Source organism: Haliotis cracherodii, unplaced genomic scaffold (assembly GCF_022045235.1).
Source record: "Haliotis cracherodii isolate W230 unplaced genomic scaffold, xgHalCrac1.p SCAF_13, whole genome shotgun sequence".
Taxonomy (NCBI): Eukaryota; Metazoa; Mollusca; class Gastropoda; order Lepetellida; family Haliotidae; genus Haliotis; species Haliotis cracherodii.
The window spans coordinates 32,673,947-32,795,842 of record NW_027266268.1 but is presented as its reverse complement, the minus strand read 5'-3'; the positions used below and the strand labels follow the sequence as shown (position 1 = coordinate 32,795,842).

The 121,896-nt window shown below is 41.1% G+C and overlaps 5 protein-coding genes across 5 annotated transcripts; 2 read left to right on the top strand and 3 right to left on the bottom strand.

Annotated features, from left to right (window-relative positions):
- Positions 1-3,680: 3,680 nt before the first annotated feature.
- Positions 3,681-39,014, bottom strand: LOC139459196 (integrator complex subunit 5-like). The gene is made up of 22 exons (XM_071240649.1): positions 38,970-39,014; positions 38,464-38,668; positions 37,353-37,456; positions 36,520-36,674; positions 35,758-35,850; positions 34,942-35,143; positions 33,913-34,030; positions 28,587-28,662; positions 28,019-28,119; positions 26,629-26,687; positions 24,653-24,792; positions 24,158-24,266; positions 23,594-23,784; positions 21,375-21,571; positions 19,021-19,139; positions 18,392-18,592; positions 16,764-17,011; positions 14,955-15,025; positions 14,502-14,650; positions 6,802-6,906; positions 6,190-6,232; positions 3,681-4,172 (listed from the first exon to the last, which is right to left on the bottom strand). Exons 1-22 carry the CDS (start codon positions 39,012-39,014, stop codon positions 4,063-4,065), a joined length of 2,841 nt encoding a protein of 946 aa, XP_071096750.1. The 3' UTR covers positions 3,681-4,062.
- A 215-nt stretch (positions 39,015-39,229) lies between these two features.
- Positions 39,230-55,572, top strand: LOC139459194 (mitoguardin-like). Its single transcript, XM_071240648.1, has 13 exons — positions 39,230-39,422; positions 39,821-40,103; positions 43,603-43,776; positions 44,199-44,290; positions 45,063-45,281; positions 46,900-47,012; positions 47,989-48,061; positions 48,712-48,798; positions 49,678-49,776; positions 50,658-50,792; positions 53,200-53,253; positions 53,693-53,809; positions 54,221-55,572. Exons 2-13 carry the CDS (start codon positions 39,854-39,856, stop codon positions 54,359-54,361), a joined length of 1,554 nt encoding a protein of 517 aa, XP_071096749.1. The 5' UTR covers positions 39,230-39,422; positions 39,821-39,853; the 3' UTR covers positions 54,362-55,572.
- Positions 55,573-66,353: 10,781 nt separating this feature from the next.
- LOC139458629 (uncharacterized) lies at positions 66,354-77,179 on the bottom strand. Its single transcript, XM_071240052.1, has 8 exons — positions 77,108-77,179; positions 76,112-76,244; positions 74,357-74,629; positions 74,133-74,149; positions 70,510-70,660; positions 69,907-70,145; positions 67,936-68,083; positions 66,354-66,523 (listed from the first exon to the last, which is right to left on the bottom strand). Exons 2-8 carry the CDS (start codon positions 76,194-76,196, stop codon positions 66,354-66,356), a joined length of 1,083 nt encoding a protein of 360 aa, XP_071096153.1. The 5' UTR covers positions 76,197-76,244; positions 77,108-77,179.
- A 16,807-nt stretch (positions 77,180-93,986) lies between these two features.
- On the bottom strand, positions 93,987-98,171 carry LOC139459867 (protein shisa-5-like). Its single transcript, XM_071241575.1, has 3 exons — positions 97,970-98,171; positions 96,264-96,545; positions 93,987-94,661 (listed from the first exon to the last, which is right to left on the bottom strand). The coding sequence occupies exons 1-3, from the start codon at positions 98,004-98,006 to the stop codon at positions 94,477-94,479; spliced, it is 504 nt and encodes a 167-aa protein (XP_071097676.1). The 5' UTR covers positions 98,007-98,171; the 3' UTR covers positions 93,987-94,476.
- Positions 98,172-99,284: 1,113 nt separating this feature from the next.
- LOC139459193 (calcium-binding protein P-like) lies at positions 99,285-117,789 on the top strand. The gene is made up of 4 exons (XM_071240647.1): positions 99,285-99,302; positions 99,471-99,909; positions 112,869-113,168; positions 114,984-117,789. Exons 2-4 carry the CDS (start codon positions 99,849-99,851, stop codon positions 115,406-115,408), a joined length of 786 nt encoding a protein of 261 aa, XP_071096748.1. The 5' UTR covers positions 99,285-99,302; positions 99,471-99,848; the 3' UTR covers positions 115,409-117,789.
- The last annotated feature ends 4,107 nt before the right edge of the window (positions 117,790-121,896 follow it).

Below are 121,896 nucleotides of genomic sequence, written 5' to 3'. Positions count from 1 at the left end.
TGTGTTTGTTTTTTGTCCCCTTTCCTACTGAACAAGTCTGTGATTCAAGTAATAGAGAAGGGTTGGCCCAACTGATATGCTGGACTCTGCGAGTCCCCATTATTGAGTAGCTAATCTACCATTACAGTATACGATCAACAAATAATTATGATCATTTTGAAATACTTTAACTAAAGAAACCAACTGATCTGAACATAGCGATGGAAGGATTAGGTGTGTTATTGCCGGTAATTACAATATCAAGTGATCACTGCTCGGACAGTCACCGCCCGGAAGATAAAGTCTCACCAGACTGGGATCAGATTTCTGCTTATTGCTCACACATGAACTTTTTACAACCCCTTTGACAATGTTGTAGAAGCAGTGGCTTCATGAAAACACCAGGCCCAGTTAAGGTGGTATTTATTTCATGTTGCCATCTTTTGTTCGTCTTGTCAAGTGTTTATCAGGTCCATGCATGGCAAGGGCGGGTAACTCTAACAGTAACAGTGACAGTTATTTTGACTGCATTCTGTAAATAGTGCAAAAGCCAAACCTTACCCCCATACTCCCTGCCACAAAGGTCCTTATCATGAAGTTATATCTAATAACGTCTTATCTCAAAATTTACATTGACATTTAACTGCTCCTTCTATCCTGACTGCTCAGGAAAGACTGAAATCGCCAAAAGAAAACAGACAGCATTTTTTCCAGACACAAAGAATAAAGAAAAAAGTGAATAAGAAAATAATGGTAAGAAGCTGATTTTTTTATTCAACGATTTTATTTATATATTTTTTATTTTTGGGGATAATCTGTAAAATAAGCTATTAAGGTGGTCATACCTGCAATTGATTTACCTTTGTCATGAAACGCAACACAAATACCTACAAATGGCTTGGGAGGTAACAGAAAGGAGTGGTCTATATTTCCCCAGTATCTTCAGTCAGTATTACACACCTGCTTCCATCAGATAGAGGCTTGTTATCACATTGGTTATACAAGATAGAGGCTTGTTATCACATGGGTTATACAAGATAGAGGCTTGTTATCACATTGGTTATACAAGATAGAGGCTTGTTATCACATGGGTTATACAAGATTGAGGCTTGTAATCACATGGGTTATACAAGATTGAGACTTGTTATCACATGGGTTATACAAGATAGAGGCTTGTTATCAAATGTGTTATACAAGATTAGAGTCTTGTTATTACATGAGTTGTACAAAACAGGATTGTTATCACATAGTTATACAATATGGAGGCTTGTTATCACAGGGTTATACATCATTATCATGGTGCAATATTTGCGAATAAAGGCTTGCTGATACCTACATTGTGCTTGTGTTCAGTTTATGAATGAGTGAGTCAGTGTGTTGGGTAGAACACTGGTTATGAATTGTAATTCACTTATATCAAGTTAGCTTGATATGGGAGAGAAGCCTGAAGTCATACAAGTTTGTACGTTTACCACTTTTGTGAAAGCCACTAGGATTGGTTGGTTCTGACAAACCAAGAAACATAATCTCGGAGAATCTGGGATTCCAAACCATGATCATAGGTTCCTTGCGGACCAAAGGGACACAACTGGCTCCGTGTTGGAGGAAAGCCCAAAGCGATGCTGGTCATAGAATCTGGGTTTGAACACACTGTTAGCAGATATTGGTCCATCTATGGGAGAAACTGGTCAGCACATTGCAGTACCTTTGACCATACTTGTAGTCTTAAGTGCCATCTTCTTTAATCCAGGACTGTGTTTTGCATGTTAAGAATTCCCGAGAAAAACAGCCTCTAGTCTTTCTCATCTAAGTTGCATTGCCTGATATGCGTCTTCATCACTGAGCTAATGACTGTTTGCATGAGTGAGTGAGTGAGTGAGAGTGAGTGAGTGAGTGAGTGTGAGTGAGTGAGAGTGAGTGAGAGTGTGAGTGAGTGAGTGAGTGAGTGAGTGAGTGAGTGAGTGAGTGAGTGAGGGTTGTGTCTGGCAGATTAGCAGTATCACAGCTACAGTGACACCCTGTTCATCAGGAAGGTAGCGTTCCCACAGAAATTGTCCAGAATTAACAATTTCCAGCTTAACAAACCATGGTTTATGTAATGTCACTTTGTTGACATGTCAGCTCTCCCAGTAGAAATTGTCCAGATTAAGGGGTTTCTGGATTAACAAGGTTTCACTGTATATTAAAGCAAGACTAGATAAACCAGTAGTTGACACATGAGCAATGATCTAGAGTATTGGTGTCCAACACTGCAAGGGCAGAAACTGTCACCCCCCTGATTCCAGGGTACAACTGATCCCCACCAACCTATGCTTGTAAAGCGACCGCATGGATCGGGTTGTCAGACTCACTGATTTGGCTGATTGCCTGTCATCGTACCCTTACAGCATGGAGCTATGTTCACAATACTGGGCTGTCAGGTCCAGACTTGATTATTTAGAGGCTGGAATATTGCTGGAAATTTACTGAGGGAGGCGTTAAAACAACGAACACACTGTAACCAGATGACTGACTGAGGATGGTTTTACGCCGCTTTTAGCACTATTCCAGCAATATCACGGCGGGGGACACCAGAAATGGTAACCAGATGAAACCCTTGTAAGTCAGTCCTTGAGTGAGTGAGTGTCGAAGTTAGTAAGGTCTATCACGCGGCCTGTATGTATTCAAGTCTGGACGTGACAAACCTGTGGTTGAAAATAAGAACAATGGTCCCCGCCATCAGGGCACGAGGACACACACACCAAGCGTGACCAGCTCATCCAGTTTTGTGAGAAGAAATAGGTGCTGGGCTTCTATTCAAACCCTGGGGCGGTCGGGTAGCCTAGTGGTTGAAGCGTTCGCTTGTCATGCTGAAGACCCGGGTTCGATTCCTGACATGGGTACAATGTGTGAAGCCCATTTCTGGTGTTCCCTGCCATGATATTGCTGGAATATTGCTAAATGCGGCGTAAAATCATACTCACTCACTCACTCTATTTAAACCCCGAATCCCCACGAGGTTGCCAACACATGATATACATGGCATACTTTCTGCAATGGCCTTCAGAAATGTCCTTTCAAGGTGAAGGTCAAGGTGACGTCCTACAATGAGACCACTTCTCCGCATTTACAGCAACAGACACAAGAAAATATGAATATTTGGTTTTATTTCATATTTTATACATCATTATACAAAGTGTGGAAACATTTAGCACTTTATTCTTGCACGAAGTCTTCTAGTCTTCTGACAGAGCATCACTGACAAAATTGTTTAAGTACAGTATTCACCTAACTGCGTGACTTGGGTTTATCACTGCTGTATTTCGTTACATCACGGGTCGTCGTCTTATTGTGGGAGGAAAGCCAAGTGGGGCACAGGTAGTAGGCCTTTCCCACATTGATGGAACCCTTGAACACCTGTATGGATCTGACAGGTCAAGGTTTCACAAGAAGGTCCACACACACACAACCAGCAGTTCCCGCCAGAGGGAAGGGAAGCTGCAACTCCGCACTCATCCTGTAATAACTGGTATGTAGTGCTCCTGTTACCTGATCTGTTGCACATAGACACTTCTTCCATGAGCTTCATTATACAACTACCTCAGTAGGCAAGCATCATAAAATCGACATTAGTCGACATTACAAGTAGCCACACACACACACGTTGTAAGTGCAATAATCTTGAATGCAACGATAAACCCGATCCCCTCACTTCACACAACACTTCTAGTGGGGTGCACAAGTACTTCGTAGAATCATTCCAGCCCTACTTTTCAACTGGGTCTGTTTCGTTCCTTTGTTCAAACAAATGACTTTGATAGGAACTCCTGGCATACAGTGTGACATATTCCTTTGTGAGATCCATTAATAATCATCAAGAGCCCTAAGTCTGGATATTTTATTGTCTGGTTGTCCTTTATGATCCGTTGCATTATCCATTTGGCTTGAACTGTTTTGACCTTTGCAGCATAGATAACCTTGACCTACAACCAGAAAGGTTATTGCGAGGTCATGATGGTGAAAAGGTCACGGTATAATGTTTTTGAAGCACTGTTATTGGTCAGAAGTGACATGACCTTTGAACTGACAGCCTTGGGGAATGTTTCACTGTTGATTGGTGGACTGGTCAAAGAAGCGTTGGTACAGGTGCCCCATCTTGTTGATGTTGGAGTGGATGATGGACCGGACTACCTCCGTGTACTTGGCATCACACACTGGCAACAGAAGACAGACTCGGGTCACTGGTGGGGACAGAAGCTCTGTCGGGGGTGGGATCACAGGTGATGTGGGTGGGATAAGAGGTGATGTGGGTGGGATCAGAGGTGATGTGGGTGGGATAACAGGTGATGTGGGTGGGATCAGGTGATGTGGGTGGGATCAGAGGTGATGTGGGTGGGATCAGAGATGATGTGGGTGGGATCAGTGGTGATGTGGGTGGGATCAGAGGTGATGTGGGTGGGATCAGAGGTGATGTGGGTGGGATCAGAGGTGATGTGGGTGGGATCAGAGGTGATGTGGGTGGGATCAGAGATGATGTGGGTGGGATCAGAGGTGATGTGGGTGGGATCAGAAGTGATGTGGGTGGGATCAGAGGTGATGTGGGTGGGATCAGAGGTGATGTGGGTGGGATCAGAAGTGATGTGGGTGGGATCAGAGGTGATGTGGTTGGGATCAGTGGTGATGTGGGTGGGATCAGAAGTGATGTGGGTGGGATCAGAGGTGATGTGGGTGGGATCAGAGGTGATGTGGGTGGGATCAGAAGTGATGTGGGTGGGATCAGAGGTGATGTGGGTGGGATCAGAGGTGATGTGGGTGGGATCAGAAGTGATGTGGGTGGGATCAGAGGTGATGTGGGTGGGATCAGAGGTGATGTGGGTGGGATCAGAGGTGATGTGGGTGGGATCAGAGATGATGTGGGTGGGATCAGTGGTGATGTGGGTGGGATCAGAGGTGATGTGGGTGGGATCAGAAGTGATGTGGGTGGGATCAGAGGCGATGTGGATGGGATCAGAGGTGATGTGGATGGGATCAGAGGTGATGTGGGTGGGATCAGAAGTGATGTGGGTGGGATCAGAGGCGATGTGGATGGGATCAGAGGTGATGTGGGTGGGATCAGAAGTGATGTGGGTGGGATCAGAGGTGATGTGATGTGGGTGGGATCAGAGGTGATGTGGGTGGGATAAGAGGTGATGTGGGTGGGATCAGAAGTGATGTGGGTGGGATCAGAGGTGATGTGGGTGGGATCAGTGGTGATGTGGGTGGGATCAGAGGTGATGTCGGTTGACAATAGGAGTAATGCTGGGGGTGGAAGTGATGGTGTGGTGACAGTGACACAGAAACAGGACATTTTGTTTTGTTTGTTTGTTTGTTTGTTGTTTAACGCCTCACTCAGCAATATTCCAGCTATATGATGGAGGTCTGTAAATAATCTAGTCTGGACCAGACAATCCATTGATTGATATCATGAGCATCAATCCACACAATTGGGATTGATGACATGCATCAACCAAGTCAGCAAGCCTGACCACCTGATCCCGTTTGTCGCCTCTTACAACAAGCATAGTCGCCTTTTACAGCAAGCATGGGTTGCTGAAGACCTATTCTACCCTGAATCTTCATGGGTCCAGAGACAGGACATGACTCATTTACTATGTGCAAAACAAAGCACAGAGTCTAGAGTGGGTTTGCCACTATCCAATCTCATTAAAATCAGACCTTAGTTCTCGTGACCACCAAAGATATGAGGACTTCCTTTTACATGTCCCGTCAGAAAAACCTTTCATCCGACCAAGTGACCAAGCATTGCTCACCAGATCTTGAAAGAAACAGTCAGAATGTGTTTTCTAATCATGCAACGTCGAAATGGTTAACATTGGCTATTCCAAACGACAGATAAATATCTGAAACAGAAAGGACTTTTCATCTCCTGTGAGCAGTACTGCCATATGATCCCAGCCATCTATTAGTCATTCCAGAACTTTCTTTTGTTCAGTTTTCAAAATTTGAATTGATATTTTTCAAAGCATAGCCTGGAAAGGAAACTAGTGCCGTAAAGCTCAAGAAAGCTGCTTTCTGATTGGCCAATGTTGACTTCTTGTTAGTCATTTCATTAGTCGGTCAAAGTTAGCGAAAGGTTGTTCTAACATGACCCGTAATCGGATGTCCTCAGAACTTTGTTAAGATCTAATTTTAAAGAGATTGGCCACTATCAGGACATTCACACATCCTTACCTCGGTTCTCTAAATCTTTCCTTGTGATAGTAGGGGGATTCTCCTGCAAGAAGACAAGACAAAGTGGTCACATTGGGAGGTTTGTAACAGTGATTGTGTCGTGACTGGCCAACACAAAGCAGCATAGAAACTCCAATAAAATACATACAGGGTAGTCATTTAAAACATCTCTGTGTCCTAGAATGAGGTGAGGTGTGGTGAGGTGAAATGGGGTTTAACGTCGCGTTCAAGATTATTGCACTTATGCAACGATGTGCATGCATGCACGTGAGTGCGTGCGTGCATCTCTACTCTTACTAGTCCAGACTAATGCCGATTTTATAGTGCCAGCCCACTGAGATACCTTGCCTCAGTTTTAACATGAAACTCAGGCACAGAATACTGACTCCAAGCCGAACAGTCCTAGTTTTAACCCCTTAATGCCAAGCACCAGGGCTGGGTAACAACAAGTACCATCTTTTTACCGTCTTTTGGTATGACGCGGCCAGGGATCGAACCCTGGGCCTTCCGCTCTCCGGACAGACGCTCTACCACTAGACCACGGAGGCGGTCATAGGACCAGTAATCTTACCCGGAATCCCCACGGTCCCAGACTTCAAGGCGACAACTCACCTTGATGTACCTCCATATTGCAATGAGAAGCAGATAGCCTTCATACGGTGTGACAAAGTGGAACAAGTCCACCACGTGGCCGAGTGGGGAGGGCAGCATCTTGCTCTGTGGAGTAGAAACATCTTCACATTGAGATACATCTACCTCTTCTATCATTGCATACTTCTATCATTGCATGCTTCTATCATTGCATACTTCTATCATTGCATACTTCTATCATTGCATGCTTCTATCATTGCATACTTCTATCATTGCATGCTTCTATCATTGCATACTTCTATCATTGCATACTTCTATCATTGCATACTTCTATCATTGCATACTTCTATCATTGCATACTTATGTCATTCACTCTGAAAACATCTGCACAACTTGAAGGGTACACACAAACAAGTCCATAGCTAATATCAGACTTGTGTTTTATAGTCGGTCCTCAAGCACAGTCAGACCTCTCACAACAAGCAATCAGTCCTCTTATGACAAGCATAGTTGGTCCTCTTACAACAAGCACAGTCAGACCCCTTACAACAAGCATAGTCAGACCTCTTACAACAAGCAATCAGTCCTCTTACAACAAGCACAGTCAGACCTCTTACAACAAGCATAGTCAGACCTCTTACAACAAGCACAGTCAGACCTCTTACAACAAGCAATCAGTCCTCTTACAACAAGCAATCAGTCCTCTTACAACAAGCACAGTCAGTCCTCTTACAACAAGCATAGTCAGACCTCTTACAACAAGCATAGTCAGACCTCTTACAACAAGCATAGTCAGACCTCTTACAACAAGCATAGTCAGACCTCTTACAACAAGCACAGTCAGACCTCTTACAACAAGCATAGTCAGACCCCTTACAACAAGCATAGTCAGACCTCTTACAACAAGCATAGTCAGACCTCTTACAACAAGCATAGTCAGACCTCTTACAACAAGCAATCAGTCCTCTTATGACAAGCATAGTCAGACCTCTTACAACAAGCATAGTCAGACCCCTTACAACAAGCATAGTCAGACCTCTTACAACAAGCATAGTCAGACCTCTTACAACAAGCATAGTCAGACCTCTTACAACAAGCATAGTCAGACCTCTTACAACAAGCATAGTCAGACCCCTTACAACAAGCATAGTCAGACCTCTTACAACAAGCATAGTCAGACCTCTTACAACAAGCAATCAGTCCTCTTACAACAAGCATAGTCAGACCTCTTACAACAAGCATAGTCAGACCTCTTACAACAAGCAATCAGTCCTCTTACAACAAGCATAGTCAGACCTCTTACAACAAGCATAGTCAGACCTCTTACAACAAGCATAGTCAGACCTCTTACAACAAGCAATCAGTCCTCTTATGACAAGCATAGTCAGACCTCTTACAACAAGCATAGTCAGACCTCTTACAACAAGCACAGTCAGAGCTCTTACAACAAGCATAGTCAGACCTCTTACAACAAGCATAGTCAGACCTCTTACAACAAGCATAGTCAGACCTCTTACAACAAGCATAGTCAGACCTCTTACAACAAGCATAGTCAGACCTCTTACAACAAGCACAGTCAGAGCTCTTACAACAAGCACAGTCAGACCTCTTACAACAAGCAATCAGTCCTCTTACAACAAGCATAGTCAGACCTCTTACAACAAGCACAGTCAGAGCTCTTACAACAAGCATAGTCAGACCTCTTACAACAAGCATAGTCAGACCTCTTACAACAAGCATAGTCAGACCTCTTACAACAAGCACAGTCAGAGCTCTTACAACAAGCATAGTCAGACCTCTTACAACAAGCATAGTCAGACCTCTTACAACAAGCATAGTCAGACCTCTTACAACAAGCATAGTCAGACCTCTTACAACAAGCACAGTCAGAGCTCTTACAACAAGCATAGTCAGACCTCTTACAACAAGCATAGTCAGACCTCTTACAACAAGCATAGTCAGACCTCTTACAACAAGCACAGTCAGACCTCTTACAACAAGCATAGTCAGACCTCTTACAACAAGCATAGTCAGACCTCTTACAACAAGCAATCAGTCCTCTTACAACAAGCATAGTCAGACCTCTTACAACAAGCACAGTCAGAGCTCTTACAACAAGCATAGTCAGACCTCTTACAACAAGCATAGTCAGACCTCTTACAACAAGCATAGTCAGACCTCTTACAACAAGCACAGTCAGACCTCTTACAACAAGCATAGTCAGACCTCTGACGACAAGCATAAGTCAGACCCCTTACAACAAGCATAGTCAGACCTCTTACAACAAGCATAGTCAGACCTCTTACAACAAGCATAGTCAGACCTCTTACAACAAGCACAGTCAGAGCTCTTACAACAAGCACAGTCAGACCTCTTACAACAAGCAATCAGTCCTCTTATGACAAGCATAGTCAGACCTCTTACAACAAGCATAGTCAGACCTCTTACAACAAGCATAGTCAGACCTCTTACAACAAGCACAGTCAGACCTCTTACAACAAGCATAGTCAGACCTCTTACAACAAGCATAGTCAGACCCCTTACAACAAGCATAGTCAGACCTCTTACAACAAGCACAGTCAGACCTCTTACAACAAGCACAGTCAGACCTCTTACAACAAGCATAGTCAGACCCCTTACAACAAGCACAGTCAGACCTCTTACAACAAGCATAGTCAGACCTCTTACAACAAGCACAGTCAGACCTCTTACAACAAGCAATCAGTCCTCTTACAACAAGCAATCAGTCCTCTTACAACAAGCACAGTCAGACCTCTTACAACAAGCATAGTCAGACCTCTTACAACAAGCATAGTCAGACCTCTTACAACAAGCATAGTCAGACCTCTTACAACAAGCACAGTCAGACCTCTTACAACAAGCATAGTCAGACCTCTTACGACAAGCATAGTCAGACCTCTTACGACAAGCATAGTCAGACCTCTTACGACAAGCATAGTCAGACCTCTTACAACAAGCATAGTCAGACCTCTTACAACAAGCATAGTCAGACCTCTTACAACAAGCATAGTCAGACCTCTTACAACAAGCATAGTCAGACCTCTTACAACAAGCATAGTCAGACCTCTTACAGCAAGCATAGTCAGACCTCTTACGAAAAGCATAGTCAGACCTCTTACAACAAGCATAGTCAGACCTCTTACGACAAGCATAGTCAGACCTCTCACGACAAGCATAGTCAGACCTCTTACAACAAGCATAGTCAGACCTCTTACAACAAGCATAGTCAGACCTCTTACAACAAGCATAGTCAGACCTCTTACAACAAGCATAGTCGGTCCTCTTACAACAAGCACAGTCAGACCCCTTACAACAAGCATAGTCAGACCTCTTACAACAAGCATAGTCAGACCTCTTACGACAAGCATAGTCAGACCTCTTACAACAAGCATAGTCAGACCTCTTACGACAAGCATAGTCAGACCTCTTACGACAAGCATAGTCAGACCTCTTACAACAAGCATAGTCAGACCTCTTACAACAAGCATAGTCAGACCTCTTACAACAAGCATAGTCAGACCTCTTACGACAAGCATAGTCAGACCTCTTACAACAAGCATAGTCAGACCTCTTACAACAAGCATAGTCAAGCATAAGTCAGACCCCTTACAATAAGCACAGTCAGACCTCTTACAACAAGCACAGTCAGTCCTCTGACGACAAGCACAGCAGGGACCTCCCACAAAAAGCAATCAGTCCTCTTATGACAAGCATAGTTGGTCCTCTTACAACAAGCACAGTCAGAGCTCTTACAACAAGCATAGTCAGACCTCTCACAACAAGCAATCAGTCCTCTTATGACAAGCATAGTCAGACCTCTTACAACAAGCATAGTCAGACCTCTTACAACAAGCATAGTCAGACCTCTTACAACAAGCACAGTCAGACCTCTTACAACAAGCATAGTCAGACCTCTTACAACAAGCATAGTCAGACCTCTTACAACAAGCACAGTCAGACCTCTTACAACAAGCACAGTCAGACCTCTTACAACAAGCATAGTCAGACCTCTTACAACAAGCACAGTCAGACCTCTTACAACAAGCATAGTCAGACCTCTTACAACAAGCATAGTCGGTCCTCTTACAACAAGCACAGTCAGACCTCTTACGACAAGCAATCAGTCCTCTTACAACAAGCATAGTCAGACCTCTTACAACAAGCATAGTCAGACCTCTTACAACAAGCATAGTCAGACCTCTTACAACAAGCATAGTCAGACCTCTTACAACAAGCATAGTCAGACCTCTTACAACAAGCATAGTCAGACCTCTTACAACAAGCATAGTCAGACCTCTTACAACAAGCATAGTCAGACCTCTTACAACAAGCAATCAGTCCTCTTACAACAAGCATAGTCAGACCTCTTACAACAAGCATAGTCAGACCTCTTACAACAAGCATAGTCAGACCTCTTACAACAAGCATAGTCAGACCCCTTACAACAAGCATAGTCAGACCTCTTACAACAAGCATAGTCAGACCTCTTACAACAAGCATAGTCAGACCTCTTACAACAAGCAATCAGTCCTCTTATGACAAGCATAGTCAGACCTCTTACAACAAGCATAGTCAGACCCCTTACAACAAGCATAGTCAGACCTCTTACAACAAGCATAGTCAGACCTCTTACAACAAGCATAGTCAGACCTCTTACAACAAGCATAGTCAGACCTCTTACAACAAGCATAGTCAGACCCCTTACAACAAGCATAGTCAGACCTCTTACAACAAGCATAGTCAGACCTCTTACAACAAGCAATCAGTCCTCTTACAACAAGCATAGTCAGACCTCTTACAACAAGCATAGTCAGACCTCTTACAACAAGCAATCAGTCCTCTTACAACAAGCATAGTCAGACCTCTTACAACAAGCATAGTCAGACCTCTTACAACAAGCATAGTCAGACCTCTTACAACAAGCAATCAGTCCTCTTATGACAAGCATAGTCAGACCTCTTACAACAAGCATAGTCAGACCTCTTACAACAAGCACAGTCAGAGCTCTTACAACAAGCATAGTCAGACCTCTTACAACAAGCATAGTCAGACCTCTTACAACAAGCATAGTCAGACCTCTTACAACAAGCATAGTCAGACCTCTTACAACAAGCATAGTCAGACCTCTTACAACAAGCACAGTCAGAGCTCTTACAACAAGCACAGTCAGACCTCTTACAACAAGCAATCAGTCCTCTTACAACAAGCATAGTCAGACCTCTTACAACAAGCACAGTCAGAGCTCTTACAACAAGCATAGTCAGACCTCTTACAACAAGCATAGTCAGACCTCTTACAACAAGCATAGTCAGACCTCTTACAACAAGCACAGTCAGAGCTCTTACAACAAGCATAGTCAGACCTCTTACAACAAGCATAGTCAGACCTCTTACAACAAGCATAGTCAGACCTCTTACAACAAGCATAGTCAGACCTCTTACAACAAGCACAGTCAGAGCTCTTACAACAAGCATAGTCAGACCTCTTACAACAAGCATAGTCAGACCTCTTACAACAAGCATAGTCAGACCTCTTACAACAAGCACAGTCAGACCTCTTACAACAAGCATAGTCAGACCTCTTACAACAAGCATAGTCAGACCTCTTACAACAAGCAATCAGTCCTCTTACAACAAGCATAGTCAGACCTCTTACAACAAGCACAGTCAGAGCTCTTACAACAAGCATAGTCAGACCTCTTACAACAAGCATAGTCAGACCTCTTACAACAAGCATAGTCAGACCTCTTACAACAAGCACAGTCAGACCTCTTACAACAAGCATAGTCAGACCTCTGACGACAAGCATAAGTCAGACCCCTTACAACAAGCATAGTCAGACCTCTTACAACAAGCATAGTCAGACCTCTTACAACAAGCATAGTCAGACCTCTTACAACAAGCACAGTCAGAGCTCTTACAACAAGCACAGTCAGACCTCTTACAACAAGCAATCAGTCCTCTTATGACAAGCATAGTCAGACCTCTTACAACAAGCATAGTCAGACCTCTTACAACAAGCATAGTCAGACCTCTTACAACAAGCATAGTCAGACCTCTTACAACAAGCATAGTCAGACCTCTTACAACAAGCATAGTCAGACCTCTTACGACAAGCATAGTCAGACCTCTGACGACAAGCATAAGTCAGACCCCTTACAACAAGCATAGTCAGACCTCTTACAACAAGCATAGTCAGACCTCTTACAACAAGCATAGTCAGACCTCTTACAACAAGCACAGTCAGACCTCTTACAACAAGCATAGTCAGACCTCTGACGACAAGCATAAGTCAGACCCCTTACAACAAGCATAGTCAGACCTCTTACAACAAGCATAGTCAGACCTCTTACAACAAGCATAGTCAGACCTCTTACAACAAGCACAGTCAGAGCTCTTACAACAAGCACAGTCAGACCTCTTACAACAAGCAATCAGTCCTCTTATGACAAGCATAGTCAGACCTCTTACAACAAGCATAGTCAGACCTCTTACAACAAGCATAGTCAGACCTCTTACAACAAGCACAGTCAGAGCTCTTACAACAAGCATAGTCAGACCTCTTACAACAAGCATAGTCAGACCTCTTACAACAAGCATAGTCAGACCTCTTACAACAAGCACAGTCAGACCTCTTACAACAAGCACAGTCAGACCTCTTACAACAAGCATAGTCAGACCCCTTACAACAAGCACAGTCAGACCTCTTACAACAAGCATAGTCAGACCTCTTACAACAAGCACAGTCAGACCTCTTACAACAAGCATAGTCGGTCCTCTTACAACAAGCATAGTCAGTCCTCTTACAACAAGCATAGTCAGTCCTCTTACAACAAGCATAGTCGGTCCTCTTACAACAAGCATAGTCAGTCCTCTTACAACAAGCATAGTCAGACCTCTTACAACAAGCATAGTCAGTCCTCTTATGACAAGCATAGTCAGTCCTCTTATGACAAGCATAGTCAGACCCTTTACAACAAGCATAGTCAGACCCCTTACAACAAGCATAGTCAGACCTCTTACAACAAGCAATCAGTCCTCTTATGACAAGCATAGTTGGTCCTCTTACAACAAGCACAGTCAGACCTCTTACAAGCACAGTCAGTCCTCTTACAACAAGCATAGTCAGACCCCTTACAACAAGCACAGTCAGACCTCTTACAAGCACAGTCAGACCTCTTACAACAAGCACAGTCAGACCCCTTACAACAAGCATAGTCAGACCTCTGACGACAAGCACAACAGGGACCTCCTACAACAAGCAATCAGTCCTCTTATGACAAGCATAGTTGGTCCTCTTACAACAAGTACAGTCAGTCCTCTTAAAGACAAGCCAGGTGGGTCATCTTACGACACGCATATCAACGGACCTCTTACAACAAGCAATCATTCCTCTTCTGACAAGCCAGGTGGGTCATCTTACGACACGCATATCAACGGACCTCTTACGACAAGCAGTCAGTCCTCTTACGACAAGCCAGGTGGGTCATCTTACGACAAGCATAGTCAGTCATCTTATGACAAGCATAGCAACGGTCCATGCTGCCAGGGTATACAGTCAATCAAAGTCACCGAATCTGAACACCCAATCATTTAGTCACCTCTTACAAACAAATATAGGTTGCTGGGACTTATTCTAATCTGGAATCCAAATGGGGGATCATAAAAATACTAAAAGTACTAGAAAAGGCCTGAACTGACCCTCCCGAGACACTGGACAAGACGGCAGGCTGCATCATAATACTGGGGGCAGTTCCTCATTGCCTTCTCACGGCAGTTGTCATAGTGATTCAGGACAGTTCCCATAATGCATCTCAACACTGGCGACAGGAAGCAGATGACACTGGAACCTGGACAAGACACATGACATCATCAGTGGTCAGTATTACATCACAGACATAAATTCCTGTTTCATCACAGACATAAATTCCTGTTTAGGCTGTCAATCACACTAAAAAATATTTTCAATCTTAATGAAAGAAGTGAGAATTTTCTAAATGACAACTCTTTATTATCTATCAGTTAAATGAAGATCAAGTTATAAGATGATCAAAAGTAACGGTCAAGTGGGCACCCTCAAAATTCCATGGGGCCCAGCTAAACACTCGAGGAGTGCCTGGTGTCCTTCACAAATGTTTCTATCCCTGTACTCACTGTGCGAGAAGGCGGAGAAGATGCTCCACAGGACCGGGTGTTCCTCCATCTGCCGCCACACCTGCAGGTCCCTGGGGGGAGGGGCCGGAAAGAGAGTGAGTGAGTGAGTGAGTGAGTAAGTGAGTGAGTGAGTGAGTGAGTATGGTTTACGCCACTTTTAGCAATATTCCACTAATATCATGACAGGGGACATGGGCTTCACACATTGTACCCATGTGGGCAATGGAACTCGGGTCTTCGGCGTGACGAGCAAATGCTTTAACCACTAGGCTACCCCACCCCCACATTTGTTTGTTTGTTTGTTTGTTGTTTAACGCCGCACTCAGCAATATTCCAGCTATATGACGGTGGTCTGTAAATAAACAAGACTGGACCTGACAATCAAGTGATTGACATCATGAACATCGATCCACGCAATTGGGGTACGATGACATGCATCAACCAAGACAGCAAGCCTGACCACCCGATCCCGTTAGTCGCCCTTTATAACAAACCTAGTCGCCTTTTACGGCAAGTATGGGTTGCTGAAGACCTATTCTACCCTGGATCTTCACGGGTCCAACGCCACATGGGAGAGAAGCATGCATTTCAGTTATATCACAGCATCAGCTTCATGTGGGAGGAAAGCTCAAAGTTATGCAGGTCTAGTTGGATGTCAACTATGGTAGTAAAACACACGAGCACAGGTATGGAGACGAAAAAATTAGAACAATAATCAGTGCAAATCTGGGACTCAAACTCCATCAATTTATCCTAAAAAAAATAAATAAAAAAATCCTCACTGGACATGCTAGACGTTCTGTAAATAATGTGATGCGTGTTCAATAAAACACATTCAGCTCCTCCTTTCATAGATCGTAGCATGGACTCAAAAAGCAATTTTCTCTCAAACAAAACTACCCCCAACCAGAATATTAAATAATCCATCCTTAAATTCCTTAACTGATCAACGAATTGTGAAACCATGGTAACAAGTAGTTAAATTAACCTACACAGTAGTAATTTATTCCTGCCCTTATAACTACAATAAATATAACAATATTTGACAATGAAATCCAGAATCTGTGGCCTAATTATTGGATTTTTTATTCTAGTGGCTGATGCTTTACGTGTCTAAAACCTGCATACTCCCCAGGGAGCTGAGAATGCATTTGAAGACACAGTTATCAGTTATCAGGGTAATGTGTCATATACATTGTTTGAAGTCTGAGCCATGTAAGTGGACAAATTATTGTTACCATTTCCATATTATTGGATGATTATCATTAAACACATTCATACCAGCCAGTATTAGTCTTTGAAATGTTTTTATCATCCAATACTGGCTCCAACGGTAGCTTATTACTGTCTACAAACTGAAAAAGTTGGAGAATGATGTTGGATGATAAATAAAATCTCACCTTCGTGTCTTTTGATATCAAATATATCAACGTGTAGATAAAAGAGGATAAACTTTGTCAACACGTGTTGATATATTTGATATCAAAAGACACGAGGGTGAGATTCTCTATATCTGTCTAATACTTTTTAACAGTTCAATATACACAAACCTTATCCTGTCATTATCAAAGTTTACTATTGCTGTGATATAAATACATATACTATTAAGTACCATTCCTTGTCGTCATTCTGATAGTGTTTAATTTTTATATGGTTATATTATACTAGTAAGTGTCTTATTTTCTTATGTACATATTTAATGTCATATATTTTCTTTTTTTCATATTCTAGTGCTAATCAACTGTGCAGTATAAATTTCCCTTGGGTTAATTAAGTTTTATCTTATCTTAAATACGTCCCTAAGTTTACCTCTCGAGTGAGATCCTGAGAAACTCCTCCTCTGGCCAGTGTGTGTCGTTGTACAACATATCGGGGGTGGCCCGTTCCACCAACACACTGCTCAGCATCCGCGCTGCCACCTCGTCGATGTTCTGACTTCTTGTCTCCTTCACTTCCGTTTCCATGGAGTCGTACACACTGTCGTCCCTAGCAACAATTTCTTGGCAACAGATGAGCAGAGCGTCAACAAGACTCTGAACATTGCGAGAAATTTGCTCCTGGAAATGATGACATACGATAAATAACAGCATGGTCTTGATAACTTACAAAGACTTCCAGTTCCATAACCTACCTTGTCTTTTAAATATGTAATATAAAATTGTGGTCTGAAGAGACAAAATCATGACACGGAGCAATCGTGGCTTATCAGAGGGGTGAGTGAGTCAGTGAGTTGGGTTTAACGCCGCTTTTAACAGTATTCCAGTTATATCGCCGTGTATCAGCTTAATGTGGGAGGAAAGTCCGAAGTGATGCAGGTCTCAGATGTTTACCACTTTGGTGAAACCCACGACCACGGGTATTGTGCTGACAAACCTAGAAACATAATCAGGGCAAACCGGGATTCGAACCCACAATCATAGGTTTCTGGCGTGCCCAAGGGACGCAACTCTGCACAGCGAATCGCGGCGCCTAAGACAACTGTGCAACCCGTGCCCCCTTTTCAGAGGAAGTGAAATAGGGTTTTACGTTGCATTCAAGATCATTGCACTTTGAAAGCAATGTGTATGCAAGCATGTGTGGCTGCTCGTACTAGCCAAAACTAATGTCGGTCTTATAGATCTAGTCCACTGAGATACTATGCCGCAGTTTAACATGGATATTCCACCCAGACACAGTACACTGACTCCGAGCTGACCAGTCCTTGTTTTAGCCCTTCAATGCCGAGCGCCATTCAGGGTCACAAGAAAAAACATCCTGTAACAACTTTTGGTATGACACGGCCGGGGATCGAACCACCACCTTCTGCTCTCCAGGCAGACACTCTATCCAGGAGGTGATCAGAGGAGGTGAGGTGAGGTGAAATTAGGTTTAACGTCGCGTCCAAGATTATTGCACTTCTATAGCGACGTGCACGTATGTGTTTGTGTGGCTGCTTGTACTAGTCCGGACTGATGCCGATTTATAGTGCTAGCACACTTGAGATACCATGCCACAGTTTAACATGAATACCCCACACAGATACAGCATACTGACTCCGAGCAGACCAGTCCTTGTTTTAGCCCCTTAATGCCGAGCTCCAGACAGGGTAACAACAAGTACCATCTTTAAACGTCTTTTTGTATGACGCGGCTGGGGATCAAACGCTCTACCACTCCACCACGGAGGAACCCATTAGTGGTTGAAAGTGTGATGCACCCTCATGTTCAGCCAAGTCAGAGTTTGAGTAGATCTTACCAGGGCCTGTCCCACAAAGTGGTCTTCGTGTTACCTACAACACTCATCCTTGAACTTATGGCTGATGATGCACTCTCTAAGATGTTGAACTGGGCCCTTGGAATTCAATTATCATCACTAATACAAACTATTTATCATATTGGACAGTCACTATTGACCATGAAGACAGCAGCATCCATTTGTCACAGGTCAAATTTTCTCACCTTTGAATAATTATTTTTGATTTGCTGTGGCTTGAGACCTTGACCTATGACCCCTGCATGGAAGACACTGGATGAAGTCTTTGGCAAGGTCATGGACATCGCCCGCTGTTGGTTTTCTCGGAACAAGGAGACATTGTCTTGAGATTGCAAACTCTTTTTGGATGTGGAATCAAATTTCCCTCCAAACAAAAAACAGTTCTCCTGCAAAAGAACAGAAGAACATATATTATAGTTGTTAATATTCCAGCTTTATGATGTCGGTCTGTAAATAATCGAGTCTGGACCAAACAATCCAGTTATTGACATCTCGAGCATCAATCTACACATTTGGGACACGATGACATGCATCAACCAAGTCAGCGAGCCTGACCACCCATTAGTCGCTTATTACGACAAGCATAGTCACCTTTTACGACACGCATGGGTTGCTGAAGAACAATTCTTACCCGGACCTTCTCTGGTCTATCTTGTTTGCAAACAATGAAAATATTTCATTCAGTTTGATTGATAAAATGGAAGTCTGCAGATGGATAATTTCTTGTTCAAATTGAGCATACTTAAGTGAACAGCTCTGGAGAACAATGACCTTGACATATGTCCAGAGTCGGAGGTGAAGGTTGAAGGGTTACCTGGGAGGTTGCGCCTTCTGTCAGGAACTGTATCAACATACACTGTGCTGAACAATGGCGGTGGAGCTGGCGGAAACAGCTCTTACATAGCCGGACATTCCTTAAAGTTTTGGCATCATCTGGCAAAGGAAAGGATATGAGATTGTCAGAATGAAATCCCTTGAAAGAGGACAATGTTTGAGACTAGCATTTACCTGTGTACTGCAGCATGGTGAAGGTGAGTCTAGTATTTACCTGAATACTGCAGCATGGTGAAGGTGAGTCTAGTATTTACCTGTATACTGCAGCATGGTGAAGGTGAGTCTAATATTCACCTGTATACTGCAGCATGGTGAAGGTGAGTCTAGTATTTACCTGAATACTGCAGCATGGTGAAGGTGAGTCTAGTATTTACCTGAATACTGCAGCATGGTGAAGGTGAGGCAAGTATTTACCTGTGTACTGCAGCATGGTGAAAGTGAGTCTAGAATTCACCTGTATACTGCAGCATGGTGAAGGTGAGTCTAGTATTTACCTGTATACTGCAGCATGGTGAAGGTGAGGCAAGTATTTACCTGTATACTGCAGCATGGTGAAGGTGAGGCAAGTATTTACCCATGTACTGCAGCATGGTGAAGGTGAGTCTAGTATTTACCCGTGTACTGCAGCATGGTGAAGGTGAGTCTAGTATTTACCTGTATACTGTAGTATGGTGAAGGTGAGGCAAGTATTTACCTGTATACTGCAGCATGGTGAAGGTGAGTCTAGTATTTACCTGTATACTGCAGCATGGTGAAGGTGAGGCAAGTATTTACCTGTATACTGTAGTATGGTGAAGGTGAGGCAAGTATTTACCTGTATACTGCAGCATGATGAAGGTGAGTCTAGTATTTACCTGTATACTGCAGCATGGTGAAGGTGAGGCAAGTATTTACTTGTATACTGCAGCATGGTGAAGGTGAGGCAAGTATTTACCTGTATACTGCAGCATGGTGAAGGTGAGTCTAGTATTTACCCGTGTACTGCAGCATGGTGAAGGTGAGGCAAGTATTTACCTGTGTACTGCAGCATGGTGAAGGTGAGGCAAGTATTTACCTGTATACTGCAGCATGGTGAAGGTGAGGCAAGTATTTACCCATGTACTGCAGCATGGTGAAGGTGAGTCTAGTATTTACCCGTGTACTGCAGCATGGTGAAGGTGAGGCAAGTATTTACCTGTATACTGCAGCATGGTGAAGGTGAGGCAAGTATTTACCTGTATACTGCAGCATGGTGAAGGTGAGGCAAGTATTTACCTGTGTACTGCAGCATTGTGAAGGTGAGTCTAGTATTTACCTGTGTACTGCAGCATGGTGAAGGTGAGTCTAGTATTTACCTGTATACTGCAGCATGGTGAAGGTGAGGCAAGTATTTACCTGTATACTGCAGCATGGTGAAGGTGAGTCTAGTATTTACCTGTGTACTGCAGCATGGTGAAGGTGAGGCAAGTATTTACCTGTATACTGCAGCATGGTGAAGGTGAGTCTAGTATTTACCTGTATACTGCAGCATGTTGAAGGTGAGGCAAGTATTTACCTGTATACTGCAGCTTGGTGAAGGTGAGGCAAGTATTTACTTGTATACTGCAGCATGGTGAAGGTGAGGCAAGTATTTACCTGTATACTGCAGCATGGTGAAGGTGAGTCTAGTATTTACCTGTATACTGCAGCATGGTGAAGGTGAGGCAAGTATTTACCTGTATACTGCAGCATGGTGAAGGTGAGGCAAGTATTTACCTGTATACTGCAGCATGGTGAAGGTGAGGCAAGTATTTACCTGTATACTGCAGCATGGTGAAGGTGAGGCAAGTATTTACCTGTATACTGCAGCATGGTGAAGATGAGGCAAGTATTTACCTGTATACTGCAGCATGGTGAAGATGAGTCTAGTATTTACCTGTATACTGCAGCATGGTGAAGGTGAGTCTAGTATTTACCTGTGTACTGCAGCATGGTGAAGGTGAGTCTAGTATTTACCTGAATACTGCAGCATTGTGAAGGTGAGTCTAGTATTTAACTGTGTACTGCAGCATGGTGAAGGTGAGTCTAGTATTTACTTGTATACTGCAGCACAGTGAAGGTGAGTCTAGTATTTTACTGTATACTGCAGCATGGTGAAGGTGAGTCTAGTATTTACCTGTATACTGCAGCATGGTGAAGGTGAGTCTAGTATTTACCGGTATACTGCAGCACGGTGAAGGTGAGTCTAGTATTTACCTGTGTACTGCAGCATGGTGAAGGTGAGGCAAGTATTTACCTGTGTACTGCAGCATGGTGAAGGTGAATCTAGTATTTACCTGTATACTGCAGCATGGTGAAGGTGAGGCAAGTATTTACCTGTATACTGCAGCATGGTGAAGAAGGTGTGGGTGAGGTTGGAGCAGAGACAGATGAGGACGGGGGTGTGGAGCGTGGGGGGGATCTGGATGTGGCTGAGGATCTGCAGCACGGTGGAGGAGATGTCCCGACTGGGGTGGAGCAGCAGCTCCGACAGGGACAACAGGTGCTTCTCCAGACACTTCCGCAGCTGGGAACTACAACAACCGACACGCACAAGTCAGTCCCAGAATAACACGTACTGGATTGCCTTAAAATCGAAATTAAACAAATAATGTATGCTATTGATTAACAATGATTGACTGATGTTTTAAGTTATATAGAGCAACATAACGGCTACATCACAGCCACCTGTAAATAAGTCTCAGCCAGGAAAACTGGTGGTTGATAGGATGAACATGAACATAACTTCAGGGCAGGATGACACACTGTCATCCAGGTAACATGTTGTAGATCCCATTTAGTCAGCTCATCAAATAAGACAGGGTACTGAAGAGCTGTTGTTCTCTGGAATCCCGACAGGGATATTCGAGAGAGAGAGAGAGAGAGAGAGAGAGAGAGAGTGAGAGAGTGGGTGAGTGAGTGAGAGAGAGAGTGAGTGAGAGAGAGAGTGAGTGAGTGAGTGAGAGGGAGAGTGAGAGAGAGAGTGAGTGAGTGTGTGAGTGAGTGTGAGAGGGAGAGAGAGTGAGTGAGTGAGTGAGAGAGTGAGTGAGAGTGTGAGTGAGAGGGAGCGAGTGAGTGAGTGAGTGTGAGAGAGAGAGAGAGAGAGTTAAAGAGAGAGAGTGAGAGAGTGAGTGAGTGAGAGAGAGAGTGAGTGGGAGAGAGAAAGAGAGTGAGTGAGTGAAAGGGAGAGAGTGAGTTAAAGAGAGAGAGTGAGTGAGTGAGAGAGTGAGAGAGAAAGTGAGTGAGAGAGAGAGAGTGAGAGTGAGTGAGTGAGTGAGAGAGTGAGTGAGAGAGAGTGAGTGAGAGTGAGTGAGTGAGAGGGAGAGAGAGTGGGTGAGTTAGAGAGAGAGCGAGAGAGTGGGTGAGTGAGAGAGAGAGGGAGAGAGTGAGTGAGTGAGAGGGAGAGTGAGTTAAAGAGAGAGAGTGAGAGAGAGAGAGAGAGTGAGTGAGTGTGAGAGAGAGTGAGTTAAAGAGAGAGAGTGAGTGAGAGAGTGAGAGTGAGTGAGTGTGTGAGTGAGTGAGTGAGTGAGTGAGTGAGTGAGTGAGTGAGTGAGTGAGTGAGTGAGTGAGTGAGAGAGAGTGAGTAAGTGAGTGAGAGGGAGAGAGAGTGGGTGAGTGAGAGAGAGCGAGAGAGAAAGAGAGAGAGAGAGAGTGAGTGTGAGAGAGAGAGAGTGAGTTAAAGAGAGTGAGTGAGAGAGTGAGTGAGTGAGAGAGAGACAGAGTGAGTGAGAGAGAGTGAGAGAGTGAGTGGGTGAGTGAGTGAGAGTGAGAGAGAGAGTGAGTGAGTGTGAGAGTGGGAGAGTGAGTGAGTGAGAGAAAGTGAGTGAGAGTGTGAGAGAGAGTGAGAGAGTGAGTGAGTAACAGGGACAGACAGTGGGTGAGACAGAGAGCGAGAGAAAGAGAGAGGGAGAGAGTGAGTGAGTGAGTGTGAGAGAGAGAGTGAGTTAAAGAGAGTGAGTGAGAGAGAGAGAGTGAGTTAAAGAGAGTGAGTGAGAGAGTGAGTGAGTGAGAGAGAGAGAGAGTGAGTGAGAGAGAGTGAGAGAGTGAGTGGGTGAGTGAGTGAGAGTGAGAGAGTGAGTGAGAGTGTGAGAGAGAGTGAGAGAGTGAGTGAGTGAGTGAGTGAGTGAGAGGGAGAGAGTGAGTGAGTTAAAGAGAGAGAGTGAGTGAGTGAGTGAGAGTGAGTGAGAGAGAGAGAGTGAGTGAAAGTGAGTGAGTGAGTGAGAGGGAGAGAGTGAGTTAAAGAGAGAGAGAGAGTGAGTGAGAGAGAGAGAGTGAGAGAGAGAGTGAGTGAGTGAGTGAGTGAGAGAGAAAGTGAGTGAGAGAGAGAGTGAGAGTGAGTGAGTGAGAGAGTGAGAGAGAGTGAGTGAGAGTGAGTGAGTGAGAGAGAGAGCGAGAGAGTGGGTGAGTGAGAGAGTGAGTGAGAGGGAGAGAGAGAGAGAGAGAGTGGGTGAGTGAGAGAGCGAGAGAGAGAGAGAGAGAGAGAGAGAGAGAGAGAGAGAGAGAGAGTGAGTGAGTGAGTGAGTGAGTCTTCAGTGTACATGGGTACAAGCCATTACCTGGTGGTCTTTGTCTTGAAGGACGTTGTCTTTTTCTCCCATTGGATGAGGAACAGCAGATTTTTTAGAAGTCGGAGCTGATTGGTTGATGTGTGAGGTTGTAGCAGGTCAAACACGTATCGCATGGTTGTTGTAATCAGGTTTGGAATGCCAATCTCTATTCCCTTCTGCAGTCTGAGAAACACTGTGGACTACAAAGGATACAGTGTCACATGGCATCAAACATGGCCTCATGTTGGTAATATCAAACTTTATTACTTGGTGTCCAGACAAACCAATACGCCAAATGTTGGATCAAATATAAAAATTTGAATTATAAATTATCCTATTTTACACTATGCATTTCTTCCTTTTTCTTTTGATCATTATGTGGAAACATGGAAACAAAGTTTCCAGCTTCTAAAAACACATCCCAGCATCACCATGGTCACCAGGCAAACAAAAGTTTCTATGTGATTTCTGATTAACTTCTTATGACAAATGTTTCAAACTGGGCTCCCTCATTATTAAAAGTGCGCTATTACTGCTGATGTTTCTCAATGTAAAAGAGCAGAGATGCTGTACCTGCATTGGCCGAACCGACTGAGCTATAACTCCTGACAAGATGGTGGCAGCACAGGACTGGCCAGAGTACAGAGCAACAAACGTCAAAATCTGCTGCACCCATAGATGGCTGGAATCAGACAAGGGAAATATTGATTCAGTCGGGTTGTGATGTCCTCAGCTAACACATCAAACACAACACAAACACATATTCTGTCATTGCACATTATTATAACCAACATCACTCACAGTCCTACAGTTGATGCTTGTTATAAGAAAACTAGAAAACTCCACAAAGTTCTGTAGCTCACCTGAATGAGTGAGTGAGTGAGTTTGGTTTTATGCCACTTTTAGCAATATTCCTGGCATATCACAGCAGGGGACACCAGAAATGGGCTTCACACATTGTACCCATGTCAGGAATCGAACCCAGGTCTTCTGCGTGACGTGTGAACGCATTTACCACTAGGGTACCCCGCTGCCCCAGCAGCAACTGAAGTAAGTGTGTGTTCTCACCTCTGCCCCTCGCTCTCTATTAGGAGTTTAAGAAGTCGGTGGACGTCCCCGGCCAGTCCAGCAAGTAGCGGCAAGTCCTGGTTGGGCATGCTCTTCTTCCGGGAGTGAATCGTGTGTTGGATTTCATAGATCAGCTTATCCTAGAACACAGACATGACAACATAATAAATCTGAGTCACTATGTTTGGTCGGTCAGTGTTTCAGCTATATAATAACAATCTGTAATACAGGATGCAACAAACCAGTGATTGATATTATGAACAACGTCCCACGCATGCGGGTGAGGTGAGGTGAAATGGGGTTTACCGTCGCGTCCAAGATTATTGCACTTATATAGCGACGTGCATGCACATGTATGTGTGTGTGTGTGGCTGCTTGTACTAGTCCGGACTGATGCCGATTTATAGTGCTAGCACACTGAGATACCATGCCGCAGTTTAACATGAATACCCCACTCAGACACATTATACTGACTCCGAGCCGACCAGTCCTTGTTTTAACCCCTTAATGCCGAGCGCCAGACAGGGTAACAACAAGTACCATCTTTTAACGTCCCTTGGTATGACGCAACCAGGGATCAAACCCCGGACCTTCCGCTCTCCGGGTGGACGCTCTACCACTAGACCACAGAGGTGGTCTCCCACGCATGCTTGGTATAAAGGCTGAGTGTATAATATGGACGTAATGTATGGTCAAGGAAGCAGAAATATCTTAAATTTACATTTAGAAGCTGTGACATCAATGAAGACTTGATGCACTTATTAATGAGTGAGTTTGGTCTTATGCCATTCACTGTCTTAGACATTCACCACTTTAGTGAAACTCACAAGCACAGATATAATGCTGACAATCCTAGACACATAATCAGGGCAAACCTGGAGTCAAACCTATGATTATTGGATTCTGGCACCATCAGTTCATGACACAATTCACCATCAGTCCATGACACAACTCACCATCTCTTCATGACACAACTCACCATCAGTCCATGACACAACTCACCATCACTTCATGACAACTCACCATCACTTCATGACAACTCACCATCAGTTCATGACACAACTTACCATCAGTTCATGACACAACTCACCATCACTCCATGACAACTCACCATCAGTTCATGACACCACTCACCATCAGTCCATGACACAACTCACCATCATTCAATGACACAACTCACCATCCGTTCATGACACAACTCACCATCAGTCAATGACACAACTCAACCATCAGTTCATGACACAACTCACCATCACTTCATGACACAACTCACCATCAGTTTATGACAACTCAACATCAGTTCATGACAACTCACCATCAGTTCATGACACAACTCACCATCAGTCCATGACACAACTCACCATCAGTCCATGACACAACTCACCATCACTTCATGACATAACTCACCATCATTCAATGACACAACTCACCATCATTTAATGACAACTCACCATCAGTCCATGACACAACTCACCATCACTTCATGACATAACTCACCATCATTCAATGACACAACTCACCATCATTTAATGACAACTCACCATCAGTCCATGACACAACTCACTATCAGTTCATGACACAACTCACCATCAGTTCATGACACAACTCACCATCATTCAATGACACAACTCACCATCAGTTCATGACACAACTCACCATCAGTCTATGACACAACTCACCATCACTTCATGACACAACTCACCATCAGTTCGTGACACAACTCACCATCAGTCCATGACACAACTCACCATCATTCAATGACACAACTCACCATCAGTTCATGACACAACTCACCATCAGTCCATGACACAACTCACCATCACTTCATGACACAACTCACCATCACTTCATGACACAACTCACCATCAGTTCATGACAACTCACCATCAGTCCATGACACAACTCACCATCAGTCCATGACACAACTCACTATCAGTTCATGACACAACTCACCATCAGTTCATGACACAACTCACCATCAGTTCATGACACGCATCCTGGACTTCCTTCACTGGACAGGTTACCTCCATTCCATCTGTTAGAACAACACTTTACTCCATAAACTAAGAATACAGTGACAACAATACAACTACAATACATAACGATACATGGACAATCTCAAACTTCAGTCTCCATGACTCCATGGCAGAAAATGTTCTGTGAAAGGGATCAGTTCCAAAGTTTCATGTCGGATAATTAACATAATTCCATAAGTTCTTAAACACTAACCCACTAACCCCCCAAAAAATTCAACCTAAAATAGGAGCCAAGTGGGTTCTTTTATTGGCTGAAGTTTATGTAAAAGGTGTTGACAATCATTTGTAGGGGTTTTAAAGATCAAATCTGCCATTCTATATAACGCACTGAACTAGATGAATCTACCACTATTGCTGGCTATGATAAAACCCTACTTTGTGGAAAGAACGAATGTATTTAAGGAAACTTCTAACAGCTTATGAATATAAACAGTATAAGAGTTTTTCTAACAGCTTATGAATATAAATAGTTTAAGAGTTTTTCTTAGTTTTGTTGCCATATAAAACATTGAGAAATCAGGTACCGGGGCAGTTGATTTTATTGACTAGCAAGGCAACTTGAGGAACTAAGATTTTTATCTGACATCAAACTTTTGAACTGGTCCCTAAATTATGCCAACAAGCTGCAAACTTTCCAGTGACACACGATTGTTCAGTGTTCAATTTATTTACTCAAACACACATTTTCTTGTGTTTTACCAATGTTGTAATGAAATCAAAGTGATGAATCAGAGTGAGCGAGTTGTGTTTAACCCTGCTTTGAACGTACTCAGTTATTTCATGGTGTGTCAGCTAGATGCGGGAAGAAAGCTCAAAGTGATGCAGGTATCAGACTCACCACCATGGGGTATGGTGCTGACAAACCAAGAAACATAATCGGATCCGGGATTCCAACCCATGACCACTAGTGTCTGGTGTGTCCAAGGGACACAACTCTGCATGGCAAATTGCAGCACCATGGACGCAACTTGGCCACCTGTGCCCCTAATGAATTAAAGTGAGTGAGTAGGGTGTAACGCCACTTTTAACAGAATTCCAGTTATATCACGGCATGTCAGCTTAATGTGGGAGGAAAGCCCGAAGTGATGCAGGTCTCAGACGTTTACCACTTTGGTGAAACCAACGAGAACGGGTATGGTGCTGACAAACCTAGAAACATAATCGGGGCGAACCGGCATTCGAACCCACAATCATAGGTTTCTGGCATGCCTAAAGGACGCAACTCTGCACAGCGAATCGCGACGCCTAATGTATTAGAAGGGTATTTGTTAGGGGGAGATTCAATATTTCTGCCTCGCTGTGGAAATGTGCAGTCACTGATTATACCAACCCTGTTGTTGTTTAGGAGCAGCGGCTGTGATGAGGAACTCCACTACATCGTAACCGCCGACATCGCTCTTCACCGCCAAGTGGACCACGAGACTCAGCAGGCTGCAACACAGTGAGTGAGTGAGTGGGTTTCTGGGCCCTGTTCCACAAAGCAATCTTAGCGCTAAGATGATTGTAACTCCCATACTTTAACATAGGCTTACAGTAGTCGTAGCACTAAGATAGCTTTGTGGAACGGGGCCCAGGGTCCCAAACAAGAGTGGAGTGGAGTGGAGTGGAGTGGAGTGGAGTGGAGTGGAGTGGAGTGGAGTGGAGCGGAGTGGAGCGGAGCGGAGCGGAGCGGAGTGGAGTGGAGTGGAGCGGAGTGGAGCGGAGTGGAGTGGAGCGGAGCGGAGTGGAGTGGAGTGGAGAGGAGCAGACAGGAGAGGAGTGGAGAGTAGTGGAGAAGAGAGGAGCGATAGTGTGGTCACTTTCATGACGACTACAGAAGAAAAGTACAGTGACCGATGTGAGGGTTAGCTTGTGGCAGAAGCACATATATTTTGAGTAGCATATAAATCACTACTCACCTCTCGTATTCTTTTAAGTTGGCCATCTTCCACTTGGAGAATTGGCTGTGAAGTTTGTTGAGAACTTCGGGTGTCACTGAGGAGAGTCAAATTCACATGGATCACGGTCAGCAAGCATGTAGTTATTTCCTTTCATCCACAGCTAATAATGGATTGCCGACGACAGTATGAGACAAATCATGTGTTGATTCAGTTAAAATAATGCAAACAATTTGTAGAATTTTCCTATTCGGAATATTCTATAAGTAATACGTTACCACTGTTATACCGAGGCTGTTGTCTCCCACAACTGCTGCTATAGCGAAATCTACCACAGAGATCTCAATTAGCACGTGCAGCACGTGCGTAGCCACCTAGCTGCCATGCGACACCCTTCACTCTTGTCTCCTGCGAGAGCAAGTGCTCGGGGGACGGACGGGCGGGCAGCAGCCCGGTGGTAACGTATTACTTATAGAATATTCCGAATAGGAAAATTCTACAAATTACATTAAGTAATACGTTACCACTGTTATACCGAGGTCTGACTACCACAGTAGGCGGTGGGGAGCACCTACAACCCGAATCCTGACTGCTAGCGTTCCTTCCGACCAGCGGAAGTAAACACCAAGGCGGAAGCAATCGATGCGCATGCACCTAGCTAGGCGTTACCCTATAGGAATACCAAAGCACTGTCAAGCGCATACCGTAAGGCTCAATCGTCATTGCCAAAACGATTGGTGACTCCAAACGACCCCACTGGATAGGTATTTCATCGCCGCAGCGGATGAGAACACTGTATCCGCGTGAGCTTAATCTTAGATCAGGTTAAACAGTCGAAAAGAGGGAAATTAATTTCATTCAGACCGTATATCCCAGAGCAAGCCTACTTAAAGTATGCATTAGGCGCGTGACCTAATTCCAGTATTTGTAAGCATGCATCACAAGGTTGGGATACACGACAGACTATTAAATACATAATTGTCAAAATACAAATAAGGACAAAGCACACAAAAAGCCGCCCTCACCTGTGGTGTGAGTGCGCTGGTTTGCATGACCCCAATTCCTGTACCCACGGCAGTGGGAACATTGGAGTCGACCCAGATTGACCACCGTGCAAGGTCTGACGCCTGAGGAGGTCGGAATTGCGCTGGGCACACCCCTTAGGTGCCCGCTTGCACCGCGATCCGCGGGCCAAGATGGTGCACACTCTCCACGACGGCATCAGCGACCTGTTTGAGGTAATGATTGGCAAAAACCGAGTCAGAACGCCAGTAACAACCTCGTAATATTCTGCGAACAGAGATATTCGAGTGTAGGGCAAATGTTGCCGCTAGCGCCCTGATCCGGTAACCCCCGAGACCGGTACGCCAGATTGATGACAGAACGAAGCCACAACGCAATCGAGTTGCGAGTTATGTCAACCGTGCGATTAGGGTTACACGACATGAACAGACGGTCACGCCCTTGTCTACATTCATTCGAAGCCTTAAGATAATACTTAAGGGCCCTAACCGGACACAGCGCTCTGTCCTCAGTATCAGCAGGATGTAAGATTTCTTTGAGTGATCTTACAGTGAATTCTCTCTCCGTTTGCCCGATTCTCTGATTCTTGGCGACGAAGCCCATGAGCAGGCCCAGGCGGACCGCTCCTTCGTCACCCTTATCGAATCGTACCTTGGCGACATCGAGTGCATGAATTTCGGATACACGTGCCGCCGTGGCAAAGGAGAGGAGAAATGCTGTTTTCCAAGTCACATGCCGGAACCACTATGCAAGGGTTCATACGGAGCTTCCGTAAGTGATTGCAACACTAGGGAAAGATCCCAGGCCGGTGCCCGAAGGCGGCCCTTCTTAAGATCGTGCTGTTTGAAACCCTTGATAATACCCTGTATCACCGGCTCTTTGGAGAGACTGGTACCCATAGCAACGTCCCGTACCGTAGCAACGGACGAGACATAGTTGGCAATGGAACCCCCGGAGAGTTTCCGGGTCTCTCGCAAGTGAGACATGAAACGAGCAATATCCTGCACAGATACCTTATCTGGCGAATGAATGTGATGTTTACAACACCACTTCGTGAAAATAACCCAACGTGCATTATACACCTTCTGGGTAGCATCACGATGCATACTAACGTATGCCCGAGACGCCCGGCGAGAAAAACCTTTACTCCTCAGACACTCGGTGACAACATCCATGCGTGCAGATTGAACTGCCCTGCGTTTCGATGAAGCGGACGGGTGTGAGGGTGGATCAAGAGATCCGGTCTCACAGGCAGTGGAAGTGGCGACTGCGTGACCTGGGTCAGCAAGTCGGGGTACCACGATCTGTTCGGCCACATGGGCGCGATCAGTAACATTCGACAGCGAACTCCTCGGAGCCGGCTTAGAATGTGTGGTATCAACACTGTCGGAGGGTAAGCATAAGCGTCCAAGCCCGTCCAGTCTAACGCGAGAGCATTGTGATCGATGGCCCTCGGGTCCGGGACTGGTGATACAAACAACGGGAGTTGATTGTTGAACCGCGTTGCGAACAGGTCGACCATCGGACGACCCAACCGTTCGCACAGCCACTGAAACACCATTGGGTTCAGCATCCACTCTGTGGGGCTCGGATCCCGAGGCCTCGATAGAGCATCGGCCAGTACGTTCCGCACACCTGGGATGTGACGGGCGCGTATCTGGCACGGGACACTGTCCACCAGAGCGTAAAACTCGAACGTGAGATCGAGTAGCGAGTGACTGTGGGTTCCCCCAGTTTGTTCACATAGGACACTACCGTCGTGTTGTCGGTCGCCAGCATGAGCCGGGCGTCGACGAGACGATGCTTCCAGTGATTGACTGCGTTGATCACTGCCTTGAACTCGAGACAATTGATGTGAAGACCTAGTTCGTCTACGCACCACAGCCCCGAGCTCACCTTCCCCTCTAGATGGGCGCCCCAGCCCACTAGAGAGGCGTCTGTATACAGGTTCAACGTGGCCCGGTAGGGCCGCATAGAGACTCCTGATAAGACATTGTAAGGGACCGTCCACCACTCCAGATGCGGTCGGAGCCGATCCGGGAGGGTGACGGTCGCACTGTTCACCTCCGTTGCTAACAACTGGATTAAAAACCGTTGCAGCGGGCGGAGTTGGAGACGACCCCGTTCGGTGCAGTCCTGGGCTGATACAAGTAGCCCTAACAGCTGTTCCCAAAAGTGAACAGTCTGTTGCACTGCTAAGACTTTGGCAATCATCGCCTGAATCTTGTGCCACCGGTCTGGGGGGACAAAGAGGCGATGGGACACCGTGTTGAACCGACCTCTGATGAACTGCAAGTTCTGAGAAGGGGTTAACTCGCTCTTGGGGAGATTGACAATCCACCCCAATTGCTCCAAGAGCCGACGTGCGAAAACGAGATGGCGTGACAGGGTGTCCGTCATTCGATTTGCAACTAGCGAGTCGTCCAGGTATGCGAAGTATCGGACACCCCTCCGGTGGAGGAACCCCACTATGGGGGTGTTTAACCGGGTGAACAGCCAGGGAGCGGATGAAAGACCGAATGGGTTTTTAGTACAACCCACTCGTAGTGCCTGCCTTGAAAGACAAACCTGAGATACTTGTGATGATCCGGGTGAATCGGAACATGCAGATAAGCATCCTTCAGGTCGATCGAAGCAAGCCAGACGGCCGGCATGATCAGTGCTTTCAGGTCCGTCAAGCTCAACATTCTGAACTTGGGCGGCTGGCGCAGGTAGAACTCGTTGAACGATTTCAAGTTGTGAATCATTCTGAGTTCGGCACTGTCCTTCTTGGGAACGAGAAATATCCTGGAGTAAAACCCCAGTGTTATTTCTGGTAGAGCTAACTCCCGAACTGCCCTCTTCTCCACCAACCTGCCGATGGCATCGGCGAGGAAGGGAAGATCGGTTTCCGAATAGAAACCTGCCGACGGGGCAACGGTGAGCGGCGGATTCGCTTTGAGGCCGAGCCGAAAGCCGTACCGAATCGTGTTGACCACGTACTGTACGTACAGCCGGTACCGCTCAAACTCCGCAGGCCCCAGACCTTCGCACAGGGTGCACCGGGTGTCCCCGCAAGGAACCCTGCACCGCGGGCAACGATCGTGGGGATCCCGGGACGACAAAAACTTTCTGCACACCCCGCAACTCCGAGGAGCAGGGGTAGAGGGGGTGGAGACTGGGGACATATCCATGTCAGACATTGTTTGTTTGCTATAAACAAAGAACAAAACATGGTTACAACGCACGCACCACAATGATTCACAAACGAGCATTTTCACAAGAAAATAAACGAGCAATGTGAACATATAACATACACATATAACTTTTATTAAAGAAATAAGTTATGTTAACCCCCAAAACATACAAGAACAGGGGAAACGTAAAACAAAACGTGCATACGCGAACCCCGCAAGTATATAGAAAAAAGGGCGGGAAAAATTTTCCGTTTGGCGGGAAAATTATAACCAAGCGTGGCTATCGCAACGCCCCATAAAAGCACAGTTTATTAGAGAATAAACTATAATAAATATCACCAAATATTCAAGGAACGCTTCAGCAGGAGGAAACACGTCTTGCTAAGCAGACGAAGGAGACAAGAGTGAAGGGTGTCGCATGGCAGCTAGGTGGCTACGCACGTGCTGCATGAGGTAATTGAGATCTCTGTGGTAGATTTCGCTATAGCAGCAGTTGTGGGAGACAACAGCCTCGGTATAACAGTGGTAACGTATTACTTAATGTAATTACCTGAGAATCTACAAGGAGTTATGATAAAACTGAATAGGTAAATTGGCTTACAATTATCTTCCAGACAGTCAGGCAGGTGAAGGAAACTTTCATGCAGCCCGACAAAGTCACCAGCCGCAGGCAGGCAGTTATTACTGTGCAAGGTAGCTCTTTGAACTTAAGATAACTAGTCCTGCTTTCTTTTTGAAAATCTGTGCACTTATGTCTATTTTCTACCATTCAGAGTTTGTGTTTCATACACAATTACTGACGTACATCAGTGTGTGAGTTGTGTCAGACACTGCCTCGATCAGTATATCAGTCAGACATTTACACATTTGTGAAACTAAAAAGTATGGGAATGTTGCCGACAACCAAGAATTTTAATCAACTTGAATCTAGGATTCAAACTCATGATCTTAGGATCCTGGTATCACTAAGAGTTGCAAATCTGCACAGTGATTTGTGAGGTTTAAGCCCACTGGGTCGCTCACACCCCCAGCCTAAACACCTGGCGACTTACAGGCTTTGATCATGTCCGTACCCCCAGCCTAAACACCCGGAGACTTACAGGCTTTGATCATGCTCGTACCCCTAGTCTAAACACCTGGAGACTTACAGGCTTTGATCATGTCCGTGGTGAGCACCTGCAGCAACATCTGCGACATGGACGCCAGCTGCAGCAGGAACGGCACAGTCTTCACCTTCATCACATCACTCTCGCCACATAAACTCTCCTGAAACCAATACAGTCAAACATTATCCCTTCAAAAGTTCACAGTTACTTTTTGTAGTTTATTTAATCAAAATAGAGCTGTTGGGCTAATAAAAATAATTTTGATAATGAAGTTTATTTCATGTTTGTGCCTTTTGGCTCCAATTAAAAAAATGAACTTAATGTGAACAATGTTCTGCAAGGCTCCATCATTTTCATGCTAAAGTACCAAATACAAGTTGATTACACAGCTATGAAATATCACAAACAACAAATTCTCTATAGTTACAATGCTACACCTATCTTTGTCAAGTGAGGTGAAATTGGGTTTAACATTATGTTCAAGATTATAGCACTTACAGAGCAATGTGTGGTTTGGTTTGGTGTGGTTTGGTGTGGTGTGGTGTGGTGTGGTGTGGTGTGGTGTGCATGTGTGGTGTGCATGTGTGGTGTGCATGTGTGGTGTGCATGTGTGTGTGGCTGCTTGTACTAGTCTGGACTAATGCTGATTTTACAGTGCTAACCCACTGAGATACCATGCCGCAGTTTAACATGAATACCCCACTGACACAGTATACTGTCTCCGTGCTGACCAGTCCTTGTTTTATCCTCTTAATGCAGAGCGTGAGGCAGGGTAACAATAAGTACCATCTTTAAACATCTTTTGGTATGACGTGCCCGGAAATCAAACCCATGACCGTCAGCTCACCAGGCAGACGCTTTATCCTCTAGAACACTGAGGTAGTGCCCTTTCTCAAGTATGTATCCTTACCACCACAAAACACCCACCTACACCATACAGCACTTCATCCTTTGTTTGCTCAAGTAATAAACACAATTTCGCCACTGGGCAATAAAATATCATTAACAACAGAACATTCTGTCACACCATTGACCTTAGTCCAACTATTCCCTGCCAGTTGTTTTGCTCACCTCAAATAATTTCATGAGAGCACGTCTGATGTCTTGTCCATGTTTGGAGGCAAGATGTCCGAGAATTCCTACAACCGATGCCATTTTGGGAAGCTTTTGTCGTGAGGACATTTCCCTCTCCGACATATCGCTTCCCAGGTTACAGAAATCCTTCAGTCCACAGTTCAACACTCGAGTTATGATCATCTTCGGGAAGCACGATCTGAAGCCGATAGACTCAACGTGTAGCTCAGTGTGTGAGGGAGTAGGCTCAAGTATTGTTGGAATTGGTTTGAACCTTCTCTTGATAGAGATGTCAAACTTGTCATTAAGAATATTCATTTTGTTATGACACATTGTAAGCAGAGGACTCTCCTCCACAACATACGGTCATTGTCAGAAAAAACACCTGGGCCCTGTTCCACAAAGCCATCGTAGCGCTAAGATGATTGTAACTCCCATACTTTAACATAGGCTTAGGGTAGTCGTAGCGCTAAGATGATTGTAACTCCGATACTTTAACATAGGCTTAGGGTAGTCGTAGCGCTAAGATCGCTTTGTGGAACGGGGCCCTGATTGGCAGCTCTTCAGAAATTCCTCCCACTTTCATTAAGTTACTTAGAGTCCTTGTTAGTTCATTATAGGCCCTATAGTTACAGGCCCTATAGTTACAGGCCTCGACAAAAAGGCTGGCTTTCCAAACACAAAGTTGATGGTCATATCACATTTTTAGCAGTCAATCCTTAAAGAAACTTCCTAACTGCTAGAAAATACACCTGTAAAGAAGAAACTATCAATTTCCACACAACTGACACAATTGAGCTACACACAACTTACCCAATGTGAGCTACGACCCAGTCAAAGTGTGGGCTGTACTTGACTGAAGCCTCGAGTAGAGCATCGACACAGATGTCTGGGGCTCCCCCAACCCTGCAACAGATGGGATCACAGGAATGAGTTGGTAGTTCAGTCATATCACAAGTATGTCAACTTGTTGTTACAGAAAAACCCAAAGTGATGCAGGTCCTGAAATGTTTTTTCACTTTTCACTATGGGAAACCATAAGCATTGTAAACTGGTATGGTGCTGCTGGAAACCCAGCATAACTGTGCAGGACGATATTGTGATAAAGACAGTGATTTATCCAGGATCAAGTAGGTCCATGTAAAGGTGTATGTATATTTAGAGATTTCATTCGATGCAATAATATATTACTCAGCTTTACAACCTCCTCCTATTTATTTGTCCTGTTGTCAGTGTATTACAGGTTATTTCTACAAAGTCATAAAGTTAGCTTTTAGTTATTAACATAAAATGGAAACTCATAATATATTTTGGGAATTTTTAAAGACATTTGAACCAGAATATAAGCACCTGAGCAGGTCTTGATAAGTCCCTGAAAGATGTTGATGCCAATTAATTTAAAACACCATGCTAACAACACAAGGTTGTCAGTCACTGTGTGTGTGGAGGATGGGAGAGAAACGACAGAGACAGAGAGAGAACGAACAAATGTCAATTATAAAAAAAATAATTTGTTCATATTCTTGCTCAGGAGATACAAATCCAGATGTGGGCGAGTTGGATGGTGAGACTCACATGGCTGCGAAGCACTCGGAGGCAAGCTCCATGAGAAGCTTGGTGGGGGAGCAAGTCATCCACAGCTGCAACACCTCGTTTAGGGAGCTGGAGTGAGTCATTCCTCGCTTCTCTGCATACTTGCAGCTGATGTGACCCAGGAGCTCCAGGGACCACTGGAAAACAGCATGATAGAACATTTTTATAATCTTGGGTTTAATCTAAGGTTATACTTATAGAAAATATTAAGTAAGAAACAACCCATATCAAAATAGCGAGTGATTACAATATTGTTTTACGCTGCATGTGGTGATATCATGGTGGGTAACACCAGATAAGATATATGAAGGGTTATATTTCTATATAAACCATATCCTTCATTTTGTTTTTTGTAAGTAATGAATTAATTCAGCAAATCTAAACAAATACCTGAATATGTGGTCAGAAAATAGTTGGTGGTTGGTTGGTTTGTTGTTTAACGCCGCACTCAGCAATATTCCAGCTATATGACTGCGGTCTGCAAACAATCGAGCCTGGACCAGACAATCCAGTGATTGATATCATAAGCATCGATCCACGCAATTGGGATCGATGACATGCATCAACCAAGTCAGCGAGTCTGACCACCCGATCCCGTTTGTCGCCTTTTACGACAAGCATAGTCACCTTTTACGGCAAGCATAGGTTGCTGAAGACCTATTCTACCCCGGAATCTTCACGGGTCCGTCAGAAAATAGAAGTATGTAGCCGCTAACATATCATATGCTACTGTGTAGCATGCAGCCACTGAATTGTTACTACATTTAAACATATCTTTGTCAAGCATTTTTATCATCACATAAGCACCCACTTACAGCAGACAGGATGGGAGCCCAGGCTTCTGGGTTAACTTGGATAAAGCTGAGAAGTACTCCAGAGATATCCTGGAGGATTCCCTCTTTTATCTTCACAGTCTCGTCTAAAACAGCAAGCCCCCTATTATTCAGCAGAGTTACCATGGTTAACTTTAAAGAATTCTCTTTTTTTAACGATGCACACAACGCTCTAACTTTTTTTATGGTGGCCTGTAATTAATCCAGTCTGGATCAGACAATCCAGTGACCAGTTATCAGCAACATTCCATGCTGTTGGGGTATCTATGATGACACACAATCAACCAAGTGACCGAGCCGAGGTGACCTACAATGTGTCGGAATACCCACTCTTACATGACCCAGCACCAGTCTTAGATTTGCAGATTGCGAGTGGCTATTTTTGGCAAAAAATGCAGTTTACTGGGCGCAGCCCGAGCTCTACCGTCCGCTCAGTTACCGCGCTATAGTGCCACCGCTGTCTCGTTATACCGTTACCGTGCCTCACGCTCTGGTGACTCTCGCTTCACGATCCAACGCCCGTTTTCAGTCTTAGAGAAACTTACACGTCTTTACGATCCAACACCCGTTCTCAGTCTTAGGGAAACTTACACGTCTTTACGATCCAACACCCGTTTCCGGTCTAGGGAGATTTACACGTCTTTACGATCCAAAACCCCTTTTCGGTCATTAGGGTTAGCTTGCTTAGGGCAAGGGTTAGCCATAAATTCTTACCTTTTCAAGCGTTAATCTGTTTAATCCCATTGGTCGGTCATGTTGACATAAACAATTGCGGGTGTGGTTTCAAGAAAAGATGAATGGGAGAGCGGACCATGACGTCACACGCATGCGCAATTCATTGTTTACTGAATTATGCATGTTAATTGAGGATTCTAATGACCCGTTAAACGAGTACTGATTACATGTGATAGCGCCTGTGGTCCAGTGGTTTGGCGTCGGCTAATTAACGCATTAATTAGCAGAGCCGGTGAGCTGGCGAAGCAAGTTTGAGCCCCCACAGTGCTAATTGGATCTGAAAAAGTGCGCCCGGTAAAGTGCACTACTCCCCAATTTATGATAGAGAAGAACTGAGTTGTTGACCTGTTCAACTCACCTGTAACACTTTGTCCCAGCTCCATCTGTAACAGATGGTTGTTGACCGCCTCATCAAAGACATTACAGAAGTGTTCCAACACTGCGTGCCGGGCGGCAGGCATTGTCCGCAGCAGGAACAACGCTGACTGGGCAAGGTTCTCTTCTCCGATTTTACTGTCATAGCTGGCCCCACGTAAAAAGCGATTCACTTCATTCAAAATATCCTAGAAACGAAGTGGATAAATTACCGGATTGTATTAAAAAAAAGAAGATTGATAGACGAGAAATACGTACATACATATAAGTTTGACATTAACGAAAACGTGGGAGGGGGACGAGGGACATCAATGCATCTGCACGAAAACTGAAGGTGTATGTGGTAGTCATTAAAAGAGCCCACAAAAGTGATGAAAAAAGAACGCGATATTTGGTTTTGAAAAGACAAGCAATGGACTTATCAATATAAGGGTTGTCAAAGCGATTGGTTATCTGAAAATGTACACAATCAAAATAAACAATCAAAACCTGAGGTGCTGTTGACACTCCGAGAGCTTCTGTGGCCGCGGCCATTTTCACAAAGCATTCAAAGTTGTGTTAGAAAAAAGTTTCGAATCAAACATAAATTTATGTGATAACTAGTTTAAAATATCGAAATTTGTCTCATACTTGTTAATTCACTCATCTACTTAAAATAAGTAATAAATAAAATACATTGAAACCATGGGACTTTGTCTGATTCGTTGAAATACGAATATGTGGCTGTACCAAGCCCGGTAAAGCCAATTCCGAACCAAGGGCATGATTCTGTCAAGAGCACATAGCGGCTTCAATAGAACAGAGATAACGTGATTTATAACGGAACAGATATGCATAGTTACAGCATCTCTTAGCTTACAGTTAGCTTTGAAGGCTTCTTGGCAATAGTTGTACTTGAGATCTTCATTACAGCGCTGGGATCAATAATAAATCTACATAATGGTAATTTTGTTTTTGTTCGATGTCCTCGAATCAACCGGAGAACTTGATCGCTGTTGTTAGATTTGAAAAATAATTTGATTTATTTAATTTCAGTATATCATGTAGGCCCATGTTGATATCTAAGTATTGACACTGTTATTTATAATGAGTTTGTTATTGTTGTATTAATAAGTACTACAATATTATTTTTTATGTTTGAAGTAATATGGGCCGAAATATGTGAACATCAACAAAAACGTATTCTAGAATCAGTGACACGATTGAAATGTTTGTTGAATTTGTCTGATGTGTTATTAAATTTCTTTGCTGTCTCACAGTAGCCGAGTAGACATTTTTATTTTCATCATTGGAATTATTAGTATAGAAATTTATTCAGTAAAAAATTGGAATGGTTTCAGATACAGTGAAGTTGATAGAGGAACCTCGCCAACATGTTCAAGAATCTCGCCCAAATTCAGCAACGCCTACCAGCGCTGCCACAACTGTCACGTCAGTTCAAGTATACTGCCTTTAGTGTTTCTCTAGGCATTGCTTTGATTGGTTTGATAGCTGCAATGCTACGTCGAAGGAGGGGTCGGCGACCTCCCACACTGAAGAAAGGAAACAAGCATAAACCGGGCTTGGCAGAATTACAGAGGAAATATGGACGAATAAGAAAACCAGCTGCTACACCAAATGGAGGTACTTAGAATACACTTTGTGATGATGTATGCTGGTATACTACTAAAAAAAAGTAAAAGAACATCTGATTTTTCAATATGACTATTTAATCTGTCATGAAAAATGTTTTCCTATGGCAAAAAATGAGGTGTTCTTTAACTTATTTTGAGTAGCATATATAATACAAATCCATTGATAAACATGATAAATGTTCTTCACAAAGCTAATCTGGACAAACATGTATACATAAAGTAAATATTAACATGGACATATAATATGCTTAGTATGATCCATAAAGTGTACCTGGGAATTTAGAGGTGAGGTGAAATGTTTTTTACGTCGCATTCAAGATTGTTGCACTGTATATGCTATGGTATATAGCGATGTGCATGCACATGTGGGTGTGGCTTTATATACTAGTCTGGACTAATGCCGATTTTATGGTGCTAGCCCACTGAGATAACATGCCGCAGTTTAATATCAATTCCCCACTAAGACACAGTATACTGACTCCGAGCCTACCAGTCCTTGTTTTAGCCCCTTAATGCCAACTGCCAGGCAGGGTAACAACAAGTAGCTTCTATTAATGTCTTTTGGTATGACACGGCCGGGGATGGAACCACGGATGAGGCCTGGGATTTACCAATTGAATGGGATGTTCTTATGCCCAAAGGATAGAATGGAGGCCAGCGTCCTACATGTTCTCGATCAGTATACTGTTAGGCAACAATGCAGTTTATCGGGCGCAGCTGGCTGAGCTCTACCATCCGCTCAATTACCGCGCTATAGTGCCACCGCTGTCTGGTTATACCGTTACCGTGCCTCACGCTCTGGTGACTCTCGCTTCACGATCCAACACCCATTCTCGGTCTTAGGGAAAATTACACATCTTTACAATCAAACACCCGTTCTCTGTCTTAGGGAAACTTACACGTCTTTACGATCCAACACCCGTTTTCGGTCTTAGGGAGACTTACACATCTTTACGATCCAACACCCTTTTTCGGTCCTTAGGGTTAGCTTGCTTTGGCCATAAATTCTTACCTTTTCAAGCATTAATCCGGTTAATCCCATTGGTCGGTCAAGTTGACATAAACAATTGCGGGTGTGGTTTCAAGAGAAGATGAATGGGAGAGCGGACCGTGACGTCACACGCATGCGCAATTCATTGTTTACTGAATTGCGCATGTATGTTGATCGGGATTCTAATGACCCGTTAAACGAGCACTTATTACATGTGATAGCGCCCGTGGTCCAGTGGTTTGGCGTCGGCTAATTAACACATTAATTAGCAGAGTCGATGAGCCAGCGAAGCGCGTTCGAGACCCCACAGCGCTAATTGGATCTGAAAAAGTGCGCCCGGTAAAGTGCACTACTCCCAACTGTTAGACAACTTACACGATAGTTTATTCATTCGTCAAACGTTTTCAATATAAACAGTGAGTTGCACACTCGCAACACTGCATGCAATTTCTCACAGTGCATAACCAATTCCTATGTCGCTGCATGTAGCTTTGCATCAGCTGACAATGGCAGAGTGGAAAGGTTCATTTCATCACTATTTTGACGGTGTAGGACTGTAACAATTCAGCAAGGTTTCAGCATATTGAGTGTTTTGTTAAATTGTGTTAAGGATCATATCTGACGGGCAGAGATAAAAATTTAATAATTTATTAGGACCTCATTGAAACAAATTTACCATGTTTACAATAACTCTGAACAGAATAATCTGATGTCGACCATTGAGAAATCCTGTACCATGTAGAGTGTATGTAAACAACTGGCAAGCATTACATCAATGTGCGTATGCTACTGAACACGTTAAAGGGGCAATGAGATACTTTGTATTCGAGGACAAGTTCTTGAACTCTGTGTTTGTGTTTTGTCAACTTGAAATTAATCTGAACATTCTTCAGTTCCATGGCAATATGGAATACTAATGATGCTATTCTAGTAATAACATTTCCCAGCAATCAGTCACATGCAGATCCCATGTGGTCACTCATTAAGTCCCTATCAAAAGTTGAGTACCATATTATAGAATTTATAAGGGAGTATAGTGTATCAGGAAGAGTTTCCTCTGTCCTTCTACCATTACAGCCTTCTACCATTACAGCCTGACCACCATATATACATAGAGATATTTTATTTGTTTTATACCAGTCATGTTAAATGGAGACGATGGTTATCTAAAAAGAATATTAATTTTTGCAACAAATACAACATCAGAAGATTCACATCAGATGGGTATGGTTTGTTAATTTGAAAAATGTAGTAACCATGGCAACAGCTTGTATTTCGCTGACAACAGGACCAATAAAGAGGAAGATGCTTTACTGCTTAGTTAAACATTGTTGCACTGAATGCAATATTACATACAATGTTCAAATACATCTGAATTAAGGAAGTTAAGAACTAAAAAATAACTAAAGAACTAAAAAAGGTTATTTTTCAAATCACAGTATTAAAGAAGTTGTTATCCATAAACATGATAAAATTGTGTCTATCTTGTCATCCGTCAACTTCTAAGTAATGCCTATCAAACAATTTTCAAATCTTGAAAATGTCAAAAATTTGAATCTGCCTCTGGTGCATTTAAATGAACATATAGAGAATATTTTAATATTTGTGTACATACATGTGGATTTAATCTAACAATGAAATAAAGTAAGAATATCCTTATAAATATGTTTGAAGCATACAAGACAAGACAAGAAGTTTATTGTATGAAAGGCCTCTGGCCTATATACAAATACACACAATGTATACATACTTTCAACATATATGTGCGTTCTAGGAGACATTTGTATTTACAAGTTCTTGCCGAATATTGAGTGCTTGATGGAGAAATTGAGCTAGACTGTAGATTACACCAGAAGATTGATTAGACATAAGTGATATAAGGGATGTGGTACATTGCTGTTTAAGGTATTTAGCGGGTACAAAACGTTTTCGGATATCTTGGTTAAACTCACAGATAAAAAGTACAAGAAATTCGTCCTCAACACCCATATCACATAATGGACAAAAACGCATACCGGTAGATTTAAAAATGTCAAAAATTTGAATCTGCCTCTGGTGCATTTAAATGAACATTTAGAGAATATTTTAATATTTGTGTATACATGTGGATTTAATCTAACAATGAAATAAAGTAAGAATATCCTTATAAATATGTTTGAAGCATACTTGGGTCTTACTTTAAGCATCGTGTGCTTCTTGTAAGAGCAGACAAAATGGATTAGGTGACCAGGCCTGGTGACTTGGATAATTGTGTATCATCGTACCTTGACAGCGGGATTGGTGCTCGCTCTTTCAATCTCTGGATTGTCTGGTCCAGACTTGATTATTTACAGGCCGCTGTCTATAGCTACATTAATGCCAAACCAAAACTTACTTTTGACCTTGAAGAGTGTGATCATTGCCTTGACCACAATGCTTGATAAGGCGTTAAATTTGATAGCTGAGATTTTGTATGAGCCAGCTGTACCTAATGAGATCTTGAAACTATTGTTTTTAGACGTCCCATCTCGGTTGCGAGACAGCGTCAGTCCGAGTGGGTCGATGCGCTCGCTCATCCAGCAGAGGTCCCTATCCAGCTCTCTCTCCAGCCTGGGAGGGGCGTCATCGTCAACAGTCACACACCCCGGCGTGGACCCCGACAATATGTCCCCACTACAGCTGTGTCAGCTCGGTGAGTCACTGCAGCAGAAAATATGTAGTTTTAGAAGTTTTACACAACTTTTGGGATTTTCTTTGACTGTGGTTTACATTATCTGTTATCTGTGACATAGCTGACTGTGCTGCTAAAAATAGCCATCCACTCAAGTTACAAAGAGATGGTGATTTCAATTCTGTTGTGGTGGTGAATGGGTCAGGCCTTTAAGTTCAAACTTTTACCAAGTAGCCATATGCAAGTATTTTTTTCCTGGTAGCCGGTGGTAAAATCAAGAATTTCTTTTTAAATGGAAATAAAAACGATGCTGTAATGCTGACCTAGCTCTTCAGTACTCATATCTTGGCACAGGATTAACGTTCAGTGGATTGTTAAACCCCTTGAGATGTAACATACTAGATGTACTATGTGTTGTACGTTTGTCTCACCTTGTAATTCAGGTATGGAGAACCTGGGCGATGCTGTTGCACTCTGGGAGGATGCTGTGATGAAGCTGTCGTACGTGGATGACCAGCCGTACCCTGCTATACCGGTGTGTTGGGAACTAATACCGAAATTTAAATGACTATACAAAAATTCCCTAACAGGCAATAAAGAATGATCTTATAAAAGTATATATATATACTTTTCAAAGCAAGCTAAAGAGCACCCACAATTGGAAGGCTCTGTGTTTCAATACCCACCAACCCTGACAGACCACCCTGACAGATTCACTATAGTCATGTGAAACAATCGGGTGTTCTTTAGAATATGTTGTAGTATATGGATTGGGTGGTCAGGCTTGGTGACTTCGTTGATAGCGTGTCTTCATACCTTGGTGGTGAGGATTGTAGCTTACATTATCAATCACAGGATTGTCTGGTCCAGGTTCAATTATTTACAGGCCGCTGTCATACAGCTGGAATATTGCTAATTGCGGTGTTAAAGAACAAATAGACACTCTTCTGACAATCACACATATGTCAAATTGTCTGTAGTGTTAGAGGGGGCACTTGTGGCCCAGTCGTCTAAGGCGCCGCAATTCGCTGTTCAGAGTTGCCACCCTTGGGCACGCCAGAAACCTATGATTGTGGGTTCAAATCCCGGTTCGCCCTGATTATGTTTCTAGGTTTGTCTGCACCATACCCGTGCTTGTGGGTTTCACCGAAGTGGTAAACGTCTGGTACCTGCATCACTTCGGGCTTTCCTTCCACATTAAGTTGACACGCCGTGATATAACTGGAGTACTGTTAAATATTAGATTCATGTCAGAAAAGAGGATGAAAAGCATGACATGTAGGCTGACTTATCCATGGTGTTTACAGGACCCTGACACGGCAGCACTACAGCATCGTCTGGAGCACCTGCTGGACCTGGCGTACCGTATGCAGGACAACTACGAGCGCCAGTGCGAGCGCCATGCAGACCAGGTGGCGCTGGAGTCAGCCTTGTCTGCCTTTGCAGAGATTGACCGTCTCCAGGAGAGGCAGCGGAGTCTCGACGACTCGTCCAGCGATCAGGACTCTTTCGTGTCGGCCACAGATGTGAGTATTAACTGTGTGTACTATTATATATTTGATTAGTTATGATTCGTGATTCGTGTTTGTTTTGTCAAATTACATGAGGGGCCATGGGTGGCCCAGTCGTCTAAGGCGCTGCGATTCGCTGTGCAGAGTTGCATCCCTTGGGCACGCCAGAAACCTATGATTGTGGGTTCCAGTTCGCCCCGATTATGTTTCTAGGTTTGTCAGCACCATACCCGTGCTCGTGGGTTTCACCGAAGTGGTAAACGTCTGAGACCTGCATCACTTCTGGCTTTCCTCCCACATTAAGCTGACATGCCGTGATATAACTGGAATACTGTTAAAAGCGGCGTTAAACCCAACTCACTCACTCACTCAAATTACATGAAATGCATGAGTAATGATACACTTGGAATTCTTTTTAAATTTTGAACACGATTCAACACACTTTGGTAATCAATGATGCAATATAGTGCTCCAGTATTCGTAAGGCAAGACAGACCCATGAAGATCTGAGGTAGAGTAGGCCTTCAGCAACCCATGCTTGCTGTAAGAGGCGACTATGCTTGTCATAAGAGGTGGCTAATGGCTCATGATGTCAATCACTGGGTTGTTTGGTCCAGACTCAGTTATTTACAGACCACTGTCATACAGCTGGAATATTGCTGAGTGCGGCAAACAAAAGGCATGGCAACTTGCTGTGCAGATTTCAAACCCTTGGCCTGGCCAGCATCTTCTGATGGTGTGTTTGAATCCTAGTTTTATCCGATTATGATCCTTGGTCTGTCAGCCTGTGACTGTGGCTTTTATTTATGTACTGAGTGAGTGAGTTGGATTTAACGCCGCTTTTAACAGTATTCCAGTTAAATCACGGCGTGTCAGCTTAATGTGGGAGGAAAGCTCGAAGTGATGCATGTCTCAGACGTTTAGCCCTTCGGTGAAACCCACGAACACAGGTATGGTGCTGACAAACCTAGAAATAAAATCGGGGCGAACCAGGATTTGAACCCACAATCATAGGTTTCTGGCGTGCCCAAGGGTGGCAACTCTGCACAGCGAATCACAGCAACTTAGACGACTGGGCCACCTGTGCCCCCTATTTATGTACTGACTACATTGTGGTGGTACGTGGTCCAGTTTACAGCCACAGGTCACAATCGGGCAAATTTAAGCAATGTTGGGCGCTGAGAGTAGGTGGATGTGTGACATTGTGCTCATGAGAGTTTGTAGGGCGACGGTCCTGCCCCACCCCGAAGCACGTAGAGCACATGTGGTGTCTCCTTGGGCAAGTGACTTGTTCGAAGTGTGCCTCTGTTTACTCAGCGGTGAATGAGTACCTGGTAGGATGAGATGGTAATGTGACTGTTAACCTTGTAGAGCCTCACAGGGAGCTTGGGTTGCATACTCCTCAGGGAGCTGAAAATGAAATTTGAGTGCACACGGATCCAAGGACCATTGTTATAATTTTATGTAGCCCCGGTGAGCGCCCATCCAAGCTGGAAGCCATGCGCCTTAGAAATACATTATATTATTAATATATTATTTATTTAAAATGTACTTCTTGCCATTTTGTTATTTTCTGAAAGTTCAATATGGTTGGTGTGGCAGTATTGATGTTACAGGTTCTCCTTGGTTTCAGATGGCCAACCTGGCTGACCTCGAGAAACACCGAGAACTGTTCCGCTACCTGCCACTGTATGAGGCCGGGCTGCTCGAGCTCAAGTATGGGAACATCTCCTGCAGATCTCTCAGGTAACCATGGTAACATGCAGCAGGATTACCAAAATGATTATTTTAAGTTCATGATATTTTGATATTCTGACACTCCTTTCCAAATATATTCATGTAAACTAAAACAATTTTTCAGTCATACTGCCTCTCTTTGGTATCCAAGGTAACGGGACAGAAGTGACTGTGAAATGTTTTACCCATTCCATGGCATTTCCTCACCACGGTTTCCAGGGTTAAACAACAGCATTCTTTCTCGGTGGCAGTCTGTGTCAAATAAATCTATTTCTATAAGTATGACTAGCCTGAAATTGTCTCAGTGCATCAATTTTTAAACGTATCCTATCTCACACTTGGCATTTCTCTTTCTATCATTACTATCATTATCTGTGTCTGTATTATCTGAATCACTAGACCAAACAAAAGTTTACTAGACTCGGGCTTCAGACTAGGTTACAGAGACTGCTGTAGGGATTCTGGGTAAAATACTCTCTACTCTCTTCTTGTTTCAAGAGCCAATGTATTATCTCCCTTTGCAGAGAAGTCATGTTTAAACTGGGGCTGTGACTACTTGTGTATTTCACCAGTATAAACCCTAAAATCTCCAGACTAATGTCTATGTGAGGATTAGTAGTGATTGAGGAAGTGTTCAAGACAAAATGGGCGTTTCTATCGATATATGGAGGCTCAGAATCAGAACTTTTGACAAGTCTCACTCGGCACATTCCCGCCATTACGTGCATGTTAATTATGAGTGAGTGAGTGAGGATGGTTTTACGCCGCTTTTAGCAATATTCCAGCAACATCACGGCGGGGGACACCAGAAATGGGCTTCACACATTGCACCCATATCGGGAATCGAACCTGGGTTTTAGGCGTGACGAGAGAACGCTTTAACCACTAGGCTACCCGACCGCCCTGCATGTTAATTATGTATAGTAGTCATGTTGGTGGCTTGTTTTTGCAGTGTCATGGTGGTAACACATGTTTTTTCTTTCAGAACTGAGATGGCGGAATGTCTTTCTGATACCGAATTTTTAGCAAAGTTATTTGGTCTGAGACTAGCATTTGAGGTATGTGCTTAATACTCTGAACTTGTTTTTATTAACACTGCAATGTATTACCGGTATGCTGCAATACAAAATTACAGGCAATACACAGTGACAAAAGAAACTTGTATTCGGTGCAGGATGAAATTATAAATAAATACCGGAATGTCATATTTGGGATAAAACAAATTCTAGTCCTTTTGGGGGTTGAGTCCCATCTGGGATTCGAACCCACACTCTCAAAGTGAGGCAACAAATCACCTCAGCGATCTAACCCACTCAGCCACGGAGGCTTCCACAAAAATGAAAGTCCAACAACTGGTACTCTAGATCACATACATTGTGTACCACCTCTGATATGGGTAAATTGACATGGCTGCGATGGCCGAAAGCTGTGAATGCACAATGCCAATGAAGTACTACACATGTCTTAAAATATAACACTAAATTGTGCTCCTGTTATTATTTTGGTTATGTTTTATCCTACTTATTTCACAATATTTAAGCTAGTCCCAGGTAATCTGAAATTACCAGTCTAGCCATATTTACCAGGAAAAAATCGGTAATTACAGGTTAAAGAAACTCTGAACATTGCACGGCCATTGTTACAAGAGCAGATGCACAATTTAGGGAGAGTAGTAAAAAGATTTGTGTTTTGTTCTTGTGTTTTCCAGCATATCTTCAAAGATGATGCGAAGCGTGAATGGTGGCGGGTGACGGGCAGGAGGCTGATCGGGGACATGCTCATACAGGCTGAAAAGGTGAAGGTCACGTCAAGATGTTAGTCTCACAGCTCAGTAGCCTTTTAAGAGTTACTGGCCTTTCTCCAAACTACCTGGCCTACTAAGTGGTGGAGGCCATGAAGTGGCCGAACCTGAGGTCTCATCGACACCTAGTGGGGCTCTGAACATTTTAGAACTCCTCACCCCTGAAATACCTTATGAGCAAATAGAAATGTTGTACACAACATTACAAAATGGCGACTGGTTGTCATTCTACCGAGATGACTGACATATATCTCTCTTTGAGTTAAACATTCACACGGCCTCATATAAATATTTTCTCATCGAAATTACATGATTCACGAGCAGTGTCCAAATAAAAAAATTAAACATACATGGAGAAGGGGTGAAATTTTGACTAGCAAGACAGGTCATCTATGTAACGTTTCAGCAAGCCCTTTGTAACTTTAACTGGCCATGGGCCAACAGGCCAGCAGTTAAATTGATTTGTGCTGCAGGATCCCACAAACACATTACACTTATGCTGTATGCTTGTATTATGCTGCAGGATCCCACATACACATGATACTTATGCTGTATGCTTGTATTGTGCTGCAGGATCCCACATACACATGATACTTATGCTGTATGCTTGTATTGTGCTGCAGGATCCCACATACACATGATACTTATGCTGTGTGCTTGTATTGTGCTGCAGGATCCCACATACACATGATACTTATGCTGTGTGCTTGTATTGTGCTGCAGGATCCCACATACACATGATACTTATGCTGTATGCTTGTATTGTGCTGCAGGATCCCACATACACATGATACTTATGCTGTATGCTTGTATTGTGCTGCAGGATCCCACATAAACATGATACTTATGCTGTATGTTTGTATTGTGCTGCAGGATCCAGAGGAGTTTTATGTCTGTTTTGACAAGATGGTGACGTTCGTGGAGGTTCCAGATAGCTGGGACAAGATTGAGGAAGAGCTTAAAGGCAGAGGGGTGAGTTCTGGCATGAGGGATGAGTTCTGGCATTGAGGGGTGAGTTCTGGCATTGAAGGCTGACTTCTGGCATTGATGGGTTAGTTCTGGCATTGATGGGTGAGCCCTGGTATTGAGGGGTGAGTTTTCTGGCATGAGGGCTGAGTTCCGGCACAAGAGGTTAGTCCAATAGCATGAATATGGGGTCCAAAGCAGGTGACATATTCCAAGAGTTTTACTGATGTCATATTGTACATACTCAGCTAGAAGTCTATTATTGATGGGGAAAAGAATAGAAATGCCAGTTCTATGCAACATGCACACTACAATATTGATAGTTTTTAAGATTTAATAACACCATACTGTTTTGCACAGGACTCTCAGCGTAAATTATGTGTTTATTTCAATTTTTATGAGAGTATAGGATGTGAGAAATACCAGCATGTTTCATATTTCAGGGATCGGTGTCACCAGGAACAAACAGCCCTTCTATTCTGTGCAGTGTAGGGGCGGTGGGGTGGCCTAATGGTTAAAGCATTTTGCTTGTCATGCCTGGGCCTGGGTTCGATTCCCCACATGGGTACAATGTGGGAAGCTCATTCCTGGTGTCCCCCGATGTGATATTGCTGAAATATTGCTAAAAGCGGTGTAAAACCTTACTCACTCCCTCTGTGCGGTGTGGGGCCCAGAAAGTGACTACTATACTCTTGAGTGAGTGAGTGAGTATGGTTTTACGACGCTTTTAGCAATATTCCAGCAATACCACGGCGGGGGACACCAGAAATGAGCTTCACACTTATACTCTTGAGCCTGAATAAATGTTTGTGTACTTAATTAGATTGAATTGAGGTCATATTTTTGTATTTCCTTTGTGTCATGACTTGTATATTTTTCAACTTCAGGTGAAGACTATGTCCTTCTACGACATTGTGTTAGAGTTTATAATGATGGATGCGTTCGATGATTTAGACAACCCGCCAGCATCCGTAGTGGCTGTTGTACAGAATCGATGGTTGTCAAATGGTTTCAAGGAAACTGTAAGTATTATCTATTGGTTCAGAATATTAGATGAGTGTGTTTACGTATCATAAATATATAGTGGGAATAAGGTTTGTATTATTTAGGATATGGAATTACACAGGATAATAATAATAAAGCGCATCAGTGACACTGGTCCTGACTCCATTATTTACTAGCCTCCCGGCCCATGATATAGCTTAGTTAATACAGACTACTGTGTTTACACTCTCCCTAAGTAATATATTAAGTTTGCAGCTCTCATACCTTGAAAACAAGATGCTACCTTTATGCTGTATTGGAGCTTGTAGCACGGGTTGCGAGCGGTACCATTGATCTTACCCGTGCTGTATCATGGTAGTAAGAGCACGGTTTGTTAAAGATTATTACCATTGGCTGATGCCAAGATCAGCAAGCCCCGCCCACTGGCTTGAGAAATTTCAAACTTACAATGTTTCTTTAGTGTTGTACACGGTGTTCAAGGGTAATAACGTAAATAAACAACAAAAAACAATAGAAATGGTTATAACTTTATTAAAAGATTACAATGTAACTGTCAAACATAAAAACAACTGGACACATAACGCATTTTGCTAAATTCGGAAAATTAATAGTTGAAATTTCTAATGTGCCTTTGAAAATTCCAAAGTTTACACTTGATTTAACAATTAGATATAAAGTTAAAAACGGTTCGAAGTCAGAAAGCATGTGTCGTCATATTTAACGTCATATTATAAATACACTAAATTTTACACAAACTTGGAATTTTGGAATGACCATCGTAACCCGTGCTATAAGTCACTTACAACACACCCACCTACTCGTTGTTTGGGCAGTAAGAGCACAGATTGGTTTGGCATTTGATTGACAGACAAAAGGATCATCTCGGGGCTCCGCCCCTCGGTCCTTGTGTCTGTCAATCAAATGCCAAGCCAAACCGTGCTCTTACTGCCCAAACAACTCGTCTTGGTGTGTTGTAACTATAACATAATGGCCATGATTGTTTGTTTTACAATGTCCATGATTGTTTGTTTACAATGTCCATGATTGTCTGTTTTACAATGTCCATGATTGTCTGTTTTACAGTGTCCATGATTGTCTGTTTTTACAATGTCCATGATCGTTTGTTTTACAATGTCCATGATTGTCTGTTTTACAATGTCCATGATTGTTTGTTTTACAATGTCCATGATTGTTTGTTATACAATGTCCATGATTGTCTGTTTTACAATGTCCATGATTGTTTGTTTTACAATGTCCATGATTGTTTGTTTTACAATGTCTGTGATTGTTTGTTTTACAATGTCCATGATTGTTTCGTTTACAATGTCCATGATTGTTTGTTTTACAATGTCCATGATTGTCTGTTTTACAATGTCCATGATTGTCTGTTTTACAACATGTACAATGTCCATGATTGTTTGTTTTACAATGTCCATGATTGTCTGTTTTACAATGTCCATGATTGTCTGTTTTACAACATGTACAATGTCCATGATTGTCTGTTTTACAATGTCCATGATTGTTTGTTTTACAATGTCCATGATTGTCTGTTTTACAATGTCCATGATTGTTTGTTTTACAATGTCCATGATTGTCTGTTTTACAGTGTCCATGATTGTCTGTTTTTACAATGTCCATGATCGTTTGTTTTACAATGTCCATGATTGTCTGTTTTACAATGTCCATGATTGTTTGTTTTACAATGTCCATGATTGTTTGTTATACAATGTCCATGATTGTCTGTTTTACAATGTCCATGATTGTTTGTTTTACAATGTCCATGATTGTTTGTTTTACAATGTCTGTGATTGTTTGTTTTACAATGTCCATGATTGTTTCGTTTACAATGTCCATGATTGTTTGTTTTACAATGTCCATGATTGTCTGTTTTACAATGTCCATGATTGTCTGTTTTACAACATGTACAATGTCCATGATTGTTTGTTTTACAATGTCCATGATTGTCTGTTTTACAATGTCCATGATTGTCTGTTTTACAACATGTACAATGTCCATGATTGTCTGTTTTACAATGTCCATGATTGTTTGTTTTACAATGTCCATGATTGTCTGTATTACAATGTCCATGATTGTTTGTTTTACAATGTCCATGATTGTCTGTTTTACAATGTCCATGATTGTTTTACAATGTCCATGATTGTCTGTTTTACAATGTCCATGATTGTCTGTTTTACAATGTCCATGATTGTTTTACAATGTCCATGATTGTCTGTTTTACAATGTCCATGATTGTTTGTTTTACAATGTCCATGATTGTTTTACAATGTCCATGATTGTTTGTTTTACAATGTCCATGATTGTTTTACAATGTCCATGATTGTTTGTTTTACAGTGTCCATGATTGTTTGTTTTACAATGTCAATGATTGTTTTACAATGTCCATGATTGTTTGTTTGTTTTCAGGCTTTAGCCACTGCTGTGTGGTCGGTGTTAAAAGCCAAGAGAAGAATGTTAAAGGTGAGTACATGAGCTGAAATATATATTTTTTTACTATCTGTTTATTATGTTTATTTGAGATATTTCTGTTTTACTATCTGTTTATTATGTTTATTTGAGATATTTCTGTTTTACTATCTGTTTATTATGTTTATTTGAGATATTTCTGTTTTACTATCTGTTTATTATGTTTATTTGAGATATTTCTGTTTTACTATCTGTTTATTATGTTTATTTGAGATATTTCTGTTTTACTATCTGTTTATTATGTTTATTTGAGATATTTCTTTTTTAATATCTGTTTATCATGTTTATTTGAGATATATCTTTTTTAACATTTAATATCTGTTTATTATGTTTATTCGAGATATTTCTGTTTTAATATCTGGTATTTGTTCCCTTCACATTGTTCTTCAGTGAAAGATTGTTCATAATTCTGGTCCTGTTCCATTGATTGCAGTTTTCCAATGGTTTTATATCCCATTTCTATGGAGTAACAGAACACGTCAGTCCAGTGTTAGCCTGGGGATTCCTGGGACCTGAGTCGGATCTCAAACACATGTGCAATTTTTTCAGGGTAAGATTCACATATAATTTACCCTGATCTAAGAGGCTGGTTTTTATTAGTTATACCAAGGAATTCCTTCCTTCTGTCCGTCCTTCTGAGGACATTTTTTGTGCGACCTTTATCTTGAAAACTACTGCATAGATTCCTTTCACACTTGGTAAATACTTTCTACACCAATAGGAGAGGTGCAGTGCAAAGTTTGATTTCAATATTTGGATTTTCTGAAAACATACAGCTATTTTTCCATTTTTAATTTAGAATGATATTCTGAAACATTTGGGTGACCAATAACTTTGAAAATATACATGGATTCTGTTCAAATTTTGTTGAACAGTTTAAGTGAATATGAAGTTATATTGTGAGTACTGATCACCTGCTGACAAATACCTGTACTTTCAATCATGACAATTTTCCTTTCAGGAACTTATTCTAGGATTCATCTGTGATATGTTCAGTTTCGACAAGGTTCGGTTCACGACGGTGGAGGAGCTGGCAGCCGATATCATGAAGTTGGCGGAACAGCGGAGTCAGCAGGCAGAGGACCGGTTGTCTGTGTCATAGTCTGCCCAGGGACAACTCTGTACCTTCACCTCAATAGACCTCACTACCTGCGAATAACACTGTATCTACACCTGGTCAATAACACCGCACTGTTATCGCACCGGGATACAGGAGTAGATATCACTACCTGCGAATAACACTGTATCTACACCTGGTCATTAACACCACACTGTTATCGCACGGGGATACAGGAGTTGATATCATATATATCTTCCTGTGGGAGGAATATCAGCATTACATGATAACAGATAAAGACTGGAACGGAAGAAACTCAAAGTCCCACTTTCGACATGTTTAATATTGAGTTCAGAATTTGCAGAGTCGTCGGTATCAGACCCAGTTGCCATGGTGATTTTAAAGACATGGATAGCTTTTAGTGCAGTGTTTCAAATCGTGATCATGTTGGATTCTTTACTTTGTTTAGTATTTTACATCAGATGACGTGAGAGGGTCACATGTTACACAAGCAATGTAACCATGGAAACAGGAAATTCTTCACATGATTTCTACCTGTTCTGTTCACAATGAAGAGGGCCATTACAGAGTGTTCAGAAAACTATAACTAATATTGAAATATCACATTTCTCATTTCATTTTCAGTCATTTGTTACTTGTAAATATTCCATTATGCATGTTGTTGTTACTAATATGTATATTTATCTTGTATATCACTGTATGTTCATAGCTGCAGCGGTAGAGGACATTTAGCGATAGCAATGGTAACAGGCATGATAGCGCTATGAGGTCTTGTGTAACCATGGTAACACCAATGATATCACTTGCATGTGAGTTGATACCTTGGTGACATACATGATAACTTTGCGATTGAAACTGTTACCATGGTAACAGCGACACTATCAATTGCATGTTACCTGTAACCATGGTAACAGACAAGATAACTTTGAGATGACTAGATTAAACCATTGCATCAAGGACATGTCAAATGTTTATGGTTAAACTTACGTGGCTACTGTTCCCATGGTAACATGATAATCATGTCCTGACAAATTGATATTCTTTTTTGAAAAGAAGTTTTCATATGAATCATTTTCAACATCAGATCTTCTCGTTCATTACGTCAATACTGATTTGTTTTTAATGTGTTGTTATATTGTTTAATATGTAAACAATGATATTCAGTAATTCTCAGATGGAATTTTCAACTGCTTCAGATGCGAATGTTTCTATATTGCTACAGGCAAGTAGTGATGTGTCTACACAATCTCATTAAAATCAGATCTTAGTTCTCGCTACCGCTAAACAAAGATCTGAGGATATTCTAGTACTGACTGACATGATGTCTTGGTCATGTTGACTTGTATTTCACTGACAACAGGACCAGTAAAGAGGAAGGGGCTTTAATGCATATTTTACATGTTTGCATTTATTGCAATGTTAAGATATCTCAGAAAGTAAGAAAATAAGAACTTTAAAAATATTTCCCAGTTCTAAACAAAACAGTTATTTATTTCAAAATTCTGCCAAGGCCGATTAGTTTGGAATCCCTATAAATTCCTGAAAATACATCATTAAATGTGTTGTCATCCTTGCATCTTATTTCCCTGGTCTGGCAAACCCTGTTTAGGTCCGAGATGATATGCCCTGTTTGAGAGATTGAGTACTATTTACTGTTAATGTGTGTCAATAGGTCGACTTTCCTGCTGTTGATATTTATTGATTCATAGTAGACTTTAGAATGGTATTATAATCATAACTTGACTCATCAATGATCCTGTATGCTAGTCATATTGTATTCTTGGATATTGTCAAATTGTTTCATGTGTCCGAACCCACACTTGAACGCCATGTAACAGTACACTGAAAGATTGTTAACTCTTACCCAATTAGCTCAATGTTTTGTTTGTTTTATGGTCTCAAAAGAATTTTTATCAGCATGTGGTTTAATATGGTCACTCAGTTGTCTCCAGATATGGCAATTGTACATGGACGATGGTTCCACGACTCTCTACCCTATTCTTGTTAAAGATTTTTAATTCTCCTTTTTAGTTCTGTATTTCATATTTCAGTTCTGCCGCTAGGTGAATTTTAAGATATGTGGCAGTGTTGTAAGAAGTAATTGTTTTTCTTCGGGCTACTCATTTTATTTTTATTTTCATGGGCCCAAAACCCGCTCTGAAAAGCATCTGGAAAAGAAATAAATTAAACATATTAGTTATTTTCATTATGTGTCCCACTAGTAATATAGACCCTCTTATAAAATATGAAATGTAATATCTTAATTTCATGTCTACATCACTATCAGAGATTCAAGAAGTCAGATGCAGTTTTAACTCCACAGCAGAATGACTTTCATATAAATAACTAAATAATTGACATGGCGAATAATTATTTTTTAAATTTTTATTTTGACCGACCTTGGAAAAACTGAAATAAATCTGTCAAACATAAAATTAAAGAAGTGTGGCCTTAAAAGTTTTAAATAAATCAGAAGATTAACAGCAGAGAGACATCTTCAGATATTTGGGATACTTGGTATACAGAAGTTTCAATATATTTATAAAAAAATAAAGAACACCTGATTTTTTACATGACTATAATCTGTCATGACATCAAATATGGGGATCGGCTGGCTCATTGCTCATGTTTTCAGTCACAGGTTTGTCTGGTCCAAACTTGATTATTGCAGGCTCTGTGATATTGCCAGAAAATGCTGACTGCAGCGTTAATCAATATACACTCACTCGCCCCATGGTTTTGAGTTAACAAACTTTCACTGTATGTCATTGCTCACGATGCACTTGTTGTATAGTCACATGATCACCTAGCCAATCAGAAGCATGCACTGTGTAACCATGGTGATGTGCACAGATGCTACACGTTGTACCCTATACCCATTACTGCTGTGATATGCAAGTGCAATTGATTTGACCAACCCTGCTTCCTGCCTCTCTACTGCTAGCAATGTTTATTACTATCCGTTGTGTTCTACTATGTGTTTAGGGGGCACGGGGGGCCCAGTCGTCTAAGGCGCCGCGATTCGCTGTGCAGAGTTGCGTCCCTTAGGCACGCCAGAAACCTATGATTGTGGGTTCGAATCCCGGTTCGCCCTGATTATGTTTCTAGGTTTGTCAGCACCATAGCCGTGCTCATGGGTTTCACCGAAGTTGTAAACGTGTAAGACCTGCTTCACTTCGGGCTTTAAGCTGACACGCCATGATATAACTGGAATACTGTTAAAAGCGGCGTTAAACCCAACTCACTCACTCACTCTACTATGTGTTTGAAGCTGACCGACTTGCCAAAGGTATGAGAGAAACAGCCTCGATTATCCAGTGTATAATGTCTTCCTTCTGTTGTGATAAATACCCTGGGCCCACTTGCACAAAGCGATCTTAGCGCTACGACTATTGTAAGCCTGTGTTAAAGAATTGGAGTTACGATCATCTCAGCGCTAAGATCGCTTTGTGCAAGTGGGCCTTGGACCCATTAGCTATAATAGCCTCATTAGGAAGTGACATCACCATTTCATCTGTCTTATCATTAGCTTCCCAGTTTCTCTCGCTCATGAGTGTAATTTGATTGGATGGCTATTTTTAGCTCCGCATACTTTAAATAGGACTTAAAATGAAGCTATGGTGGTCCAGGGTATTTATCTCAGCAGAGTGGCGACATGATACACTGGATTAATGAGGATGTGAGTGAATATGCTACCTGGAATACCTGTTATGTTATTTGTGAGCACTGTGTTTAAGTCGCTGTTAAATGGATGTAAAGTGCCAGATCCTGTGTTTCGGTTTGGCTGCATATGAATAGTTTAAATGTTTCTTGGTCACTTTGGTTTTCAAACATTTGAGGAAAGGAGGAAGGAATTTAATTTTCAATTTTATTGAGAAAACTAATGTGGATTGTTGATTTATAGAAGATGGAAGATGAAATGAAACGAGAAGCCCCAAATCAGCAGTGAGCAACGGTTCGGTTATAAGGGTTACCGTATTCGAATTATTAGGCACCCTCTTAAAAAATCTGCCCTGCTCCAAAATACAATGAGCAACTGTTGGACCCGTCTGTTTGTAATCTTTATAAACACCCCCTAATTAGACCAACAATTTACATGAGTCACTCTGTATTTTATGCGTACATGTATATTACAGACTTTTTTTACAATTTTTTAACAGCAGCACAGAGGGAGTATATCATTATGTTTTGCTTGTGCTGGAATAGTCTACTTCAACATGTCTGATGATCTGTTTACCATCTCATTCACTAAAAGTTTATTTAATAAATAAAATAATAAGTTTTGAGGTCAATTAAGTGATGTTAAAAAGGGTTAATATTGGTAGTGAGGGGCGACTGGGTGGTCAGGCTTGGGGACTTGTTTGATAGCTTGTCATCGTACCCCGACAGTGTGGATCGATGCTCATGATGTCAATCACTGGATTGGCTGATCCAGTCTGGTGTTGTATAGCTGGAATATTGCTGGGTGTGAAAGAGAAACAACTCTCCCCTTATCACAAGTGTAACAAACAATTATTATATGAAGAGTAAGAACATTGTGGAACAAACTAGGAGACTGTCTTCGTAGGTACTCCCTTCCTATGGTATTCAAGTAAATCCCCAACTGAAACGTGACTTGGTCAAAGACTGAGGGAATTAGTTGTGTTCGATCTGGTTTTGAATGATTCAGCGCTGGTTGATTCACCTTCAGGGGGCATAGGTGGTCCAGTCGTCAGTTCGCTTCTCAATTCGCTGTGCAGAGTTGGGTCCCTTTGGACATGCAGGAGCCTATGATTGTGAGTTCGAATCCTGGTTCACCCCGATTATGTTTCCAGGTTTGTCAGCACAGAAGTCGTAAACGTCTGACACCTGCATCACTTCAGGCTTTCCTCCCACATTAAGCGGACACGCAGTGATATAACTGAAATACTGTTAAAAGTGGCGTTAAACCCAACTCACTCACTCACTCACTGATACATCTTCAACCTCCCCTATGCAGGTTTCACCAGGTGTTAAACATCTAAGACCTGCATCACTTCAGGCTGTCCTTCCACATCAAGGGTGATGGGGTAGCCTCGTGGTTAAGCGTTCGCTTGTCGTGCCAAAGGCCCAGGTTCGATTCCCCACATCATGTTTGAAGCTCATTTCTGGTGTCCCAGCCGTGCTATTGCTGGAATATTGCTAAAAGCGGCATAAAACCATACCCGCTCACTCACGTCCACATAAAGCTGACATGCCATGATATAACTGACACACCATCATATAACTGAAACACTGTTCAAAGTTGCATTGTCTGGGGGCACAAATAATGTTGATTACAATATTGAGTGATTTTATCGATGGTCACACTCCCTGTAGCTCATGCCAATCAGTTCAATGTCCACCATGAGTGCTTGTAAGTGTTCCCCTGACACTTAGATTTGCGAAGATCCAGGGTAGAATAGGTCTTCAGCAACCCATGCTTGCCGTAAAAGGCGACTAACGGGATCGGACGGTCACATTCATGACTTGGATGATGCATGTCATCGCATCCCAATTGCGTAGATCAATGCTCATGATGTCAATCACTGGATTGTCTGATAAGGACTTCATTATTTACAGACTGCCATCATATAGCTGAAATATTGCTATATGTTAGATTACTTGTCACTGATTTCCTTGAACTTTGAGGTCCATTAAGTCATCATGGCAGGGGTGATGGGGGATGTGTCACAAGGAAAGATTGCTGTGACGGCCACAACGGGAACAGCGTTGTTCCGATTGACAGGAACAGCGTTGTTCCGATTGACAGGAACAGCGTTTTTCCGATTTACAGGAACAGACTTGTTCCAATTTACAGTTGTCTGGTTTGAGGATTGATGTAACTTATGAGGCGTCAACGTTAGTCAAGAACGCAGGCCTCAGGGACCAACCATTTCATATTCTGTGAAGGGTGGGAGACTTAAAACAAGAAATAAGAAACATGTCAGAGAAGTAGATGAAAATATAAATATGGCCTCCGGTTTTACAAAGCAAACAAATATGTGTTCACTGGACAAGGTGGATGTCCTGAAAAAAAAGCATTTGTCGGAAAAAAAATTGTTTCAGATGCGACTGACGGAGACTGAACATGTCTGGAAGCAGTGACAGAGAATAGTCAGTTTCTAAACAGAAACCAAGCCACACATCTCCCCCTCTCGTCCCCCTCACAACCCCCTGTCTCCAGGCCTCAGAGTATTAAATGTCAGTCCCTTTAAGGTGACTTGTATCCCATTTTAAAATGAGTACCAACAATGATGGATAGTATTACAGCCGAGGGTGGATAGATGTTTTCAATTGTACTACCATATTCAACAAATTAAGCGCCAAGGGGGCTCTTATTAGAATATAATTTTGGTGAAAGAGCTGAAAGATCGTTAATTTTGTGGTCTATGCTTACAGCCTAAATGATACAAAAGAAAAATCTGTGCGTATTATACACGACAAATATATTTCCCCAGAATTTAATTGCCCGTAATTAAGGGTGCATAAAACACACAAGTGCATATCATACACAAATGAATAAGTCTTGTGTACATTGGTCAATTGGAAGGTTGCAAATTGGGATTGTTCACTAGCCAATATATTAGCAAATATCGCTGTGGACGCTTATTAGAGCGGGGCGCTTATTACATTGAATACGGTATTCTGATATAAGGTACGAGAATTAGTATGCCAGGAGTCCTGTTGGAGCTGGGAATAATCTTAAGCCATTTGATACACTCTGAATTGAATTAGTGTTATTGGTTATAAACCAGAATATATTTTGTATAGTTTTTTTTATATCTTTGATTTTACGCCTGTGTTCTGATTGTGTGTTGTGACGTGTTTAGGCTTTTAGTTTTGTTGGAGTATTTTGGACATAGGCTTAATCAAGTGTTAGGCTTTATGGTTAGTGTAGTTTCTGTGATGATATTTTAATCTTAATTCTTCAGGCAGCTGATTTTAATATCGAATAGTCTTTTTGAATCAGAATACACAACACACGTGTAATGTCAACGTTAATTAATGACATTTGCACCTATTTGAAGAATACCTTTTTGGATCAAGATATGTATCAATATTCTTTATCAGTTACCATAGTAACGATTTGTTCTTGAACATTTTTTTCGCACATACAGGTCAAAATCCATAGTCAGAGTATAAAACACTTTGTTTACAAGACTTGTGTAAGATCTCGATGTTGTTTATGTCACAAATAACATCAGGCTTTGAGGGTACTTAGGCGAAAAAATAAAATATATTCACGACAGGTTTTGGAGACCTGAATATAATGAAGAGTTTGTTTAATACTGCCTGATGCCAACTTCACCATGTGTGTATTCACAACATACAATTGCTTAGACTGCAAGAATGACAAGACAAGCATAACTAACACTGCTTGTTATCTTGTGGACCGGTTTGACTTAACTTAATGATGAATTAAAAAGGGTTTATTTTCAGGAAGGGGCATGTAAGAATATTTTCTTCTTAAAACTAAGATATTATATTTTCACACAAATTTTATTTCCATGTGTAGGTGAAGGGTGAAGTGAACACTCAGCCTATTCAGTATATTTAATTTTTTTAGTCAAGAGCGATGTGGGAAGGCATAAAAAACTACAGGTTTCCCCCGATAATAAACCACTTTGACGTCTTTTCAGGGTCAGGTAAACAAGGGACAAGGAATTTCAGAGCTACGTTTTAGAACTCATGGATGTTCCAGCAAATCCTTCCCAAACCCCCCTAAGTACCCCTCTCAACCCTTATAATCCCACACCACCCTATTATGAATGATCAGCCCCAAAGTTTTCAGATATTCTTATTTATATTGTCGTTATTGAATTTTTTATCTATGCTTTTGATGTGATGTACTACATCATCTGCTTGTCAGTGCTCAACTTTGTGTGCATGTACTCTAAGATGTCCGCCATTACGAGAAGAAACAATCTGATGTGATGATACTATGTCTGATATTAGTATGACTGGTACTAGTATGACTGATACTAGGCTAGTGGTTGTTTTATCACTATTGTATTATACATGTCTATGTCATGAGCTGTGTGTGAATGACACAGGAAGATATAGTCAATATTCTGTTATTCTTACCCCGGTAACCTAGTAACCAGATACTGGGAACTGTAACTTGAACCAATGATAAAGTCAGAAAGAAAGTAGATGTTTGTTTGTTGTCTTTGAAGAAGGAAGGATGACCAGGGTTCGAAACATCTTCCTGAGGCAAGGGCATCGACTGACCATAAAAATCCGAACTAGGATGGAATTTCTATCGTAGCGCCGCCAGTGGCTATTAGGAGTTATGCCCCTTCTATGTCCCTCCAACTGACCAATCAGATTCCACCTCTCGTATCACTTGCATTTACTTCAAACAAAATGGTGAGGCCCTGTCAAGATTGATAATCCAGTTTTATATTGTAATAAAATGGGTCTTACCTCATGAAATGCATCAAATCAGTTGAGCACCTTGATTAAAACCATGACAAGATTTGCAAAATATCTGTCGACACCTAGTTGACGATACACATGCTTTGCAAATCCTGCAATTGAATGAAATCTGCACAGCAGATTACAAACCGGATGTCAATTTCGTTAGCCAAAATATAGTTCTGGAATTCCAGCCTAGTTTGGCAAGGGTGGAAACTTTTATTGTCAGTTAACTCCCTTGCCTCGAGAAGATGGGTTCGAAAAGGTCCCCAGCATTATATGTGGGTCATATGAGGCTAATTAATGGATCAGACATTCAGGCGCTGTGACTTTGTTGTCATTGCACCCGGACTGGTTTGTCTAGTCCAGACTTGATTATTTACAGGCCACTATCTGATTACTGGAATATCACTGAGTGCGGCATTAAACAACATATGAACAAAGACCCAAAATCATCACCTGGTTTGACTAGATTATTTTACAGGCCGTCGTCAAAAAGCTGGAATATTGCATCATAAACTGATAGTGTCCCATCATTTCTTTCAACATATAAGGGCAGTCAGGTAGCCTAGTGGTTAAAGCGTTCGCTCGTCACGCCGAAGACCCGGGTTCGATTCCCGACATGGGTACAATGTGTGAAGCCCATTTCTGGTGTCCCCCGCCGTGATATTGCTGGAATATTGCTAAAAGCGGCGTAAAATCAAACTCACTCACTCACTCACTCACTCTAAAATATAAGTCGATGAACACCAAGAAATAAATTGAAATTTATTGCTGTAAACAGTCATGGTGAGAAAATCACAGACGTAAATGTACCTGATGTAGGCTATTCCATAGATACAGTGTAACATGGAGACTTTGGACTTTGTTCACATGAGGTAGAGGGTCCAGTCAGACAATACAAAGACTCTGGCCCACAACTGAAGTGAGCAGCAATACAATGAGTTATAAACAGTATGTGTCACTGTCACCTTATACGGCAAGCATGGGTTGCTGAAGAATAGGTCTTCAGCAACCCATGCTTGCCGTAAAAGGTGACTACGCTTGTCGTAAAAGGCGACTAACGGGATCGGGTGGTCAGGCTCGCTGACTTGGTTGATGCATGTCATTGATCCAAACTGTGTGGATCGATGCTCATGATATTAATCACTGGATTGTCTGGTCCAGACTCGATTATTTACAGACCGCCGTCATATAGGTGGAATATTGCTGAGTGCGGCGTTAATCAACCAACCAACCAACCAACCAATCACATGGTCTTTGACATTGATAGTTCCCCACAATCTGACCTCATCCACAACAAACATGAAGAGGTCCATAGAATCTAGGGAAATCTAATTTCAACATTTCGATTATGACAATGACACTTCACTTTTGTCCCAGAAATATTCACTTGACGTGATCTATTGACGTGTACTAAGATCTTCACACAGAGAGGTCTCCTATTGGAGTAAAGGATTTGACATTGATTTTGCTGCCTCTCAATTTTCTCGAACAAACAAGTCCACAACATCATTAAGACCAATGCAAGCAAAGTATTAAATAAAACCATGTATATATCATTATATACATGTTTCAACCTTATCTTCAGGGAGAACTGTTCGTGTTGTGTGACTATTTGTGAATTTCTTTATATATGTGCTACTGTACACTAGTGAAGTATATCATATATATATATATTCAATGATATTTCATTTTTACTGTACAAAAAAGGAGAAATTTTTAGGGATTTTTGTCATGAAGACAGAGATTCTCTAAATATGTACGGCACATAAAAATATTTCCTGATCCCAAACTCATTTTGTTCAATATATACTCATATCATCATTGATATAGACCATATATCACATCATCATTGATATAGACCATATATCACATGGTCATTGATGTACTGATGGAAAGATATAAGGGATGAGTAACGAGGGCATGTGTTACAATGCATATATCCATCTGATGTTACATATCACCAGGATGATCACCATTGATTGTCATTACGGTGAATTGATAAGGTGCGAATATTTCACTAAGTGGCTGATTTATTGATACAATACATGTACACATTTAATATTATGTACATGTATAATGAAGTAAGTTATGCATTTTGGTTTTGAGAATTTCATTTCCCACAGGATCATTTAGTACTATCATGTCATACATGAATGAGTTTTATTGAACACTGAAGTAAACATTATTTGGTTTTATTGCTAGGTGTTCCCTTTCTTTTTCCTATCAGTATATATAATATAAATGACTAAGTAACAGGTGACCACATTATTGATTGTCCACACATATAATGTCAAACTCAGATAAGGCGAAAGTTAACCATTGAGTAATTATATATATTTGAGCAGAAAGGTGGGTTGTAAATTATCACAGCCTATGCAATGTATGGACAGGTTTTAAAAAGATTATATAAATATAAGAACACTGAAATAATTTGGAAACAGAGATTAATGTTAACTATTAACAGTAGTTCTATCAAAGTTGATAACAATGGTAAATCTTTCAAAATCATAAAAACAATCGGTCCAAATACAAGCTGCATATTGATCTGGCGATAATAGTCATCCATTCAATATTTTGCTACAGTAATCTAATTCACATACACATTTAGCCAGAGTTGACATTCACTCCATATACTGATCTATCCAATGTTGACATTCAATACATATACTGATCTATCCACTGTTGCCATTCAATCCACATTCTGATCTACCCACTGTTGACATTCAATACACATACTGATCTATCCAATGTTGACATTCAATCCACATACTGATCTATTCACTGTTGCCATTCAATCCATGTAATCATCTATCCAATGTCGACATTCAATCGACATACTGATCTATTCACTGTTGCCATTCAATCCATATACTCATCTATCCATATCGAAATTCAATCCACATACTGATCTAGCCAATGTTGACATTCAATCCACATACGTAGCTGGCCAATGTTGACATTCAATCCACATACGGATCTGGCAAATGTTGACATTCAATCCATGTACTGATCTGGCAAATGTTGACATTCAATCCATGTACTGACCTATCCAATGTTGACATTCAATCCACATACAGATCTATCCAATGTTGACATTCAATCCACAGACTGATATATCCAATGTTGACATTCAATCCACATACTAATATAGCCAATGTTGACATTCAATCCACTTACTGATCTATCCAATGTTGACATTCAATCAACTTACTGATCTATCCAATGTTGACATTCAATCCACATACAGATCTATCCAATGTTGACATTGAATCCACAGACTGATATAGCCAATGTTGACATTCAATCCACATACTGATATAGCCAATGTTGACATTCAATCCACATACTGATCCACCCAGTTTTGACATTCAAACCACATACTGATCTAGCCAATGTTGACATTCAATCCACATACTGATCTGGCCAATGTTGACATTCAATCCACATACTGATCTAGCCAATGTTGACATTCAATCCACATACTGATCTATCGAATGTTGACATTCAATCCACATACTGACCTAGCCAATGTTGACATTCAATCCACATACTGGTTTCATAGTCTTCACAGAAACTTGAAGCTAGTCGTGGACTAGTCATCATCATCAAAATCGAAACTAGGGAGAGACGGCATGGACCAACCGCCCCCGCCCCCACCCCTGCCCCCCCTACACTTGCATATGATCACGGAAACTATGATGGTAATAGCTGCAAAGACACCAAAACAGATCCAGACGATGGCTCCTACACTCAAGCCCCCACCTGCAAACAAACAATGGAATCATAAATACATCACTTACAACGTGAACAAATGTTTTTCTATGCCACGCTCGGCAATATTCCAGCTATTTCACACTCGGCAATATTCCAGCTATATCACACTCAGCAATATTCCAGCTATATCGCACTCGGCAATATTCCAGCTATATCACACTCGGCAATATTCCAGCTATATCACACTCGGCAATATTCCAGCTATATCACACTCGGCAATATTCCAGCTATATCACACTTGGCAATATTCCAGCTATATCACACTCGGCAATATTCCAGCTATATCACACTCGGCAATATTCCAGCTATATCACACTCGGCAATATTCCAGCTATATCACACTCGGCAATATTCAAGCTATATCACACTCGGCAATATTCCAGCTATATCACACTCGGCAATATTCTAGCTATATCACACTCGGCAATATTCCAGCCATATCACACTCGGCAATATTCAAGCTATATCACACTCGGCAATATTCGAGCTATATCACACTCGGCAACATTCCAGCTATATCACAGCAGCCAGAATTTAATATCAAGTCTAGGGCCCACTTGTACAAAACGATCTTAGCGCTAAGATGATCTTAACTCCAATACTATGATTCAGCTTTGCAAAGCATGCACCAGTGCAACTGATTTTTAAAAAATGCAATATTCATATGTACATGCACCAAGAGCATGTAAACAAATCTCATATTTGTGTCAGCCTGACCCTTATTTGTACCCACAAAAAATAAAAAAATAATTTTTGAACACACTCAAGGTTTATTACTAAATTACATCACTAGTCCCTGTAATTTGTCACACTTTCTTGGGCTTGACGTCGTCAAACTGTGAGTATTTAGAATAGTGTGCCAATGTTGCTATTATGTTTTGCTGCAATTGTCATTAATCTAAGTGACACTGGCAGCAGACCAGCCTGTTTCAATTCTGATAATTTTTGGCCCAGGGTGACATCTGGTTTTGTTTGGTGCAACTTAGTTTTCATGTCCACATATACCTGCTGCAAGTTAAACTAATTCCTTAAATCAAGCCCTGAAGTCTGACCAGGCTTAACTTATAACTGTCAGCGGAACAAACGTCTCATGCCATTGGGTACAATGACATGCAATCAGAGAAATCAGTGGCCTGACAACCTGATCATTTTTGCTTCGACCAGTACTTGAGTCATGAGTGAGTGAGTGAGTTTTGTTTTACGCCGCTTTTAGCAATATTTTAGCAATATCACAGCGGGGGACACCAGAAAAGGAGCTTGACACATTGTACCCATGTCAGGATTCGAACCCAGGTCTTCGGTGTGACGAGCGAACGCTTTAACCACGAGGCTACCCGACCGCCCCTCTTGAGTCATGAAGTCACCTGAAGCCTGCCTCCTGCTGGTCACTGTGATCTCACCTTTCTCACTGAGGTCATAGTTGTCCCATATCTTGATATAGAAGCCATGTTTGTCTTTGTCCACGGGGCCGGTGCGGATGGCCTTGAAAGATACCTCCTCTCCATCAGTACAGAAATCTTCTGGCATTGGCTCAGAGCATTTGACACTCTGCAACAGATGACATCAGACTCAGCCTCCTTCCTGGGACGGATATTACTCGGCCCCCTTCCTTGGACGGACATTACTCGGCCCCCTTCCTGGGACGGACATTACTCGGCCCCCTTCCTTGGACGGACATTACTCAGCCCCCTTCCTGGGACGGACATTACTAAGCCCCTTTCCTGGGATGGACATAACTCAGCCCCCTTCCTGGGACAGACATTACTCAGGCCCCTTCCTGGGACGGACATTATTCAGCCCCCTTCCTGGGACGGATATTACCCAGCCCCCTTCCTGGGACGGACATTACTAAGCCCCTTTCCTGGGACGGACATAACTCAGCCCCCTTCCTGGGACAGACATTACTAAGCCCCCTTCCTGGGACAGACATTACTCAGGCCCCTTCCTGGGACGGACATTATTCAGCCCCCTTCCTGGGACGGATATTACCCAGCCCCCTTCCTGGGACGGACATTACTCAGCCCCCTTCCTGGGACGGACATAACTCAGCCCCCTTCCTGGGACGGACATAACTCAGCCTCCTTCCTGGGACGGACATTACTCAGCCTCCTTCCTGGGACGGACATTACTCAGTCCCCTTCCTGGGACGGACATTACTCAGCCTCCTTCCTGGGACGGACATTACTAAGCCTCCTTCCTGGGACGGACATTACTCAGCCTCCTTCCTGGGACGGACATAACTCAGCCTCCTTCCTGGGACGGACATTACTCAGCCTCCTTCCTGGGACGGACATTACTCAGCCTCCTTCCTGGGACGGACATTATTCAGCCCCCTTACTGGGTCGGATATTACTCAGTCCCCTTCCTGGGACGGACATTACTCAGCCTCCTCAGCAGATAAAACTATGGCACATCTCACCGATATCACCTTGATCAGGACGGATTTCCTTTATGACATCACCTTAATCGGGACGGATTACCTTTATGTCATCACCTTGAACGGGACAGATTACCTTTATGATATCACCTTGATCGGGACAGATTACCTTTATGTCATCACCTTGATCAGGATGGATAACCTTTATGTCATCACCTTGAACGGGACAGATTACCTTTATGATATCACCTTGATCGGGACGGATTACCTTTATGTCATCACCTTGAACGGGACAGATTACCTTTATGATATCACCTTGATCGGGACGGATTACCTTTATGTCATCACCTTGAACGGGACAGATTTCCTTTATGACATCACCTTGATCGGGACAGATTACCTTTATGTCATCACCTTGAACGGGACAGATTACCTTTATGATATCACCTTGATCGGGACAGATTACCTTTATGTCATCACCTTGATCGGGACAGATTACCTTTATGATATCACCTTGATCGGGACAGATTACCTTTATGTCATCACCTTGATCGGGACGGATTACCTTTATGACATCACCTTGATCGGGACAGATTACCTTTATGACATCCCCTTGAGAGGGAAGGATTACCTTTATGACATCACCTTGATCAGGACTGATTTCCTTTATGACATCACCTTGATCGGGACAGATTACCTATATGTCATCACCTTGATCGGGGTGGATAACCTTAATGACATCCCCTTGATAGGGACGGATTACCTTTATGACATCACCTTGATCAGGACTGATAACCTTTATGACTTCCTCTTGATCGGGACGGATTACCTTAATGACATCCCCTTGATAGGGACGGATTACCTATATGTCATCACCTTGATCAGGACTGATAACCTTTATGACATCCTCTTGATCGGGATGTATTACCTATATGTCATCACCTTGATCGGGACAGATTACCTATATGTCATCACCTTGATCGGGACAGATTACCTTTATGACATCACCTTGTTCAGGGTGACCATGGTACATGATGAGTTCGTATGTTGAACATGACCTATCCCTGGGCCACTCCTCGAACGTCACACAGATCTTGCTCTTCTCGCTGTCCTGTACATCACGGTATGTGAATGTCTTCACACAGCTGGTGGTATTGATGCTGTCCACTATCTTCAAGTGCATCTTGCTCTTTTGCAGGTAGTGTGTGGTTCCGCAGTTATGTAACATGAAAGCTGCAAAATTACAAAAGAGAGCCTCAGACGGACGGACGGACCGACAGACAGACAGCATGTTACCATAATTTAAGAAGCATCTAGCATGCTTTGTGTAGAAGCAGTTATCTTGGGTGAGTGACTGAGTATGGTGTTATGCTGCTTTTAGCAATACTCCTACAGTACTATGGCATGGGACACCAGAAATGGGATTCACACATTGTAGTGTTGACGGGCGAACACTTTAACCACTAGGCCACCCCATCGCCCCTACAGCAGTTGGGTTTGTACATACACTGACTACAAAATTATAACCATGATAGTAATAATGGCTGTTTCAATATTTAAGACAAATGTGATGACATAAATTAGAACTGGAACGCACCAACTCTGACCTGACTGGTAATTCTGGCCACATCAAGGAGGAGGGCGACATCCTGTACCCTGGCATCTGGCAGGGTGGTCTCCAGCACGATCTTCACGTTCGCAGCCCTCCTGGAACACCACTCCATCGTGTCAGTGTGGCAGTCCAGGATCTGCGGCACATACGTTCAGTTAGTGGATCACTCTTGTCTAACTTCTTTGATAGGCATTTAGAAGAAGCCATCAACATCAAAAGACTTCAGCCCTCAATCAACCGTGACCAAGGCTATTACATACCCCTGGCATACCATCAACTCATCAAAGACCCCAATCAGCCATAATCCCGTTGTTTACATTACTGGCTTCATCCTTTGTATCATGGCACTGACTTCACCCATGGTCATCATCACTGCCCTTGTGTGTACACAGCAGGCTTCGCTACTCCAGTATATCTACCCTACTGTATAAACATTGCCTCCGACGTGTATATATACTTGCTTACTGCACTCTGTTATCTGGCTAAAAATAGATTACAACATTACTTAACCCAAAATAACATCATAAACCCAGATCAAAGCTGTTTCACTCCTGGCCGCTCAACCCTAGATAACCTCGCCCGACTAGAACAAGATATTAAGACAGGACAACTAAATAAACAATATACCACAGGCATCTTCTTAGACTTCTCTAAAGCTTTCGACATGGTAAGGCACGATGGGCTAATACAAAAACTTAAAAAAATAGGACTCAAAGGTCAGATAATAAACTACATCCAGGACTTCCTAAACAATCGTAAAATAACCGTGGGTATAGACCAAACTCTATCGGACCAATGTCCCCTAGAAAATGGTACTCCACAGGGCAGTATACTCAGCCCCACCCTCTTCAATATAATGATAAACGATCTCTTCGAGGGCCTATCCCCTAAAGTAAACACATCAAAATTCGCGGATGATGGAGCCATCTGGATCCGCACTAAAAGCATGAACATGGTCCAAAATTTACTCCAAAAATCTCTTAATAAAATACAACAATGGGCTGACAAATGGGGCTTCTCCCTTAACTCAGAAAAAACAACAGGAATAGTATTCAAACATAAAAACATGAAACCTGCCTCCCCAATCCTCCAGCTAAACAATCAAACAATCAAATTTCAAAAACAAACCAAATTCTTAGGACTTATTTTCGATGAACATCTCACCTGGGATGCTCACATCCAAAACCTAACAACTAAATGCAGTAAAGACCTAAACACCCTAAGATGCCTAACTGGCTCTAACTGGGGAGCATCCAAAGATACCCTCCTCTCTCTCTACATATCACTAATTAGATCAAAACTAGACTACGGCTGCGCCATATACAACACCCTAAACAACTCTCTATCTAAAAAACTTGACTCAATACAATATCAGGCTCTCAAACTAATTACACGCACCCAACATGGCACCTCCTACACCTCACTTCAGGCCTTAACAGGAGAAATGCCACTAAGTCTACGCAGGGAACAGCTAAGCTTAAATTTCTGGGCCGCGTCCCAATCAAACCCTCTCATCCAAAACTTAATAAACCAAAACATCAGCCCCCAAAACCAAGCTCCAGCTCGTAAACACCCCTTACTTACCCCAATATCCCAAAGAATAACAAACTACCTAAATGAACACCAAATTAAAAATCTTAAACAAAACTGCAAACAATCAAATATCTTCACCCCTAAACTTAAAATACCCAAAATAGACACAACACTAGCTAGCCAAATAAATAAACAAACCGACCCAAACATAGCTAAAACTACCACACTAGCATGCATACACGAAAATTGGCCAAATTGGTGTCACATTTACACGGACGGATCCTCAAATCCGACCTCCAAACACACAGGTTTCGGAGTCCATACCACACAACCAACTAAAACCACACAATCCTTCGGACTCCCAAACAACCAATCAATATTCACGGCAGAACTAATGGGCATGGCCTCAGCCCTCCATAATCAAGAATAAAAAAAACACAAAAAAATCCTAATACTTACCGACTCCCTAAGTGGACTGCAAGCCCTCCAAAACAAAAATACCAAAAACCGACCTAAATTAATAAATCAAATACTTAAAAGCTCCAACGACCTAACTAAGGCAGGCAAACAAATAACCTTCTTGTGGATACCCGCCCACGTAGGAATATACGGTAATGAAAACGCCGATAAAGCAGCTAAACTATCCCTCAAAATCCCAGAAAAAAGGTTAAACTTACCCATCTCAAAATCAGAAATTAAAAGTGTAAACAAGCAAAAAATCACTAAAAAATGGCATAACCTATATCTAAACTCAAATAGCCAAATCAAAAAAGTGCTCAGCAAACCACTAACCAAACCAAAAATTCTCCATCCATCCAAAAAAATCGACAGAGTAATCACTAAACTCCAAACAGGACACACCAACCTAAATAACCACCTAAAAAAATTTAAAAAACACACTACAGGTAACTGCCCACACTGCAAACAACCAGAAACCCCAGAACACGCACTCATCCACTGCACACACTACCTAACACATCGAACCGCATTACAAACCACCCTCAATCTAAACAAGGCTCTAACTCTAGAAGAAATACTAAACGCACAAAATAAACTAGAAAACTTCAAGGCCTTAGGCGTATTCTTAATAAAAACGGAACTAATAAAACGCATCTAAAAACACAATAACCTACCAAATCAAAATCACATAAACAAACAAACATCCACCATACCCAGCTCCCTTAGTTCTCCTCCCCAATCCCATCGGCATCTATTCCAAATCTCAAAATTCCCAAATTCTATATAAGCAACCCTTAAAACCCCCCTCTTGGGTTGCACAGACCACCTTCGCCCCTTTCGGAAACACATTAAATGGCCTGGCCGGGCCCGTGTGCGAAATACGCATCAGTCGGAAAGCGCACGTTAAATCTCCAAAGTAAGTAAGTAAGTAAGTAACTCTGTTATCACTTGCTTGATAACGGTGTTAGAACCTACACTGAAACGTCGCTCTTAATTGTAATAAAGAAGTTGTTCATCCATAAATTCTGATCCTTACTTAGCACTCTTGTCTAACCGATGTTATATTTGGGATAACACTTTCTTAGTAAAGTGCAGATTCTCGTACTTTTTTGGGTTGAGTCCCGTCCGGGATTCGAAGCCACACTTGCCAGCGATCTATTCATAGCTTTTGGCGATGGGAGCCGCGCCAATTTACACTTGTCAGAGGGGTACTCAAAGTACGTGACCTAGACTACCAGTTGTCAGACTTTCATTTTTGTGGAAGCCTCAGTGGCTAAGTGGGTTAGATCGCTGACTTTGTGTGCTGGCGATTAGGTGCCTCACTCTGGCAAGTGTGGGTTTTGTTCCCGGATGGGACTCAACCCAAAAAAGTACAAGAATCTGTACTTTACTAAGAAAGTGTTATCCAAAATATAACATCGGTTACATTTGACCACTTTCTAAATGGTATTGTGTATTCATCAATCTCTTGTCTGTTAAACATATTGTCACAATGGTTGCACAACTTATGACACTCAGTATACATTCTGTCCATACTTACTCTCTGTGCAGAGCAGTCTGTTGTGACAATTGTTGCATAACTTATGACACTCAGTATACATTCTGTCCATACTCACCCTCTCTGCAGAGTAGTCTGTTGTAACAATTGTTGCATAACTTATGACACTCAGTATACATTCTGTCCATACTCACCCTCTCTGCAGAGTAGTCTGTTGTGACAATTGTTGCATAACTTATGACACTCAGTATACATTCTGTCCATACTCACCCTCTCTGCAGAGTAGTCTGTTGTGACAATTGTTGCATAACTTATGACACTCAGTATACATTCTGTCCATACTCACCCTCTCTGCAGAGTAGTCTGTTGTGACCGGGACATTCGTCATAGAGGCATCAAATGTGTAATACTTGAGACGCAGCGAACATCGGTAGAAGTGGACTAATTGTTCGTTGATACAGACAACCTTGGACCCTGACATGAACGCTTGGAAGCACGGAAAGTAACCACTCAGATTCTTGTCAGCATTGCTGTTGCCACTTCGCTCCACCTTGAACTGGTTCTCGTCGTCGAGGTGCACCTTGTAGCTACAGGTGTCCTCCGTGTCCATGTACACTGGAAAGAAACAGTGCAACATTTAACAGAGTAAACTGCAGGGACTGCCTCAGTTCACCTAGCTGTGAATGGGTACCCGGTAGGATGAGATGGCAATGTGGTTGTTAACCTTCTAGCGCCTAACAGGCAGCTTTTGCTGTATACTCCCCAGGGAGATGAGAATGATCCTTGAGTGCACAATGATCCATTGATCGGGGTAATAATACCGCTTTGGGCTCATCCTCGACAATCGATGGTATAACATGTCTACTCACCTTCCCGAGGCAAGAGAGTTAAGTGACTTTAAAAGTCCAGTTTCTACCCTTGCCGAACTAGGCTGGAATTCCTGGACCCGCTGACTTTAAAAGTCCAGTTTCTACCCTTGCCGAACTAGGCTGAAATTACTGGACCCGATGACTTGAAAAGACCAGTTTCTACCCTTGCCAAACTAAGCTGGAATTCCTGGACCCGAAGACTTTAAAAGTCCAGTTTCTACCCTTGCCGAACTAGGCTGGAATTCCTGGACCAGATTACTTTAAAAGTCCAGTTTCTACCCTTGCCGAACTAGACTGGAATTCCTGGACCCAATGACTTTAAAAGTCCAGTTTCCACCCTTGCCGAACTAGGCTGGAATTCCTGGACCCGATGACTTTAAAAGTCCAGTTTCTACCCTTGCCGAACTAGACTGGAATTCCTGGACCCGATGACTTTAAAAGTCCAGTTTCTACCCTTGCGGAACTAGGCTGGAATTCCTGGACCCAATGACTTTAAAAGTCCAGTTTCTACCCTTGCCGAACTAGGCTGGAATTACTGGACCCAATGACTTGAAAAGACCAGTTTCTACCCTTGCCAAACTAAGCTGGAATTCCTGGACCCGCTGACTTTAAAAGTCCAGTTTCTACCCTTGCCGAACTAGGCTGGAATTCCTGGACCCGATGACTTTAAAAGTCCAGTTTCTACCCTTGCCGAACTAGACTGGAATTCCTGGACCCGATGACTTTAAAAGTCCAGTTTCTACCCTTGCCGAACTAGGCTGGAATTCCTGGACCCGATGACTTTAAAAGTCCAGTTTCTACCCTTGCGGAACTAGACTGGAATTCCTGGACCCGATGACTTTAAAAGTCCAGTTTCTACCCTTGCGGAACTAGGCTGGAATTCCTGGACTAGATGACTTTAAAAGTCCAGTTTCCACCTTGCCAAATGAGGCTGGAATTACTGGGCTCGATTGTAGCGCCACCAGTAGCTATAATTCCAGCTAAGTGACGGGGGCTGTAAATAATAATCCAAGCCTAGACCAGACAATCCAGGGATTGAGATCATGAGCATTGATCCATGCATTTGCAACACGATGACATGCATCAACCAAATCAGCAAGCCTGATCAACCAATCCCATTAGTCGCCAGCATTGGTTGTTAATCATTGGGAGCTCGGACTGATACAAGTTATCCAACAGCAGTAGTCACATTTCTTTATATCATTCTGAAACAAGACGAGCAACATACCAACATGTAGTTTTCCATGGACATTGCCTGACAGCAGGATCACCACACAGATTGCAAACAGCCACAGACTCCCGACACCAGTCATCTTGTACTGCAATACAAGGAATCTGCCATGCGCCAATATCAAGCAGATCTGAAACCAATTCATGAAATTCATCGAGATGTCATCAATCTGTACCCTTCCAGATGATCTTGTTTTGCAAATACACATTAAGAGAAATTCCCCCTGAGGCCTTGATTTTTGTAAAGTTGTTTAAAGGCATTTAGAAGGGATGCTCTTCTGGGTGTTGGGGTTGGGGTGGTTGTTCTAATGGGGGACACTGCTACTTGTAAAATAAGACCTATTCACATATCACATGTTAAATCATATTTGGTAGGTAGAAATTAGTAGGTGGAGTCACAAAACTACCCCTACCCCTATTTAAACCTGGTAGCCAACATATGCACAAACATTACAATATTTAAAAAAAATGTCTCATAAACAAAGGGCACCAATTAGATGCATGCATCTCTGATTCGTATACATTATTTCTTGAAGAAATAGTGAACGGTTTATGAGTTATGTATCGGAAACTAGGTTTAATAACAGACGAACACACAGTAACAATCAGGGGTATTTGTTATATTAAATACGGTACATGCCCCGAATCCTGTGCATTCCAGTCATAACTGTATTTCAGTCGGAAATGTACTCTTTAGGTTCAATGTATACATATTTCAAGATTTCGACACCTAACACAAGAGGACAAATGTCATTCAGAATCTAAGTACTACCAACAGATTACATACGACATCAGTAGTAACAGGTTTCTATAATCGGTTCATTCAGATCCACATCTTTGCTGAATAACTTCCGTACTCGGAAGACGAAACGACCCCAGCAACCGAAACCGTAATCACTGTTGAATAGGAACGGCGTTTATGAACTTCTCGTCAACAACTGCCTTTGTAAAGCATTGGTTAGATATAGTTCGTTAAACTGTCAAACCGGCCTACCTGTGTACCCTTCGTCTCCTTTCTCACCCGCCCACACTATGGGGTTACTAAGTTTGTTACCGACGGGAGTTCAGATCGCGGTCAGGCATGACTGGGCCACCTATTCGTTTGCGCTGAGAGAGAGGTTGTCCTTTTTTCATAGACGGGACCCCGGCAAGAGGCTATTTTTAATCTGGGCGAGGAGCGAAGATGTTTCTATTGTGGCACAATTAAGGCGATATGTGTGGACGAATTTTGTATGATAGTGCGTACAATTTGTTTTATAATTTTATAATTTGTTTTCTGAGTAAACGATATATGTAGACCTCACTGATATTCAGAAGAACATGACACTGCACTGGACACGGAATGTAGTTTTATTCGTTTGGCAGTGATATCTGGCCAAACATATCAGTAAAATTCTGTATGCTTTGAATTCATATACAGGACCGTGTTACTACCACTACTACTACTAAAAAAACCTTGCAGACTTCTGCCTCGTACGCGAGTTTGTTTGTTATTATTATGATTTGTTACATGGTCCTGTGGTTCACATAAACAGATGTCGTCATTCTGCTAAATGGTTTCTATTACATCACATATCGTTCAGTAAGTGGAGCGAATTACGTCACCAAACCAATGACCACATCAGACATTCGATGACGTCATGTTTCGTCACTACCCGGATTTATTACCCATATGGTTAAAAATAACCGAGTTAATAAAAATGGTATGTGCACTAGTGCAAATATCACTTCACGCGCACAAGTGTATCGTTTGCCTCATCCGCACGTCATTTTTGACTTCATTCGAATCGTATTGTGACGTAAGGTCGAAATGATGTCACACTAGAAACGACACCATAGCTGAAGATTGTTGACGTCATTCGACAAAGTGTGTTTTTCTGAGACGGCCGCCGTGTAATAAAGACGTTATTACACTCGCACGTGTGTCCCAAACAATTTTACGAAGCTCTTTATTTGCTCGGGAAATACAAGAACTCTGACACTAGTTTCGTAAAATCAGTATGAAACACATACTCGTATAATAATCTATATGTTACAGTGCATATATTTCATTACACTTTTTATATATTTAACAAATTAAACTTAAACTGGGAAATTCTAAAATTCGAAAGTCGCTAGACCAGTATTTCTCGTTTTTATCGCCACTGGTCGACCATGACGGCTGCTCCTGGGCAAGCTCATTCACGCGAACAGTAAATTACGTAATCACAGATAAAGTCGGCGCGTTCGTCCGCCCCGGCCCTTGTTCTATTAATAATGTTTTGTTACCAGCTGGCGCACGTTTTGACCATCATCTAAAACCATAATTAAAATAAACTCTTGTTAGGCAATACTGATACTATTCTATTACCACCTGTTTTTTCTGTAGTAAACTTGGACAGCCTAGCGCAGATAACAGAGACCGAAATTACAACTTCCAAGTAATTGTTAATGTGATAAGAGTAGAGCTGTGGGGGTATATAACACCTTGGGGTCGGTCCTCAGCACACTTATTGGGATCACCCCACAAGGCTGTCTTATATATATCCTATTATCTATCGTGTATTCCTTATTCAATATGCAATTGTAAGTATACCACTGTGCCAGATTTGCTGGAAGTTGTCCTGGAAACGTTGCTGGAACATATAGAGAAAGAAATACGTATTTGATACCATACACTTGAAATAACTATATGTCTCCTTTCCCTAATCTACACGATACGTGATGATCCGGGGTAAAATAGGTCTTCAGCAACCCATGCTTGCGGTAAAAGGCGACTATGCTTGTCGTAAGAGGCGACTAACGGGACGAGATCGGGTGGTCAGGCTCGCTGACTTGGTTGAAGCATGTCATCGTATCCCAATTGCCTGGATCGATGCTCATGATATCAATCACCGGATTTTCTGGTCCATCCTCGATTATTTAGAGACCGCCGTCATATAGCTGGAATATTGCTGAGTGCGACGTTAAACAACAAACAAAACAAAACAGACAAATCCTTAGCTGTGTAACACAATTTACCTGACCTTGTTCATCATACAATCACATCATATCATAACATTTTTTAGGTAAACGACACTTTGGGATTGTCAAAATATGTGACCAATACTTTACACATCTTGTTATAGCATATACATGAATGGAGTATCGGCCACACTCACCTAACACTGCAGTGTTCGATGCAGACAGTTTTAGATTAGAAAAAACGTTTTCATGCCTACACTTGACCCTTATCCAATTTGTCTACCTTTTCGAAACCCTAAAGGGGGGCACGGTGGCCCAGTCGTCTAAAGCGCCGCGACTCGCTGTGCAGAGTTGCGTCCCTTGGGCACACCAGAAACCTATGATTGTGGGTTCGAATCCCGGTTCGCCCCGATTATATTTCTAGGTTTGTCAGCACCATACCCGTGCTCGTGGGTTTCACCGAAGTGGTAAACGTCTGCATCACTTAGGCCTTTCCTCCCACATTAAGCTGACACGCCGTGATATAACTGGAATACTGTTAAAAGCGGCGTTAAACTCACTCACTCGAACCCCCAAACTTCAACAACGTACATTATCATGGCATTATCGGTTCCTCAAAGTTTGAAGAAGAAATCTGGTGAAACCGGTTGCAAAGAGTAAACTTCTCAAAATATTTAGCCATGCCTTCTTGGCCTGCAGTGCTTCAAGTCTGCCGTTTTAGACCAATTATAAGCTATATTGTTAAGACAAAAACGCAGATAGCTGTAACAAGGAACAACGGCAACTACAAAACCATTTCTCAAAACGAGATGATCCACCACAATTTTTTAATTTTTCAAGTTTCACAGAAATGTTGAAGAATATTTAATTCTTTTAGAAATAAAAAAAAAGCATCATCACCAAACAGTATCAAATCTTCAGCAACTATAAGAAGTAGAAGGTGAATTACATCTAGATGTAACTTCACACCAACTGGACTCTTCTTTTATAGCACAAGAACTAACTTATTTATGAAAAGCTGAAACAGGAACGGGCTTATCACACAGCCTCAGCGAACACCAATAGAACAATTAAATGCGCCAGACATGTTGTAGTTCTGTTGGTTATTTAATCAATCACACATCAATCACTGGATTGTCTGGTCCAGACTCGATTATTTTCAGGCCGACATCATATAGCTGGAATATTGCTGAGTGCGGCGTAAAACAACTACCTTCATTGTTGAGAAAAATACGACGTGACATCATAAATAATTATTGTTTATAACGTCGCAAATTTATAACATTTCGTCACCTGAAAAATAGGGTAAATTCAGGGGTAAAACTGTATCCCTGAAAACTTTAAACATTAAATATGTCGACTACTTTCGTGATAGCTTCGATGATATGAATGTCTATTAATAATAATGAGATTGACGGGTTACATCAATCATAAAAGACACAGATCAGCAAGGAAATCAATCAAGGATGACTAACCGGTCATTAGTTCTCGGTATTTTCCGATCACGCACAAACATGAGTTCATGGTCTAATGTGGTTTTTAATTACTAAAAATGTTTTATCAGGAGATATGACAAAAGCGGGTCAGACTCGAACACTTTTAAAAGATAGTTTCAGCGTTAGGAGAGTGGTGCGGGTTTTACAATCAGTTGATCGAGTCGAATCTTGGTGGTTTCTATTACCCACTCTGTGACGAGCCTTTCCTGTCTTGTTGTGTTCAAGTAAGTCGGGTAGCCTAGTGGTTAACGCGTACGCTCGTCACGCCGAAGACCCGGGTTCGATTCCCGACGTGGGGACAATGTGAGAAACCCATTTCTGTTGTAACCTGCCGTGATATTGCTGGAATATTGCTGACAGCGGCGTTAAACCATACTCACTCACTCAAGTAGTTGCGTTTTGAGAGATGGAATGAATCTTAGTAGAGAAAATGTGAATATCAAACCTTGTTTGTGTTATTAGCAAAATGTTACTATGACAAGATGTTTTAATTACTATCCTCCAACTGGGAGATAAAGTATGGCTCCACTTAACGGCGCGTGCTGTAGGGAAAAGTGAATAGTTAGGCCAGATGTTTCAAGGGCCTTATTACACCGCTGATGAATTGCCACATTTTACCTACACATTCCGTCCCTGTAATGGCCACAGAGTGCTTAAAGTTCCTGTCCACGCTAACCGGCTTTAAGGTATGTCAATCCAACAGATAGGCCAACTGACCCACTTCCAATTTCGCTACGGGCAATCAAGCTACTCCGTCTCAACGTAACAAAATTAATTTGATACGGACACTGACATGACAACCCCTACTTCTCAACAATTAAGAAGTAACAGTTATAAATACCCCCTTTGATTTGCAGGAGGATGGGGTTTTCATAGTAAAACAAACTCAACGCATAAAATAGTCAATGAAGAAGAGGGGGTTTATTGTATTATAGGCCCCCGGCCCACATTCAAACGTTACATAGTAAACAAAAGATTCAGCCACTTACGCAAACAAACGTTACATGCAATATCACATCAGTTCGGATATAGTGAGTGGGTGAGATTGGTTTTACGCCGCTTATAGCAATATTCCAGCAATATCATGGCGGGGGACACCAGAAATGGGCTTGACACATTGTACCATGCATGTCGGAAATCGAACCTGATTGAAATTTCTGGTTGTCTCTTTGGTTGTATACTGTATAAATTGAACTGTCAAATCACTAAAGGTTGGATATATAAACATAGAGTGAATTTAATTTCCTTTAATTTAATTACATGACATACATGTTCTCTCGTTTTTATTGGTACGGTTCTGCATCTCCTCGGCACTGACTGGATAAGTGTACGAATTATGTCCTGCGGAATTCTGCGCCATTCTGCTTGTAACGCGTTGGCCAGTTGTGGGAATGTCTGCAGCGTATTCTGACGTTGACGTACACGTCGATCGAGTTCATCCCAGAGGTGTTCGATTGGGTTGAGATCTGGAGATCTCGACGGCCAGGGCAAGACGTTGATGTTGGCACTATGAAGGTAGTCTACCGTGATACGAGCTGTGTGCGATGGAGCATTGTCCTGTTGAGACAGCTTCCTCTGGCGGTCAATGATTGGAAGAAGGTGAGGTTGAAGAAATTGATTCATGTAGCGATGTGTTGTCAAATTTTCCTGGACCACAACCAAGTTAGATCTCTAAGTGTAGGATATGCCCCGCCCAACCCGCACACCATGACACTATCGAAACCGAATTTGTCGAATTCACCTACACAATGTGGAGCAAAACGCTCATTACGACGACGATAAACACGTTGTCTTCCATCTCGCAGGTGAAGAAGAAATCGTGATTCATCGCTAAGCCACACTCGCCTCCAGTTTCTCAAATTCCAAGGCTATAAGGTATGGCACCAACGCAAGCGTCGCTGTCGATGAATCTGTCGCAAAACAGGGACGATAACTGGTTTTCTGGGTCGGATTCCAGCCTCGCGAAGATGGTACCTGACAGTCTAGTCCGATATCCTCCTCAAACCATGGATGCGTCCTGCAGTCTCCTCAGCTGTGGCATTGCGATGACGTAGGTTGAACAGTCGAATGTAGCGATCCTGTGCAGAGTTGGTGACTCTCGGTCTGCAGTGGAATTGAACTGTGTGTATCGGCCACAAAGGCGGCAAATGGTGCTGTGGTGGACGTTGAAGTGGCGTGCAACAAAAGATTGCGATTCCCCTCTTTGGATACGTCCTATGGCGATGTTCCGATCGGCAGCGCTGAGTCTCGGCATTTTCGAACTTGAAAAATGTTGACAATTGAATGACAAGTTAATGGCTTATGCTTGCCTTTTCATAGCCACTACCACGAGTTACGAATGCCATAACTTGCACGTCCATTTTGCTTTACTGTTTTCCTCCATGACATTTTTTTTAAAGTGTGAAAAAATGCCGTTTAAGATATTGCAAATCGACAATGGCTGCGTTTTGACGCACCGTTTATCGAATATCAGACCACCAACATTTTCCAATAACATATATCCAATTCATATACCAGAATTTTTGTGTAGTCAGGTTCAATGAACTACATACTACCTGTGCGTTTCTTTTTAGAGTGTATTGTATATTTTCGGTAGACGTTGTTCTTGCATTTCTTAAGTTTTGATCCAGAATTTATGGCATCTGGGGGCGGTCAGGTAGCCTAGTGGTTAAAGTGTTCGCTCGTCACGCCGAAGACCCGGGTTCGATTCCCGACATGGGTACAATGACTTGTGTGAAGCCCATTTCTGGTGTCCCCCGCCGTGATATTGCTGGAATATTGCTAAAAGCGGCGTAAAACCATACTCACTCACTCACTCATGGCATCTGATTTGTGAAACTATGTGTAGAGGATACCTTCCACCTTCACCGTAAACCATAGGAATCGGCGTAGAGTGAGTGAGTGAGTGAGTTGGGTTTAACGCCGCTTTTAACATTATTCCAGTTATATCACGGCGTGTCAGCTTAATGTGGGAGGAAAGCCCGAAGTGATGCAGGTCTAAGACGTTTACCACTTCGGTGAAACCCACGAGCACGGGTATGGTGCTGACAAACCTAGAAACATAATTGGGGCGAACCGGGATTCGAACCCACAATCATAGGTTTCTGGCGTTTCCAGGGGACGCAACTCTGCACAGCGAATCGCGGCGCCTTAGACGACTGGGCCACCCGTGCCCCCTCGGCGTAGAGGGACCAACCCCAAGATATTTTTTATATGCCAATAGATGCATTATTTCCAGACAATCAAATTTTTTGAATCCCAATACTTCTGAGCCATAAAGAGAAATTTGTTGTATTTGTGTATCGAAAAGCATAAAAAGGACATTTAGAGGAACATTTCCAAATTTAAAACAAACAACAATTTCTTGAACATAGCTTCTAGATCTGATGCGGATTTCTTAAAATTCATTGTGTTAGAAAATATCAGTCAATGGTATATGTAGGAATAAACAACATTAATTGATTTTCCTTGAGAACATTTTCCATGCGTAGATGTCAAAACACAATGCTTGTCGTTAGAGGCGACTAACGGGATCGGGTGGTCAGGCTCGCTGACTTGGTTGATGCATGTCATTTTCTGGCCCAGACGCGATTATTTACAGACCGCCGCCATATAGCTGGAATATTGCTGAGTACGAAGTTAAATAACAAACAAACAAAACAAAAATACTACAATACTACTCAGCAGCAAAGAGAAGTTTCAGAAGTTCTAATAAGTTAGGGAACATTTGTACACAAATCAGAATTAAGAATTTCAAAATACAATTTATTGATGTAGAAAGAGAAGAGATTACGACTGAGGCTGGGCATTCCTGACACAGTCCATTCAGACGATAAAAAAAGTCTGTGACATCATATCCACAACGAACACATGGAGTAACATCTGAGTCCATAGCTTTCATATGGTGGCCCATAAGCGACATGGAGTCTGTGTTTCCATATTTTGATATTTCATTACATTTATCGTAACCTTTTGCAAATTAACACGATTTGTCTAACAAATATGTGATAAATCATGTGAAAAGAAGATATTGAATCGCTGAAAAACGAAACGAAAATGTCAAAAACTAAAATGAAAATGTCAAAAACACAAAACGAAAATGTCAAAAACTAAAATGAAAATACAAAAAACTATTTCCACCGCGGTCGGGAATCGAACCCGGGCGAGCGAACGCTTTAACCACTACCCGATCGCCCCTTAATTATTAGTAGACCACGGGGACTGACCAATTGCAGTTGTCCTCTGTAACAGTGGTCAGAAACTTTACCAAGCAAAATACATTTGATTGGTTAATGTCTCAGACAACCTGGTTAGTTGTGTTGTGTCATCTGGTAGAGACAGGAGTGCAGCTATGAATATATCAAAGTATAATTCTTACATCTGTAAACAGAAGTCTTAATCTGATCTCAGTAACTTTGTAAATTAACCATGACTCTGTAAGCCTTAGACCTAAACCGTAGCAGGCAAATATGTAAACCGTAAACCTAAATAGTTAAACCGTAAATCTATTAACCGTAAACTGTAAACCTAACCTGTTAATCCATAAATCATTAAACCGTAAATATGTAAATCCTAAAATGTAAACCTTAACTGTTAAACCATAAATCTGTAAACTGTAAATCTAAACTGTTAAACCGTAAACAGCAAACCTAAACTGTTAATCCATAAATCTGTAAACCGTAAGTGTAAACTGTTAATCCATAAATCTGTAAACCATAAGTGTAAACTGTTAATCCATAAATCTTTAAACCATAAGTGTAAACTGTTAATCCATAAATCTGTAAACCGAAAGTGTCAACTGTTAATCCATAAATCTGTAAACCCGTAAACCGTAAACTGTTTATCCGTAAATATGTGAACTGTAAATCTAAACTGTTAAACCGTAAATCTAAATCATAATTCCGTAAACTGTAAATCTGTAAGCATCACATTATTGTCCCATGCTGTTGTGGGCACAATGGGGATTGATGCAGATGGAGACTATTAAGTTAATGTTGAAAGACGAGGGATCACCACCAGCTGGCAGATGGGGCTGTCCTCAACAGCAGGAGGTCCTGCTAAGTGATGCAATCCATGAAAACACAGGTTAGAATGGGTCACCAGGTCACGGAACTGCTGGCCATAAGAGGTCACTTTCTCGGATGGCGGTCAGACACTTGAACTCTGACTGCCTGTTAATATTACCTTCTGTCACTTCATCATTGCTCTTGTTGGTTGGTTTGTTGTTTTACGCCGTACTCAGCAATATTCCAGCTATATGACAGCGGTTTGTATATAATATAGAGTCTGGACCAGACAATTCAGTGATTGGTATCATGAGCATCGATCCATGCAACTGGGATATGATGACATGTATCAACCAAGTCAGCAAGCCTGACCACCCGATTCCGTTAGTCGCCAGTGCGACAAGCAGAGTCGCTATTTTACCCGGGATCTTCACGGGTCCATTGCTCTTGTGAGAGGTTAGCCTGTATAGATTCAATTTATAAAAGGCTGAAATCACATAGCTGGAATATTGTAGTGTGTAGCGTTTAACAAGAAACAATGAATGAATGAGCTGGATTATACTAGTGACAAATCTGGGATTTGAACCCCTATCTTCACATTCTTGCACAGCTAAGGGATATAACTCTGTGGTGACCCCGACCACTGGGCCACCCATGATCCCCTTCGGCTCAAATACAACACAACACAACACATTTTTATTACAATATTTAATAGGTGAAAACTGTACAATAAAAGACAATTCATGGAATATTGTAGGCATTTCAGAAACTGTATATGTTGTCCTATTAAACAAGTGTAACAAGCAATACTGGCAATATTAGGGAGATAACTGATGTTTAAGATTAGTGCAGGTCATCTCATGAGTATTCTGATGCAGAAAAAGCTAAAAGCTGAAAACATCAGGTGAAAGGCATCATATAAGAAATACAAGCTAAAAGTGCTTAGGTGTCCTATGTCCTGAATATTCATGAGGCCACAATGTTTTTTGAGTGAGTGAGTATGGTTTTACGCCACTTTTAGCAATATTCCAGCAATATCACGGCGGGGGGACACCAGAAATGGGCTTCACACATTGTACCCATGTCGGGAATCAAACCCGGTTCTTCGGCGTGACGATCAAACGCTTTAACCACTAGGCTACCCGACCACCCCCCATTGTTTTTTGTTTTTTTTGTGTGTGTGTGTGTGCATGTGTGACATTAACATCTTCAGGAAATAATTAGCAGCCTCCAGAATTAGAACACCCTTTTCACAGCCCCTTTCTTTGGGGCCTAATATTCATCGCAAAACAAAATTTGATAAAGATATGTCTCATTTCTTAAATTAGTTTCCCTAACAAATCTTTCTATCAGGGAAAAGAACTCACTTGTGTCGTTAAAACATAATGTTTAGGAAACCAAGTTCCAGACCATGTGATTTTCCAAATGTAAAAATACTAAACAATGACAATGGAATTAGACTGAAAACTATTTATATCTGCCTATCAACAACTGTATATCCTGTAGGGCTGGGACGAGTCCAAATTTACTACCCAGATACCCACACCCCTATTACTCAACCCAACCCGGATACCCGCTGTTGGTGTCAAGAGATAGGTACAAAATGTCCAATTGAGAATAGTTTGACAGTAGCCCTGGCAAAATGTATTTAGATAAACATATAAAACGATGTGGTCATGCATACACTGAAGTTGACTGAAGTGTTAGCTTTGTTCAAACATTTATAAGTCAGAAGGAAGTCATGAAGAAATGCGAACATAAGAGACTTAAAATTGACTGGTAACCATGCAGTTATATTGTGAATTTTTGTCATGAAACAATACATCATGTGACTAGCCACGGGTCCGGGTAGTCCTGTGGGTACCGGGGTCCTACTCAGTACCCCTCTGAACCTGACCTACAGACTAGCATAATGAGTGACCGGACACCAATCATACTCCATCATGGAATAAATATGTCGCTTTGCGGTGTAATGTGGTATTCTCTCCAACGAATCCAGCCACGGCCTGGGTCCAACTAGAGGGAAAGTGGCAAGTGCTCAGACCAATGTTGCTTGTTGTTTTATGCCACACTCAGCAATATTCCAGCTAAATGACATCGGTCTGTAAATAATCAAGTCTGGACCAGACAATCCAGTGATTGATATCACGAGCATCGATCCATGCAATTGGGATTCGATGACATGCATCAACCTAGTCAGCGAACGAGATCACCCATTCCCGTTAGTTGTCTCTTATGACAAGCATAGTCGCCTTTTACAGCAAGCATGGGTTACTGCACAGACCAATGAGTGTTCAGTGTATATCACACAAACAATATTTCTCACTTGACAGCTAAGATACCATAGTGGTATCCAATCCATGCATTGCTTCAGTGTTTGGCAACGTTAGGTTAGCACAAAGTTCATGGATGTAGTGCTCATTTGATGAGTTATTTCATTCGCTGACCGAAACTGAACACTTGTCACCTCTACACAGAATAGATAGGCCCAATAGACTCATGAAGGAATGAGTAACCAGCGTATACCATGAAGTACAGAAGATGTTTTCCTATCAACATCACTAATGTGCAACTCATTCTGGTTTACGAATACTCAATATGGCCACCTAAATTTACACATGATGTACCAAAAGGAAATTTTTTCTCTGTATTATTCTGGGAATAAAACTACTAAAAGTATATATATATGTATATAAATAAAAATAAATGTTATAAAAATAAGAAAAGAAAACAGTCAAAAGAGATTCTTAACTGAAAGTAGTCTTATCTAAATCTATTCCTAACCTGCTCGTCATCCTGTTTTAACTCTTTTAACTCCAGCCTTGATAAAGCTACACCCTTATAACCAAACTGAATTAATGTCCTGAATCATGATGTCACAATTTATATATATAATTGTTTTCAAAGTAAGTAATCTACATTTCAACATTCTTAAATTGTACATGTCTGCTACAAACTTACAATTTGTCCGCCATCTTGCTCCTATAAACCAGTCATCAAAGATGGATAAGTATATTACCGTATATCGCCGTCCATAAAGCGACCCAACGTATAAGACGCCCCCCCCACTCCCCGTACAAACCTTTAAAATCAAGCTAATTTATATACCCCATCTATAAAGGGAATCGGAATGTTGCACCTGTCCACTTGTTCAAAGTATATTTCTTGATATCTTTGGGGTTGATAGATGTGATATTTTGTTATCATACTTCGGTCAAGTTAAAAAATAAGAGAATTATACATAAAGGGCAAAAGTTAAGCCCCCTTGTGTTCATGGTTCTTGTCAAGCACAAGGTATGATGTTTATGTGTTGCCCATAAAGGTGTTTCACTGAGTTTTGGAGATTACAAATAAAAATTCGTTTTTGAATGCTATGTCTCTGCTTTAGGTTGGAAATAGATAACGGCAAAACTGGCTGCGACTGACGTAATAGCTACAAAAGAAACACAAGGAGAACAATCTAGCACTCACTCCCATTGCACTTTTCAGGATTAACACTGCTGTGAACAATAATTCTGTTGTATCACTGTATGTCAGCTTAATGTGCTGTCAACAACTATAGGCTTGGTCAGCAACAACCTTGTGAAACCCAAGTAAAGGTAAACAGAGGTCAAGGATCATATTCATGGTCTTGGAATCGAACTAATCACATGCACAACCTAGCAAAGGGAAAGAACTCTGTAAAACACAAGGGAGACCACTGTGATCTGTAAAACATGCACTGATAAAGTATCAAGGGATCGCAACAGATGAGGCTAACGGACAACTTCATCTTAATGTAACAATTTCCATAAACAGAATCACAGGTGTAACATATAATCCCACATCCAGTCATTTCAATACATTTTCATTTCAAATCAACAGTTTTAACAGATATTAAAAGTATCATTATATTCTTAATACATCAACATGATCAATCACTGCTCTGTTGTCTGCTCTGTCATCCTATGCTTCCATCCATCTTCACTCATTACCTTCTCTTGGTCAGTTTTAACCTGAACAAACATTATCCTAACTGGGCAGAATACAATAAACAATCAATGCTATTTGGCTAGAAGGTATCAGCAGTTTCTTTGAGTAAGCTGCTAATGTTTCATTTGTTGGATCACAGATCGGCTCACCTTGTTTTCATCAAAATGGAAAACCTAACAATTTAGATTATCTTTTTCAGCTTTGGTGGGAGTGGGTGGGTGGGCGGGGGGCGGCACTTGACCAAACCCCAAAATGAAAACGATAACACACTTTGCATTTTGGTAATCATCCTCATTTCACGGTAACTGGACCTTTAGGAATCAGAGTCTACATGTGATGTTTATGACAGGCCACGAGACCAGGAAGTGGACCTTTGGGAATCAGAGTCTACACATGATGTTTATGACAGGCCACGAGACCAGGAAGTGGACTCTTTAACCAGTAACCATGCACAAGTTGACATGTCAGAATCTGCTTGTAGGGGGAAGAGATAGAATCAAAGCAAGGCAGCTGACTGTAACTGATGTACATGGTATATGTGCTGGTTGGTGTTCTAATCTAACTCTCTAGACTGAATCAGTGCGTGGGGATTTAAGCTGAATCACTGTAGATGTGCTGTTTTCAATGGTCGGAAAGTACATATTATAGACGCTGTGCAAAGTCAGTTTATAACCATGTCAAGGCTGGTGCAGGCAAACCCTAATCTCAGCTATTTTTAGGCCAGTGACGGCAAACTATAGACTAATAGCCAGAGCCATTTTGAGGCCAGTGAAGGCAAACGATAGAATTTCAGCCTGAGCCTTGTTAAGGTTGATGTGGGTCTGTTGGGGCTATTGTGGGAATAAGAGCCTGAGCCTTGTTAAGGCTGATGTGGGACTAAGAGCCAGAGCCTTGTTGAAGCTGATGCGGGACTAAGAGCCTGAGCCTTGTTAAGGCCGATGTGGGTCTGTTGGGGCTATTGTGGGAATAAGAGCCTGAGCCTTGTTAAGGCTGATGCGGGACTAAGAGCCTGAGCCTTGTTGAGGCTGATGTGGGACTAAGAGCCTGAGCCTTGTTAAGGCTGATGTGGGACTAAGAGCCTGAGCCTTGTTAAGGCCGATGTGGGTCTGTTGGGGCTATTGTGGGAATAAGAGCCTGAGCCTTGTTGAGGCTGATGTGGGTCTGTTGGGGCTATTGTGGGAATAAGAGCCTGAGCCTTGTTAAGGCTGATGTGGGACTAAGAGCGTGAGCCTTGTTAAGGCCGATGTGGGTCTGTTGGGGCTATTATGGGAATAAGAGCCTGAGCCTTGTTGAGGCTGATGTGGGTCTGTTGGGGCTATTGTGGAAATAAGAGCCAGAGCCTTGTTAAGGCTGATGTGGGACTAAGAGCCTGAGCCTTGTTAAGGCCGATGTGGGTCTGTTGGGGCTATTGTGGGAATAAGAGCCTGAGCCTTGTTAAGGCTGATGTGGGACTAAGAGCCTGAGCCTTGTTAAGGCTGATGTGGGACTAAGAGCCTGAGCCTTGTTAAGGCTGATGTGGGACTAAGAGCCTGAGCCTTGTTGAAGCTGATGTGGGACTAAGAGCCTGAGCCTTGTTAAGGCCGATGTGGGTCTGTTGGGGCTATTGTGGGAATAAGAGCCTGAGCCTTGTTAAGGCTGATGCGGGATTAAGAGCCTAAGCCTTGTTGAGACTGAAGTGGGACTTGAGCTGGAATTAAGTATTTAAGCAGCTGTAGCCATACTGGGGTAACGTGAGACACAGAATCAATCAGCTAACGTTAGATAGTAGATCACATTAGGTAAACCTTTCACTAATCAACACTCCAGTGACCAGGGAGATTCCAAGTGTGCAAGAAAGTAAATAGTCAGTATGGTACTTGTAATATCAGCATGTCAGTTCTAAAGGTTCTTCTAAAAATCATCCTGAAAACTTCATGGGTTTGCATACTCTACATTTCCTACATCCATCACCTGTGAATACATACGTCAATGTTGAGCTGTACCTGGCGATCTATAACTAATGAAAAGGTGAATCTGGTTCCAGTGAGTTCTTGTTTACAACGTTACTGACTGTAAGAGTCCAGTTTCCACCCTTGCCCTCCACCTGGCTCTATTGAAGCGCCACCAATGGCTATTATGAGTTATGTCCCTTCTATTGACCATGCCTCGTATCGCTTGCATTTGCTTCAGACAACACGGCAGTGCACAGTAAAGACGATCTGATCGATAATTGACATATATATTGTAATTAAACAGGTCTTACTTCGCGAAAAGTGGATCAAATCACGTGAGCACCTAGATTAAAAGCATGAAAATACTTGTATCATATCTGTTGGTTCCGAGTTGACAGTACACATGCTTTAAACCTCCTGCAATTGACCAAACTCTTCACAGCAGTTGACAAACCGGATGTCAATTTTGTTATGCGATTTCAAATGGACTATGCATAGATTCGTTAGTCCAACCAAAGTATAACTCCATTCCAACCTAGTTCGGCAAGGGTCGAAACTTGACTTTTACAGTCAGTGAACTCCCTTGCCTCGAGCAGATGGTGTGTGGTATGTGCCACAGCCTTTTGGCATCTGCCCTGCACACTGCTTCACTGTCAGGTGACGGTAGGGCTTGCGCAAAGTTCAAATATGTTCATTCGACTTCCTGAGTTATACACAATCTCATTTCATTGGCTCACTAAATGTCCCCACTATGCAGCATATCTTTAAGCATGGATTAGGACTTATTTGACTTCATGAGTTATACACGAGTCATACATGAGTCATACGTGAGTTATACACCAGTTATACACAGGTAATACACAAGTTAGACTTAGACCCATCTCACCCTCCACTGCCTATCGTCCCAATGTATTCACAGTGATGGAGGAATATGGAGTATACATACTCATGAAATATTGACAATGTCACACAATATACATCTCATCCAATAAATACAGAAACAAATACTTATACAAAACATAACTTTATAACCATTTTGATGAAAGAGGAAACAAAGCATGATGGGAAACATTTGACACCTACTGTGATTCGGTTGTTCATATTGTTGAACGAATTGACACAAAAACATTTCAGGAAAACTCCCGGGAAACTGTGACATAGATCTTTGGTTGAATAAAAATACTTCAGTCTTTATCATGCGACCTCCCTGTAGACTTTCACATATCTGTGGGTGAGCAGGGGCGGATCCAGCATTTTTAAAATGAGGGGTTGAAACACTCTCAGATTATTTTACTGCCTACAACATACTACACTGGGTTTTCAAAGGGGGAGGGGTTGCGCCCTGGACACCCTTCTGGATCCGCCTAGAGTGAGATAGCTGTTCAAACTGGCGTAAAACCAAAGGCTATCAGTTATACCATGGCATGGCATCTGTGAGAAAAGCCCTAAGTTATGTAAGTCTTAGGATTTTACCTCTTTGGTGAAACCCACATGCACAGGTATGGCACGAACAAACCTAAAGACATAATCACAGTCAACTTGAGATTCGCTCCGACCACAATCATGATAATAGCTTTGCCTAAGGGAGGCAACTCTTCACAACAAATTGCAACATCTTTCATAAATGCACAACCCATGTCTCAACAAACATATAAAAAAAAGAACCTATTCATAGATGCAGAGATGCCAATCCAACTTGGGGCAAAAAAATTTTAAATGAATTAAACAGAATGGAACAGCCATGTCGGGCACTGAAGTATCCATGGTAACACAAAATGAAATAGAGCCATACTGTTGGGCACTGAAATATCCATGGTAACATAGAACGAAACAGAGAGCCATGCTCTAGCGCACTGAAGTATCCATGGTAACAGAATGAAATTAGAGCCATGCTGTCGGGCAGTGAACTATCTGACGCCATGGTAACACAAAGCCAATTACAGAGCCAATCACAGAGCCATGTTTACGGGCCACTAACAGTAATATTCCCATGCACTTACAAGTATCCAATCAATCACACATCCATCATGTCAGCAGTGGTAATAAAACAAAATGTAAACTGTTGCAATGGTTATAGTCCGAGCTGGGAAAGTGGAGACCACCAATCTGTAGAACTGTGCGGTGCTTGTGTTCTGTGTCAATTTTCAAACAAGTATTCTGTGTGTGTAACTATGGTAACAAGGTATAGCCCGATGAAACAAGATAATAATTTGGAGTAGGCCAAATTGTTTACTCCTTGATTATGGGATCGATCTAAGATAATAAAAAAGGCAGTGGTTGAAGAATAAAAATAAAATTGCAAAAACACATTTTCAACAGTAGTCTCTTTAGATGATCAAAATGTAAAACACAATGTGGGTTGGATGATGTAATCAAAAGAGTTCCAACACATTTTTTTTCAATCACTGAAATGTGTGAACAGATTTTGGGGGAAGAGAAATTATTGTTCCCCTAATAACGCCATCTCAGCGTCCACATTTGTTGGCAAGACAAATAATGCTCCACAAACCAAATCCAAATCTTGGTCTCAAAACTATTAGGAGTCCAATTTTGACTATCTATTGGTTTCCATCATCCTACCGCCTGAGATTCGTACTCCTCCATCATGTAAATAAGTGCAAAACAATTTTCATGTCTTACTAACAAACCTGCCTTAAGCAAAAATCAACAAAATATCTCAAAATTGCATTACATTATATCAAATATTTTAACATTATATCAAATATTCTAACATTTTATCAAATATTCTTATATTAGTCATAACGAAAACATAATTATCATAATACTGTCTTAACCTTACTTCAAGAGGTTTTTATCAACCCTGATTTATTCTGTCCTCTTTAAAAGTTGTCAAATGAGAATACAGAGGATGGAATTAATATCAATAGGTCCAGCCTTAATTAAACATGTTCTGTTCCCACTGTCGCCATGACAACAAGTAGAATCCAATGTCCATCACTGTCTTTTAGAACTTTTGGCACTTTGTGCATTGTCCAATCACATTTCGCGTCACATCTAATATGGTTCAGGGGGTGGCGCAGAGGCTTTCTGCAAATATGATTGGTCCGTTCCTCCTGTGTATCCGGCAGAGTCCATTTTATATTGAGGAGGTTGCCACTGCTGTTCAGCTGTTGCCATGGGATACGGAGCAGGTCCAGGAGGGTAGCCTGAATGTGGTGGACCAGGATACGGGGGTGGAGCTGTTCAAACAGAAACAATAGACAAATACAGGGTTTTAGCTTGACTTACAAAACTGGGGATACAGGGTTTTACCCTGACTTACAAAACTGGGGATACAGGGTTTTAGCTTGACTTACAAAACTGGGGATATAGGGTTTTACCTTGACTTACAAAACTGGGGATACAGGGTTTTACCCTGACTTACAAAACTGGAGATACAGGGTTTTACCCTGACTTACAAAACTGGAGATCCAGGGTTTTACCCTGACTTACAAAACTGGAGGTACAGGGTTTTACCCTGACTTACAAAACTGGGGATCCAGGGTTCTACCCTGACTTACAAAACTGGGCATCAAGGGGACCCTCAATAATTAACTTCAAGGGCCCTTACAGGAAAATTAGGGTCCTCTCAAGTACTGTACTATAAACTTTGATAATTATCTTAATCAAAGGGCCTTAATTTTTCTTGTAAAGAATTTTGTACACTCAATATAATTGTGCGACCCAAAATAAAACCCTGGAATATATACATGTACATGCTAATAGGTGATGTGAAATGATATTGGGCATAACGTTGCAGTCAAGATTATTGCATTTATAAAGCGACAAGTGCGTTTGGTAGCACCAGCCATGAGATACCATGCTGAGTTTAATGTGAATGCCATACTCAAACACAAAATACAGACTCCCAAATCGATTTGTTTTAGTATGCTGAGTGTCAGGCTGGCTAACAATAAATACCATCTTTTCACATCTTTTGGCATAACGCAGCTGGGGATCGAATCACCTTCCACTCTCCTATACATACATAGTTTCCCTTATGTGTGGTTCAGTGTTCAGTGGAGCATCCTCATAATGAGACTTTTTACTCTAATATGAGACCCGTGAAGATCCGGGGTAGAATAGGTCTTCAGCAACCCACGTTTGCCCTAAAAGGTGACTATGCTTGTCGTAAGAGGCGACTAACGTGATCGGGTGGTCAGGCTCGCTGACTTGGTTGATGCATGCCATTGATCCCATTTGCGAAGATCAATGCTCATGATGTCAATCACTGGATTGTATGGTCCAGGCTTGATTATTTACAGACCACCGTCGTATATAATCGAGTCTGGACCAGATAATCTAGTGATTAACATCATGAACATAGATCCATGCAATTGGGATACGATAACATACATCAACTTAGACAGCGAGCATGACCACCTGATCCCGTTAGTAGCCTCTTTCGACGAGCAAAGTTGCCTCTTACGGCGAGCATGGGTTGTTGAAGACCTATTCTATCCCGGATCTTCACAGGTCGAGATAGCCATGTGGTACTAGTGACCTATTCTGTCTTGGAATGTCCATGGGCATCAAGGGTGTGTTGGTTACCGCCCCACTCAGCAATATTCCAGCAATTAGAGTATAAAGGTGGCCTATATATAATCAAATCTGCATCAGACAATCCAGTGATTGACATTATTGGAAATGATCCACGCTGTCTAGGCACAATGACACGTTGTCAACCGACTCTGACCACCCAATCCACAGTTTCCTCTTTCAACCAGTGGGTCCCCATGGGATGGGATGGAAATTAAGAAATTTACAATTTGGGGCAACAAGACTTGAACAGCACTATCTACCTTGTCCTGGGGGTGGCTGAGCTGGATAGTGTTGGTAGTTGACAGGCTGCTGTGGCATCGGCTGCTGGGCTGGGTACATTATCGTTGCATTGGCTGGGTATGATGTTGTTGTTGTTGTTGTCGCTTGTGGAGCAGGCGAGTACAGCGTGCGGCCTGTGTACCCTCGTCGACGACGACACACGCAGAAACAGACGAGGATGACCACGATAATTATCAGCACTATTATTCCTACAATGATGCCTATGATGGCTGTCATTGTCATTGAGGCAGCCCTTTCGATATCTGTGAACAAACACACAATGTACAGTTGTCATGCTTTTGAATGATGTGGCAGGGGTAGTCAGGTGATCATATTGTATAAGGTCACAACGCATGTAATTACAGTGCGTGACCCATTTGTTTGGGTGGTTACCATGGTGATGCTGGGATGTGTTTGGGTACAATGTTTTCAGAAGCACATTTCCACATAAGAATTGAAAGAAGAAGGAAGAAATCCATATTGTGAACAAGGATAAGTTTCAAAATTCATTGGTTATCAATAAGGGTTAGATTTTCTGTTATTTTCTCTAGTCAACAAAATTTATCTTCTACAGAGTTGCCATCACCCTAATGGTAAAAGAAGTAGTCCACATGGAAATGTCACTAGTCCTTCCTGAATTTTACTAGTCTCGGACTAGCGGACTTATGGTAATTAGAAATTTCAAACCGTGTTGATATTGTGAGGATTTTTGAGACATTACATCAATTGTCAGCATTCTTACTTTTATCATAATTTGACTTGTATACAGAAAGCCAGAGTGACAGGGAGAGGATCTGCACTTAATCTTCATAAAATATAAGTCCTACTATTTACATCCGGGAATGTCAGGGAGTTTAATAACGCAGTGCAGTCAGTCAATAAAACATGTCTTTCTCAATTTGGTACGATCGTTAGAATATCAGTACATGATCATGTCACGCCCATTAATGGCACTTTATTACAATTAATACAAGAACACAATTATAGATCAAATTCAAATATTTAGTATCATTCACCCAGATTCTATTTAGTAGGACCTTAAACATGATTAAAGATATTTTCAAAATGTGAAACAACAAACTATAAACTTCACATTCAAAAGAATTCATGTGAATCATTTTTGTGCAGTTTCAGATCAGTTCATTTTATCAACTTAAGATACAAAATTCTTTTATATCATTATCAAATTTGCCAAATTCTTCACGACGAATGATAAGCCATTAATAGTATTGGTATAATGTCCTCATGCCATTTGTTTCTAGAAAAACCACAGGAAGTGACTCACATACCTTTAGGGACAACTTTATGTTTCATGCTTTCTCAAATGATTTCGTAGATGAAGATGAAATATATCAATGAAACAGTCAAACACATAAATCAACACTTCCCATGAATAGTATGAGACTGTCACGTATAAATCGGTATATGGTCTCTGATTTCATCTGCAGTTTCAGTTTCGCTTGGAACAGCTGATGAATTCCTGTGGTTTCCCAGAACAGTGACTAAGTGAGATTGAGAATGATTAGGCTATATGAGTTTATCAACTCTGATAAATTAACAATTCTAGAATAGTCACCATCTATCCCAGCAGGTATGAGTGTTCAGTTGTCTTATAAACTGAAATGTCATTCTGGCAATGATAAAACATATAGGCCTAAAACTTAAAAATCAACATGGTTCAGCTTACAGTCATCGTCGAAATCGAGCAACTTTCGGGCAGCCATATTGTGAATCTCAGTCGAAACTGGAACTTATTGCCTGTAAAAGGTTTTGAACACCAAGAATATAACTTGTTTTTCTCTCTGTTTATACGAGAGACATAGAGCGCATATCATTTGACCAAGGCCATAGACCTTCTTCCGTGAATAGATCTTTTACATTGGTAACAACAGCGCCCTCTATGTATTGGTGGTTAGTACAAAAAGTAAAACTGGTTTGTGAAACGAAGTAATTAGCACGCCCGCTGAAACAGAAACTACTGAAAATAATTACTGGGGAAGTTTTGGTTAAAGTAACGTAAAGGACTGATTCACATTACTCACAAAACTCATATCAATCACAGAGTTCTGAGTCATTTTATATAATGTTATTAAAAAAAACCCAAACCTTACAGATAAGACCCGTGAAGAATCCGGGGTAGAATAGGTCTCCAGCTACCCATGCTTGCCGTAAAAGGCGACTATGCTTGTCGTAAAAGGCGACTAACGGGATCGGGTGGTCAGACTGGCTGACTTGGTTGATGCATGTCATCGTGTCCCATATTGCGTGGATCGGTGCTCATGATGTCAATCACTGGATTGTCTAGTCCAGACTCGATTATTTACAGACCGCCGTCATATAGCTTGAATATTGCTGAGTGCGGCGTAAAACGACAAACCAACCAATCCTACAGATAACTTGTGAGTTTTGAATGACTTGAATCAAACATGCTAAAACCAGGTTACATTCTGACAGCTATGACCGACACATTATTGAATCGAGTTTCATTTATGTATCAGCTTTCAATAACATAAATCATCGTGTGGGTCTAGATCTATCTGGTAATCATATTCACCCCAAAAGGCGTCTCTGTAAAGATGATAATAATGCTTGAGATTTTACGGGAGCTTGCGGTAGAGCCGATTTCGCACTCTGACAGATATATACTGGTACCAGCAAATATGTTGACAACACTCTGCATACATAATTGCATAAACGCATTATGAGATCGAATGGTTCTCAATTTCTCACTGTAAATAGCGACGAGTGTAGTTTTGTTTTTAATTAAAAAAATATATGCCACATTTCATATCAGCAATACGTAATTTTGTTTAAATTTAACCAGAGACCATATAATAGATTATATGGTCTCTGATTTAACTAATTATGTACAGGCTATTAACGGCCATAGATCTATTTTTAACCACCTTGCAACTGTTACTTCATGTAATGTTTTAAAGAGGTCCGTCGTTTTCCTCACTGTTAGTAAGTAACCCGTTGAAGTGCAGAATGTAAGGTAAACACAGTTACAGTGGGTTTCTGTAAGTTAACATTTCAAGTATTGTCTATTTGTATTTACCTATAAATTAAACTAAATCCCTTACTAAAACCGATCTTCCATTTTCGTTTTTACCTGAGAATGGAATTTAGTAAGAGCTCGCACTTGTTCCATCTTAATTTCCAGGATGACATTTTTACTATCTTTTCAGGGACGATAACGCTACCACTTCCGGTTTTATGTCAAACGTGAATTTGACAGACAAAGACGAGACAATGTTATAGCGAATCCGCCTGTTCTCATGCGTCGCGGGAACCAAGTCTTGCTCTATGCAGTTTTAGGACAGAGAATGTGTCACACATGACGTCGGGCACATTGTGGCAAATTTTTCTTTAAAAATGGCAGCACGTTACTGTGCAGTTTGATGTGACTCACATCTCACATTTTATTTTTTAACCCGGCGTTGAACCGGCATCACTTGGGTTTTCAACGATTTTCCAGCGTGTTGTGCAGTGATTGTACCTTGCAACAAATGTGTTGCGGATTTTATTTTACTTGATATTTCATATATGTGTGACCGACTTGTAAAATGATGCGAAAATTAGCAGCAACAGATTTTACAAGTACTACTAGCTACTTCGATGACAGTTGTAAGTATTTTTCCATATTTTCGCCATCGTAGTGCATTTACCGCCATGTGTGCATTTCTTTAACAGGCTTTTTGCGGAGGATACATATATAGCTTTGGGCTTTTGTTTGAAAGTGTGCTTATTATGAGGAACTCTTGATGCAGGTCATGTGTATCCTTCTAATATTATTTCAGTTTAATTGTCATGGTAATTATAAACAAATCTACAAGGAGAAAAACAATAACATGTTTTCAACATTTTTGTATTGTTTCAAGAATTAATTCAAAAGTTTTAACATTTCACCCATCTTGTTCAGCGTTGTTTTGTACTTGAAAGTAAGTGTCTGCATTGCTATCATTTTCTCATTTTGATGCATATTTTGAAACCCTCCAAGATATGACAACATACCTGACCAGGCTGTGTATAGTTTCCTTGGCAACATACAAGATTAATACAGTGAACATTTTGAAATTAGCTGTATGGGTCCTCCTGGTTTGAAAATAACCAAGTTAGTAAAGGTCTGAAGGTGTAATGTTGCTAATTACAGGGATTTATCTAGGATTCATACCTAAGTGCCTGGTTGGCAAATTTGAACAAAATCGTTATTTTGTTAAAAATAAGGGTTTTGTAAAAGTTCATATTTTCTTAATTCAGAAGTGTTTTGAGATTGCACATTTAATGCAAAAATATAAAACCTGTTCCTATTTATTGGTCTTGCTATAACTTGTATAAGTGATCACAGGTTACTTGTACAAAGCCATGACATTAAGAACATATATATAAACATGGTAACATGAATTGGGAAATGTTTAGTTCCAAATTGGGAATCTTTATTGACATCTGCTGCAGACTTGTGGTCGAATATCGGCCTCTGAGCAGGTCTAGATAAATCCCTGAATTATTAGTAATGACAGATCATAACATGGTACACAGTCTTCAAATTAACGAGGATCCAGATGTCCTTGACGTCTGCTCCTATCACATTTGAAACTGTATGGACCCCTGACTTTTAACATTAGGAACTAGGGCAATGAAAAGACCCCTTTACTTTCAAGTTTCATGCTTGATTTGAAACATTGGCTGTATTATTACGTATACATTATTGGTCCTAGATAATTTACAAATACATGTATCAAAGTTTGAAATTAGGGAGGAGGGTCTGCCTCTTTGGTGTTTGAATCACGAGAGTCTCTTATATATATCAAATATATCAACATGAGTTGATAAAAGTGAAAAAAATATTTGCCGCTTTTATCAACCAGTGTTGATATATTTGATATCAAAAGACACGAGGGTGAGATTTTATTTATCATCCAACATCATTCTTCCAACTTTTTCAGTTTGTAGACAGTAATTAGCAGTGTCTTCAGTGTAAAAAAGTACTGCTAACAGCTTCAGTAGCTGAGCCATTAGTGATGTCTTTGATTGTGACGTCACAATGGTCTGCAAAGCATTGTGATGCAATTTCATAGCAGCGATATCTACAGTGTAGATATCGCTTGATCTCACCCAAGCATATCTCCTGTGGTAGCCAGTTTTGGATGATAAGGATCATTCTAAGATGTTGGGCTAAAAGATCGTAAGAGGCAGAAGTACTTTATCCTGCGATAAAGTACAGTTATTGAGCTTCATCATAATGGGTTGAAGTCATGACGCTGATCAAATTACCTCCCCTGTGATCTAACATACACTAGGTAACATTACTCTGTCAATCAAGATGGCGTATCCGCATCAATATTTTTTTTTAAAATTTTTTTTTATAAATTTTTATTCAGTCATATACACAGGATACATATGCACTCAGAAAGCAATACAGCTTTATGAATACAGGTACTTCTCAAAAGGATATGGTACAGAGGAGGCCTAAGGCATAATCCACATCATGGTACAGATGAAGGCATAATCCACATCCACAGGCATATTTATGTATACAATTAAGAAGATGCGTTATTTATGGTACAACAAATTATGTTGCAAACATCAAGTGAATAAGTTATTTTACAGTTTGAGTAAACAAAGCCCATTTTCTATTAAAGGCAGAGAAGTCGTTATTCCTACGTGCAATTTGATATTCAACGTCATAGATACTTCTTATTGTGTTCTTAAAAGCAACAAAGTCAACCTTTTCATTCTTAATACACTGGACAAAGATAAATCTTTTAGCAGCTACAATCAAATGGTTAATTAATACATCAGAGGTACCAAAGAGGAGCTCGTTGTCAGTTATAAGGATTTTTGTATGCAAGATATGAGTCAAGTAAATACAGAAATCTGACCAGAAATTCTTAACAACAGGACATTCAATATAAACATGAAAAACATTTTCTTTGTGAGTATGACACATAGAACACTCATCGTTATCAATAAGTTTCATTCTTAATAAATCACGTTTAGTAACTATTACTTTATGAACAAATCTAAACTGTGTCCCTTAACCAATGGCGATATACACTGAATATTTGATTCCATGGAAAAGAACATCCCAGCTGTTTTTCCCATTTCAAACAAGATTTAGGGAGAGGGAGGGAATTCCCAATCAGTTTATTATAAAACACTTTTGTTCCTTTAATAGATCATAAATCCACGGAGATACTGTGAGATTAGAAGAGGAATGTAGATTTTTATCAATATTTTGTCTCCAACTTCTTGGAATATTAAAAAACATACGGTTATAGTCGAGAAAAGTTCCTTTAAGATCATAAAGTTGTTGTAAACGTGGGAAAGGGATCCATCCGTTTTCATCATACAAGTTGTTGTATTTAGACGAGGAGGGCGGTTATCTGTTCATGAGAAATGGTTCTATAAAGGCAAACGTATTTCAACCGCCAACTCCTATAGATATCTTGGGTTTGTATTCTCATATACATCAAAGATGAACCAATGTGTTTCAGATCTAGCATCAAGGGGTAAACGAGCTTTAATGGAAATATTTCGCAATCTACGGAAGATTGGTTTTGTTGACACTTCAGTTTTCTTTAAAATATTTGATACTCAGATTCAACCTATTCTTTTATATGGTGCGGAAATATGGGGTGTAGACAGATTTGAAAAAATAGAACAAGTCATATTATGGCTTGTAAGAAGTTTCTTAACCTTGGTTTGCAAACCCCAAATGCTATTGTGTATGGGGAATGCGGTCGGTACCCACTACATGTAAATGCTATGTGTCGTTCTGTAAAGTATTGGCTAAAACTGATTGAAATGGACGAAGATAGGATACCAAGAAAATCTTATTATATGCTTGTATATAACGACAAGTGTGGTCGTCATAACTATGCTTCTTCTATTCGTTCCATATTATTTTCTCACGGATTCGGAGTAGTTTGGCTCAGTCAAGCTGTTGGCGACAAACCATCATTCATGAATAGTTTTAAAAACGTTTTGATAAATATGTTTTACCAATCATGGAATAGTACTATCAAGGCTAGTTCTAGGTACATTCTGTATAAAGAATTTAAAAGTCTCCTGGAACCAGAAAAATACCTTTCCATTATTACTCAAATAAAATATCGAAATGTTTTGATAAGGCTTAGAGCCGGGCTACTAAGACTTAAGGTAAACGAAGGTAGATGGGCTGATATTGACTTACGTTTACGACTCTGCCCCATATGTGAAACAAGTACAGAGAATGAATATCATTTTACTTTAGAATGTGAATATTACAACGATATCTGTATTTACCAACAACATTTTGCAATAATCCAAATATGCATAAATTTAAAACGCTACTGTCATCTTCGTGTAAACAATTACTTGGAAAACTATGTAAATACCTGTATTACAGCTATGAAAGAAGACGTAATTATGAAAAGCCTGTAAATCTGTTAATTTGTACCTGACATTACCTTTTTTCATGTACCACACTATTTCAAATGTATGTATTGTATATGGGCCAGTGGCCTTGGTACAAATAAAGACTTCTTCTTCTTCTACAAGTCTTTTATCATAACTCTACCTTTTTTAAACCAGTCATTAAAAATTAATACTGTTTCTCTAAAATAATGGTTTAACCATATGGGTTGGGAAGCAATTTCTGCTTTTTCTAAGTCTTCAAAGTCATATGAATGCATAAAGTCTTCTCATTTTGATGCATATTTTGAAACCCTCCAAGATATGACAACATACCTGACCAGGCTGTGTATAGTTTCCTTGGCAACATACAAGATTAATACAGTGAACATTTTGAAATTAGCTGTATGGGTCCTCCTGGTTTGAAAATAACCAAGTTAGTAAAGGTCTGAAGGTGTAATGTTGCTAATTACAGGGATTTATCTAGGATTCATACCTAAGTGCCTGGTTGGCAAATTTGAACAAAATCGTTATTTTGTTAAAAATAAGGGTTTTGTAAAAGTTCATATTTTCTTAATTCAGAAGTGTTTTGAGATTGCACATTTAATGCAAAAATATAAAACCTGTTCCTATTTATTGGTCTTGCTATAACTTGTATAAGTGATCACAGGTTACTTGTACAAAGCCATGACATTAAGAACATATATATAAACATGGTAACATGAATTGGGAAATGTTTAGTTCCAAATTGGGAATCTTTATTGACATCTGCTGCAGACTTGTGGTCGAATATCGGCCTCTGAGCAGGTCTAGATAAATCCCTGAATTATTAGTAATGACAGATCATAACATGGTACACAGTCTTCAAATTAACGAGGATCCAGATGTCCTTGACGTCTGCTCCTATCACATTTGAAACTGTATGGACCCCTGACTTTTAACATTAGGAACTAGGGCAATGAAAAGACCCCTTTACTTTCAAGTTTCATGCTTGATTTGAAACATTGGCTGTATTATTACGTATACATTATTGGTCCTAGATAATTTACAAATACATGTATCAAAGTTTGAAATTAGGGAGGAGGGTCTGCCTCTTTGGTGTTTGAATCACGAGAGTCTCTTATATATATCAAATATATCAACATGAGTTGATAAAAGTGAAAAAAATATTTGCCGCTTTTATCAACCAGTGTTGATATATTTGATATCAAAAGACACGAGGGTGAGATTTTATTTATCATCCAACATCATTCTTCCAACTTTTTCAGTTTGTAGACAGTAATTAGCAGTGTCTTCAGTGTAAAAAAGTACTGCTAACAGCTTCAGTAGCTGAGCCATTAGTGATGTCTTTGATTGTGACGTCACAATGGTCTGCAAAGCATTGTGATGCAATTTCATAGCAGCGATATCTACAGTGTAGATATCGCTTGATCTCACCCAAGCATATCTCCTGTGGTAGCCAGTTTTGGATGATAAGGATCATTCTAAGATGTTGGGCTAAAAGATCGTAAGAGGCAGAAGTACTTTATCCTGCGATAAAGTACAGTTATTGAGCTTCATCATAATGGGTTGAAGTCATGACGCTGATCAAATTACCTCCCCTGTGATCTAACATACACTAGGTAACATTACTCTGTCAATCAAGATGGCGTATCCGCATCAATATTTTTTTTTTAAATTTTTTTTTATAAATTTTTATTCAGTCATATACACAGGATACATATGCACTCAGAAAGCAATACAGCTTTATGAATACAGGTACTTCTCAAAAGGATATGGTACAGAGGAGGCCTAAGGCATAATCCACATCATGGTACAGATGAAGGCATAATCCACATCCACAGGCATATTTATGTATACAATTAAGAAGATGCGTTATTTATGGTACAACAAATTATGTTGCAAACATCAAGTGAATAAGTTATTTTACAGTTTGAGTAAACAAAGCCCATTTTCTATTAAAGGCAGAGAAGTCGTTATTCCTACGTGCAATTTGATATTCAACGTCATAGATACTTCTTATTGTGTTCTTAAAAGCAACAAAGTCAACCTTTTCATTCTTAATACACTGGACAAAGATAAATCTTTTAGCAGCTACAATCAAATGGTTAATTAATACATCAGAGGTACCAAAGAGGAGCTCGTTGTCAGTTATAAGGATTTTTGTATGCAAGATATGAGTCAAGTAAATACAGAAATCTGACCAGAAATTCTTAACAACAGGACATTCAATATAAACATGAAAAACATTTTCTTTGTGAGTATGACACATAGAACACTCATCGTTATCAATAAGTTTCATTCTTAATAAATCACGTTTAGTAACTATTACTTTATGAACAAATCTAAACTGTGTCCCTTAACCAATGGCGATATACACTGAATATTTGATTCCATGGAAAAGAACATCCCAGCTGTTTTTCCCATTTCAAACAAGATTTAGGGAGAGGGAGGGAATTCCCAATCAGTTTATTATAAAACACTTTTGTTCCTTTAATAGATCATAAATCCAAGGAGATACTGTGAGATTAGAAGAGGAATGTAGATTTTTATCAATATTTTGTCTCCAACTTCTTGGAATATTAAAAAACATACGGTTATAGTCGAGAAAAGTTCCTTTAAGATCATAAAGTTGTTGTAAACGTGGGAAAGGGATCCATCCGTTTTCATCATACAAGTTGTTGTATTTAGACGAGGAGGGCGGTTATCTGTTCATGAGAAATGGTTCTATAAAGGCAAACGTATTTCAACCGCCAACTCCTATAGATATCTTGGGTTTGTATTCTCATATACATCAAAGATGAACCAATGTGTTTCAGATCTAGCATCAAGGGGTAAACGAGCTTTAATGGAAATATTTCGCAATCTACGGAAGATTGGTTTTGTTGACACTTCAGTTTTCTTTAAAATATTTGATACTCAGATTCAACCTATTCTTTTATATGGTGCGGAAATATGGGGTGTAGACAGATTTGAAAAAATAGAACAAGTCATATTATGGCTTGTAAGAAGTTTCTTAACCTTGGTTTGCAAACCCCAAATGCTATTGTGTATGGGGAATGCGGTCGGTACCCACTACATGTAAATGCTATGTGTCGTTCTGTAAAGTATTGGCTAAAACTGATTGAAATGGACGAAGATAGGATACCAAGAAAATCTTATTATATGCTTGTATATAACGACAAGTGTGGTCGTCATAACTATGCTTCTTCTATTCGTTCCATATTATTTTCTCACGGATTCGGAGTAGTTTGGCTCAGTCAAGCTGTTGGCGACAAACCATCATTCATGAATAGTTTTAAAAACGTTTTGATAAATATGTTTTACCAATCATGGAATAGTACTATCAAGGCTAGTTCTAGGTACATTCTGTATAAAGAATTTAAAAGTCTCCTGGAACCAGAAAAATACCTTTCCATTATTACTCAAATAAAATATCGAAATGTTTTGATAAGGCTTAGAGCCGGGCTACTAAGACTTAAGGTAAACGAAGGTAGATGGGCTGATATTGACTTACGTTTACGACTCTGCCCCATATGTGAAACAAGTACAGAGAATGAATATCATTTTACTTTAGAATGTGAATATTACAACGATATCTGTATTTACCAACAACATTTTGCAATAATCCAAATATGCATAAATTTAAAACGCTACTGTCATCTTCGTGTAAACAATTACTTGGAAAACTATGTAAATACCTGTATTACAGCTATGAAAGAAGACGTAATTATGAAAAGCCTGTAAATCTGTTAATTTGTACCTGACATTACCTTTTTTCATGTACCACACTATTTCAAATGTATGTATTGTATATGGGCCAGTGGCCTTGGTACAAATAAAGACTTCTTCTTCTTCTACAAGTCTTTTATCATAACTCTACCTTTTTTAAACCAGTCATTAAAAATTAATACTGTTTCTCTAAAATAATGGTTTAACCATATGGGTTGGGAAGCAATTTCTGCTTTTTCTAAGTCTTCAAAGTCATATGAATGCATAAAGTCACTCCAGGCTATAAGGGTATCTTTCCAGAAAGGATTTACAATTTCCCAGTTTTTGTGCAAACTGGCACCTAAAGTGTAGATATGAGCCAGCTGAAAACTAGCAAGGTCATAATTAATGTTTTCTTCTGCAATATCTTTTTAAACATGAAATTCTTAAAGATGATATAAATTTGGGTAAATCAGTCATTTTCAATCCACCTTGACTGTAATTCCTTTTCAAATAATCCCTCTTAATCTTATCTCTTTTGTCACCCCAAATAAAGTTAAAGAGAAATTCTATTCAATTGATCAATAAAAGCTTTTGATGGATTTGTGAGAGCGGAAAAAATATGTACAAGGGTAGAGAGAATTAAAGTCTTAACAACTGTTATTTTACCCATCAAAGTCAAATTACGTTTTTTCCATTTGCTTATAAGACCATAGATATTATCAAGGCGTTATTTAGTGTTGATTACCCAAAGGTCTTTTAAGTCAACATTAAAACATATGCCCAAAACTTCAAAGTTGCCATCATGCCAATCTAGCTTTAAGTTAGGACAAAATCGGACTTTACTACCAGCCATACTGCCTATCCATATTGCTTTGGTTTTTTATCCCCCGCCGCGCGAAAGCGCGAAGCGGGGGATATAGTATTCACGACCGTCCGTACGTCCGTCCGTACGTCCCACCTGTTTGTTGCCGCGATATCTCAAGAACTAAACACTGGATTGTCTTCATATTTGGAACTATGGTGTATATACAGACTCCGCAGACACCAGTCGGTTTTGGTGACCTTGACCCCATTTTCAAGGTCACAGCAGGCATATCTGCTTTTGGAGTTGGAAAACGGTGTTGCCGCAATATCTCAAGAACTAATCTCTGGAATGTCTTCATATTTGGAACTATGGTGTATATACAGACTCCGCAGACACCAGTCGGTTTTGGTGACCTTGACCCCATTTTCAAGGTCACAGCAGGCATATCTGCTTTTGGAGTTGGAAAACGGTGTTGCCGCAATATCTCAAGAACTAAACACTGGATTGTCTTCATATTTGGAACTATGGTGTATATACAGACTCCGCAGACACCAGTCGGTTTTGGTGACCTTGATCCCATTTTCAAGGTCACAGCAGGCAAATCTGCTTTTGGAGTTAGAAAACAGTGTTGCCGCGATATCTCAAGAACTAATCGCTGGATTGTCTTCATATTTGGAACTATAGTGTATATACAGACACCGCATACACCTGTCAGATTTGGTGACCTTGACCCCATTTTCAAGGTCACAGCAGGCAAATCTGTTTTTGGAGTTGGAAAACGGTGTTGCCACAATATCTCAAGAACTAATCGCTGGATTGTCTTCATATTTGGTACTATGGTGTACAGGCGGGGGATATTTCGTCACTCTGTGACAAATACTTGTTCAAAATTCATTTTTAATCCTGAGATTTTGTAAAAAGTTTCAAGTGTATCCATGGCTGATTTTAATGATTTTTCCGAGCCATCTAAAAAAAGCTGGGTGTCGTCAGCATATTGGCCCAATGTGTGTTCAATATCGTGTAGAAGTATATCTTTTACATATCTTCATTATTACGAATCATAATACCGAGAATTTCAGCTATGAAAAGAAACAAATAGGGGGAAATTGGGTCACCCTGTCTAAAACCTCTTTCATTCATGAAACATTTAGAGAGGTAGCCATTTTGGACAATACAAGAAGAGGCATTAGATATGAGTATATGTATCCATTTAATCATATTTTGCCCAAAGCAAAATTTTTCCAGAACAAGGAAAATAAAATCTTTATTCACGGTGTCAAACGCTTTCTCAAAATCAATGAGTATCAACGTACCTTTTTTGTCAAGTCTCTTAGTTTCAAATATGATATCGTAAAGTAATCTAGTATTTTCACTTAAACATCTCCCAGGGATAAATCCTGATTGATTACAATGAATTAATTTGTTTAAAGATTGCTTGATTCTATTAGTAATACAAGAGCTTAAAATCTTATATACAGCATTTAATAAAGTAATGGGATGCCAATTTTTTAATCTTTTTCTATCTTTATTTGCTTTTGGAATGTAAGTAATCACGCCCCAGTTCATAGTAGAAGTCTAAGAATTAGAATGGTACGCGTGATTAAAGTACCTCCATATCCAGACTCTTAAATCTTTCCAGAAAAATTTATCCGCATCAATATTATCGATTGGTAATATAGTTTCTTGACATGAGTCTGATAAGACCACCATGGATGTAGGCGTCCCTGTGCTTTAACTATAATGTGTCAGGGAAAAAACTATACCTATATTACTCTACACATGGGAGTAGAGGAAACTTATTTCCAAATACTGTATTCGACATAACCGTAAGCGCCCAGGGCGCTCCAAATTAGAAATGGGGGGCTCTTATTAGAATATTATTTTGGTGAAAAACAACAGTTGAAAGATTGTAAATTTTGTGGTTTTTGCTGACAGCCTGAAATGTTTATATACGACAGATATATTTTTCCAGAATTTAATTTCCCATGATTAAGGATGCATATAACACATATTATACGCAAATAAATAAGTTTTGTGTACATTGATCAATTGGAAGGGGTGCTAATAGGGATTGTTCACTAGCCAATATATTAGCAAATATCGCCATGGGCACTTATTACGTTGAATACGGTAAGTCCTATTCAGCTGACATTCATGTTAAGTTCAGGTTGACCAGCAAGATGGTGATGGTCCCTGTTGTTGTTACATAATGCAACGCAATGTTTGTAATGTAATCAAGACCTGTGAAGATCCGGGTAGAGAATAAGTCTTCAGCAACCCATGCTAGCTGAAAGAAACGACTATGCTTGCTGGATGAGGCAGCTAATATGATCGGGTGGTCAGACTCACTGAGTTGAATGGTGCATGTCATCATGTCCCAACTGCATGGATCAATGCTCATGTCAATCATTGGATTGTCTGGTCCAGTATCAATTACAGACCACAGTTATATAGCTGCGTAATGTAAATATGCAGTGTTATGTATCCACCACGCCTGGATATTTCCACTGGACTTGCATGAGCAGTGTTTAGTCTTTAGTTAAAAGATTTGACAAGGTTGCCAGGAACAAAGACGACATCATACACAGTAACATCACCCAGTTGGAGACTGATATGACTGCTCAATCCTCTGACCAGGCATGACACTGCTTAGAAATACAGAGCCTAGAACCAACTCATAGCTTGGCTGGGAGATTCATGTCCTTGATAGCTGGTACATTCAGTAAACTGACTTGTCAAGCAACTCCAGCATGTGCAGATAAAATAGGTCATTTTATTTAACAGACACTCAGAGTTTTCATAATTTCATGCTTGTATTAATGTCATGAATTACTTGTTTGCTGTATAAACCTGGAATTTGTTTTATTATGTATTTAATTTTTATTAGTTTTGAAAAAAACCCAGTACACAAATGTATATAAAGTTATACATTTTCTTATAGATGAACATTTTGTCCGAATGTACAACAGTGTACAAGGTAGTTAAAATATTTTAATAAGTTAAAAACTTCTAATTATACATAAATGCTAAATTGTCAAAATGGTGAGTGATTTCATAGTTTGTTTGTGTGTTGTTTAACGCCGCATTCGGCAATATTCCAGCTATATGATGGCGGTCTGTAAATAATCGAGTCTGGACCAGACAATCCAGTGATTGACATCATGAGCATCGATCCAAGCAATTGGGATATGATGACATGCATCAACCAAGTCAGTGAGTCTGACAACCGAATCCCATTAGTCGCCCATTAGGTTGCTGAAGACCTATTCTTCCCCTGATCTCTACGGGTCGGTGATTTCGTAAACATTATTATTGGTGCAATACTAAACATAAAAGTTTGAATTTCGTAGGTAGCTGATAAGTTTGCCCCATGCAATAATGTGCACACTGACCCCTTCCTGTTTATGGGAAAAATAACATTAAATAATTTAGACTTTAAAAATACTCATTTTAGAAAAAAAAGTTGAATGCTCTGAACAATGGCCATGGGAAATCCTTAACCCAGTGACAATGATACCTGACATGTTTACATTTAGGTATACTGACATACATATTGTTACTTTGTTGGGTTTTGTTATAAATCTTCATACTCTCATGCATGCAACAGGTTATACAAAAAGTATTCATAGTTCAAATTTAACAACATGTCAACAGTGTTATGAAGAAATGTAGGTGGTAACAGCCTGAATCACAATATAAGCCCATGTAGAGATTCCAGGTTAAAATACGTCCCCAGCAACCTATGCTGGTCGAAAGGGACGACAAAATGGATTGGGTGGTCAGGCTTTCTGACTTGGATGATTCTGTATGATTTAGGGCTGGGACGAGTCCAAATTTACTACCCGGGTACCTAACCCCCTATTACCCGACCCTACCTGGGTACCCACTGTAGGTCTCAAGAGATAGGCACAAAATGTCCAATTGGGAATTTTTTACCATAGTCCTGGCAAAACATATTTAGATACATGTATTAAACAATCTGGTCATGCACACACTGAAGTTGACTTAAGTTATATAAAAAATATTTAAAGTCAGAAGGAATGGATGCATAGTCAGAAAGAAATGCCAACATTAGTGACTTATAGTGTAACCACAGAGTTCTTGATAATTTTTGTCATTAAACAATATATCACGTGACTAACCACGAGTCCGGGTAGTCCAGTGGGTACCTGGGTACCACTGAGTACCCGATGTACCCGTCCCAGCCCTAGTATGATGGTACCTAACCCGCATTGATTATTGCTGACTATATCGATCACTGCATTGTGTGGTCCAGGCTCGATTAGTCAATGTATGCTGAAAGAATTGCTACTAGACTTCATGTTTGGACTACCAGGAGTGAGTGCTACTAAGCGGCCATTATTTGCATGATTTATTCCCTGGTGTAGCTGGAATGGGATGTTTGTCAGATCGGATACTTTTTTCTGTTCCCTTTTCAAAACACAAATTTTTTTATATGAAAAGAAGAGCTAAACAACTGACACGAGTTTCACATGACATATTTTTCAGAAGATCCAGCATTGTCAGCGAACATTTTTTAAGCGAAACCTGACAAATTAATTTTCCCAGATTTAAGTGGAACAAGTTATTTTTTTCAAATACATTCCAGGCCCCAAGTGTTTGGTTGCCTTTGAACAGATGTTTGAATGTGTCTATCTTTGTCCTGTTACAGACTACAATGACGGCCCCAGGGAACTACAATCAGGGCCATCTCTGGTTCTCATTGTGGGTCTCACCATGGCGTTTGTGGGAGCAGCCATCTTGATAGTGGTCATCTGCTGCGTGTGCAGGAAGCGACAGCCTCCAGACTCCCAGGGGGCCATGTACGAGCGGGCAGCGACGTCGGACGGCCAGAGCGTGGTCACCTCCTACCCCCTCGGTCCAGTGACAACAGGTAGTGCTCCGTCCACCCAGTCTGGCATGACAGTGTCCAAGACAACGTCAACCGCTACGTCTCAAATGTCCAGTGGAGGTAGGCTGGTCTCTGTCAAGAGTCTCGCTTTACTAACCATTGCTGCAGCCATTTGTCGCTCCTTGAATGTGGGGAGTTGCGGCAAAATGGGTCCTCAGTGCTTCCTGCTTGTCTGTCTTGGGATTTGGGGCACAGTGCACAATAGGACTTCAGTGCTACATGCTTGTGCCACAATCGTGGGGATTAGGGGCAGAATAGGTCCTCAATGCTTCATGCTAGTCTCTCCTTGAGTGGATTCAAGGCAGAATAGGTCCCAAATGCTTTTTGCTTGTCTATTTTATGTAATATCAAGTCAATGTTCATGTTGTTAGTTGAAATTGTACTGAATCATGTGTATACTTGTTTTGTATAATCATAATCTAACAGCCCTAATGTCTCTGCTTGATGGTATTCCCAGGGAGAAAAATGCAATGTACAGCATGCTTGTGTTAATCCCTCTGTGTGGTGAGTGCCTGATGCTTGTCTCTCCCCTATTGGTCGCTATATGGCTGAAATAATGCTGATGCTACGTTAAATTTTAACTCACTCACTCTCCCCTATTGGGGATCCAGGCCAGATAACTTGTCTCTCCCCTATTGGGGTTCCAGGCCAGATAACCCTATATGTGCCTGATGCTTGTCTCTCCCCTATTTGGGTTCCAGGCCAGATAACCCTATATGTGCCTGATGCTTGTGTCTTCCCCTATTGGGGTTCCAGGCCAGATAACCCTATATGTGCCTGATGCTTGTCTCTCAACCAAGGGATTCCTGCCTGGTGGCTTCTAGAGGTGCCTGCTTGTCTCACCCTATGCTATGCCAGGCCTGGTAACTCCTATTGGTGGTTCATGCTTGTCTCACCCTAGGGTATGCCAGACCTGGAAAATCCTATAGGTGCTTCATGCTTGACTCACCTCCAGGGTGTGCCAGGCCAGGTAGCTCCTACATGTGCCTGCTTGTCTCACCCTAGGGTATGCTAGGCCTGGTAACTCCTATAGGTGCCTCATGTACGTCTATCCCCTGGGGTATGCCAGGCCTGGTAGCTAGCTAATATAGGTGCCTCATGCTTATATCTCACCTCGAGTATGCCAGGCCTGGTAGCTAGCTAATATAGGTGCCTCATGTACGTCTATCCCCTGGGGTATGCCAGGCCTGGTAGCTAGCTAATATAGGTGCCTCATGCTTATATCTTACCTCGAGTATGCCAGGCCTGGTAGCTAGCTAATATAGGTGCCTCATGTACGTCGATCCCCTGGGGTATGCCAGGCCTGGTAGCTAGCTCCTATAGGTGCCTCATGCTTGTCTCTTCCCTCGGGTATGCCAGACCTGGCAGCTCCTATAGGTGCCTCATGCTTGTCTCTTCCCTTGGGTATGCCAGACCTGGCAGTTCCTATAGGTGCCTCATGCTTGTCTCTTCCCTCGGGTATGCCAGACCTGGCAGTTCCTATAGGTGCCTCATGCTTGTCTCTTCCCTCGGGTATGCCAGACCTGGCAGTTCCTATCGGTGCCTCATGCTTGTCTCTTCCCTTGGGTATGCCATGCCTGGTAGCTAGCTCCTATAGGTGCCTCATGCATGCCTCTCCCCTCAGATATGCCAGGCCTGGCAGTTCCTATAGGTGCCTCATGCTTGTCTTTGCCCTTTAGGGGTTCCAAAGAAGAAGATATTTTCAGCACTCATGCTTTTCTCAGTCTTTTAGGTCTTTGTAATCTCTTCTAGACTAGTGTGCATACTACAGCCACTATATGCTCTACAAGCTTGTATGTCAGACATTAGAAGGATATTTTGTTGTTTCATGAAGATAATAATGGCACAACTTACACTCAATGTTTTCTCCTTCAGGCCCCCCCATGCCACACCCCCAACAGCCCGGCCAGATGTACGGAGGCCACCCAGGCCATCCTGGACACCAGCCTTACCCTGGGTACCCTAACGCAGCCAACATGGGGCCCCCCTACATGTACCAAGTCCCCCAGCCTAGCTTCCAGCCGATGACAACTCTGGCAGTATTTGGAGCACCGGACGGGGCACCCCCGGAGAACTCCCAGGCCAACACCTCAGGGGGGGCACCCATGCCATACTCTCTCTACTCCCCCGGGCCGGGGGAGATGAAGCAGCCTTTACCACAAGGGGTGCCACATCATTTACAGCAAGAGTTTCAGCGGCAAGTTAATATGGCTGCCCAGCAATACAACACGAACCAACAGCAATCTTCTGAGTTTCCACGGCAACAGGCCACTGCCCCACCCCCACCTGCTCCAATGTAGATATGTTTTAGGCAGCTTTAATGTATTTGAACCTTGTTTGATGACTTCAATTCGTGTATATAGACTTTGTATACAACAGGGGGTGTCACACACCGTATTGACACGTGCGTTTATTGGCCATATTGCTTTATGTGGTTCATATGGCGTATTGCCATGTGAGGTTTATGTTTGATATTGATGTATTGGATTGATATGCCATATTGCTCTATGACTTTGTAGCTAACCTGGACTGAAATTCCCAGTGAGTTTATTTCCACGTCTGTGTATAGTTGCCAGGCATGCTCAACATCTCCTTAGTGTTGATAATGTTTAATGGTTATTTTTTCATTAGATTCTCCAGGACCAAACATGGAGTAAATCTACAAGGGTGTTTGTACATACACAAGTTATCTGTAATTTTCGGTACACATTCGGCTGTGAAACAGAAATGGCATCATTTTGGAATGCTGAAGTAACTTTGGTATTATATGGACCGGTGAGCTAAAAAGTCATGGCGCTGTTTTATATGCTGTATTGCCACTTTAGGTTTTTGTGACAATGACATGAAGTTTATATGTCACATTAACAAAAGGATTCTTATACCACCCTTCCTTACATATCCATATGGCCATGTGACCAGGTTGTGTCATGTGACAGGTCATGTGACTACAATGATCATGTGACATTATCATGTGATTGCCAATAGATTTAATCATGGTGCTTTTTCATATACCCGTTTGGAGTCACAAGACAATATTTTTATGGTGCATGCAAGATGTGTCTCAAACTATATACACCACCCTGTAGCTTCACAGTGTTAATAGCTATTACATCATCATGATAAGCATAAGTGAATGGACCTACTTGAAGTAGTCATCTTACAAGTGTAGCAATATCATTAAAATCAGACCTTAGTTCTCACAACGCTAAACAAAGATCTGAGGACATCCCATTACGGGTCAGGTCAGACCGACCTTGCGCGAACTTTGACTGACCAATTGAATGACCAACGGCACTAATTTGAAATTGGCGACTGCGCTTTGCAACATATTTTGATAAATTCTCGATAACAAATTTGAAACCTAAACAAAAGAACATTCTGGAATGGCTACTAGATGGTCTAGATTGTATAGATTCAGTCCATAAACAAGCAACTATCGTTCAGAATACTCCGTGTTAAAGTTTTCGAGGTTGTATGATTACAAATCACATTCCGACTGTCACTTTCATGATCTGGTAAGCGACGCTCTGATTGGTCGGATGAAAGGTCTTCTGACATGACCCCTAAATGGGATGTCTTCAGATCTTTGTTTAGCGGTAGCGAGAACTAAGATCTGGTTTTAATGAGATTGACAAGTGTAGAAATATAGAAATAATGTAGAAAAACTAAATAAAAGGCAGTATATAGTTGCAAAATTTTGAATCGTGGTGTCAGGGTTTATCTGGCCTTTGACTGATATTGGCAGAAACTCTTGGTGAGAGTTAAACTTACTAGGCTACCGGTAAGTTGTTCCAGAAGTGTGGATACAGCTTTATCAAAAAGGAAGGGTGCATTTTGTGATTTGGCAATTGATGTTTAGTAATTTTGTTGGAAAATCTCACCAAGTGAGTTAGTCATAGTGTTGTTATACATTTACTTTTAGGAATCCACCCAGGAAGTTTCCTAATGTGCACATTTTAGTATACAAAGAAAGGGGGATGGGTGCGCATCCTGCATTCAGCCTTAGGCTCTGTTTAGGTTACATTTGTGGTTTTGAATGACCCAATAGATAGGAAGTTCCTAAGTAAATATTTTCTGGAAACGGCCTTCCTGATTTTATTATTTCAGCTTATAAATGCAAATTTAACTTTGTCCTTGATTATAGTGTGTAATGTTTCCATTCTAAAATAAAAATTACCTGGGCCCAATCACTGCCATATCTTCGTTTTGAGCCCAATTCTTACAGCACAATGCTAAAATAGCCGTCCGATCAGAACATCCTCACAAGCAAGAGAAATTCTGTGGTAAAGAGAGATGGGAGCAATGGAGGTGGTGGCGTCACCTCTGTCACAAGATGGGGTGGTGAATGGATCCATGAGAATGGACATCTAATACCCTGGATAATCGCGGATGAGGATAATCCTGAGAGTGGAATCCTTGGATAAACCCCTGAGAACTTTGTGTAACACCATGATACTCCCATACTACTTAAACTCTTTGATTGGCATTTTGAAGTTGAATATGAATGCATGACACTTTTTATGGCTAGCAACTTCTTTTATTCTTTGTCATGACATTTCAGAGCTACATCTTGCCCCTTCATCAGGTGAATGATCTAATTTACCTGATGAAGGATCAAGAAGTAGCTCTGAAACGTAAGAAAGAAAAAAAAAAGTTGCTATCCATAAAAAGTATCCTGGGCCCCGTTCCACAAAGCGATCTTAGCGCTACTATTGTAAGCCTATGTTAAAGTATGGAGTTACGATCATCTAAGCGCTTATATCGCTTTGTGGAACGGGGCCATGTATCCCATGCTACTGGTACTGCTTTGTACAGTGTCAAGCCAGTGTAATGTTACCTATGTAGTGTTAGCTTTGCAGAAGGAAGTAGTGGGATTAGTTCAAGCAGTGTAGACAATATTCAAGGTTAAACATTGTTTATATCAATGTTTAATTTCATGTACAGATATTTTTAACTTTTGTACAAAGGTTTGTGTTAATGCCGTTTTAGTCTGTGTCGTTGTCGTCTTCCGTTTTTATCATCATAGATTTGTGTTCTGGATATGAAATACCTCATGACTTGTAGCATTACAGCCAATTATCAAAAGAAGCCAAAATGAGTTTTGTATACTTCCACTTGATTTTCATGTGTCATTACTTCCAGGGAAACACCACTGCTGGTTGGGGATAATGTCGACAATGTTTTTCATTTGTTTTTGTTTTAAATTAAAACGTTTTTTCTTCACTTTCAAGGACTACTTGAATCATGTATTTTCTGTACTCAAGGTCATCATAGTAGTATTTTGATGTACGATTTCTTGTAAAAAAACAAAGTAACATGATTTGGTGATACATTTTCAGTCCTGTTATTAACAAGAGCCAATGTTGTTACACCATGAGAGTGTGACGAATAAAATTTGATTTGAATTTATGTGACAAGCTCAAATTATTGTCCAAATTGTCTTTCCCTAACACAGCAATAAGGAAGCTTGAACTTTGACCTAGAGATTTGTGGTTCTCAGTTCTGCCCCAATGGAGTTACTTCCCTTTGTTTCATTTTCATCTTTGTGTCATAGTAGGTAACCAAAGATACTCTCTTTGTACAAATATTTAACCAAAGATTTGTGGTGTGACTTGAAGTATTAGTATAGAGTAATTACGTGCCCATGGTTGGTTCTTAGAGATTATTATAGATCAAGTGTGATGGAGTTGGTCAGTAAATCCCACGTCCTTCATTATCCAGTGTCTTCTCTCCATTCTTTTAGGCCACACCTTTTAAATTTTGTTTCACAGATTTTTCACACAAGGTCAGTCACAATAAAAATAAAAATAAATTGAATTATTTTTTTCTCTATATGAAAGTCATTCTCCTGAGGATTTAAGACTGCAGCTGGCTTCTTGAATCACGGATAGTGATGTAGACATGGAATTCATATATAACATTTCAAATTGTATTAGAGGGTCTATATTACTAGTGGGAGACTTTATAAATGTTTATATGTTCAAATATGTTTAATTTATTTCTTAGAGTGGCTGCTTTTCAGTAGGGGCAGGCCTGTGAAACGAAAAATAAAAAAATGTGTGGCCTTATCAAGATAAACACCCTTGACCCATTTACTTGGGATTTGAAGCCTAATTCGATTGGCATTATGCTAAAAAGAACCATCAAATTAAAGTACGGTACCCTCATGCTGAGAGAGAGAAATTCTGTGTTAAGTTATTGGTGCCAAAAGGGATCAGGATATACGATTCGTATGTCACAATAGAAGGGATGTAGAATACATTGGATAATTGAGGATGTAAATCTATAGGCAAACCAAGCTCAATTAATTCATGTCAATTAAAATATTTGCTAACTACTACTCAAATTATTAAACATGTTTTTTTCAATATTTTGTGATACAATTGAAATAGTAATTGGTTCACATTATTTTATGCACAGTTTTTACCTAAGGTACTGTATTATGATTTATTTTGGTGAGTAGTTTCATATAAATTCAGAAATACATTGTAATTGAAAATTAAATAAATTACATAGGGATCAAGAAAATGTTGTTTAGGGATCATTTTTCTAATGTTGATTTAAAAAATAAGAGGAAAGTTTGTTAAGTATGGGGTTGGTTAAGAAAGTTGTCCGACTATTGTTCTCAGTTACAATTATGGGCCATTTCGTTATGATTTGTTAGAAATACGTACAAGCTTAGTAAGCTTTCCGTGTCGCATGTGTCATTCAACAGCTGTTTCCATTGCTTGTTATACATCAGGTCATGTTTTGGATATGTGAGCTAACATTTGTCATTAAATGTCTTCCGTTATGAGCGTTGCAATCTGTTTCATGACCACCCTGACTGCTGGAAGGTCCAGGCTCTTTAGATGGTATGGTTTATTGACTTTTACTGACTAATTAGCTTGGATCTTGTTGAAATGAAAACATGAATAGATTTATGTAGAAAAGTATATTTCTATTTTGTTGGCATAAAATTTCTTGAGTTGACCGTTTTCTGTTACCTAAGGTTTTCTTCCTGTGTGAGAGGTTTTCCAGAGTCTACGTACAGTGCATGTGATGAATTAGTATTTAATGATTATTAATTGCTTACATTCGATATGATTTTTGTAGTTGTTGGAACAGTCAGCCTGTTAAAGTAAATATAAGCTATTTGTAATGTAGTTTCTGATTGCAATTTTTGGCTTTGATTGGTTGAATTCGTAAACCGAAAAATATAAGAAGTGTGGCCTAATGTTTGATTCCAACAGCTTACTATACAATAACAGTACTGGTATGTAGGCTCAGTTATTACAAGAGGTGCAACACCAGGTTTCGAAGTTTTTAACTGTGTTTGAATATTTTGTTATACATTTTGTGTAATTTGAGATTGTGAGAACCACAGGCATGGATCAGGGCCCCGTTTCACAAAGCGATCGTAGCGCTATGCCTGTCGTAAGCCTATGATAAAGAATGGGAGTTACGATCATTTTAGCGCTACAATTGCTTTGTGGAACGGGGCCCTGGGGTGAGTGAAGGTTTACTGAAATACTAGACCTGGAGATATAGAGGATGAATTGTGACAAGATTTCATTTATGTGACTCATTATTGATATGAATATTCAGAACAGTACGTAGCACTTCTTGCTTTGATATTCGATAATAATTGAAATAAGGAAGTCGGTAAGAGTCGACATCATTGTAAGATGTAACATTGTGTAAGTTGCTAGAACCCTGGAATGGGTGTGGACCTGATCTGATCAGCTGTTTACATGTCATGGTTGTGTTGGCCAGTCCATCAAATATATCCCTCCATATTTTGTAGTCTATTTACAAATGGTCACATCTTTGTTTACCATTCTACATGCTGTATTTGTCATTGTATAGGAATCTCTTGTTGTGGATGTTAAACATAGTTTTTTTAAATTCTGATGTGAATTTGCTACATTATAGCAACTCATTGCCATTTTAACATTCTTAATACACTGTATTAAAATATGATTTGTATTGTCCAATTTTACAATTTAGTGTTTTGAAATGAGATCAATTAGTACTACTTACTCAAAGCTAATACATACTGTCTATACAAACCAATGTTATACTACTCAAAAGAAGTCAGGACAGGACAGATTAACTATAATAATATTAAAGAATCTGTGGTCCTTAACTTCTTTAGAGTAGTATATAACTCTTGGTTTTTAGTCTTTGATACTGCACTTGGTATGGATTTGGATGCACCGTTGTTATGACCAACATTTGGCCAGGTCAAGAGAAAATCAGCAATAGCTTACAAATTAAGATATATTGCTGCTTATGACATTAAAGGCCCCCTGCTCATGTATAGATACAATGTTGCCTATGCTGCTATGACTGTAGTATAGATGAGCTACCTGTGTGATAACTTGCCTTAAACCACATGCTAACTACGCTTTGATGTTGCATCAGATCACAGTAGATATATACTTGTGCAATCCCTAGGCTAGATCAGGTGTAGAACTCTTGACTAGCATTTAGAAGAATTTCCACAGAACACCGCTACAATTGAAATGCAGAAGCTGATCTTGATCCGTTCTATCTTGTCATCAGGACTCTTGTCACTTGGTCATCCATATTGTCATATGTATTTGGCATCACCTTGACAATGATAGTTTTCATGTCGCACTTTGGATTCTCATTAAATTGAAGAGGACTGTTGATGATTGTGTAAGATATGACAGAAAACTTTTTAGTGGGTGTGAGGATCATGGGTGATGTCCCTTTGTGTGGAAATGCTCTGAGGGACACTAGAGGGAGCAAGGGCCAAGTTTGTACGTTTGGTCAGATATTT

Excerpts from the sequence above, each read along its gene's own strand:
- LOC139459196 (XM_071240649.1), bottom strand. The coding sequence starts at position 39,014 with ATGGCCGCGGCCACAGAAGCTCTCGGAGTGTCAACAGCACCTCAG. Across the intron at positions 35,144-35,757 it reads TGGGTCGTAGCTCACATTGG|ATCGTGCTTCCCGAAGATGA; the intron begins GTAAGTTGTGTG and ends TATCGGCTTCAG. Across the intron at positions 4,173-6,189 it reads GAAAGATTTAGAGAACCGAG|TGTGTGATGCCAAGTACACG; the intron begins GTAAGGATGTGT and ends TTCTGTTGCCAG.
- LOC139459867 (XM_071241575.1), bottom strand. The coding sequence starts at position 98,006 with ATGGCTGCCCGAAAGTTGCTCGATTTCGACGATGACT. Across the intron at positions 96,546-97,969 it reads GCTCGATTTCGACGATGACT|ATATCGAAAGGGCTGCCTCA; the intron begins GTAAGCTGAACC and ends GTTTGTTCACAG. Across the intron at positions 94,662-96,263 it reads TCAGCCACCCCCAGGACAAG|CTCCACCCCCGTATCCTGGT; the intron begins GTAGATAGTGCT and ends CTGTTTGAACAG.
- LOC139458629 (XM_071240052.1), bottom strand. The coding sequence starts at position 76,196 with ATGACTGGTGTCGGGAGTCTGTGGCTGTTTGCAATCTGTGTGGTGATC. Across the intron at positions 70,146-70,509 it reads TACCAGTCAGGTCAGAGTTG|CTTTCATGTTACATAACTGC; the intron begins GTGCGTTCCAGT and ends GTAATTTTGCAG. Across the intron at positions 66,524-67,935 it reads CTATGACCTCAGTGAGAAAG|GTGGGGGCTTGAGTGTAGGA; the intron begins GTGAGATCACAG and ends GTTTGTTTGCAG.
- LOC139459193 (XM_071240647.1), top strand. The coding sequence starts at position 99,849 with ATGATGCGAAAATTAGCAGCAACAGATTTTACAAGTACTACTAGCTAC. Across the intron at positions 99,910-112,868 it reads TAGCTACTTCGATGACAGTT|ACTACAATGACGGCCCCAGG; the intron begins GTAAGTATTTTT and ends GTCCTGTTACAG. Across the intron at positions 113,169-114,983 it reads GTCTCAAATGTCCAGTGGAG|GCCCCCCCATGCCACACCCC; the intron begins GTAGGCTGGTCT and ends TTTCTCCTTCAG.
- LOC139459194 (XM_071240648.1), top strand. The coding sequence starts at position 39,854 with ATGTTCAAGAATCTCGCCCAAATTCAGCAACGCCTACCAGCGCTGCCA. Across the intron at positions 45,282-46,899 it reads CTTTCGTGTCGGCCACAGAT|ATGGCCAACCTGGCTGACCT; the intron begins GTGAGTATTAAC and ends CCTTGGTTTCAG. Across the intron at positions 53,254-53,692 it reads CCAAGAGAAGAATGTTAAAG|TTTTCCAATGGTTTTATATC; the intron begins GTGAGTACATGA and ends CATTGATTGCAG.